At 49.0% G+C, this 141,917-nt stretch overlaps 2 protein-coding genes across 7 annotated transcripts in view; both read right to left on the bottom strand.

Annotated features, from left to right (window-relative positions):
* Positions 1–400: 400 nt before the first annotated feature.
* MYT1 (myelin transcription factor 1) lies at positions 401–63,786 on the bottom strand. 6 transcript variants are annotated; one of them, XM_049816998.1, is made up of 24 exons: positions 63,632–63,786; positions 43,523–43,623; positions 35,418–35,472; positions 33,475–33,505; positions 30,116–30,178; positions 29,072–29,319; positions 28,216–28,263; positions 27,391–28,143; positions 26,621–26,755; positions 25,097–25,187; positions 23,373–23,486; positions 21,716–21,930; positions 18,899–19,104; positions 17,916–18,185; positions 16,993–17,147; positions 14,438–14,500; positions 14,148–14,216; positions 9,952–10,014; positions 9,270–9,353; positions 4,918–5,139; positions 4,241–4,332; positions 3,207–3,310; positions 2,945–3,088; positions 401–1,479 (listed from the first exon to the last, which is right to left on the bottom strand). In XM_049816998.1, exons 3-24 carry the CDS (start codon positions 35,470–35,472, stop codon positions 1,339–1,341), a joined length of 3,366 nt encoding a protein of 1,121 aa, XP_049672955.1. In that variant the 5' UTR covers positions 43,523–43,623; positions 63,632–63,786; the 3' UTR covers positions 401–1,338. The 6 variants fall into 6 exon arrangements, with proteins under 6 accessions (XP_049672955.1, XP_049672956.1, XP_049672953.1 ...); XM_049816999.1 differs by having other exon boundaries at positions 18,899–19,023; positions 27,391–28,263; XM_049816996.1 differs by having other exon boundaries at positions 27,391–28,263.
* Positions 63,787–138,488: 74,702 nt separating this feature from the next.
* The window catches only part of LOC126045496 (uncharacterized), a 4,848-nt gene continuing 1,419 nt past the window's right edge, over positions 138,489–141,917 (bottom strand). Inside the window, exons 4-6 of the mRNA XM_049816730.1 lie at positions 141,624–141,699; positions 140,848–140,934; positions 138,489–140,109 (exon numbers count right to left, since the gene is read on the bottom strand). Of these exons, the coding sequence (XP_049672687.1) occupies positions 139,662–140,109; positions 140,848–140,934; positions 141,624–141,699 (611 nt within the window). The 3' untranslated portion in view covers positions 138,489–139,661. The remainder of the gene's footprint in view (positions 140,110–140,847; positions 140,935–141,623; positions 141,700–141,917) is intronic.

Below are 141,917 nucleotides of genomic sequence, written 5' to 3' on the forward strand. Positions count from 1 at the left end.
GAACGTGGGGAAGAGCGAACCCACGGGGGGACAGCCGGCTGGCTCCACGCACGATGGAGCGGGTGCTGGAGAGCAGCGTCGCAAAGACATTCATAGAGTTGTTCTTTAAGTGCACAGTGGGCTGCGTGTACCGAGCTGCTTACAGAATGCTTCTTTGGAAGAATACCCAATACCTGAATACTTTTTTTTTCCTTTTTTTTTTTTGTTTTTGCAGAATGGCGCTTGCACTGTGATTTTGCGCAAAATGTAGAACACCAAACCAAAAAATACCCATTGCCCTGTGGATATCTGTTAGAAATCAACTACTGATTCACGGTAGGTAAGCACTTTGCTGGCCATCAATTAACATCTCTCTTTTTGTTGGTTTTCGTTTCTTTTTTTTTTTTTTTTTTGTTCATCGCAATCTCAAACGTTCTCTGGCATTGATGTATGATCTCTGGACTGGCAGTACTGCGCCACTGTAAGGATGATCACAATAATGAAAAGAACCAGAACTGTCATCAAACAGACTTCCAAAAAATCATATACACCGGACCATGACACATTAAAGAATTCTTCTGTATGAAATATCTGGTATTGGCCTATTCATAATAGCTATTCTCATATTTAAGACAGACAAAGGAATACTGTAGTTGCAAACTCCAAAAGCTTCCCTGAGAACCTTTTTTCCATTGCGCTTTCCACTGGAGATCCAGAACTGCTCTTCAGATTTCTTTCAGAAAATAAAAATAAGCTACTTTATAATACTTCAGAGTTCCCATGCCCAGTGGATATCTGAACACTTCGGGGTTGGGAGGCCCAGCACAGGTTCAGATTTACAGGTAGCTTGCAGCTCCAGCACTTGTAGCAACATAGAACATAATTCATGTGTGAGTAGGTGATCTGGACATACGACCATAGACAACATGAGGGTTTAAGCCAGTCATACGCTAGTCTTGGATCAGACAAGACCCTGTTCTTGTAACGTTTTCACTCTTGGATCAACTCTGCAAGAGCACGGCAACTCATGAAAGGTGCCTGCTCTTCACCAGCTACCAAGCCCTGTAGCCTACTGGAGAATTTAACCTTCCATCCTGATCTACCTCGTGGTCCAGGTGGAAAAATCCCACTTTTCTCAAGAAGGTCCAAAGTTAAGTAAACGAGAACATCGAGTTCGATCAGTTCCACGTCTCAGAAATGGCCTCTTGGTTACATTTTGGTCCTTTTTTTTTTTTCCTTTTTTTTTTTCTTTTTTTTTTTTTCATTCATTAAACAAGTTTTCTAACTTGTAAACCTGAATACTTGGAGGGAAAGTTCCACCTTACAGTCTGTTCGCTTGCTTGTCTCCATCCCGCAGCGCTAAACCTGGATGCCCTTGACAGCTTGCTTGATGCTCTCCAGCAGGTCCTTGTTCTCCGGGTTCTGGTAGCACTCCTGGTTGGTGTACATGTCGGTCAGCGTGTTCACATACGCATCGAAGTTCTGCTCGCTAATTGGCTCCTGCAGCCAAAAAAGCCAAATAAAAGTGTTAGTCATAGAGCAGGAAGAGGCTGAAATGTTTCTTTGCAATTCATTGTCTGTGTATGTACCAAGAGCCCAAGGTCTCCACGTCGGAGCCTTTTTGCGTGTGGTGCTGCACGTATGGGATTCATCGTGCAACCCTCATCCTGCCAGGTCTTAACTGGGTCCTTAATTTTATGCATTGGCCTCCTGGAACTATTAACAGGGTCAGGTTAAGCACGTGCAGGCAGTTTGACAGGCTTGAGGCTGAATTAAGCCGTGGAAATGAAGGGCTGGAGGACGAGAGGACTGCTGAAACATCACGGAAGGAATCAAAGGCAAAGTTAGGACACAAGCCCGGTCACCTTGGGCTCGTGTCTGCCCACGCCAGCACGGTGCTGCGGTACAGATTTTGCTTTTGAGGGGCATTGTGGAAACCTTGCAAGTATCTAACTTGGAGTTAATGGGGATAAAAGAAAGGGAGAAGAAAGAAAAAGAACTGGAATAAAATGAGCATACAAGTCTCGTGGGCATTATTTAATTGGAGTTGCCTGAAACCTTGAAAAAATATTTGCTGAACAGTTTATTTGACCTTTATGTGTCAAATACTTTACAAAAAAGCACTCAGCGAGCCGTTTTCTGCCAGTTAGGCAGCTGGGTGAATACTATCCAAAACTGCTCTGCTGGAGGATGGCTTCTCTCCAACCAGCCTGAATTTAAATACAAACCCCAATGAAAAGGATTCCCCCCCCCCCCAAAAATGATGGCAGAAAAAATAAATCAAAAGCTCATTCCTCTGATCATTGCGATGGTCTTTATGAGTTGTAAGAGGACAGCTTCCCCAACAACGCGAGCCCCCCCCCCCCCCCCCCCCCCCGCCCCGGTTTTGACAACAGTAATTACATTCCTGGGAATAGAGAGAAGGTAATTAATAGCCTTTTGTGGTTTTACTATTTTAATGCAGTCTTTTCATTTTGCAGTAACTCTATGGTAACATGCTGTGGGCTGTTAGACCTTGTTAAATTAAGCAAAATACACTCTCTTTAAGAATGCTATTCTTTGGCTGCCAGCTATTCAAAACTGAATTGAAACTACCTACATTATAATAGGAGCTGTAAGATCTTTCTGACGTTGAAATCCAATCCCTCCTGATCTCTGCTTGTGCTGTCTTAGCCTAAAAGGTGCTGGGTGCCCTTGATAAAGTTTCCTATTTTGTGATAATGCTCCCAGATGTAATGAGACAGAACAATAGTTACAAAGGGAGATCAGCAGAAAATGACAACAAAAGGGAGATATAATGCAAGCTTCAGAGATAAGGCAAAAGTACTGATCTTATAAAGGACACGTAGGTGTATGTAGAGAAATTCTCCCACTCTTTAATTGTACGTAAGCCTTATCGTGAACGGGGTTTGCCATGGCCCCCTCAATTATGCTGGCTGGAGCGACCGCTGTCAAAGTTTCTTACCATGTGCGGAAGGCGGATATTGGCAAGACTTTGGATTAGAGCCTGGCTCAACCCTGAGAGCTCCAGGAACAGGGCTTCGTTTTGCTCCTCTATGATTTTGTTTTCCTCCTCAATGTTCTTCAGGTTCTTCTCCATGGTGGAGATCTGCAGAGCAAGGAGGACAGCAGAGTTACCAGCCCTCAAGCAACGGCACCCACCACCACCGATGCAAGGGGCTCGACCCTGCGTCCCTGGTCTCGGGCGCGCGTCCGAGGACACAAACCTGCGACTGCAGTTTCACCATGGCTGCTTCCATCTCCGAGTTGGACTCGTTCAGCTCACTGATCTCCTTGTTCAGCTGCTTGATCTCTTCATCGTTCTCCAGAACTGCAGGAGAGAAGGTCACGGCCAAGTCAGCAAACGCTTGTGGGAAAAGCAAAAATGTTGGGCTTTCTGCTGAGCCCATCCTGTTGCAGGGACATCACCACTCACAAAGTCCTCACCTTTGCTTTTACATCCTCTAAGCAGGATGCACATCTCACCTGGTTTTTCACTGCTTTCATTTTTTTGGTAGCATTTTTAGCATCATGGTTCAATGTTAATTTATAGGTCAATATGTAAATGCAAAAGCCAACGACACCATAGCAGTTGGAGTCCAGCACCTCCACGCACCCTGCAAGGTTGATTGCCCTGAAAACTCAGGTCATTCTCTCCAGTCCTGAGTTTGGGGAGATGCCATTTAAACAACTAATGCATGTCTTGATTAGAATTTACGAGGTTCATAAAATAAAGCAATATTTCTAGCAGAGTGCAGGTATTTATAGGCTCCAAACTATGTAAGTATTCAAGTAAAATGCCTGAACCTTGTCAAATACCACAGAAACCTCAGTAACAACGCTGGAAATGCAAAGTGCCATCACTAACAAAATTCCAGATCCAGAAGTATCTGCAGAATTAAAAGCCCTGAATAGGTGAAAATTGCTGAATGACTGCAAGGGATTTGTAAAAATGTCAGTGAATATTTCAAAAAATACCTCAATTTCAGCATTAGTTCTTTTTGACTGGAATTTCACTATGGAAACTCCTTCTTTATCGTTTCACCTGCTCCCTCCCAGTGTGTCATTTGGGGAGTGGTGCCGGTATCATGCCACCCCCAAAATCCAAGCAGCCGGAGAAATGGGTGTTTATAGCACATGGTAAGCTTGCAAATCTGAGACCAGATTTCACTTGTTGAAACCTCCCCAGTCTGCAAAGAAAAAGATATAGGGGCTCAATACCCTGACATGCCTGCAAGGCAAAAGGAGTGAAAATCCTTACCATCGCTGGTCTTGAACTTTGTGTTGAGAATTTCATCCCCTGAGAGTTTTCCTTTCTTCCCAGCAAACGTAGCTCTTGGACACCCTGACAAACTGAAAAGCAAGTAAAAATGGGTTTCATAAGCTCACAGTATTTATAGGTGCTTATGTTCCCAACAAGAGCATGTACCATTTGGTGGAGTTCATGCTGCGAGACAGTTCTTCTAAAAGCTTTTTATGGTACAGAGGAAATTGCTTTATGAATAATGCCGCAAAACTCCCCGTTTATAAAGCAAGAGCAATTTTCTCTGAACAAAGATTAAAAACCACATTGTTTCTTAGAAGAGAGGGCATGACAGGTGAGGAAGGTGAGACAAGCCTGGCTGGTTTAGGTGTCAAACCCCCTGTTTGGGGTGCCCGAGTCCTGTCCTGGCTTACTCATAGAAGGACGTTATATTACCAATTTTCATGATTTTGCCCAATCCACATCTCACCATTGCAATATTAAAACGAAATACACATTTTCTTCTATGCAGAAAGCTCCAACCTTGGAGCAACCTGACTGAGGTCAGCATCAAAAGCACCAGCCGTTGAGCCTTGCATGAAGAGCTGAACGATGCTCAAGCAGCATCTACAGGCAGGTAGGTGAGTCCATGGCAATGTTACCACGCTTCTGGTGATTTCAACCCTGTGATTTACCTTCTGTGAGTGAGGAAGCTCCCGTTGGCATGGCCGGAGCCGTCGCAGCCAGGGGTTGGGCAGGTCGGGCCTTCGTTCTTCAACGACTTCCAGGAAAATGAGGAGCCGTTGAGCGATCCTTCCTTCTGTCTGCGGGCTGCGAGAGGGCACCCTGATGCGCTCCGGTGAGAGGCGTATTTGCCGCTGATGTGTCCAAGCCCAACACAGCCAGGAACCGGACACCTGGGCACAGGGAATTACCAAAAATTACAGCATGGGCATGAAGAGGGTCGTAAGAAAATTAGGTATGATCAGGAATGAGGAAGCCTGGGAAGCGAGCTTTCACATTTGGGGATCTCATCTGGACCTTATGGGATAGGTGCTTAGTTGATGGAAATGGCAGATGGGAAATTAAGAGCTATGACTGCCCCTTCAAAAGAGCCCAAGAGAACCAAGGTAAATCCTGCAAGAGGGAAAGACTGTGGAGGTCACATCACACTCACTCTTGCAGCAAAAGCAAGTCCCAGTGGTGTCCCAAAGTGTGTTTGGTGCCTCATCCAGGGCAAAGACGGCAGGTTGGGCTGCCTGACTTTGGATCCCGATGTAAACCAAGGTTGACATGCTCACATCGAACTGTCACACATTTACAGCCACCTCTGCCCGGTGTTACTGCTGAGGAACCCAGGGTCATCAACTTTATCACCCTACACTAGCACGGTCAACGCAATCTAGGAGCGCTGTCTGTGCCCACGGGGACACGACCCTTCGCCGTGGACCAGTCCCTGAGCCAGGAGCCGGTCAGGCTGCAACCTGCGCACCAAGAAGCTGCAAACCTGTAAGGAGGGCGTCCGAGGGGTTTCGGAGCCCGTACCCCATCAGACAGGACAAATAAACACTCTGGCTACCGAGAGATCAACCTGCGCTCGAAAGGGATAAAAGTGGGAATTACCGCCAAGGCGACGCACGGGCCCTCCTGCTTCTGTGCTTCTGCCACCGTTTATGGCCGGTTCAGGTGGACGGGAGCTGCGAGAGGTGTCCTGGAAGCGCTGACACAACTCGTGCTAATTGCCAAGAGGATGAGTGCCTCTAAAAGGCACCTCTTTCCTCCCCGCTCGCAAACTCCCCGCCTAATGGCATAATCACTAAATTCAGCTGTTCGACAAAGCCCAGCGTATCTATTAAGGTTTCTGCTGTGGTTTGCATTTGTTTAAAGATGCTAGTCAATTATAAATACAGTTAAAAGTTTATTACTCAAGGGAGGTTACTCTAAAAAAGGGAAGGTGGAAGTAGGTAAGAAATGGCAAAAATAACCCCGTGTCCTCAGTTTGAAAGCAATTAGGGACTTCGAGTTTCCCTAGCAAAATATCCGCTGAGCTGCTCCTGAAAATCGCAAGCTGCGTTTCACCGCAGAAATGATTACCCTGATTGTTTACATTTCATACAAAAGGGAGATGACAGCAGAAGGGGGGAGCTGTACACCCAGCCTTTTCCCAAGACAATTTGAAAAATGCTGATCTCGATTTTAATCAGCTGCAAATGCAGCACAATTCACTTATAATATCCCTGCCAGCAGGATCCTCAGTAAATTCATAACATCATTGCTTTTATATGATCACGAGCAAATTACTGAATCCTCAGGAGGAAAAGGAGAGCGGGGGGGGGGGGGAACAGCTAGCAAGAGAGAGACAAACCCCAGCATTTAGTATGCAGCAGTTACGGTCCAACCGTTACATATTTTACGCCGTTAATTTAACTTTCATTACATTTTCATTGTTAAAAAATAAACCAGAGCCTTATTGTGCAGAACAGCTGGCTTGGACATTTTTTATTCTTTTTTTTTTTTTTTTTTAATTATTATTATTTAACGGAAGCACCAGTAGCGTTTGATCAATTAGGCAGCCATGGATGCTTCTGTTTTATGCCAGGGCTGGGCTGAAGGTTGAGGTGATCTGTTCAATCACGTCTGTAGCAAATTACTTGAAGGATGAACAACAAAAACAACAGGGACTAAATGACTTTCTCCTCAGTGGCAATGTGCAACACTCGGCCGGGTTCCAAGTGGCGCTCGGTGCAGACGGAGGATGGATTTAGAGCCAAATCTCCTTAAGGCAAACCCACGCCGGGCGCACCTTGCTGCGGGAGGCAGAACACGAGTTTTCCAAGGGCTGGGGGAAGGCGGCAGCGAAGGGATCGTTGTACCGTCTTGTTCTGCACATCTCGGAGGGGCTTCTGCTCCTCCTGGGCATACTGGAGGAGCAGGGGGTGCTGGCTGTGCCGTGGGACGTTGGGGAATGCCTTCACGTCCTCATGCCACGGAGACCCTCGGGGCCCACCCGGCACTGCCTGCACCCGCGGCCACGGTTCCGCTGCTGACGGAGCAGCAGAACCACAACCAGCCTCCAGGGCCAGTCTTGGGGGTGGACGGCGTCAGCTTTCTGGGAATCAGAAAATCCCAGTTCTGGTGATGCTCCAACCCCATTTCTTGCCACTTTAGCTTCCCAGCATTTGCACCTTTAGGGTGGACTAGGAGAGACCCAGTCCCTGGTGAGGATGCTGGAGGGGGGACCACTGGTTCTGCTGGGGATGCTCTGACAGCTCCTCTCCCGTTCCTACACAAGCCCCAGCTGCACCATAACAAAACGGCCATTAAAAAAAGCCCCTTTCTCCTTGCACTGGGAAACACACTCATTGCAGAAAACCAGCACTGGGGGAGCCGCTTGGCACATCCCTGACCGGTCCCAGCCCCAAATGGGGCAGGCAAGGATGAGCAAAACCACGGCTTCCCCAGCCCTGCAGGGCACGTGTCCCTGGGGAAAACGTGGAGAAGGACGACCTCCCAACCTCGGGCCTCCGACTGCAGGAAAAGAAGCAAACGTGCATCAGCCGGCAGTTGCACGACAGCATTTGCTCCTTGTCCTTTCCTTCGCTGTGTCACTGGTTAACAGCACAGCGTTACAATGCCACCAGCAATTTAGTGTGTTTGAGCCAAAAAAAAAAGGCTTTTCTCCCACAGATTCTCAAGTAGGTTGCTTAATTTTTAATAAACTCTGCTAACTCTTGCTAATTATCACATGGCTCATTTAACTGGGAGGCTTTCCTTCCTGTAGACTGAAGAGTAAGAACAGAGCAGATGGCTCAAATATCATCTTTTTCTTAAAGGTCCTTCCCCCGGCTGGCGCATCCCAGTTTCCCACAGCCCCTGCGGGGCTCTTCCGCACCCACTGGTTCTCGCTCCGGCTCAGCCTCTGCTCCAGGGCAAAACCCGAGGACACGGAGGTATTCACCTCCGCTCTTCTGCAAGGGCAAGACCTGCCCTAGGGCTAAAATGAGTAAAAAAAAAAAAAAAAGGATGCATTTGGGGACAGTCTGCTGAGCCAAAGGGGTTTGGCCAGATATGCCAACGCTCATGGGCATCCAGAAGCTCTTGGAGGGGGTTGAGAAGTTTTCTCATGTTTCTTTTTATCCCCCCTCCACATGCACTTGCTGGATAAGCGGACAGGCTCTGGAAAGCCCAGGGATGCTCTGGGTTAAGAAAAAATAGGATCCTGGAGTCAGTGCTGGCCCCAGCCCCACTGTAAAGGCTTTGATGTCCTGTAGCTGCACAAGGGGTCGAGACACAGATCCCGAACCTCACGTCAGGCCCTGGATGCTGAGCCCGTGATGCTCAGGCTTGCTAAAAGTCAGGACAAACGGATTTCGCAGCAAATGTAAAGCTCCTGAGGCAGACTAAGGGATTTAAAATCTCTGTTCCCAGTAGGAATAAACCCCCTGGGATGTTTTGAAAAATTCAGCCTGAGGCAGCAGAGAAAGGCTTTCTCAGTTCTCTTTGAATATTCAGCTGTGGCAAAGACTCTACAAAACACATTTTATTCAGGGTTACTGGATCCTGACCTGGCTCAGTGATGGATAGTTTCTATTTCTACCGTGTTCCTGGGAGTCAAGCAAGCCCACTGGCAGCCTTCACCTGCCCATTGCTGCCTGAAAACCTGCAATGTTTCACTTGACTGTGGCATTTTACCCTCATTTACAACACTGGTTGGTTTTTTTAGGAATTAAATAAAGCACAGGTAGTGCCCTACCAGCCTACCTTTCGCATCGGCAAAAACAAGTAAGAAAAAACACACCATTACCTCCCCCACTGCCCAATTTTCCAATCAAATTTCCAAATAGCAACACCATTTCGGGGATCAGGGAAAAATTCCCCCAAAACCAGCGGAAAAGCTTTGGCAGCGTCCGCTCCAGCGTGGGCAGATGACGCTCCGAGCAGCGAGAGCAAGGGGGATGCGGGATGGATGCTGCTGCCCTGCGTAAATCTGTGCAAGGCAAAGGGGATGGAGCGCAAGGCTCCACTCAGGAGTTCTCTCCAGACTTACTTCATCAGCTCTGGGTCTTCTTTATCATCCTTTGTCGGGGTGATCTTGATCCCACTTTTCTTGGCACGAGGGCAGCCTGACAGACTGTGGTTAAAAAGAGAAGAAAGGCCTGTCTCACTGGCAGAATCACTGCATTTGCTATTCCCCCGCTTCAGTCATCTTTCCCTTGAATTTGGCACAGTGTTTTTGATCTCTCTCGTTTTGCAGCTTCACATCACGAGGAGAAGTCAAGAGAAAAAAAAAATAAAAAAATTGAGGGAAATGGACAGTAATTAATGGTGTCTAGATAAGAAGATATCTGCTAACAGCCTGCAAAGTTTAATGGAATTGTTGAAATAGAAGGCTCAGATCTCTGCTATTAATGCTCTAAAGTGATAATAGAAGTCATAAATAGGTGGCATTATTAACAGGAACATTGCATCAGCTAAAATCTGACCCTTTGTCTTTTATTCTGTTGAAGGGAGCTTCTAATCAGATGCTGGAAACATAAAAAAAAAAGAAAAGAAGAGAGAAGTCAGATTAAAGAGATGAAAATAGGCTTCGGTTGTCAGTAACATTAATGTTTTATTCAGAACTTTACAACTCTGCCCACTGCAGGGGAAAAAAAAAAAAAAAAAAAAAAAAAAAAAAAGAAACCAAACAGAAAGAGGCTACAGAGAAAATAATTTAAGGGAGATCTTACCTTCTATGCGATGCATAATTTCCTGTTATGTGACCAGAGCCATCACAACCAGGAGTAGGGCACCTGCGGAGGAAAGGGAGGCTCAGATTAGCCTGGGGACGCGAGCAGGGAATCGACGGTTTGCGACAGCTCATTTCAAAGAGAAATCTAGGGACTGTCAACAGAGAAGCAGTTTTTTTCTTCCTGCCCGTTCTCCCTCCATAGGAACAAGGTCTGGTCTGTAATATCCACGGCACCAATGTCGAGGCGTTGCTGCATGCGTGTCGGCGTTGGAGAGGAACATCGGTGGGAAGAGATGAGGATGTTGGGAGCATGATGGGTGGCTGCTCTCCGGCGGAGGGACCCTCACAAAGGGGACAGCTGAGGACATGATAATGAGCCAAAAAAAGACCTCCAGGACAGTGGGTACAGCAGTACAGACAGATGGTACAGCAGGTACCATCCAGGGCCATCGGGCTGGATGTGAGCATAGACAAGAAACCAGAAAAATCGCCTACAGCTCTGGACAACGGGGCCACCTTGGCCACCACCAAGAGGAAGCCCAACAGAAGGGCTCAGCTCAGGTCTGGGTGACTTGGGAAGGGGTTAATCTCACTGCAGCAAACAGACACCCCGCCACAGGAGGGTCCTCAGGGTCCAAAACCGGCCGATGCCACTGATGGAAAGTAATGAAGGAATAGGAGGAAAAAGGTCAGGTTAACCTCGGGTCTCCTCCTTCCCTAACACCATGGGCAAGGGACACGGGGGTCTGCACGGGGACCGCTGCCTGCGGGGCCTCGGCTTGGGGATCAGCAGGTCACCGCGTACGGTGCCCCAGCAGCTTTTGGTGCTTCGGCGCAAAATCTGCCCCTCAGTCCTCAGCCGCTGCCGTTACAAAGGGGTCTTTGAAGATGCAGCCCTGATCATGCGTTTGAAGGTAAATATCCAGCGCTCTGGGACGTGATTGAAAGCGAAGCCTGGAGAACTCTTCTGTGATCACACGAACCGGCACAAAGGCTAGCGGGGGCTGCGAGCCCTGCCGAGCGGCGGCGAAGATAATGGCACGAGTTAAACACCGCATCATTAAGGGCACAGAAGCAAGAAAGGTGAGGGGATATGAAGTACCACGAGCACAAAGATCTGCTCCGAATGCTGTAGGTGACGCGGCGGACATAAAAGTTGTCATGGGGACAAGGAAGAGAGGCGAGGAGTGCTCACCGAGGATGTGCGCGCCAGCTTGCCAATTAGCCAGGGCTGTTTAAGTCAAGTGATTAGGACAGGGGGGAGGAAATCCACGGTGGGACAAGCGGGAGATGCTGAGCCACTCGCTTCTGAGCCAGAGCGAGCAAAGCTCGCGGCACGGCCGCAAGTTTGCAAAATGCCCTTTCGCTTTGGGGGAGGAATTTGCTGTGCCCCCACTTTTTCGATCCCCTTTTTTCAAGCCACCGGTGCCGGCTTTGGTACCACTGGTCGGTACCCTACAGCAGAGCAGGGACCGGTGCGTAAACGCACGGCGTCTCCAGGACATCCCAGTGAACTGATGGGCAACACTCGGTGGTGCACGGGCAGCCTCTGAGGCTGATGCTTTTGGGAAAGCTCATGCCTGACCTGGGCAATGGTATAGCTGGGGCGCTCTGGCCCTGAGAGACAGTGGAGCAGTGATTTCCACAGATGCCTTTAGTTTTGCAGCTTGGAAAATAGCCTTTTAAAAAGTCTTCGTTTTTTTGTCAGAAAATAGAAAAGTTCTCATCTTTGCACCAGCTCTGAGGGCGGGTTTGGTATTTGCCGGTCATTGAATAGGCTCCGTTGGTGAAAAAAATAGGCACCTCGCCTAGGGTGGGAGAGTAGTGACATGTCCTGATCCCAGAGGGGTGGCAGGGACACTAAGTCAGGACCAAGGCTCAGCATGCTCAGACCCAGGAAAACATAAATGCACGTAGGTCTGGTGCAGTAAGAGAAGGGACACATCCAGCAGGATCTCGATGAGGGTGCCAATTCTCTAAATCATTTAGAAATTACAGGTTTAGGAGATGACTGTGACATTTCCCTGTTTTACGCTGTTAAAGTAGAAAGGAAAACTATTTCTTTGTTGTTCTAGCTTCAGGGTGGGATGAAATTATGAAAATGCTAACACCAAATTCCTTTTGCCTTTCAGGACTTTTAAAGAGGGGAGAGAAATGATTTGATTTTTATTTTTAATTATCTGGAGACAAATCATACCGACAGAGACCTTTTATTGCATGTTCCAGCCTGGAGCTGGTTTTTTTTATATCAGGCATATTAACCCCTGAAATAGAATTTATAATAGAAACACTGACATAGCCTTATCTGAAGTTGTGAAAAGCTATGACTGAGCTATCTGTAATATCTCCAAATCCTCTTCCCTTCCTCCCTCCTCAGCTCCCATCCTCACCGGGACAGCGGAAAAAAAGCAGTACTTGGGAAATAACAATAAAAAGCTTTGTTTTGGCCAGAAGTCTCCTGGTTTATGTAGTGTTTTGATAAAAAGCCCTGACATCGGATGCCCAAGGGTTGCAGGGCACACTGCACAGCGAGGCATCGGCGTGATGCTCGGTCTCAGGGACGACCCGGTTTGCTTTTTCTCTGGGCCCTTACTGGAAATGGGCACTGTTCCTGAGAGCTTTTAATATCTTTAACGCTAATTGCCTGATCACTGGGCTATTCTTTAAGGCTGTTGGAGAAACACCAGTTCAGCAAAGCTCTCTTAAGAGGTTCTTTCAAAATGTATATCGTCTATAATGCATGATTAAGTGTACTTAGCGCTAATCATGCGAGTCCTTTCTATCCACTAGCATATTCTATTAATATCAACTAATCCAGCTACTTTTTCCACCTCTGTGATAAGGAGCAGGCAGCTAATGAACATTTTTCCTGCCACCAGCACCTGCATCGGTGGTGGGGTGCGGAGCAGTCCCGGACCCACGCTGCCCTCCGAGCCACCAAAAAGAGATTTGGGACTTTACCAATCACTTTAATGACCAAAGGGGCTCCCACCTGATTCTACTATGGGTCCAAACATCACTGATTGCATACAGGACACGGGGCTTTTTTTTTTTTTTTTCCATGATAAGCCTGTGCAATGTGAAGTTGCCCGTGAGGTTTTACTCTCAGTAGAGCCTCTTCAGTTATAGTTATGAATATCTCAGCGTCTAAATAATCCTGAAACTGGATTCAGCAAAGCAGGGAGCTCAGAGGAGAATCGGCCTCCAAAGGTAGGCTGGCTCCATGGAAGAGATGTTGAAAAACATTTCACAACTAGCTTTCCCCCGAAGATGCAGGTTGGGTGGAAGAGAGTTAGGGTCCCCCCAGTGTCTCCATCTATTTTAAATACAATTTCTATTAAAGCTTTCTTTGGAGGAGGCAACCTAAGAGAAGGGAAACCTTCTTGTGAAGAATAAGCTCCTGCTGAAAATAAGGACTTTTGGTAAGACAGCAGCAAAGCTGAACACAGGATTCAGAGGAAGATATTTGAATGAAAGTGTCAAAACCAGGTTCCCCCCTTCAGGAGCAGAAAGGGGAACACAGAAATTCGGGTGCCCATCAGCCCTTTGCCACTGGCTCAGGATCCAGCCTCACCAAGCATTTGCTTGCTCCCTCTTTTATTCCCTGACAAACCAAACTCCCATGGAAGTGAATAGGAACCTCTGTCACTACATCCTGAACAGCCCCTAAAATTTAGCATAAAATTATCATCCCAGGTTCTCCAGAAGGGTTGGCTTTGCTATGTCCTGGTGGTATTTTTCCAGCTGTGTCTCTACCCAAAAATAAAGTGTGTGCCTTTTTCTAGGCTTTGGATTATTTGAGAGACAGACAAAAATGTTGAATGAAAAGGGTTATGGCACAAACTAGGGAACAAGAGCTTGGGAAAAGATGCCAAATGAGAAAGAAAATAGCATGTGTCTACAGTGTCCAAAGGAAACCTGCCAGGGGTCCAGGTTATTTCTGATCACTGCCGTGATCCCCCCCTCCCCAAAATAAGCCTTCCTCCATGCCATTGCCTCTTCTCAACACGGCAGCTGGAGGCTGGACTCCACCAGAGCTCCTTGCAGGTGGATTTTGATCGGCTCTTTGAAAGGAGAAGGGAGGGGATGGAAAAGCAAAAGCAGAGCAAGAGGAGGGGGGGCAGGAAGGGAGAAGAGAGAAAAAAGGGCGGAAAAAAAGAAAAAAAAGGAGTTCCAAGTTGAGCGCAAACATACTTGAGGTCAGCAGAGTGGGCAGCCATGAGGTTTCTGAGGCTCTTGTCAGCAAGAGGACAACCAGAAAGGCTGAAAGAGAAGAGATGGAATATCTGGATAAGCAAAAAAAAAAAAAAAAAAAAAAAAAAAGGAAAAAAGGAAAAAGAAAAAGGGCCAGGGCGTGGGGAGGGAGAGGGGCAACAGAAGGTTGGGAAGAAACAGAACCAAACTATCCACATGGTCAAAAAATATACTCAAAGAAATAAAAAGTTGTCTTTCAAGTCCAAACCATGAAAAAAAGTTCAACCCACCTGCGGTGAGAGGCATAGTTTCCCGTTATGTGTCCGCTGCCATCACAGCCTGGGGTTGGGCAACTGGGCAACAACAACAACAACAACAACGAGTGTAAGTGCTGGAAAGGAATGGATTCACCCGAGAGCCACGGATCTGCAAAGCCAGCTGAGCCCCCCTCGGGGTCTGTCTGCAGGGGGGCTCAGCCCAGCCCTGGACCCCTTACACCGGCTCCTTCCATCGGACCTCGGCATGTGTTTGTACGTTTGCATGCAAATAAACCATCTGTTTCCCTTTGCAGCTCCCCTTCCTCCCTTTTTTGTTCCCAAAAGATCACAAGGATCCTGAAAAAAAATTTGAAAAAATTTACGCCAAATGTGAAGAAAACGTTCAAAATACATAGCCGCTTGGTTTGCTCGGCAGCAGTGCGAGACTTAAAGCAGCCTGCTGGGTGGCATGAACGAACAGGCATGAACACCACTGTCTTGGTGCTGCCAGTTTGGATGATTTCTGCAATACTGAAGCTCTGGCTGCGGGAATCAGCTTATTCTCTGCAAGCATCAGATTTCAGCTTTCTGAATTGATTCCCTCCCCCCCAGCCCTTATAGCTGCAAAGAAAAGCTTGAAAACACTATTCACTCCAGAAAGGGAATAAAAGTAACCTCTGACTCATGTGCCTGGGGGGTCCTAAATTGAGGAGTGGGAGAAGCTGCCACGTCTCGCCTGCTGCCTTCGCCGGACTGCGGTTCCCACCCATCCCTCTCCGCTGCATCCCCCGTGAATTCCACTTGTGTGGGCAGTGGGAAAAGGTGCCATCCCTTCTTGATGTCCAGGGAATAAAAGCCAGTTTGTGCATGAGCAGTGAGGTTCTGGCACAGTCCTGCCCTGCCTGCCCGAGGCCGGAGGGGATGCGAGAGAGCAGGGATGTCCTGGGACACTGCCGGGATGTCCTGGGACAGTTTGACCCAGCAAGTTGAGTCTTGGGGATGCAGCTATTCCCTGCTCACCCTCGAGTCCTTTTCACAGCCACAGCACCGTACAAACACAGTGAGCCCTAGAGCCGGCACCGGTACGACGATGTGCAGGCAGCAGTGATGTATTGCTACGTGGTACCCAGTCGTGCGCCAGCAGGAGGGCGACGAGAAGATAGAGGTGAGGAGCATCTTCACTGCGACAGCCCTCAGTGCCCGGAGATGGCCCAAAAACTACACCCAGACACGGAGCATCAGACAGACACAGCGGGCAAGTCTGCTCCAGAGTTAACTACAGCTAATTCATTACAGCCCTTGGGCCAGAAAGGAACAAGGGTGCTAAATGGGGAGAGAAGGCTCAGGGCTGCCCACAACACCATTTATTTATTCCAGGGCTGTTTCCATTTAGGAAATTTCTCTACCCTCGTAATACAATTATAGCACAACAGGACTTCAGGGCTCTACCTCAGAAATTGCTATTCACATCGCTGCTGGGTTTTTAAAAAGCCTTTAAAGCGTTGCATAGGGCAGCTGCTCTGTGCTTTGCTCATTTAGGGAAGATGCTGCTGCTGCTGCTCTGCCCCCATGGATCTGCTCCCTGCCTGTCTGCTCCCTCTGCCTCCTGCTTGCATAGCCAAATAACGAGCTGTGTTGTATAAGGTCAGCAAAACGATGCCCGCTGCCTCTTCCCTGTTTAACATATAGGAAGGTCAGATGCATAGGAAAGAAGCCAAGAACAGCAGATCCGCTGGGATGCCTGGGAGGGGAGACCTCCCCATCACAACCTCCAGCCTGATCCCGACGTGCCATTAGATCAGAGCCAGGTCCAAGCTGCAGCATTTGGGTCAGACTCGAAACATTAACCATTAGTTTGGGGGTCGGCGTGGATGCAGAGCAATACTCCCTCTAATAGAATAGATCTGGGTCTCTATTTCCACCCACCCAGTGCCATGAATACACAGATAGGAGCTGGATTAAGAGCTCTCTCAAGGTAAGATGCAGCATGACAGCAATCTTGCTGCAGCCCTAGTTCACATTTTGTGGCCCTGCAGTACCACGGTGATGCGACCCATTGCTCTATGTTAAACAACCACCAAGTCCTGCCTTCCCAACGAGGTACCCTGCAGTTCAACACACCCATTGAGAAAGTACCGAGATCCCTTGGGTGCTGTTGGCTCCTCAGCATCACCCAGTGTCCCAAAACAAGGGAGCAGGAGATCGGGCAGTCTCCATCACTGTGCCAGCAACACTCTTGCAGGAAAACAGCAGGGAAAACGGGCCCTGCAAGGAGGTTTCCACAGCCCCATCCATGAACCCTGAGAGCACCGAGCTCCCCAGAAAGTTGTCTTCATCACTGCAGAGATTCAGGGCCATATGGGAACGTATTTTGCCTCAATGATCAGCAGTTGTATGAGGATAGGCTTTCTCTTGGAGCTTTTTATTTGAACCGATTAGCTGAGGTAAGACCAATCACGGCAAGAAAGGGAACTACACTTCTAATTTTTAAAATGTATTTGCTAATAAATCTTGCCTCCTGCCAGCCTGGCTGTGCTGGGAACATATTTTATACATTTTGGAGGAAGAGACAAGAAGGCAGGACTTACGTGAGCAGCTCTTTCTTGATGTCCTTGGAGAGGAATTTAAGCTTGAAGTTGGTTAAAGTAACTTCCCCTGGGTATTTTCGTTCTTCAAAGTTTTCCTCCGACACTTCTTGCTCATCAGCTTCCGAGGAGGCAAAAGAGTGGGCAGCAGGCTCTGACTGCAAGAAAACAGCCAGGAAAAGTGGTTGTAGTGGTGATCATTGCTGCTGAGCCGTGGTGGGAAAGGATCCCAGGTTCATCCCAGCTAAGAATTAGTGCAGCATTGCCAACACTCCTGAGCCCTCCGCAAGCGCCTCACAGTACCAAACCAGAGATCCAATAGTCTGTAATTTCTCCTTTTTATAGGAGAAATGTGTAAACACATCCATACGGGGATTTACACCTGGCTCTCCCAAGGTCTTGAAGGGATGAAGATCAGTGCAATCCCCCCGTACTCATCCTCAGCGGCACCTGCCTCCACCTTGCCCCATGGGCAGAGGAGCAGCGTGCTGCTTCCAGGGCCAGGACCCTCACCTCAGCCAGGAGGTAATGGCTGGGTTCCCCCACCTGCAGCATTAATGTCAGTGGCACGCAGGGTTGTATCTGCTAATGACAGATATAAATCAACCAGGGGAACATCACCAGGAGCGCCGCTGGCGCAAATGAGCTGAAAGGATTTGCAACGACGAAAGCACCGCAGACCCAGGACAACGCAAGTGGTGGGTTCTTCCTTTGCAGGAGCACCCCAAGAGATCCCAAGAGCATCTGCCTCCTGCTCGATTGTCCACAGCTGATGTCTGGTAGCACTGACGAAGCTAATAATCTTTCTCTCCTAGGCTCAAAGGGCAAATTAGGGGTTCTGGGGGGAAATAGGACAACTGTGCAAGCAAACACGGCATTCAATCCCCCCCCAAGGTGTTATTCAAGCATCAGTAGTCACCGCTCACCTCCTCTGGCTCCTCTTCCCGCTGACGGTTTGGTTTAGTGTAGTCAATGGGCCCATCCCATTCATCCTGGCGGGAGGTCTGGCTGGACTGGGGGGAGGTCATGGTGCTGCTCGTGGCACTGGTGCTGTTTTGGCGCTGGGACACATCTGGGGACTTCATGCTGGGACTACTGCTGCAGCTGCTGCTGCTGGGAAAGGTGCTCTCCCGTTTGCGGTGCTTGTTCATACTCAAGTCCAGAGTCCCATTTTCATCCACCTCAATGTCCATGGACTGAAAGGTTGGAAACATGGCCAACGTTAGCAGCTGCCAGCAATTCCCTACAGGGATCTTGCCCCCATTTGTCTTTTGCAGTGCAGGGGGCAGGTTATTCATGTCCCATCCTCTCCACAGTCAGTTAGAAGGAACTGAATGGAAAAGGATGCTCTTTCATAAATATTTCAGAAACATGCCATGCAGATGCACCCCTGGACTACCAGCCATGGGGCATGTTGACTCGATTGCTTGAACACAGGCATCTAGTGCCTCTTAAGATGCCCCGTGGCATCTAAGACATCTGCCCAAAGCTGGGGGTGCAGCACGGGACTTCTGGAAAGCTTGTGTTCCTCTGAAAAATAGCTGGAGGTCAGCCTGGACACAACTGGGGAATCTCAAATGACATCAGATACAGACCAGTGAGCAACTGAAACCAGCTCTGAGACTCTGCTTGGAACGATGCTCGTCTCAGATGGGTAATTTGAACCGCAATGCATCTCTATAACACACTAAGAGCCAAGTTTACCTCCTCCCACCTGCACCACCCAAAGCAGGGAGCGAACGGGTGATACGTGAGGAGTCTCTGCACACCCTCCATATTGAAAAATCAAAATGAAAGGAAGGGTTAAAAAAAAAAAAAAAAAAAAAAAAAAAGATATTTCTCCCATCCCAAACTTTTAACCCATGCCATTGCGTGCTGGAGCGAGGGTCCCCAGGCACGCTCGGCTCACCTTGCCAGGGGCCTCTTGCTGCTTCGTGCTGAGATTCTCCGGCATTTCCCAGCAGCGGGTGGAGAGGTTGAGGATGGCAGTGGCAGCCATGTGCGCAGCCTCGGCGTCGTGGGAGTAGTCGAAGCCTGTGGAGGAAGATGAAGTGCTCTTCACGTAACTGCTGGAGGGGCTGTGGCTGGGGGAAGAGGCCTTTGGAAAAGGTTTGGCTGGAATAAAAAGAGAAGGAACAACACAAGGCTAATGTATAACCGGGCAGCGGTAAGAGGTTCAGTCAGTCTGACACAGCTAGTATTAGCAGTTCCAGTGGCAGCCTGTGGTTATTACCAATCCACAGGCTATTTTGTTGCCTGGGTTGTGCAATAGGAACAGTGCTGGCTGCGACTTGTGCAATGGTCTCTCGATGTGAAAACTTAATTCATTAACTGACTCTGCTATCAAATCCCCAAAACATGACTGCTTATCTTCATTAAAGCTACTCCTTGGTGGAAGCGGTTAAAGCTTAGAGAAGCTTCCTGGCTCTTTTTTTATTGTTCTCTGTACGTTCATAACTTATCTGCAGAGCTGACTTATGGGGAGATTTCTTGTAGCATGTTTGAAAACTTACAATTTAAAAAATTACATTAATAGCAAAACCGTGGCCATGAAATACGAGCGTCCAGTGATGACACCAGTGAAATATGGATTTTTCTGACAGCTGACATATCATTTAAATATGCCTGAATAACAGGATTTATTACACAGCCACACGCGGCTGCGACGCTGCACTGTTACTGCATGTCACAGCACGCAGCCGTGCAATCCTGGAGATGCAATTTCTCTTTACACTCTATGAAACAAAAGTGAGTATTTCCCAGGGTTAACGCACAATAAAACTTGCCCTAATCTTGAACCTGGTCCTGTTTAGGAGGGCTCTGACCTACACAAAGTCCCTCTGAAGTCAGTAGTTTCAGTGGGTGCAAACAGGGGATCATCCAATTTTAAACAGTCACAGGATTGTATTCTGAATCGATTAGCAAAATCTTCAAATTCTTAATTCATTTCACTATGCCCTTTTTGGGGGAAAACATCCCCCCCTTCAGTGGGAGTCTCTATCAGGAAAGACTCGTAAGCTTTGGCCCGATGATGGCGAAGCAGCGAGACAACCTCGGTTGATGCAGCTACAGAGCAAAGCGATTTCATTATTCCCATTACAAACTTGTAATATAAGACACTATAAAATGCTAATCTTCCTGAGGACTGCTTTCTTCCTTGTTGTGTGCGTATATAATGCATATTGACATTAATGGGAGTTATGCACACACATGCAGGGGAATATAAATCCCTCTGGATGAAGATCTCTTTAAAATAAGTTCTCAGTGAAAGGAACAGATTTCCCTGCTATGATTGGCAATCATATTCATCTTGTCGCTTTGATTAACTCATTGGAGGTTTGCCCAAATGGTTATTCTTGTGTATGGCTGCTTGTTTTCGAGTCCAGTTTAATCCATGTCTTTGCGGCAGGGTGCGGGTATTTGCCAGCCCAACCTGACAATATCCAGGATCGTGAGATGCCAATTTCAATTTCACACCGTAGGCTCAGCGATGCTTTTCCATTTCATAAGTATTTCTACCACTAATAGACTCGCAATCAGCAAATTAGTAAAATAAGTGATGAGAAAAAATAGAAAGGATTATCCTAGTGGGTCTGCTGGAATTATTTTTGTCAGTACAATTACCCTGAAAATTCTTTGCTAATATTGCAAATAACACAATCTATTCAGCAAGAGAATCACTTGTGCTGGGAAACAAATTACTTTTCCATCAGCCCTAACCCAGGATGACAGTGGCAGTTGTGCTCTCTGGCCTCCATCCAATTTCATTGTCTGATCCTTTACAGATTTAGTACTGTAATAAAGGGCGCTTCCATTGTAGTGCAACAACCGGGATGCTTTCAAGTACGAGCACTTTTTAGAGAGCAGCTGCATCAGGATTAAACAGGATTGTGGAAGTGGGATTAGCCAGACAGAAAGCCCTCTTGAGGCTGCTGACTTCTGCAAACTGGGCTCCTAAATATTTTTTTTTTTTTTTTTTTTTTCTCAAAAAGACATCTTCAGGTGCACATTTGGTGTCAAAGGGAAGGTGGAGGTTTAACGTCAGTTTGCGGCAGGCTGTCTCCCCATGCAGCTTCCCTCCCGCTCCTGACAGCCCAGGCCCTGAGGGGTTATTTAGCCATTTCATTTTCACCCACGCTTCCGTTGCACAGTGTTATAACCAATGCAAGGTCCTCTGTATGGAGCAGAGGTGGGTGGCTACGATAGGAAAGAGCTGGGAGATAGGAGGTGGGTGATCGATAGGTAGCAGAGCTGGAGAGCAGAGCACGGCAGAGAAGACAAATGGGTGGAGTGGGTCATATATAAGATGGAAGAGAAGAAAACTGTAATCCATTTAGCTAGATGAGGAAAGACAGATCAATAGATATGAACTGCAAAGCAACGGGGACCGACTGAGGACAACTGTGTAACTTATCCCACCTAGAGACATCGCTCAGATTAATGTTCCCACCACTCGATGCAATTATTCCCAAAGCCAAAGCGACTCTCCGCCAAGCAAAGCTTTACCGGCAGCCACGGGCTCCTCTCTCCACCATGTACATGCCACAGGACCCATCTTGAGAGCCTTGCCCGTCTCCATTTCTCCCCCTGCTTCACACCAGCAGGAGAGGTCCAGCGACTCAGCCCCGAGTCTCCCGTCACCCCAAAGCCACGATCCCAAGAGTCTCGCGACACGCCGAGAAAGGCAGAAAATGCAAAACCCAGCCCATCCCTGCTCCCAACTTACATTTAAAGGCTTTAGGTGAGGTTTCGCTAGTCTGAATCTTTGGGGCAAGCATGCGTTTGCCAAAAACCTGAGCATCAAAACTTGCATAATCGAAGGTGACCTTGGAGTACTTCTCCAGCTCCTTGGCCAGGTTGGCCCGGGGCGTTGCTGGGACCATGTTGGGCCGGTAGCTTCCGTACTGAGGGATCTCCAGTTGCTTCACAAAGCACATAGGCCTGAGGATGAAACAATGAGCAACAGTGATTTCTCTTTTCCTCGACAAGATGGTTGTTGGGAGGGGACCGGACATGACGGGGACATGTAACTGCACCTTCTCCCCAAGGGGTTACTGGGGAAGAGGAGGCAGCGACAGCCTTTTTGCTCTCCCTCAGCAAGCGTCCATCTGGTTTGGGTCTCTTAAATTCCTTTTTTATTTTTTTCCCCTTTTTTTTTTTTTTCTTTTTCTCTTTTTAGGCAAAACACCAAGTTGTCGACCTCACGCAAAACAAAATTCTTGCAGGCTGCCGTGGTGTGGCAGCATTTTCCAACAGCAGCAGAAACTTGGGCATTACTCACGGGACCCATGACACAGGATGGCACAAGAAGGCACGAGGACCCCAGTTTACCTCCGCTGCCCGCTGCAGGTTCATTGCAAAGGCACTGGGGCTTCTCCCCTGCCTGCAGAGTCCCTCTTAAAGACCCGCTTCTGCTGGGCTGCCGATCATGAATCAATTTGTCTTGCATATAAATTGTATATAAATGGCCTATTGTTATTCTCCTTCCCGTGACCTCTTTCCACCAGCAAGTCCTCGGAGCGGGAGCTCCTTGGAGCATGGACCGTCCTCGTGATGCGCTCAGAGCGCTCTACGCCCGGCACAGGCTCCGCTGCAAATAAATAAGTAATCGCCCTAAATGGCCTTTCCAAAGCACCGAGCACCGGTGCAGCGGGGTGCTCAGCAGTCCTGGGGAGGAAATAAATAAATTAATCAGACCTCGATGCCTTTGTGGGAGTGCTGCTCAGGGCTCGTACCGCGGTTTTTATCCTGCTCTCGTCGCAAAATAACTAACCATATTACAATCCATCTGTAGCCTCATGAATCACATCAACTACGGAAGCCAGCATCTATCAGGGACATCCTTAATGTGAGACAGCCCTTTCTCCCGGGAAGATAGAGACAGGCGAAATAACAAAATAAATGTGACTGGTTTGGAAATGAGTGGCGGGTTTCTCTCCTCTGAACCGTGGGGGCTAAGGAAGAAAAGCGGGCGGACTTACGCGAAACTGCCATCGAGTGATTTATATGTAGCCTAAATCTCGTCCTCCCCCTCCCCGAGCCCACCCTACTTATAATGCTAATATAATAGCCATCATTCTCTGGCAGTTTGCATTGCAGAGCGATCGGCACAAGTGCCTTCTGCTGCACCGGTAAAACCCTTTGGCCTGTAGCCTCAGCATTAATTGATGCTACAGAAGCAATTCATTGTCCTCAATGCCCTCCCTGGGATCATCAATTAGATATCTCCCCACCTTGGCGAGACCTATGGTCATAATAACAGGACTCAGCAGTATCAAGATACAGCCGGAGGGAGCCGTGACGGCCGCTCTTGCGAGCGGGGCATCGCGGGGAGGGCTGGGGCGGCGCGGTGACGCGGCGCTGGGCTTCGCGGTCCCGTTTACCTGAGTATCCGATCAGAATTGGAGCTGGTCTTCGAAGGATCACCAGACTGGGTTTGTTGCTTTTCATGCGATTTGGCTAATTTTTCAGCAGCAGCAATGGGGCACCCAGATAAACTGTGGGAGGTGGGGTTTTTTTTAAAAAGGAGGAGGAAAAAAGAGAGAAGGAAACCAAGCATGAGGGATGAGCATGAAAATCTTCATTTCAGGGACCCAGAGCTGCACTGAGCCCGTGGGAAAAGTGTCTGCATTTAAAGTTTTTTTAATCATCATTATCCTAGCTTCCTTTTAGTCTTGGCAAGCAGCAAAGCACCAAGTCTCTCCAGGATGAGCCCTTGAGCATCCCCAGGACCCGGAGGTGGATCAAGGAGGCAGCTCCATCAGGCTGAGCACAGCAGGGGCAAAAGGGAACGGGCTGGTTTCTTTGAGTGGTTTTAGCAGTTAAATGATATTTTTGAGTTGTATTTATTTGGATCTTTTGCAGGGGCTGTTTGACGGGAGCCTTCTGAGGAGCACTTGCGGGGAAACATTTGCACTTCTGATGTGCAATGGCTGCCAACACGCCGGTGCCTGGGGAAAGTCAGGGGCTGTAATGGCTTTTGCTCACACACACGCCCTACGCGTGAGCCTGGCTCTGCCTTTTTGGGACAGCTTGGCTCTTACGGCGATTGCTCAGGGGAGGTAAAAACCCCTCACAAGCAGAGCCCGCATGCTCCCAGCCAACCCCAAGCCATCGCGGTCACCTTCATTACTGGAGCAGCCAGTACCGAGGGAACCCCAGCCCAGCCCCATGTGAAATTCTGGGCTCTGACCCCACCGGGTCCCAGCCCAAACCGTTGTACCCAAAGCTGTCTCCATAACCCACTAACACCAGTGGATCACCTCATTCTCACTGTGATTGCTTGCTGCCTGCACCAAACCGAGCTTCTCAATTAACCAAGCAGATTTCCCTAATTTTCCTCTAGCAGCTACAGCTAGGACAAAGCATCCACCAGCTTCCTCCACGGCTGAATGAGTAACGACACAAACTCACCTCGTGCCTGCAAAAGCATCGACATTTGCAGAGCTGTCACTCTCTGCCAATTAAGCTCAAGTGCAACGAATGGTAAATCATAAATTCATGAGCGCATCCCTGTAGCACAAGCTAGTCGGGCTTTTCGGAAGGTTTCTAGCTTTTAAGTGCACCATTCCCTTGTTTGCAACCTTCCCGTTTGTAAAAGTGTTTGTGTTTAACCAAAACCAGAACATGGGGTATAATTACAGGTCCCAAAGCTCAACCCTGTCCCCTCCTGACCACATCTGGGCTGAGGTCCTACAGCAAGAGGACTTAATTCCCAGCTCGTCAATAACTTCAGCCTAAATATTGTGGAAATTCCTAGAAATCCTGCTAAGTCCCACACCACCAAACGCAAACGTCACACTCCAGTCAGCCTCACTAGGTCCCCTCTGCTTTCTTAGTGCCAAACACCTCTTCCACGAACCCCCACCTGCATCTACCCCTTCATAGTCCCACCTGCGAGCCTGGAAGCATTGCTCTGCTTTATTGCCCAACCAGAAATCACTGCCCCGTCTTGCTTTCCCATACTAGTCTTTGTCTTAGGGTCATCCCTGCTTTGCCCATCTTAGTTGCGCCATCTCTCAGTGCAAGGGTAAAGCCAAGGCTTTTGGGGCTGGTTGCCCTGCTGCCATCCTTGCCCTGGCCGTTATGGAGAAGTCAAAGCTGGTACCTCCTGTGCGTGTTGCGGTTGCTGTTGACGTGACCCTGTCCTGTGCAGCCTGGCGTGGGGCATTTCAATACGTTCTCGTGCATCGCCAAGACTTCGGAGCGAGAAGGGGAAGAGGAGAGGGGAAGGGAAGCAAAAACAACTTGATAAAAATCAGAGGAAAAAGAAAAAAAAAAAAAAAAAGACAAAATCATCAAGTCTTGTACACTGCTTTCCTAGAAATCAGGGAATGTGAAATGCTGTAATTAGAATTCATCTGCGTAGAGGAAAAAAGATTTACAAGGCAGCAGTGCTCAGGTCAGCACTAGATTAGCATCTCTGCACACAGCTTGGGCTTTCTCCTCGTTTGCTGATTGCAATCCCATTTCCCCCGGCCAGCCCCTCCCGCCTGCCACTGTTTTGGAGCCAGGTCTCCCAATTTCAGGTAGTTTTAAGTGATTGAAGTTGTATCTCTGCTTTTATCCTTAGGACTAGTCTTTGTTAGATTTTTTTTATTTTTTTTTTGGTTTAATCTTCAGGATTATTGCTTCCTGCAGTGCTGACCTTAAAAGTAAAGAAAATAATTTGATTTGCAAGCTTGTCTAAAGCACACAGCTTGTGTTAGCTATTTATTAATATTTTTTCTTGCATTCAAGCTTGTGTGAAGATAGCTGTACTTTCTCCTTGTTTCCTGCAGTTCTGTGTTTATGGCAGGTCTGCAACCTTTGAAATTACTGATAAGGAAGGGCTCCTTTTTTTTTTTTTTTTTTGGTCTATTATGCCATTATCATAAACATACAACATTGATTTTTATGTATATGTACAGGGAAAGCTATTTAGGATGCTGGAAGAGAGGTAGAAATAAAATCTCTCTCTATGCGTATATATATAAAAATCTGTTATGATGATGATAAATATTTTCTGTGGAATAGATGAATCTTGCTATAGCACCTTGTGAAATTTGCAGTGATGAGAGCGTAGGAGAAGACTCAGCTATCCTGCGCATCCTGAATGACTCCTCTCCTTTGCTATACGGCAACACCTTCAGCACATTTGCACAGCAAGAAAGAACAATATTCCCTTCTTCCCAACATGATACACCAACTAGGGAAAAATACGTGACATTCGGTGTAAAGATGGGAACTGCTTAACACACTTCTGGAGGTGGGCAGTCATTTTTAAAGCACCTCTTTGATTTTCAGAGAAGGGACCTCATTCTCCACAGGATGGTGCTAAAAATCTTTAAGAAGGGTAGGACTTCCTAGTAATCTCCATAGCATTTCCCATGAAGAGCGATAACACTCTGGTGGAGAGAAGCACCCTGGAACAAGTTGGAAAAGCACCATCCCATCCCAGAAACTCTGTCATATCCCAAGGATTAACATCAGGCTTGTGCTAGGGACTCAGTCATCAAATTCACATCATTTGGGACTATGTGGGCTGCCCATTGGCCTTGAGACGGCTCTACCCATTAGGTGTGAATATCCCCCTGGGAAATAAGGTTTCAGACTAATTTAAGCAAGCCTTGTTATGCCACCATGTACTCACTCTCGGGAGGGATCCTGTCTTTGTGCGGACAACCAGAGAGGCTGCGATGGTGAGGGTAGAGTCCCGTGACGTGGCCGGTCCCATCGCAGCCAGGAGTCGGACATTTGATTTCTCGCTTCTCGGGTCTTGAGGGATCTAGGGATTGTGGGAAAAGAGCGGTGGGAAGCAGGTTAGCCGATTTGGAGGGGAAGAGGTGGAAAGGAGAGAGAAATGGCCGAGGATGCTTCCCACCGCTTTTACAGTCAAACAGGGAGAAGCCTTTGTGTTTGGATATTTTTTTTCCTGAAGGTGGAATTGTAACACTGGAAGTTTCAAAAATTAAAATCAGCAAAGCTGTTCGAGTAACTAACCCAGCTAGGAGCATGGAGCCGCTCGCGGTGACCGAGCAGGCAGCCCGGCTCAGCGCCCAGGGGACTCCGCAGCCCCCGCCAAGTCCCTCGTGTTGCTGTGGCCAGACTCCTACCACTGCTTTAAAACCCACTTGGATTTTAAACCAGCCCTGCTGCTCAGACTGAGATTTTCAAGGCCAAGAGGCAATTTAGCCAGCCAATTCCCCTGCGGAGATGTAGAGCACACCATCATTTTGTGCATTTACTGTTGACCTCTAGGATGTCCCCGTCCCTCTGGGCACTGAGGATTTGTGGCTAAATTCCCTCTGTGGGCTGTGAAACCCCCCAACAGCCTAGTTTTCCTGGGATGCTGAGCAGACAAGTTCAGCTTTTTCACTGGGAATGGGAAGGAAGGAGATGCGCAAAGGCTCGTCCCCGTACCTTTGCCGTAGTAGCTCTTTCGGATGCTGTCCAGCGGTTTGCTCTGTTTCTCGTCCACCTGGAAGTGCTTTACGTGCTCTCCTGGCAGCCGGCTGGGCTCCCGCACAATTTTCACCTGCTCGGCTTTCAGCGCGATGGCTTGTTCCAGCAGCCCCAGGTTCCCCCTCGTCATCATGTCATACATCTCTGACTCATCGGTCACCGCCGATTTCTGGGAGCGGGCGTCATCGTCTTTGTCATCGTCCGACCGGACCTCCACGATGACCGAGTACTCGGGCTTTGGGCTGAACTGCCCTTCACAGTGGCTTTTCTGGGTGTCCTGAGAAGTGTGAGGAGCTTCTTCGCAAATCACTTCAGGAGCCATCTCCTCCTCCTCTTCATCCTCCTCTTCTTCTTCCTCTTCCTCCTCCTCTTCTTCCTCCTCCTCCTCCTCCTCTTCTTCATCTTCCTCCTCCTCCTCCTCCTCCTCATCCTCTTCTTCTGCTTCAGCCTTCTGCAGTTTGCAGGACTCCTCGCAGTTCACATCATCCCGGTGCTCCGGACACAACTCGCTGCTGCGTTCACTGGTGACCTCGATGACCTCCTCCGCGTCCTCCGTCTGGATGATGATCTCCTTGTCGCACTCCTCCTCCACCAGCTCCTCTCCCGCATCCTCGTGGACCAGGTGCACGACGTTGGATGGCGGCTTGGAGACCTGCAGCTCGGCTTCAGGCAGCTGCCCTTCGATGGCGAGGGTTTCCTCCGCTATTTGGCCTAGGTTTAGGAGAGAGTTGGCGATTATTTCTTGATAGCTGCTATAGTTGGCCTTGCTGGGCCCAGACGTACTTGTTGCCGTGGTTTGTCCGTAATGGGTCGATTTTGCTGGGCTTCTCTCTGAGGGGGGGAAGAAGGAAAAAAAAGAAAAGGGGGAAAAGAAATAAAAGAAGGAAAAGACAAAAAAAAAAAAAAGGAGAAAAAGAAGGAAAAGAAAAAAAGGAGGAAATGAAAAAAAGAGGAAAGGAAAAAAGGAGGAGGAGGAAGAGGAAGTAATTATATAAGCTCATAAACATCTTTTTGTCTTACTTAAGCTTAATTGAAACTAGATCCTGGCTGTTCTACCCCTGGAGCAGCCTAATTTGTTGCACTTGGGAATGGCAGGTAGAAAGGGGATTTCCACGTGGAAGCTTTTGTGGGGCTTCCCAGGCTCACGCTGTCAGCAGCCATCTGGCCCCCTCGCTCCCAGCGCTCCCCAAACCCGGGAGAGACACAGTCCCAGGACCCTGGCTGGACACCCAGCTCATTTGCCTGTCACTCCTCCTCTGGGATAGCGGCTGGATCCGGCCAGGGGGATGGCTCCTGTGCCGAAAAAGCCAGCCGAGCCCCTCGAGGCACAGATGCGGGACCCCGGGTGCCTTTCCTGGCGCCATCTGAGCCACACGGCGAGCTCCTCTGTGCTTCGCACGGGGCTTTCCCCAGGGAGCATCCCTGATGGAAAAGCTCTCATTTTTAAGACACCGGAGACAATCTGTGCGTATCCCCTCTCAGCTTAACCAGAGCTTTGCCGTTTTGCTTCCACCGAACGTAATAATTGAAGGACCCCTCCTGTACATAATTCAGAGGAGCTATAACTCCTGGTTATTAACACTCCCTGCCCTTTATTCATCTGCAGAACACAGCTCTGCAATCAATAATGATAAAGCACCTTCTGCTGGCTCGGGGCTGCGGGTCTCCTCCTGCTCCACCGCCTCCGCCTCGTCCTCCTCCAGTGTCCCCTCCGACTCGTCGGAGCAGGATTCTTCCTTGGCCTCGGCCTCCTCGCTGCCATCGCTGTCGACGTTGTAGCCTTCATCCAAGGCCAGCTTGAGCGGATGGGATTTTCTCTTCGACACCAGATGTTCGGCCTCCGCATCCTGAAGTTTCCTCTTCTTTGCTAGAGGGCAGCTTTGTAAACTGCAGATGGGATCAAGGAGCAGAGAGGAGGCATTGCCGAGTGAGAAAGGCACGGCTACGGCATCTGAACCAGTTAGGCAAAGGCAAGTGGGACAAATACACAAATACTAAAAAAAAATAAATAAAAATCATCCAGCAGCCCAGATTTTTAGCTGGTTTAACCCTTCGTGGCCAGAAGATCTGCTCTCCGACCTTGACTTTGCGCAACTATGTCAATTTTTCTCACAAGTCAGCGCACGGGTGCTGGGCTCGCTCCAGCAGTCTGGCCCACGGGCAGTTGTTGTCCAGGGAGCAGCAGGACCAGCACCTCCCAGTACCACTGCTGGTGATGGCCACCAGTGCCACCGTGAAACCAGGCAGGGGATGCAGAACCGGCCGCTGGGGCATGTCCACCAACTGCTCCGCTTTCACCATTACAGGGTGGTGAACACCACCAGTTAAGGCTGGCGAAGACCACCAGTTAAGGCTGGCGTGGCCTCCAAGGCAGCCAGTGTGCTCTCAGTTCCCCTCCTTGTCCGTAGAGGCACCGAGCAGACCAAAATCTCCGCTTGCCAACAGCTCCCATCAACCCCAGACACCTGAGCCAGGTGGTTTGGGGTCTGTGGGAAGGCTGCTGTCAGCCTGGTGAAGCAAATCCCCCAGGATCTCTCATGGACTGATGGAGACACTGAAAGAGGCTCTTTGGTGGGCCGGTGAGTTTGGTTGCTGCTCTGAACCAGCCTCTCTCCAGTGCAGGCCTGTCTTTGGGTTTCTTGCTCGTATTTTTCCATCCCCACTACCTCCAACCCAGCCTCACCTTCTGTGTCTTGCATACTTTCCACGGATGTGTCCTGAGCCGTTACAGCCTGGGGTTGGACAGCTTGAGAGGGAAACAAGCAACCATCAAGAACAGCGATAGGGCTCGGAGAATTCATTTTTAATTAGAAGCGTATAAACTATGGTCAGTTAAACGGGTCCCGTGCACAAAGAACAAAATAACCGCAAAAGGGAAAATAATTTCCCTCAAATGGTTCAGCCTGTCCCTTTGAATTCCAAGGGAGGAGGACAGGAAAGCAGCCTTGCAGTTTGCTAAAAATTAATGAAATCATTCACCCCATTTAATTAGATGAACGGTTCATTATAGTTTTATGATTATGTTTAATTAAAGATTTGCATGTGTAAGAGCAAGCTTTTAAAAAGCAGACAACTACTGCACTCTGCCTCCCCACTGCCACTCTTCAGTTTGCTTTTTCACTGGTGCAGGAGGAAAACGTGGGCTTGCTCTAAGAAATGGGAAAGAGCAGGCTGGGAGCGACTCGAGGAGGTTTTATCCAGAGCACCTTGGGTGGAGATCACTGGGACAAAAATCCTCAAAAGCACCTCGGAGCCTCACTTTTGGGGGAACAGATGGGATTTAGGTGACCGGATCTCCCAAATCCCTGCATTTGTTCCTGCTGCTCTGCAGAAGAGGATGAGTTAAAGACTTCCAGGGAGCTCTGGGCAGCGCTCGCAGCCACTGCTGCCTTTGCCATGGGCTGCAGCGATGCAGCCCGCTTGCCGCGTCCCTCGGCGCGGGGCCGCACGCCTCCCCTGCAGGGGTAATTAGTCCCAGCTCCAGGAGCTATAAGGGCTCCAGATAAGAGGCATTAAAGCAAACATTTTCTGGCAAAACCAGATTATGGCATTGATTATAGGATGCCCAAGTGACTTGCCTGACGTCTGAGGAATTCCGGAGTCGCGTAGGATTAATAACCTCATTTAGCACCGTATCACCCTCGGCCCGGGAAGTTGGAAGTGCTAATGAAATCTCCTGATGACAGTGCAAAGGGAGAAGGCATCGCCAGCCCAGAGGGGATCTGGCCAGCCTGTTATTCTTGGAGTAAAAGACACGGGACAACATTAAATAGTACCAAATGCCAAGTCAGGCTTTAGGGACTCAGAATTCCTGTTCTCAGCAGAGAGCTCAGCCCTTGCAGAAAGCTAAGGATAAGAAGGATCTGAGTGCACTAATGGATGCAGCAGCTCTGGGTGCACCGGTGGGTTATTAATGGCTCAACTCCCCAGAACACCGTGCACAAGTCAGATCGCTGCGTTCAAAGAATATAATTCAACCCAAAACCGGGACAGCAAAGGGCTGCTGAACTCTCAGGAGAGTAGGAATCCTTCCTTGAGGAGACAGGCTTGCTTTAGCTTAGCAAAGCTAATGCTGAGAGGGCAAATGATGGCAGCACGTCCCCTAAGGGGACATGGCTTTCTGGATGAGCCGTGGGCGTAAGCTGCCCCTCCTGGGCCCTCCAAGACAAAAAGTCCCCCCTTCCTGCTGTCCCTTTTGCTCGTGGCCTGGTTTCAACCCGAGATGCTGAGCATCCTCCAACGCCATCGCTTGGGGGATGGCTCCCAGCTTTTTCGGCACGCACACGCAGCCCGAGCCCCGCCGTGCCTGGGGTCTTGCCTGCCAGCGAGGCATCCCTTCGCGAGCAAACCGCTCGAGGTCATATAGAAAAAGATCTCATCCCGCTAACGCGCATAATTGGAAGAGGGAGCTCCCCCCTTCGCTGCTCCCTCTGCTGATGATCTGAAAGTCTATTTAATTTTAATTGCCTTCAGTCATGACTGAGGCTGCTCTGTACTGAGCAGCCCCAGACACACTTTAAGTGACTGCACGCCAAAAGACAGAGCAGTGTTTATGTTACCAGTGACTTGCCTGAAAAAGGCCTTATTCAGTGGGAAACAAGAGCAGCTCTGATGAAGATGGTACAGGCTTTTATAAGCTTTCCTGAATCAATTAAAGCTGATTCCCCCTCCCACCCCATTTTTTGATGTGGTGAAATGAAACCTGCAGTAAAAAGTAAGTCAGAAAGAGCCAAGTGGTTCAGCATCGAGTTTTTCTGAAGCAGGTGGCGATTTGGGATGTCTCTGGCTTTGGTGCGTTGCTTTAATCCCTTGAAAAAGCACCAGCGCAGAGGTGCTGCTCGGCATGCTCTGGGCCAGGCTTTCCCATCCCCGCTCTCCTCCGGGGAGGTTTCGCATCTTTTTGGCAGGAGTCCCAAAAGGGGAAAGGGGCTTCGAGGTCTATTAAAGCCGCTCGCCTTCCCCGCAAGAGCCACCACACCGACCTGCTCTCCCCCTCTCCGCAGCCTTCCTATGCTTGACAAAAGGGCCTCTTATTGTTATGCAGACGATGCCCTGCTTCCAATTAGTCGATTAATCGTCCAGTTATTCAGGCAATTAGGTGACAGCTGCAGAGATGGCTTTGTGGAGCACTCTGTCCTGCCCCTTATATATGTCACCTGCTCCAATTACCACCTCCACTCAAGTGTTCAGCAATAAAAGTTGGAGAAGTGGCATGCCCGCCGCTTGCTCCTCCTGTCTCTCCAGAGTAATAGGAGAGCGGAGGAGCAGAAATGCTCTGAAATTGGGTTGGTTAAGGTCCAATTACTCTTTGACACACACAGCTTTCTAACAGAGGCTGCTAGAAGAGGCAGCCCCTGCTATTAGCGCCTGTCCAGGTTAAAGACTCCTACCTCTTGCGTAAGCCCTTGTGCAAGGTTTAAAGGGAGCTTAGAGATGGGGGAGGCTGTTATTTATAATGAGAAGCTCTGGAAGGCTGCAGAGGCTTGCTCCGGCTCTTTTGGCTGCTGCTGTTCACGTGCCAGCGCCGCTAAATGAGCAACAACAGGACCTCGGCGACTCAACAGGGGACATAGGGCTGAAGGAGGAGTGTCCGGCAGGAGAAGTGATGTGACACAACATTGTTTAGGGGCAACAAGAGGATGTAAAATATATGGAAAAGAAACTCCCGTTAGTAGGATGTTGTCCCTAATGATCCTGCAACAAAAAATGTGGGCATCAGGTTTTGCTGGGGTTTAGGTCTTGGGGCGGGTCAGAGGATGGCTGGAGGGTCTTCGGTCTAATGTGACCCAGCCAGAGCTTGTGCTTTCATCCCCTTAACTCCTGCGGTTCCTCTGCTGTGTGTTGCCAAGCGGTGCCCCGAGGACTTGGTGCCCACCAATATAAGCCCCCCCCAGCAAGACACCCCCCCCCCAATTAGTCCCATGGGTTTTCTCCCCTCACCCAGGTTCCTAAGCCTGTAAGGAGCTGCGGGGCTTCATCCAAACCAGTCCCAGCACGGGGCCCCCCCTCCCTCCCAGCGCCACGGAGGAGCAGGGTCCTTACCTCACCTCCTGGCCGATGAGCTCCGTGGGCACTGGGCAAAAGGGCAGGATGCAGCAATGGAAACAAACACAAGGTCAAAAAACACAACAGGGGCGCCCGTCCCCCCACCCGAGACCTTCCCCTTCTCTGGGGGATCCTTTCCTGCCTGCAGCTGGGTTTCGATTGCCTCCTCAGGCATCTCGTTTGGGAAAGACAGGGCAAATCTATCCTGCCATCATTTACTGCGTGCCAGCCTGTAGTAAATCATAATCCTGCCTCGTAAATCCTCATGCCCGTGCTTAATTTCAAGCACGTGAGTGCGTGTTTGCAGCAGCAGGGACAACCTCTCTCTTTCTAAATACATGACGACTTTCAAGTCAATGGCACTATACTGATATACATGCATGTTACTTTTAAGTAAAGACTGAGTTTTCTAATGCCGCCTTCTCTACGTTTGCCTTTAAAATATGCTCCTCAGTTACTTTTTGCAAAGTTCACTACTGTTTTGCTGCAATGGCCACATTTACCTCTGTAACATCAACAGGCACGGTCACGTTTTTCTCCTCCCCTTGTCACATCGGACTGATGTGGGACCCCCTGCCTACACTCAGACACATGGTAGGGGATATGTTACTTGGCTTTTAGGGTAAACTATAGTTTGTAGGGGTTTTAGGGATTAATCCTCACTTGTGAATAAGAGGACTTCTCACCGCTTACAGTAACAACATACAACAACATGGCATCGCTGCTGAAACCTTACATCCAGCCAGGAATCCAAATAATCAGGAGGAAAAAAAACCCCACAACACAAGTCTAAATTTGCCCAGGCTAAAAACCATAACACGTTTGCTCAATTTGTTTGAGCTAATTGGGCTTCCTGGGATCCAGCTCCCGGTGGGATGACTCACAAGCTTCAACAAACTGGAGGCAGAGGCAAGTCCCAGGGTGTATGCAATAAATTACCTTTTCACATCAAGAAACCCAGATTCAAATGTGGGGAAGGCAGGGTGTGAGAAAAGAAATAGAATCAGGGCACTCTCATTAGCAACCTGAACGAGCACCTTTATGTACATGCAACAAAGCCACGAAACCCAAATATCCAAGCTCAATTCAGCACAGTTGGCAGCATCTGGGTTTTGTTTTTAAAAAGATGCAGATGCTGAGAAGAGCAAGGAGGAAGGTGGGTCAGGACGAGGGAAGGTGGTCCAGCACAGCTGTGTGGGTGAAGCTGCAGTCCCTACAGCCACTACACTTTTTTCAGCCAGCCCTGTTTGTTCCTAACTTCCAGCCACCTTTACAATTCATGGAAGAATCCACGGCCACAAAAAGGAGCCAAAATGGAGAGGCCGGTCTGTAAGCATCACGTGTGGCTGTAGGACCACCCGAGGTGACCCCCTGTGCTCTGTATCAGAGCACCTCGCCTTCTCCCAGAGAGAAAGCACGCAAAGAAAGCCTTGTGTGCTTTTTTCAAGTTGGAAAATAAATAGCAATCAAGGTTTGCGTTAACAAGGTGTTTGTCCTCACGTCCCTGCCGGGGGACGGCCCCGTTTGCTTCTCCAGCATGCACTACTTCTGCCAGGCACTCTCAGATGTGCAACTTCAAAGCCGCTGGCAGAGTGTGCATGATGAAAGCCCCAGGAGCTGATCTGAAGCTCCAGCGATTGTGATTCCCCCTAAAGCAAAGCATGCAAAGGGGCTTTATTTCTTCTGCGGGCTTTTTTTTTTTTTTTTCCCTTCTCCTGGGTGTAGGGAATGAGGGTTAAATGTGATGAGGACCTGTAAAGGTTTGTGGTTGGGAGTTTTGCAGGTTTGTAGACAAATTTTGGTGGGGTTAGAGACAAGGCAGTGAGCATAACTTAAAGGGTTAAGCCTGGACCTGAAAAATCAAAGCCTATTTGGAACAAGCAAAGTGCAGGGAGCTCAGGTCTGTACATCCCCGCGCTGTGGGATAACCAGCTGCTCACCTCTGATAGACTTCGATCGCGTGCGTGCTCTCTTATCGTCATTTTCTAAACTCATCTGGAATGGAAAGAAAAGATAATTGTTGAAAGATAACAAGAAAATTATTGTTAAAGGACAATCTCATGTGGTTTTTGCTCTGTGTAAATACCTGGGCAGCAGGGTTTCCCGTGTTTTTGAGACAGAGGTTTCTTGCATTGATTTTATCGTTCAAGCCATAGTGCCCAAGTTTAGCAACCTTAAATTAATTTCCACATCCTGGGACACAACAAGGACTCTCTGCTGGTTGGGTACCGCAGAGGGACAAACCCCCAGATATGATGGCCTGTGATGGAAAATGGCTGTGCCCGAGACATCACCTGTTAAGGACAGAACTGATTTCTCTGGATTTACACCACAGAAGTGCTGTCAGCGCCTAGGTAAGTAGCCCGCATATATTCAGAAATCTCTGAATATGCAGCCGAGCTGATCTCATGCCCCGGAAGGGCGACTTTTCATGTACTACCCTAAAGAGCAACCTCTCCTCTCTGCTTAAATTTGACACAGAAGGTTGGATCTCAATAACCCCTGCAACGTGGACATCAAACAGGAGGGCCCGTGGGGAATACGGGCATGAATAAGTAACACTGGGGACTTCAAAGTGCTTGATATTAATTAAACATCACAACATGCCACAAGGTAGCGGAAGGCTGAAGTGCAGCGTGGGCTCTGCACCCGCACCCGGCGTTGGGGGGAGCTTTGAAATTGGGCTGTGCCTGGAGGTGGGAGCGCAAAAGCAGGGGACCTCCACGGCGGGGCAAAAAGACATAACCAGAATAATAGAAGTGGGATTTCCTTGAAGTCGTCAGTGAAGTTGCTAAAGTGGTCAGAGAGCGGATTTTGCATCTCGCCCTTGACACAGATGCTCTCCCTGCAGGCAGGTGTATTTGGCAGCAAATACCCAGGGGGTACGCAGGATCAGGGTGTGAGCAGGGACGAGGGTCGGAGCCTGGTAGGTTGGGGACAAGATGATTTGGGTTTTATCACAGTGTTACCACCTGGGATGTTTCCTCCCGGGATAACGAGAAGGAGAGGAAAGGGGGGGGAAGGGACCATTTCCAAGTGGGACTTGATGTAATAAAAACAAATTCTCTTTAGAGCATCCTCTACAAGTCCCAGCTGGAGAGGGATGCAACCAGCTCCCGTACCATCCCAAAATAAGGAAGCTCCACAGCTAACCCTCTGGCACCCCAAAAGAAGGGGGCACACGAGCGGCTGCTCCCCCTGCTCAAGGAGCAGGAAGGGACACACGTGCAAAGCACACGACGCTCCGGTGGTGGTGGGGACGATGGACACACGTCTGCCACCGCATCCCGGTGTGCACCTTGAAACTAGGGGCCGGAGGCCCTCACCCATCCCTCTCGAAGGATGCACTGCTTGGTTTGGACCTCTCTCGTCCTTCCTGAGGTTTGGAGGTGGCAAGGAGGGAGGGAGGCTGTTGGGCAGGCAGGGAGAGGGGACAGAGGTCCGCAGCCGATGGGGCATCTCAGCTGAAAACACCTCAAAGGGGAAGGATAGAATTTCCCCCGGTGCCTCTCTCCCTCCCACTGCCACCCTCCAGAAATGCAGCGTTAACACGCAACGATTTATGTGATTTGTTAGATGGGGACATTGGAGAGGGGGAAAAAAAAAAAAAAAAAAAAAAAAAAAAGGAAAAAAAAAATCAAAACCTGGAGCAATTTATGCGTCCTGTCAGCATTCAGCTCGTGGCACCACAGTGTCGTGCTCCACGTTTATTACAATCTTCCCAATAACACAGCAGACAATTACTATAATTTCTATTTTTAAAGCCCCGGTTCCCTGCGGACCAATGGCTCACGTTTAAAGTGTGGAGAGGAGCAGGTGTCAAAGGGACTTCATTACATTTATGAGCCTTTCAACGTCGGCGTGCGCCGAGCGAGCTAGCTAATGCCACCGCCGCATGCCGACAATACGACTAATACATTTGATTGCTTGGAGCCTGCCTCCAACCAAAATGAATTTCAGAGAGGGCTTTTTCTTTCTTTCGTTCTTTTTTTTTTTTTTTTTTTTGACAGTTTTCCCAGGGAATTGGCACATGTTGGGCTGGTGCCTTGGCAATATGGGTTTCCTGCGGATAAATTATTCAAAGCTGCAGAGGAGAGCAGGCTGTGGGCAGCGTAACGGGCACCGCCTGCAACATGCCAGCACCAGCCAGCGGAGCTGATGGCTGTGGCACTCATTTCCAAAAAGAGGTAGGGCTGAGACCCCACAGGGACAACAAGAGAAAAGCAGAGCAAAACTTCAATTTTCTTAAACCTGCCTTTCAACAACAGGCAGGTGGGAAGGGCTCAAGCTGCTTGTAAATGGGAGAGATCCCATTTCATGTCACATTTGTCTTCAAAAAATTAGGTATCACATCTGAGCTAACCTCCAGGCTCCTCACTACACCATAGCACCTCATAAAGCAATTCCTTTGCCTTCGACACCTCTTTCAAGCCAGGATGAAATGCCCTGGGAAGACAGGAGCACACTCGGTCACCATGTGGGCAAAGGGGACAAGGAGCCACTTAAGGCGAGGACGGACCCAACCTTGCTAAGGACCGAACAGTGGAAAAGCCAAAAAAAGCTGCCTTGCCTGGCCTACAGTAAAAAGCAGCTTTTAAAAAAAACCTGAAACACCCAAACCCCAAAACTAAGTTCTTGGGGCTTTTTCTCCATAGGGAATACCCCATTACTCGGTTAGAGAACTTGACGCAGCCCCACCGCTGCATATTTATAATGTTTTACTTACAGTACCGGAGGGATGGAGTGGGCTCTGCACTCCCAGGCTCTGTTTTCTACCATCACGCTCCTTTTCTCAACTTAAATCAACAGCAGCAGCAGCCTCAAAAATCTTCATTTCCCACCAAAGTGCAGAAACACCAGGAAAAAGATCCATTTCTGAGCTCAGCCCCTGCTCCTCCCAGGCAACTTAAGTGAACTGACGTGGCCATTACTGTGCTCCTGGAGCCTCCGTGGTTATCGGGCTCAGATGCATGAAGGTTACATGAAACCACTGTCCTTTATTGTTCACCTCCTCAGCGAGAAGCCCTCTAGACAGATCGTTTTAACGTGAAATTTCAGGTCACATAGTGCATGTTTGCAGTCTTGGAGACTGACGGGGTATTTTCATTTGTTCTCTCTCTTGCTCGCATAAATAGCCAGGCTGAGAAGCTATCTGGATTTCACTCTTATTATTTTAACTCTGAATGGCAAACAAAGCAATCTGAAAGGAAACCTGCAAATAAATTATTGCCACCAGATGCCAGCCTCAGAGCACGTTAGTCCAGCTAAAAAAGAGTGAGGTTTATTCCACTCCTCCTCACCTTATTGCGGGATTTTCTCTCACATTAAACCAAAACAAACATCTAGCAGGTTTCCTAACCCAACACCACAGGACAATGCAGTGGAAAGGACCCTGTACTGGGTCTCACTTCAGGATTCGGCTCCATGCTCTGCCACTGACGGTCAGGGTAACCTTGAGAACGTCACTTCATCTCCAGGTGCTCTTTCTTTATATCTTCTCTCTATAGATGCTTTGGCGCAGGGGCGGTTTCTTACCATGCGTTTGCCCCACGCTAAGGAGCGTCCTGACATGACCATAATACAAGCTATACTGATGATGTCCTGGTGCTGCAAGTCTAAATCAATGAGGTTCAGACAGAGAAACTTGAAAGACAGTTTAAGCCGAGTACAATGTGAATTTTAACAGCCTGCTTCTACAGTAACGATCTTGCTCTGCTGCCAAGACTACGGCAATATAGCGCAGGAACAGCAGCATGGATCTGAAGTTTAATTTTATGGAGTACCTACAGGGTTGGTATTTTCTTCTTTCTTATCTTAATACACATTTCTTTTCCAATGGAAGACCGAGGTGCTAACATAAAACCACTGGAGCCTCCCATGCACTGATGCCCAGGTGTGCCTGGGCTTCGACAGCTCTATGCAAATATGCCATTAAGGGCCATGCTGAAATTCCCCACGGTCAGTGGTAATACTTTGTATGTATTCAAGAGCACCATGGCGCTCAGAGAAAATAAACACGCTGAAGAAGCCTTCAGCTGGACAAAGAGAGGTGAGGATTCAGCAGGAATATTTATTTTACTCGGAAAGCAGCAGAGCTTCCATCAGTGCTTATTTGTGGATATAGCAAAATGCCATTTGCAAGAAGCTGTGTCTGAGCTTTAGAGGGACAGACGGACAGACAGAACCTCTATTTTTAGTTAAAAAAAAAATCAAAACCTGAATTTGCCTAGCAGCAGGTAAAACAGGAGGAGGAAAATGCCAGAAGAAATGACATTTTTTCCTACAGAATTGTTGAAAAGTGGTTTTCTACTTGGTCCTTCCCCTCTTCCAGGTCCAAAGAGCCCCTTCTTCAGCTCCTGAAGGGAAAAGGCAGTACTGACCACCCCGAAGAGGTAGGAGCCCACCACACCTCACTCTACCCTGGCTGTGCAGAGTCAGAGGATGCTCCAGCTCCCACAACCCCGTTTCAGGGCTGGGTTCAAAGCCAGGATGAAGGAAGGGAAGGGAAGATGCTATGTGGGAAGTCTCCAGCATCACCGACCTTGTCCCAGCAAATTCCTTCAAGCTCTCACCAGGGAAGATTTATTTGCTGGTTAATTTGCACTGTTATCCACTGCTCCTTTCCTTCCCAAGGACTGCTTTATCAGCACGAACCAACGAAGAGAGCAAACCCTGAGGTCCAGCTGGATGTAGACTATGGGCCAAATCACAGCCAGGCAGAAAAACTGCTCCTCAGCACCCACCAACCGGTGAGGATGGGTTTGAATGACCCATCCCGATTTCTCCTCCCTCTGCCTTTTCTTTGGCAGGTTTTTTCCCACCCCATAAGGAATCCCCCCCCTTGGCTGCTGCAGCAGAAGACAGGGTGGAGAGGCCTGGATCTGGGTCTCCAAATCTCTCCCGCTTGCTCCCAGCAGAGTGCCGTGGCATCATCAGTCATAGCCGAAAACAGAAAGGGCTTTGTCCCACTGTGCTTTCTCTAGCTGTTAATTTTTTTTTAAAATAAATAAGGGGTGATGAAGGAAGAAATACCCTTGATCAAGAGCCTGCCCCTACTTTTTAAAAAGGCTCAATAGTAGCTCCCAGTTGCTATTTTATAACCATACTCTGAGGTTAGGGTATTTTTTTTTTTTTTCCTCTTCTTCCTTTAGGGTCTTCCTTGCTGCTTGATTTAAATCCTCCTGACATTCCACCTATTGTGAGTCCCATCCTCGGCTGAATAAACTACCGTCTGCCTTTTGCTTTTTGACTGCTTCCAGGAAAGGACACCCTGTGCAGCGTTCTCAGGCTTGGAGTTAGGGGGGGGAGGATTTTGCCTTAACATCTTTAGATGCAAAACCGCAGCTTGTACCCACCTCAAATTAAACATCGCAGCTGTGTCACAAACATCCTCCTGAAGCCGTGCTGTCAGTTTGCATTTGCAGAAAGGGTCCAACCCCCACCCCCCCAAAAAAAAGTCCAACGCTGCGAATGAGACGCTTGCCAAGTGCTAATGCTCTGTGGCGATAGCAGAGGCATCCTCTGCACAAGGGAAGCGGACCAGAAAAGATGCTCCCGAGCATCACGTTTGACACAGCCGCAGCTGTATCGTGTGCCTCTGCAGTGCTGACATTCGAGCATTAGGCTGGGGTGATTTCATATGCGGTAGTTTAAGTTGACATATACTTCCCTCTTGACTGTTTGAAAGTGCAACAACACGCAATCCAAACGCCATTTCACGCGCAGAGAGACCTAAGTGGCTCCACACGTGCAAACAGCTCTTACGCCAGAAGAGGAGGGGTGGGGAAGGGAAAAAAAAAAAAACAAAACTAAATATCACAGTTCTTCAATCCCATTGTTTTCAAGCTCAGTAATAAGCTGCCTTTTTCATAAGATAATCCTCGAGTGGCACAACGCGAGGCGATTGCTGAAGGGAGCTACGTGCGTATCTCCAAAAAGGACTGCGGCAGCCGGTGCTCGTGGCAGGGGATGGGATCCGGTGGCCCCATCAGCATCAGCCCTACCCGTCCTAACAGCAGCCAGCCTTCAGCAACAGCCTGCCTGTCCCCGGTACTCCCAGCTAGCTCACCGTGGCGCAGGGGAATACAGAAGATTTGGGAGAGAAAGATTCATTTCTCCATCAGCCACCGTGGGTCCAGGCCGAGCGCAAGCAGGAGCGTCCATGCGGACGGTCTCAGCTGGCTCCGTGCAGAACGTACCTCTCCTCAGCACTCTTCCGAGATCTCATTTCAGACCTGTCATGGGAAATTTTATCCTGCACCTGGACTTCTATAGAGGGAAAAATAAATAAATGAACCTGCCCCGCATCCCGTTGTCCTTCACCGCTGTGCATCCTGTGGATTACGAGCTGTAACTGGCATGAAAAACTACATTTAAATACAATATGTATTTATGAGCACGCATACAAGCGCAAGCGTGCGCACACGGTGCGGATCCGAAGGTTAGAGAGGGATGGAGACCTGTGAGGTTAGAGGGCTGCACACAATATCCAGGCCTAAACTACCTGAGGTTCAACTGGATTTCAGGAAAACATAGCAGAGAAATATGCTACTGCACTGATACGCAGAGAAATATTTTTTAAATTTGCCTAAATGGATTTAAAGTAACACATGGGGAAAACTGCTCATAGAGAGCCAGTGATAGCCTTATCAAAGCCAGCCTCCTCCTCCCCCCTTCCCATTCAAGTTTAATTTGGCTTTTATAACAAAGAGCCAGAATTCTCCTATTGCTCCCTCACACACCTGAGGCCAACAAGCTCCGTGTTGCAGCCAGAGATACGCAGGCTCGGACCCTCGTGTACCCTCAACATCCCACGGTGTGACTCTTTGTAGACCTGGCTTTGTAGGACCAGCACTACCACCTCCAAAAACTGCGGCTCCCCAAATCCTGCTCCAGCATCAGATGCTCCCTCCCCACCTCCTCCTCCTGCCCTCGTAAAAACACAGATAAGCAGAGCTGGGGGTTGCAAGAACCGGTTAATATTAGCAATGTGCTTGGCAGAGGCAGAGCGCTAGGTGAGCACCAGATACTAGGAATATTACCTTTTGTAATCATTGCTTTATTAACATACAACAATCTTATTAGATCTAATCTAAGTGCTTATTTGGCAGGTTCAATAGAAAAGCCTTAATTGAGCTTGTTTTAAATATAGCAACAACTGCTTACTCTGCTTTCCAAGAAGGTGTGAGCCTTCCTGGTGACACCTGCTTGCAGCTGACAGCTTGTTAGTGAAGAAGGATGGTTTTTAAGGCTGGATTTTTGCTGGTTTGGGGTTTTCTCAGGGCTCGGTTTATTTGGGGATACAGGAAAAGTCGGTAACATCAGTCACCCAAGGAGGGCTTTCTCCACCGCCCAAGTGGGTCCATCCATCCATCTGAGATGGTGCCTCACTACCGAGAGGCCAAAATGGGACGGGAAGTGCCATTTGCGTCGTGAGCAACCCAGTTCTATGCTTAATTAAAGCTTCCTAATCTGCTGGCAGTGAATCTGCCGGGAGGTTTGACAGCCTTGGCTGGACCTCTTTCATCAGCCACAGCTGCAGCAGTAAATGAGCGGCTCTGTTGAGCCCCCAGGAGCTGCCTGGGCTCCCGGTGGGGATGAATGCCTCGCTTGTCTCCTCCAAAGGCACCACGGCTTCACCTGGCGTACGAGGGGCTTCTTCCGACCAGCCGGCGCCTTGGAGAAAAGGCCTATTTTAACAGGCCTGGGACTGACCTAAATATCAAGATCTGAGCCATCCTTGAAGGATGGGACCGGAGAGGAAGGCAAGGATTTAAATAGCTGAACTCAAAGCCAAATCTTGACAGCTGGAAGCCCTCTCTGCCTGGATTCACCATGCAGAAGGTTTGGCTGTAGCGAGGAGACAGAGATTTCCAAGTCCTGCCCATCTCTTTGGGTACCAGAAAGGCTCCATCCCCCCCAGGACCACCTGGTCCATAAGGGCTGGAGCAGGACGTGGCCCTCGCCCTGTGGCCAACACGTGGGATGGGAGGTCACCGTACCGAAAAATTACACGCTTGTGGAGGACCGAGGGCTTTCTGCTCACCTTGATGTGTGTGCCGTGCAGGCCGGTGGCTCCCTCGCAGCTGCTGATCTTCTCTCCGCAGGTCCACCTCTGATTCAGCAGCTCACCCCGAAACTCATTTTCTGGGGAGAGGAAGAAGAACACGGGGTTAGGACGCGGAGTCAGCCCAGCACCCCATCAGCAGCATCAACCGGAGGTGAAAATGCAGTATTTATTCCCTACCTGCTTTCTTTAATGGCCACACAAATCCTGCCTGAGGATGGCCATGCCCCGAGCAGGACCCCAGAATGGCACGCCAAGGCCAAGAGCCCCAACCATGAAGAATTCGTGTGTGCACCCTCCGCCTACCCTGAACACCACAACGCTGCTCAGCTTGGTCCTCACTTGGAAAACACGGTATTAACAGTGAGTGTCACTGGTGGACTGGGCAAGGCAGCTGCCAGCACCGGCCCGGGAGCCTCACGGCGCCTGTGGCAGCTGGCAAACGGCTTCTCCCTTACACCCTCTTCTTTTTCCAGAGATAAAGTTAATATTTATTCTTTCACAAAAAATTTCACGTGTATAGCAGTAGATGGAACCCCTTAGCTGGGCATCACTGAGAGCCGAGTGGGGTCCCCACGCAGGTTTCTGTGACAGCTCTCGGCGACACCAGCGTTTTGGGAGTGGGTCATAGCAGCGATACGCGGTGAAGGTGCAAAACAAGGGTCTGGAAGTTAAAGCTCCCAGACACAGAGCTGCTTTGGGAGCAAGGGAGAGCAGGCAGAGAGGAACCTCCATCTGAAGAGAAAGATTACGGGAAATACAACCTTTCCAAGCAGATTCTTGGCACTCTCCCTTCATCTAGTACAACTTCAAACATCTCCAGGGAGCCAGCACCGGCCCTGCCACACACGGATGGATCTGCAGCAACCGGACCAGCGCGGAGGAGCTGCCGTGGCACAAGAACTGCGCGGCACAGCTTCCCCTCCGGTGCGGTTATTGCTCACGGTGATGAGATCGAGAGCGTTTGCCCCCAGAGTCCGGCCTTCGGGCTCCCAGCGTCACAGCTCACCTTGGCAAATTGTTGTCGCTGTGGGCACCGGTGCCGCGAGCCTTCCCCTCGCATCTTTAATTGCGGCTCCCTCTGGCATTGAGTACTGAATAATTTACTGCCTGTTCTCTGAGTCTTGCTCCATTCATCTTCTACCACTGATGCAAAGGAAAAAGGAGAGCATCCCCCAGAAGGAGGCACGTGAGGAGTTACGCACGCACCGGCACGCTCATTCATCTCTGGCTGCTAATAGCCTGGGGAAGAGCTCAGGGCAGAGGCTTCGTTTCCTCTGCCAAAAGTGCTCCCATGCTTCCTTGACTTGATGTTTCTATTATTGGGGTGATTGCAAAGACAGGGAGAGCAGAGAGAAGGCTCACACACGTAAAGGAAACCTGTGGAAGGTGGGTGTTTCCAGCAATGGATAACTTGCCGAGCGTGTAGGACAGTAACCGAGCAACTTTGGATCCGCTGTGCCACAAAGCAGCTTTTAAGAGAACGTGCAGAAAATAGCTAGGGCATTTATTCCTCCCCTGCCTGGGTCTGTTCTCTATCTACAAGATATTAAGGAACAACCAGTATGCACCACAGTGCTCTTGCAAGAATAAGTACATTGAAAGACTGGGATAATTCGATCCTGTGGTGATGTGCAATCCGAGTTAGTCCCTAAGACAGATGACCATGAAAGTCACCTTCATGTATTTGTCCTAAAACAGAGCTGTTCTGAAGCCAGGAGGGCAGCTGGAGGGACTTTTCTAGGTCTCACAGGAGAAACATCTGTGTTGGAGACTCCACTCCAAACCCTGCCTGAAACACTGTGTTCCAGCCTGGACCCCCAGGAAAGGCACAGGGCTTGGAAACAAAATCCAAGAGTTGCTGAAACATTATTCTGCTTTGGAGAAGCTCCGAGGAAAGGGAGCAGGGAAGCACAGATGGCCAGGCAGATGATGAAAACCAAGCAAAATGTGGGAAAGAAGCTAGGAAGGAACAGAAGAAAGGAGAAGAAAGGGCAAAAAACCCCCATCAAATAAGAAGAAATAAAGATGTTTCTATAGCACATTCATAGGACAGTACAGCCTGCCTGCTTATCTGAAGCATTTCCCTGAGCATCCTTCTCCCAAGCAGCGTGTTTTAAAGCAGGAGCATCCTCTCCAGGATGCAGCGGGGGCAGGACCAAAGTGTGGGTTAAACTGTAGAAACAATGGATCCTGGATGCAAGATAACCCTAAAGATAGCTTAGAAGATTTTGGAAAGGTTGAGAGGTCATGAGATTCAACCCCAAGGAGGGAAAAATAGCAAAACACACATGCACTTATCCTCTTTGGGCCTGTTTTGCTCACGTGTGCCTAAGTCATAGGCTAAGGACGAGTTCCCAAAGCTGCCACAGTAAATCTGGCCTGAGATGCCAGCTTGTCCTTGCCATGGGCCCCGACCCAACCTCCTGTGCCTTCATCCCTGCGAGCAAGAGGAGGGGAAGGGGCTGCGTGTTGGGGCAAGGAGCCTCGGCCAGGCCGAAGGTGCATTGGCCACGTCAGCTCAGCGCCTTCCTGCCAGCTCCCAGCCCTCTGCCCAGCCCGGTTCAGATGGCCAAGGCAGCTCCATCAACACACGAATCAGATTTCCTCTACTCCGTGCTGCTTAAATGCATCTGGTCTCCAGAGAGGATCAGCTTGCACTGCTGGCTCTGCCCTTTCTACCTCGCCTCCGCACCCCGGGTTCAGCAGAAATACAGCTCGCTAGTTATGTGAAGGACACTTCTTTTAACCCCTACCTGGACCACCCAAGAGGGGATGCAGGGTATTGCCTTAAATGCAAGGGTTTTGCCCATGGGAAGCAGATCCCATAGGGAGCAGCACATTCTAGGGTCCCCTCCTGGCACCAAGGTGGGACAGCCAAAGGTCACAGCATCCACTCCCCCTTGAAAAATAACCTAGATGCTCAGCTGGTCTGATAGATGACTGCCTGACATTCACATTCCAAAGGAAATCACCAGCTTTCCCCCACCAGCTCCATCCTCAGCACCCTCCACCTGGTCAGGACTGGATCATACACTGGGGTCCCTCATTAGACAGGCTGCTTTTCCCCATCAACATTTAGGACAATCCACCACCAAAACATCTGTGTGTCCTCTTCCAAATGAGGCTCTTTCCCAAACCTTTGAATCTCTTTGTCCCCCCCTCTCCTTCAGAAATACCTGCCGAGAAAGCTCAGCTGTGAACAAAAGCATTGTGGGTTGTGCAGAATCCTGGCATGAAAAAGCAAGTTCTGTGAAACCTTTGGGTCACCATCATCGACTCCGAAAAAATGATCTGGAAACCTGGGAGGGAGACTACACGCAATCCAGAGTGTTAATCAGACTTGGGTGTGTTTTACTTTCCTTTTCCAAAGAGAGAAGAAAGCACTGATTTGCCAGAAAAAAAATGAAACCTTCCGAAGAATGGCAGAAAGTTCCCCCTGAAATAAACCCAAGAAACCTCAGAGGAAGCTTTGGAGTGCAGAAGGCAAACAGAAAATGAGGCAGGACGCTGCAGGAGGGGGCTGCCTGGGTGGCAGCCAGCTCCCACACGTGTCCTTATGGTGCCGGGGGGAGCCACCCTATCTCCAAATCTATGCAGAGGTTACATCTGCTATAGCAAAGTGATGGGGCGAGAGACAGGTTCCTCACAGAAAAGATGGAGGGTGAAGGCTTCGTTTCCTCGTAAGATGCGTCACTGCATATTTAAACTGAAAGACTAGAAGAAAAACATATCAATCTTCATTTGCTTCCCCAAGTGCGAGAAAAGAGAAAAGGAAGAGTAAGATTTTTCTTCATCTTTGTTCAGGCACATTTTTCACGGGAAAGGTGAACCCTGCGTTAACAAGGCAACGACATGCTGAGAACAGGCTGGGTCCTTCAGCGTCCCACCAGACAACGCGGACTCACTTAGAGCAAATACAGCAGCAGTGTCAGGGAGTGGAGGGTGCCCTTTGGACCCCATCTTTCATATGAATTTTTTGTAAAAAAAATCTCAAATCCAAGTTTTACTTCTTCTTTAAGCTGCAAAAGCCACCTACGGGCCCCTCCATCCCCTTTGCACTGCCTACTAACACCCATGCATTTTGCAGCTCATCACCCACACCCCCTGCTCTCCGTGGCCACCCACCACTGCCTGGAGCGCACCCATAACTGAATTTGTTTTCCCACATGGCCCCAAACCCACAGTGCAATGAGGGCTTCTCTTCCAGCATGCAGCGTGAGTCTTCTCTTTGATTTAAGGCTTCGGTCTCAGATCCGAGCCGCACCACCGAACCCCGTTGCACAGCCCCCGGGACTCAGCACAGCCCAACCCAGCCTGAAGCACGACTAATTGCCCCGCACTCCTGCCCAGCCCTTGCCAAGAAAAGACTCCTCTGAGCCGATACCCTGCACGAGTGCCTGCGAGTTCAGCCTTCACGCACGCAGGAGCGCAGCAGCTCTGCATCGGGGTGCTTTTTTCAAGGGAGATGAATTAAAACCTCCGTAGGGATTAAAATACACTGAAAAAGTAGAACCCAGCTACTATAGCAATTGTTCTCCATTCTTCTCTGATGCCAGGAGTGTTGGCTTAACCCCCGCTCAGGGCACAGAACTACTGTCTATTCAGTGCAATTATCACTGTTTACTGTGGCAGAGCTATGTTCAGTGCTTCGAATTTAGCTTCCCAAACATGCATTTAATTTAAGATCTAATACCAGATGTTAATTGTATATTGCACAGTAAACGACCGATCATTAAAACATATTAATTGAGGTTTAACAGCTGTGTAATAGATACTACATCTCATACTTATCAGCAGATATGATTTAATAATCAGTTAGGATGGGATGTACGGATAGGAGACTAGCATGGCCAGCTAGGTTGTGGGTTCTTTATTATTCATTTGCTGACCTAAAGATACCTTTTCCTTAGTGTGTTTGGAAAGGAGCTTGGTGATCACCAAGCAGATGTTTAGCTTTGATGCTCTCATCTGGGGAGCTTACCTGGACAAGCCCGAGGACTTTATAATCTCTATAAAAGGAGGAACGGGAGGGCCACGAGCAATTTCCTCCTATAAAGCTGGGGATGAGCTGCAGGGACCTGGCCACATGAGTGTGTTTGTGCCAACAGCAAAGCAGGGAACCAGTGAACCCCAGTGAATGGGGAGCAAATGGTGGGAGGTGGTTGTCCTCCCCCAGGACCCGGGCGGTCCTTTCAACGGCGTGGAAGAGCCCCAGCCACCCTGTACCTTCTAGTAGTAACTCTTTTTTAGAGCAAGTTGACAAACGTCATTACCCTTGACGAGGGATGCGTATATCCCAGACCGTATGCCCTGGGCTGGTCTCTGGGGCAGTTCACCTGAGCGCTCTGTCTCCCGCTGCTCTCGTCCTCTGTTTCCATCATCTCATTGACCCAGCACATCCCACTCTCACAGCTCCTCATCCCCGTGTCGCTCCCAGCTGTGCCCCCTCTCGACAAAGCGCAGAGCCAGACGCTGCCTTGCTGCACCGTGCGGTCGCTTGGAGACCCAACAGCTAATGGTACCAGTGAGCTGAATTCTTGATCCCATGGCCCCAACAAACACGCAATGCTGGCTTAACCCACTGCGCTACCGCACGCTGCGACATCAAAGGTGATGAAATCTGTGATGCGCACTCTGATCTTTTATTTTCCCTTTGCCCAAAGGAAAGGAAGGGGTTTGATTTCAGTAGGGTCGAGCCTTTTTAGTGCTTTCACTGCCAAACAGACGCTTGCAGCGTGGCACGCGTTGCTAACCCACTAAGCAACCGGCTCAGCACCAGCAGGGCTCAGAGGTGTTCGCTGCCAACAGCCAAGTCCAACCCTGCTCAGCTCCGTGGGTCCTGGGGCCACAGAGATGAGGAGGGGAGCACCAGGGTTTCCATCTGGCTATGCAAAGGGGAAAAGGACAGGTCATTGCTACCGTAATGCCACCGTTTCTCCATCTCCAGCCACAAGAACTTGCCACCCTCCTTCCAGCAATTCCTGCGGTGCCCAGGGGCCAGCCGGGAGCCCAAGGAGCATCCCCTGCCTCGGCTCCCTCCTCCAGCCCTGCCTGAAGCCGAGGTGACTCACGTCCTCCTTCCCAGCCCCATGCCACCTCACCTCTTGGCTCATCTTGCTTTTGACGCCATCAGCTGCCACCTCTGCCCAGGTGGCCGTGTCATCTCCCGTGGCCACCTCAGCCATGCCAGCTCACATGCTTTGCCCTGTCATACCTGGCACTTTTGCATGCTTTTGAACTTTCTTTGCTAGGTCATCGATGGGAAAAGGGAATCATCCCACAGCCCCAGGACAGGGCACAGAGCAACCGGCTTAATCACAAGAAGATTCAGATTTCCCAAACGTAAGGACATGTCGCAATAGGAAGGGAAGAAACACCAAAACCAGCTCCTTCAAGAGGCAGCAAAGCCTTCAGCGGTGGGGTTCAGCAGCGGGTTAAAGATCCGCCAGGAGCAAAGTACGGACATCACCTTGCCACGAGAGCCGGCATCCCCAGGCCCCTGCAACTGCTGTGCTGCCGTCTTTCACCCAGGGGCAGCTCTCCATCCCTGCCCAGCAGCTCTGCACACTGAGCCGTGAAGTGCTCTAGGGAAGGACCAACATTTCATCCTCTTTCTCCATATCACCCAGCGCCACAGGAGCTGAAGCCCTCAGTGCACCTAGGATGCAAAGGAAGCAAATGAGGCTACAGTCTGTCCTCATTAAGAGCAATATTCATGCTCCAGTGTTCATGGCCAGTTAATAAGACTTTTTATTAGAGTCTTTTTTCTTTTTCTACAGAGCGGCAGAAGCACACTATACAGCGCTGCAGAAGATATGAGAGAAGGTTGTTTTCTCCTTCCATCCTTGTATCACTTGCGTTCTCTTCAAGAGAGGAATAAATGCTGCATGCCCCAGTACGGCTGCTATCTGTGCGTTGTTCTTAAGTGTATTGATCAAGAAGAATAAAAAGTGAACATTGGTCAACATCCCATCTTCCCCCAGCTCCTTGGGGGAGCTGTCAAAACGCAGAGCCGCTTTGAGCATGGCGAGCAGGGCCAGCAACAAGAGGGAAAACAAAGCGATGAGGTTCTCCACCAGAGAATCCCGTTGGGGTTTCCGAGGCCCAGCGCAACAGCAGGGCCTGGAAAAGCTCTCAGCCGATGCTGACCCCCTCCAAGACAAGAGCAAGACCTGAGCCATGGGCTTCTCTGCCTCCTGCCTTCACCCTGCCAGCCACTAAGTGTTGCCCAAAGTGTGAATTTTCCTACTGCAATAGCAGGAACTTCATGTGAGCCTGCTGATTAATTCCTCTCCAAATATATCTGAGCCTGAACAAAAAAATCCAACCCAAAAAAAAAAAAAAAAAAAAATCAAGCAAGCTCCAGCTTGTCCCCCATCCTGCCAGGCTTATCCCACAGCATGGACCACTCCTGCCACCGGCCTCGTCTCCAGTGTCCGTCCTTTTGTGCACGCAGAGGGAGCCCTGCTCAGCAATGCTCATCTGCTTGTGCCCAGCACGTGTGCAAACAGGCGTGTAACGTGTCAGGCACACAGGAGAGCATCTCCGAGAAACAGGATGTTGCTTCTTTCTTCTTGCATGTTTCCCTCATTATTTTGTTCTAATTTGGCTTTCCCGGTACCTTCTCTATTCAATAAAAGCCAAATGCAAACCACGTCCCTTAATCTCCGAAACAGCAGCTCACTGCTGAGAAAATAATATAGATGTAACTTCCAGCATCACACACTTTCTTTTCCATTTATATGCAAATGCCGACCTTTCACCCAAGCTGTCTCAAAGAAGTATTTCCTTAAAAATGCAAATAGCATGTTGCAGGCAGTTACTCTGGTTGAGTCTTTCTTATATTATTATTATTATTTCTTTTAACCTTACCAGCACTGTAAAACACAACTGCTAAACTGCACCCCGGTAATAATTACTTTTCAGACCAAATCGAAAGCCTCCGTGGAGCCAATGTGTCGAAACACCAGCAGGAGAATTCAGCGCAGCGGAATTTTTAGAGATGGTTTTGGATAAGCGTATCTTGGGCCAGTGGGAAGGAAGCAGCTCCAAGACAGGTTGCTGCCGAAGGGAACGACCTGGTGGCTCAGGGTGAGGATACAAGAGCATCTTCTGTGTTTTAAAAACCTTCCCACAGCGCTGCTGACACACAGAAGCCCTCAGAAAGGGGGAAACAACCTGTGTAAGCCTGGGAAGTCTGCGTGGGCTGAGCACAGCGGGTGCAAGGAGTATGTCCACAATTACTGCTCGGGTTGGACATGGGTGTCCTTCCCCGCCTGAGGTGGTCTGGGAAGACCCTTAGGGTTGTGTGTGTGTGCGTGCATGGTGTATCTGTGCTGTACGAAGGGGCTCTGGGGCAGCGTTAGGACTCCTGGGGCTGAAGATGAGTAGCGAGAAGGGTGGTTGAGGAAGGGACCGGTGGGGAAGCGGCCAAAGTGAGATGATGGATGCAGAGGAACAAACCAGATTAGGGGATTTCAGCTCCAAGATCCCCCTGGTTCACCTCTCTGCCTCCCAGCCACTGAGAGAAGGGTAAACCTCCGGGGAAAGCAGCGTAGTACTGCTTCCATCTCCACCATGGCTGCAGTCCCAGCACCAGCAGCAGCTTGCCAGCCAGCCCTTGGCTTGCATCTCCCCCCCCATGGGGATGGGGACAGGGTCATCCCCCCCAAATCGGGAGAACAAACTCACCCTGGCAGGTTAGGCGGCAAAAGGAGACATCAGCAATTGCTGCAACCAAAGCCTCCCCTTTCTCACGGCTGCTCTACACGCGTATAGGGACGTACTCCCAGTGTGGATGGATGTCCAACAGACCGAGTTGGATGCATTGATCCAGCTCGGGTACTTGACACCCTGTGTCTGAGCCACTCCGTCATCTTTGGAAATCAAGGGAGAAGAGGAAGAGCGAGCCTGAGCGTTGTGCTTGTAGAGGGGATTACAAGGCTGCACGCTGGGGGGAAGCCAAATGTAAAAAGCAAAGGTTATAAATGAGGTTCTTCGCATCCAGAAATAGCAAGTGAGAAAAGCCAACCAGACGGCCTTCCTCAGACAGGGTAACATTTCGTTCAGCTCGGTACCCGTTTCTCAGCAGCAAATATAGATTTCCCCAGTGTGTAGGGAAAGAGTAGAAGAAACAGGTGAGAGATGAACTGATCTTTCCTCTATTGTTTTAGTCATCTATAGATTTAGCTGTCAATGACTTTAGCTTCTTCTGCGCTCCAGACCTCTGGAGATGCCCCAGTGTTGACTGTCACAGCCCAAGTGAATGTGAATCTGCTCTGGGACCTTACCCTCAGCCCCACAGGTTCTGGGAAAAAACACAGAGCTGTAAAAAAAAACCACAAAAGCTGCAAAACCCCCACATTGCTTCTGCCAAATTTGGCCCAAGCTGGGCACACAGAGGTGTTTGAGGGACACAAACCCTTTTGCCCTCAGCACAGGAATGGAGTCCACCAACAGCATTCGCTCAAGCGGATGGTTTTCTGGATGGGCTTTTCTACCACGTGCGACACCAGGTCAGGCAGAGGAGGGAGAAGCTGTCTGGAAGAGCTGGGGAAGAGGCTGGCAGTGCCTCTGACGCAAAGTTAGATGACTAAGTGGGCTACTTCCCAGCTGCCAGCTTGTCTTTATGATATTAAGCCTTTCCTCTCTGCTGCCATATAAGAAGTGAAAAGTTGACACGTAAGCGTGTGTCATACGGAGTCAGAGAGACAGAAGCAATAAGGCATAAAAGGAGGTGAGATCATCGTGCAGCAACAACTCCCCTGGGGTAAGAGGCAACGCTGCACAGTGCCCGCTGGCTCTCAGCCCCCCACCAGCATCTTTTCTCGTGGCACGGGCTTGCCACGCTCAAACCAAAGCCCATTTCCACGCCAAGCCTCCCGGACCAGGACCACGCATAGGATGCCACGCTGCCTGCCATGAAACGAGGCGATTAAGCTCACCCTTCAAATGGATTTATTAAAAAGGAGCCTCCGCCGCAGCGCACGGCTCTGCCAGCCATAATGTCACGGCCCCCCAGGATTATCACCACTGAATGGGGCGGCCACTGCGCACCACTTGCTTGAAAAGAAGGAGAATCATCAAATATGTTAAGTTTATAGCCCTGCCGGCACTGCTCTTAGCGCTCCTGCGGACCCCGTGTAATTGAAATTAAATCGAGGCGAGTGATACCTTTCTGTCCTTCCTACGGCAGCCTGCGCTCGCTTGTGAATACAAAGTGGGGACGACAAGGAGGAGGGATGGGGCAGCAGCTGGGTGCCCATGGGCAGTGCTCTCGGAGCAGCTTTCAGCCCCATTTCCAGGCACTCGCACGGGCTGAGCCCGCTGCGCCGCATCGGTTTTGTGCCGATACCGAACCGGGAGCGGGGAAAACCCAAGGTCTCCAGCGGTGAGCTTGTTCCCCAGACCCTGCAGCCAAGGATTAGCTCATATTCTGCAAGCAGGAAGTTCATCTCTCCTCCAAATCCTTCTTTTTCCCAATCCTCCCCTTTCCGATGGGGTGTCCTTGCTCTCTTCAGCAACGCTCCTTGCTTGGCAGGCAAGCGCGGCAGGGAAGCAGCCAACCTGCCAGAGCCGCTTTGCTGGCTCGGCAGCGACCGGCCTCCCCAGCAGCCAGGAAAGCCGCTCCATGACAGGAGGGAGCCGAAAGTTTCTAAGGGATGCGGGAGAGGAGCTGACAACTCCGTGTTCCTCTGAGACACTGCAGGCAAAGTTAACTGTTTAGACTGTCATTTTTTTTTAAAGCAACAATGTTGCTCCCAGGCACTTTTCCCCCCCCCCCCCCCCACTTTTTTAAATAAAAAAAAAACCAGAGCAGCTCTCTCCAGTAGGCTATTAATCCTCTCCTGTCAGTTGTGTTCTTGGAGAGCGCGTTTCTCTGGGCAAAAGCAGCGAGTTGCTCGCTGACTAATTACATCAAAATATTGAGGGCAACAAACAAACCTTTAACTCCACTTGCCAGAAGCTTACTAGATGCAAAGCTTCAAAATTCTGGAGGAGAAACGTGTGCAACAGCAGGAAAAGCTGGGACTCCAGATGTGCTCGTGGTCCCATCGGCTTTCATAGGCATGAACTTTCTCTCCTCTCTGCAGAGCTGCTCGAGTTGGGCTAACTTTGCCCAAGATAACTTTACCCAGCGTATCTCCCAGCCAAGGCTTTTGATGTCTTACAAGTACAGAATTTTGGCTTTTACCAGGGAAGGGAATTAATTTATTTCTTCTCATTCCTGTGCAGGCGCTTGGGTTTTAGGTACAGAGTAAGGACTGGACTCATGCACCAGAAGGAAGGCTCTTGCTTAGGCTTCAAGCCCCATTACAAGCAGGTTTTCAAAAGCTCTTGACTGAAATCAGGCAACTTCTCTCAAAGCCCATCTGGCACCTTCACTTACCCCAGCAGCAGCCTCCCCTTGGAACATGGCTTCGCAGACCAGACCCATCCCTGCCCCAAAACTTTCACCAGACATACAGTCAACAGGGTTTGGGGGTTGACTTCATTTCCATCCCATCACCCCACATTGCCCGTACAGCCAGAATGGGGAAAGCCAGTGCCAAACGAGGAAAGCCCAATTCTGCATTTAGGTGCTAAACCAAGCACTTTCCTCTTCTTCCAAGAGGGTTTGGATGTCCAAGAGCTGAAACAAGGGACTCAAAAGCAAGCTTTGGCCCCAACCCCATGGCTGCCAGACAGACACCACCTTCCACCCCTCCAGAGCTGCCTCTCCCAGGCTGGAGAGCACCAGGGGCAGGGAAAGACTCCGGCTCTGAAACACACGTTAACCGAAGTCAGCTGCTGGGGAGGTTTCTCTGCGCTTCGCGGGTGTTTCTACACACAGGTAATTGGGTACTCATCACAAAACTTAACAAGCCGTGCTCGGGGAGCCCGGCGACAAGCACAAGGCAGAGTTATTCAAAATCAAATTGTTGGTTTCGAGGGTTTGTTTAAAAAAAGAAATTCAAAAGTGCTCAGAGTGTCACCTACAGATTTTGCCAGCAATACCTTGGTTTTTAAATACTGTGTGCATGAAAGCTCCCCTAGAGACATCTCTTGTACCTTATAATAATATTCACTGGGGAGCCTCCTAATGCAGGGTTTGAATCCATTGCCATTGAATACACCTGACTCCTTGGCTCATGGGGAGCATTCAGGTAAACACACCCGCGAGCTGCTGCTCAGAGAGACGATTACAGTCCTCGGCATCGATCAGAAAGGTCTGATCGTGCCCATGAGGAGCAAGAGGCTTCCCCAAAACGGGCACAGACCTGGCTTGCAGCTGGCGTCCTAGGGAGAACCATGCGCTTACCAAATGGTTTCAAGTGAAGGAACGAAGAAACCCGAGTCTCTACTGCAGTTTATATTTAATTAGAGGAAAGGCAGCTTACGCAGCAGTTTCGGAAACATATTGTCTTGCAGCATATTGGATATTTGTATCTTAACAGCTCGACATCGATTTCTTTTATGTAAAGGAAGAGGGGGGGAAGAGCACTGCGTGCCCTAAGTTGTGTTAGCTCCAAAGAGACGCCTGTACCGCTTGGACTAATGTTTAGAGTAATCAAAGGCGTGAACTCATGTATTATGTATGGGAACGAGAGTTTTCAGTCTTCTGCAAAAAGGAATCTCCAGCGTTTGGTATTTTGTTAGCAGGCTGGCACCATATGGCTCTCCCCTGCTGATATTCTTTCACACCAGAACTTTATGTTCAGATGCTTTAGTTAATATTTTACCCAGCAAGCATAAACAAGATGCAAAGATTGCAGTCGACAGCAACCTTCTCTTAAACCATATACCCATGTTAATAGTGAAGGCTTCTTTCAGCAAGTATTTTACCGAACACATGCCTGGCTCTTTTTTTTTTTTTTTCTTCCCCCTGAAGGGTCCAACCTGGGCCATTTACTTTAACCGCCTCAGCATCAAACAAAACACAAGCAGCAAACCTGAGAAGGACGTTTTCACTCCCTTCTGCTCCATTTTCTGCCTGGTCCAAGGCAGCACTGCATGCGAGCAGGTGCCGCACACGTACGAGGCGTATTTGTGTACAATTTAAGGCTGCACCTCTGCTTGGTTTTTGTTTCAGACTAGATTCTATCTCGGGAAGGTGGAGTTGCCTCCTCTCCACTACTGGAACAGGGATGGAGCACCAGGCAAAACTCACAGCCCGAGGGCAAGCCTCACCCAAACTCTAACAGCCTAAACTGGCCAAGACCAACAATATGGAGCATCCAACTTGACAGGCTTTACTGCGACTTGTGTTTCCCTCCACTCTGCCCCAAGTTAGATACAGAATCACTTTGGAAAACCACAGCTTGGAGATTTGGCTCCAAATATTACATTTAGATTTCCTCCCCCCTCACCCCCCCTCCAATATTCTTATTATTCTTTAATATTCTTAAAACAAATAGGACCTAACAGATGTCTTTCAGCCTGCACTCCTATTAATGAGAATATTGTAAGAATGGAAATCAGGTCACAAATGTTTAATACTTTGTTTAAAAAGTCTTCAGCTTCTTTAAAGAGTTCCACTAATCCCAACATGACAGATGTACAAGGCAGTTTTGCTTGGGGCAGATTAAAATTCTCGCTCTGATTTGCTCTTTCATTTGGTCTGATTAAAATAACATTGCAATTTTTTTTAATGTGCTGACTTCAAAATAAAAAAGGAAAGAATAAAAAGTGACCAGTAAAGGCCAGCATGATCACAATAAAAGCAAATTTATTGTTGTTAAGATAAAAAAACAAGACAAAAGGAACTGAGGGACAGCCAGCCTATATCCAGGTTAGCATTAAAGCTCTGTGTTAAAGATAAAAGGGGGACCTTTCCAAACTATGTTTTTCCATTTGAAAGTGTTTATTAATCTATTCTCTCTGAAGCAAAAAGTTCAATGAAAGACAAAGATCAAAAGTATTTTAATTCAGGTGAAAATTATATTTTTCATCTTTTTTTTTTTTTTTTAATAAAAAAAAACCAAACCAAAATGAAAAGCAGAGTATTGCAGAGTGTATCACTTCATTATTCCGCTATAAGACTGACACTTGCTGGGAACAGCCCGGCTGGTAGGACAAGGTGATCTCAGCCAGCCTTTCCTCAACCTAACTGTGCCTGGAAATTCCCCGTTTCCCTTTCCTGACATCCTTTCACACCAGACCACCCTCCCCTGGACAAGCTTTCACAACTAACTTCATTTCCTCGCTGCTAAAAACCACACCGGGCATCCGAGTCACGTATGAACGCGTGCGTGGCAATCGATACACCAGGATGCTCTGATCGGCTGAGCAGAGGAGCGGGGAGGTGGGATGGAGCTCACAGCCCGTATCCTTTCCCCACGCTCATCCGTAAACAAGCCGGAGCCACGTGTGCCTTTACCCTCTTGGATCTGCCCAAAACCGGCCACAGTTCCCAGTGCCGGCCCCCTCCAGGGCACTGCTGGACCAGTTTCACACAGGCATTGCCGCATCAAAGGCTCCTGTAGCACGGATGGAGGCATTGCTTTAAAAAGCAGCCAGCGATGATCAAAATACAATCTCCCAAAGGGCAAACTCCTCCTTAAAGGGACCAAGATTTCACACTAAGATCGCAGGCTGTTAGTCTGAGCCCAGCAACCTTCTCTGCCTCCCCATCCCCACCTGCAAAACCACAGCAAGGCCTCACAGAAGCGTTATGGGGATGAATAACCTCAACGATAGGAAAACACTAGTTTTGTGTTGTACATTAAGCCGTTTCTCCTTAAAATTCCAGCTTACGCCTTCTGTAAGAGAGTCCACAGAAAATCCACAAAATGTTTCAACTTTTTGAGGAGTTGCTCCATTCGGGTGACTTCTAACGTTTACATTCTTTAAACATAAGCGTTCAACGCAGGTTCGTGCCTCTGAGATGTCCTCACCCCAGTGCCCACCTCCTCACCCCAGTGCCCGCCTCCAGCTATTCCCAGGGCAGAAACAACCTGCCCCCCACCACGCAAGATGCCGCAGCTCCGAGAAGCTGAGGGATGCCCTCCTGCGCTGCTGCTCGCACGCGGGGGAAGCCCAGCGAACCTGCACAGGGAAGGAGACACTTGGAAACTGCTTTTCACCTTCTGTGTCTCAGCCCTGTCCCAAAGGGCCAAGGCACCACGCAGCTGCTCCCAGCGAAGCAGCTCCCAAGTTCTGCAAGGGCAAACGCTGCGCTTTCACAAATTCCCTTCGGCGCCAGAAGGGGAAACTTGCTTCCTCCAAATATATACACACGAAGCCCTTTTCTCCTCGGTGAAAATATTTGCAGGGAGTGGGGGGGATGACAGATTTCCCTCCCATCTCTGAAGGGAGCAGAAGGGATGTCCCAGCCCTTCTCTCTGCCATTACTCATGACCCAGCTCCCAGATCCCAGAGCAGAAGTCTCATATAAATTCATTTCACTCCAGGAGCAAGGTATTTCGGGACATTTCTCCCATTCCAGAAACTTTTCACAGCATGTGCTTATCACCCCACTTCTCTATTCACGCCATGATCTCCTGTCTATGGACTAGGCGGTGGATCAAGTTTCTACTTTTCAAAGGTAACCAGCCTCAGAAGCCACACGGAATATTTTAAGATGGGAGGTTTCACACAAGCCAGCCTTAAGGATGTCAGAGACACCAGGGTACTCTCCTGATGCACCCCAGGAGACCAGCGCCAGTACCTAGAGCTGTTCTTTCTAGAAACCAGCAAAACCCAGGAGAAAGATAGAAAAAGTTGGGGGGGGGGGGGGGGGGGGGGGGGGGGAGATGGAAAGCGTGAGGTTTCCTGACAGCAACTTCTGCCCTGTCAAAACTCTAGAAATACCTGGGAACGGAGAGGATGGGTGGGAGTTAACCCCAGGCTGATAATCCCTTGCACACAGCCGCTGTAGGGCTATGTCCCAAACCCACAAATAAACCTGGAGTCTGGGGCCACCTTAGCCTCCCTCCTGGGTGTCAGCATCCTTGTCTGCACAGCCAGGGAGCAAACAGCATTTGCACAACAAATAACTCAAAGAAGGGATTTGTTGGAGGAAGAAGAGTAACACACAGTGGTGTATTCCCAGCTCTGGAAGTTTACAGCTTGAATCCTCCACCCTCAGCTGCCGCGTGCGAGAAAGAGGAACAGCTATAAAGTGACGACAGGAGATGTCCTTCGTCATTAAGGAAAGAGCTCTAGCAACTAAGCCGCACAGTTTACAGCTGTAAAAATAAGTCCTGCTGTTTACAGACTGATGGACGCACGCACAAAGCGAAGGGGAGACCGGGTCTTGCCCCCCACTTTGCCATTAAACTCTCACATCTGACTTCCCAGCGATAACGCGATGCTTCCCCCATCTCCCTCCCCTTCCCACGGCTGATATCATGTCTTCTGGGAAGCCCAGCCCAGCCGTGGCGATTTCCCCCGCACGCTCCGGCCTTTACTGTAAACCTGCCGCTTTCCCCCCCTCCTCACTCTGCTCTCAGGGGGCAGAGGGTCCCCCCAAACTTCTGAGTGGGATGCACGCCAGCACCCTTTGCGAAATAAGCACCCCCAGGTTGCAAAAGGAGGGCTCTATCCCTCACCGGATAGGGAGCTAGGGACCATTTTGCATTGCACTGACTTAATTTTTGGAGGGCGGGGGGGGCTCAGGAGTATAAATTCAGCTGCCCTCCTCAAACCCTGATGCAGAACCACGGTGGGAATTGAGGAAGGGAGAAGAGTTTATATTCCTGAGCTCCAAAAGCTGGATAATTCAGCCTGTTTAGGGTATATTGCTGATTTAAGGTGCACTGCTTCCCCCCCCTCCAAAGCCCCAGAAGAACAGCATGTCCCACCAAGAAGCCAAGTTTGGAGGCAGCACCCCAAAGCCGAGGCTGCTGCTGCGGGGGGGGGGGGGGGAGTTTAGCACTATCTGCTAAAATGGCAGCTGCTCTGACGCCGAGTTACGTCTTGCAAAGTCAGCCCTGCCCTCATCATCATCATCATCATCATCTGACTGCCAGGAACCGGGACCGCTCCGCTACCGGCTCTCCCGGGGGCTCCGCGGGATGGGAACGGGGCTGGGGGGGGGGTTGCAGAGCCTGAGCTTCCCCTGCCCACCCCAGACCCCCCAGTTTGAGGCTTTGGGTTGTTGGAAAAAGTCCTGGCCCAGCTGGGGTAGTTGCCGGCCTAATGATTTCCCCCAGCCCCCGGCTGGAAGCACCTGGGCTTGCTGTGTGCCCCCCCCCCCCCCCTTTCCCTCCCACCCCAACCCGGGGGCATTAACAGACACAGCCCAGCTCTACAAAACAAAAGCCGAGGGGGGGGGGGGGCTCGGTGTGTCCCCCCACTGCTTTGGGGACAAGGCTGAGCCCGGGGGGGGGGGGGGGGGGGGGGGGGGGCAAAGGGGGCACCGAGTAGCAGCACGGACCGGGGAGGGGGGGGGAGAAGGGGGGGGGGGGTAGGGGGTTATCGCCCACTTCCAGCCCAGGGGTTGCCCAAAAGGGGGGGGCAGGGGGACGACACCCCCATCCCAAAGCCACCAATGCCAACCTTAGAGGTGACCTTAAGCACCGTCCCGCAGTGGGACGCCCCCCCCCCCAGCCGGGCCAAACCCCCGGGGATTCCCCCCCCCACCTTGTAGGGGCTCCCGGGGGGGGGGGGGGGGGCTGCATTTTGGCTTTTCTACAGTGCGAAGTGCCCCAGCTACCCCCTCTCTCCCCCCCCCCCCCAGGGCTACTGCGGGCTGACAGCAACCCTGGGGGGGGGGGGGGGGAATTCACGGACCCTGCTCGGGGCAAAGCAGGGGAGAAGAGGGTCTGCCCGCCCTGACCCCCCCCTCGACGGGACCCCCAGGACAGTTGTCCCCCCCCTTCCCCTGGAACGGCACCCCGGGACAGACCCGGCCCCCCCACTCCGGGTTACGCAGACCCCAACTCCGCCGGGACAACAAGGAGCAGCTCCCGTCTGCTTTCTGGGAAGGAATAAACCCAACTTTTTGGAGTTTTCCTACTCTTCTCGCCTTTGGGATCCCCCAGATCCCTATACCAGTTGCAAATAAAAAAAAAAAATAAAATAAAAAAGGCAAAAAATAAGTTCTTCTTGGTCTTCCCAAGGTAGGAGAAAGAGGGAAAGGAAGGGAAGAGGGCAGGCAGGTTTGAGAGGGAAAGAGCCGAAGGGGACAAGTTGTGCCCGGGTGTCTCGGGCCGCAGCAGCAGGCGATGGTTTGTGCTTTGCAACATGCGCCTGCTCCAATCTGCGCCGCTCGGGAACAATAAACAGGATCATACAAAGAAGTGGAAAGGCGGCATCTTTGCTTCTGGTTTCTATGACAGCATCAGAGACAAACCAACTATAAACTCTAATTCCTGGATTCCTCCTCCCCCCCCCCCCCAAACCCCCTTTTGTCTGCCATTAATTAAAGTGGCCATATGGAAAAAGCTGATAATAAGAGCAGATGAGCCAACGAAAGAGAGGGAAAGGGAAAGAAAGAAAAATAATAATAATAATAATAACTAAAAGTAACGGCAAGGCGATGGCGAGGATTTAGCCTGGGCTTTTTTGCACTTGTTTTCAGCGACTGCTCGGAGCGAGGGGGCTCAACAATAGCGGAGCGGTGGGCACCGTGTGCGCTGCCCCCCCAGGTTGGGGGGAGCGGAGGGCAACCTGCCCCCCCATCAGCAGCCCAGCTCCGGGGAGGGGAGTGGGGGGGGGTGTTGCAGACCCCTGCTCCAAGGGGGGGTCGTCCCCACGACCTACCCCTTTGTGTGGGAAAGCCTCGGAGGGTGCTGAGTGTGTGTGTCCCACTTTTTGGGGGGCCGCCTTTCCGGGGAGGGTCGGTCCTACCCACCGGCAAACTGCGCCCCAAACTCAGCCTAACTCGGCAGGGTCGATCGCGGCACAAGCAATATCCTCAGGCACCAGCTCCCTTTCCTTCGCTCTTCCCCCCCCCTTCCCCAAATGACCCCCCAAGCAACAACAACGACGACGACAAAACTTTGCTAAAATTGATAAAGAGATTAGCCGAGCAAAGCCTCTTCCGAGCTAGCTAAAAATAAGAACCCGCAGATTTCTGTCGTGGTCAATGTATAGAGAGAAATCCACAAACATGGCACACACTTCCCTTGTTCCTCGCTGCTATAAATAGAGAACTCTAAAGTAGTCAATATTGGGGAAGGGGGGGGGGCGGAATAAAAAAAAAAATTAAAAAAAGGAAAAAAAAAGAGGAAAAAAAAAAAAAAAAAAAAAAAAAAGAAAAGTCTCCCAGTGGTAAGAGCGAACACCCTGCAGGCGACCCGAGCGGGCAAGCACCAGCCCTCCGCACACGCGTAACCATCGGCAAGCAAACCCACCCCCCCCCCCCCTTCCGCGCCTGGGCGCGGAGCTCCTTAAAGCCGGAGGAGTAGGAAACTGCAGACTTGGGTCGGAGTTTTTGTAGTAAGGGGGCTGGGGAGGGGGGTGGGTTTGGGGAAGGAGGGAGGGGGGGGGGGGGGTTAGAGCCCGGAGAGGGACGCGCGGAGCCCCGGGTCCCCGCACCGCGGGCGCGCACCGCCATCAGCACCTCCGAGAGCTCCGCGGGCGCGGAGGCCGCCGCCGGCGCAAACTCCTCCCGGCTCCCGGGAGCGTCTTCTGCTAACACCGCGCACGCTTCCCTCCGGATAAACATCCACCGATCTCGCGGTCCACCAACCCGGCAAGCATCCTCTTCCAGAAATAGTCAGAAAGTTTCCCCGGCTGAAGGCGATGTTGTGCTTTTTTTTTTTTTTTTTTTTTTTTTTTTAAATAAATCTCCCTTCTCGTCTTATTCAACCTCTTTTCAGTCAGAAGCATAACATGTCCACTAGAGTCTCGCAGCCAGCCAGAGAGCGAGCGAGCAAAGATGGACCTAGGAGCATGATGATCATCATAAAAATCCCCTCGGTTCTCCAGTGCAATTTTCAAAACAACAACCCAGCCTTCGTGCTCTAAAGGCGAAACGCCTGCGTCTGTTTACATCAACTGTGTGCTCCGAAAGCCTTTCCCCTCTGTCTCAATCCAAGGGAGGGGAGGAAGAAAAAAAAAAAAAAAAAAAAAAAAAAAAGAGAAGAGAAAAAAAAATAAAAGAAAAAAGCCAGCATTATCTGCCTTTGTCAGCGAAAGAACATAATATTGACTTACCTTTCCCCACAGCTATTGTCTGCCCCTTTGCAAAATGACATCACGGAAACCAATCATGAAATTTGCATGGGGGAGGTTGTGGGGGGAGAGTTCTTGGAGGGCAGCCCACTTCCCTACACCAGTAACACGCGTGTAAGACGGGTTGTTGGTTTCAATTAAATATCTGATACTCCTTAGTGTGTGAACTCTTAAGCCTGCTAAAGGCAATGTCTCATTTACTTAATGACCGCTCTCATTAATGGAAATGGCACAGAGGGGGCTTGCTGCGCCTTCCCTTTGTAAATACACTACCCATGAACCCTTGGGGTTGCAATATATCTGTTTACTCTCTGAGGTGAAATAAATTTACAGTATAGCATCAAAAAGAGAGAGAGAGAGAGAGATGGAGCTGCTGACTTGAGTGCACGGAGAGTTGGGGCTCTCCCAGCCCCGCCAGCCCCTCTCGCCTCGCACTCCCCCCCCTCCCCAAGACCCAGCAGAAGGTGAGTGATTTTACCCGAGCCGATTCATAATTAATATGCACGAAGCTCGGGGGCTCCTTTGATAGCAGCAACACAAAAGGACGGCGAGCGTGACAAGCGCCGTGCCGTGTCCCCCCCCGCGCATCCCATCGCGTGGTACGGCCCAATAATTCCTAATAGCAGCAAGCAGCGAGTGACAGATGCCCTGGGTTAGCACAGCTCCAGCGAAAGTACTTTACAATATTTATTGGTGGTTAGGAAGATGACCTATCACCATAAAGAACAGACTGGGAAATTTATCGCCTCTATGAACCTGGAAGTATTGCATATTAGCTGATATACATATTCAAAAGCGAGTGGTTAAAAGGTGTATAAATATTTCCCCCCCCCCCCCCCCTCCTCTTAAAAGAAAAATAAATGACACAACGTATTCCCAACAGACATCGGCTCACCCTGGGAAAGACAGATCGTGGCTCAGGCACTTAGGGTTTGGGCTTCGTGATGGGAAGGAGAATAACATAAAGATAAGTCCTAAAAGAAAACAGTGACTAAAATAGTTTGGGGATTGTTTCTAAGTGAGAAAAGTGCGTTTTCTTCCATTATGTGTCTTTTCCTCCAAGAAAGAGCCACACTTTCCAGGACCTAGCATCATCTGTCCTTGAAAATGCTTCTGCTTGGTGGAGATTTGGCCACCCCAGGAGGAGAAAGGCCTCACCGAGTCGGAGGGTGGGATGCTCCGGGGAGAGACCCCAGCACCGTGCGGCAGGCAGGACATTAGCACATCCTCCCCGCTCCAGACAGGAGCATTAGCACTTGGATTGCAACTTTTCAGAAATAGCAGGGGGAAAACACAGGCATGCTGCAGCCCCACAGGATGGGGGGGGGGGGTCACCTTTCTACACAGTGCTTTTTCCTGCACCCTCACACCATCACCAGCATTGCTGAGATGATTAAGACTTTACTGTCATCTTAATGAAGATTTCTGAAAAGATGCGGGAGCTCACAAATGGACAGAAACCCCAGGAGCCTTTAGAGAGCAGAGGCAGAGCCTGGCAGGGAAAGTTGAATCCTGCTGGGAATGCGCTCTCCTGTGGGAAACTCCAGCTCCAGAGACGCGGGAGTCCAAACCACCCCTCTCCAGCTCCCCACCACCCTGGTCAAGTTAGGTGCAGGCAGGAGGGGGAAAAGCCTCTCAAGCTGCCTGAGGTTTAGCTCTGCCAAACACATTCCTGGCAGCGCTGGATGCAACCCCGTCTCACCCCCGGACTGTTACAGGGTGCATGGCATGGGAGAGTGATTTGATTTCCCCTTTCGGGCATTTTATTAAGGAGAGGGTGACAGAAATACTAATTTTAAAACTGTTGAGGCCGCTTTGGGGATTCTTACGATGCCCATTTCCACGGCTTGCAAACCTGGTGTGCTCCTAAACCGTTAACATAAAGGAGGTATTCAGCAGAGAGTACTCCTGAAAAGCCGTTTTCTATCTCCTTTGGACACACCATGAAGACAGGGATATTTTACATCCTAAACCTTTGGCATTCAGAAATTCTATTAAACTCTTATCTGCAGGCAGCAGGCCTGGTGCTACACTGCATCTCCATTGTTCTGCACCCGCGATAGAATCAAAGGGAGGGCTGGGTGGACTCAGCTCCTCTCTGCTCACAATGCTGCCTAGTCCTCTCCACCGCTATTTCATTTAGAGACGTAATGCTAAAACTTGAGAAACAAAAGCACAATAGATAGGCTAGAAGGCAGGAGGGAAGTGTGTTTACTTGCGTGTGTTTCCACTCAAATTTGTGTACATGCACACTGCATGTATACAAACGCACACATGTGCAAACATACCTGCGCCCCTCTGTTAGGGCAGATGAATTTTATTATTGCCGGTTTTGCATTTATTAACGCACGACGCACCTAGGAGCCCCAAGGCAGCTGACAGCTTTGATACCATTCTACTAAGCTCCTGGTTGCGAGAGGGTGTTTGGCTTTTCTTTGTTCCCAAACTCGCCAGAATTCCCCTTCCCCTCCTCTTCAAGCGCTGCAAACGAGCAGCGCCTTACCAGGAGTTTCTAATGACCACCAACTTCAGCAGCCGGCAGGAATTCCCATCTCGCACCCCCAAAATCCTTCACTACCCCCTGAAGATCTCCGGGTCAGGCTGACCAGCAGGTTCCCCCCCCCCCCCCCCCCCCCCCCCCCCCAAAGCTGGAGGAGCCCGCGGGGAAAAGCGAGGCCACGAGTGGGCTCGGGCCCGCCGGCGGATCAGCACCACGGCGGTGGACAGCTCCCGCCGCCCCGCCCCGCTTTTAACCCATTTTCGACCCTTTTAAGCATTTTTCGCCCCCCTTTTTTTGTTGTTGTTGTTTGTTTCCCCCCCTCCAAGCTCTCCAGGGTCACTTTACAGCTGTTTTCAGGAAGGAGATATTATTGTGCGTTCCCAGGTCTGAAGGAGCTGCCGCTTCCCTAAAGGAGAAGTATAAAATAAACGGTCATGTATTTTTCTGCCTTTAGAGCGGTGTTTGAGACGGGGCTCCGAGGGTCCCTGCCTGCGTGTCGCCTGCAGAAGTGAAAGCCAAAAGGATTTTTAAAAGTAAATTCTTTTCACATTCCCCCATGCATTTTTTTATTTTTATTTTTTTTAAAAAAAAATCTTACTACACTCATGTTTTCAGATTAAGCGTTTCAAGTTTGAGATCATTTAAAATAAAACTTGCATTTTCTTGTGTAAATACAGACATTAAAATGCCACGCTGTGTTTCATTGGCTTCTTCGAGTCCGTTTCAAAGAAAATTAGATCTCAAACTTTATGCATTTGTAATTGGCACCAACTTCTCTGGTTACCAGCTGGGGGTGAAAGATTTTTTTTTTCCTTGTTTCTTTCTGAAAGCTTCTATGCAGATGGGCTGGCTGCCTTAATGCCTTAGACTACAATTAGTGCTGTTGTATGCCGAATAGAAATGGCCAGCATTAATATTGTATATGGAACAGCTGAAGGGTTGCAAAGAAACCTGCCCACTACAGGCCCCTGGCAGATGGAACAACATGCACAGGCACAAAAAAAAACCCAAACCAACCACACACCAACTTTTAATAACCCTTTGCTCACTCTCCAGCACACCCCTTCTCCCCGATTTGGGCGGTTCCTTCCCGAAGAGGCAGTGTCTTTGTCTAACCCAAATCTAGAGCTCTTTTCTCCCTGAAGAACAAAAATTGGAGCAATCACCACCTTATGCAAAAGGCACCGCGCATTATCCCCAAACTTCCTCCTTTGTGCCTCGGTTAATACAGGCACTGAAACACACCCAGCTGAACTGAACAGGCACGAACTAACTTTTTATTTAACAACATCCCCCTCGCCTCTTTATTAGCCAGCAATATGGAAGGAGGGGACCGCAAAAGCAAACCAAACACCACCCCCCTCCCCCAAGCAGAATTGTGACCAGAAGCGGCAGAAAACAGGATTTTCCCCTCACCCCCTCCCCTTCCCTCCTCGTCCTTTGTAATTAGGTGAAACCCGCGGCAGCGGGGACAAAGCCCCGCCGGTGCCTCGGAGCAGCAGCACCGGGGGCCGCAGTCCCCCCCCCGTCCCCCCCGCACCTGTAGCCCTTCACAGCTGAGCCCGGAGCAAAGTTGGGGCGGAGAATGAGACCGGGACCTCGCTTCCTAAATGCAAACTTGGGAAACCTGCGCTCTGAAACACGCTCGGGGAACGGCTTTCCACCATACCGTTGGGGGAAAAAAAAAAAAAAAAAAAAACAAAAAAAAAAACCCACATCATAAAACAAGGGGGCAGTTTGTGCGTCCGCGTTTTTCTCCCCCCCCCCCCCCCCCCCACTGGCTGACCGACCCCCTTTGCCAAGGCGTGGCTTAGGCAGAATTAAGCTCTTCGAGTGCTTCAGAGGAGAAAGGAACACACATACTCAGGACCCCCCCAACCCCCCTCTATACACAAACACACCCCCACGCCCCCCCATCCGCCGGCGAACGGCTACGAACCGAGGAAAGTCCCGCAGAGCTTCATCCTTGCCGGGTAGCGGTGGCTGCCTTCGCCCGGGGAGGGGGGGGAAAGGGAAGGGGAGGGGGGGGAAGGCCGGGCGGCGGGAGGGAGGGAGGGAACGGAGCCGCCGCGGGGTTACTCCATCATCCCTGGGAAAAGTTGCCGTCCGGAGCAAAAACTTATGGGCGGAGGCGGCCAATGGGACCTCGCCGCAAAATCACTGCAGCGCACTCGGCGGCCAATCCGCGGGGGCCCCGCACAATAGCTCTGGTCCGTCCGTCTGTCCGTCCCCCACCCTCCCGCCCCGGGGATGTGCCCCCCCCCCCATCACCCACCCACCACCACCCCTTCGCCCCTCCTGGCTGGGGAGGGGAGGGGGAGAAGTTGGGGTCGGGGTCTCCGGGCCTCCCTTCTGCCTTTAATTAGGAAAGAGATGAAGTGACGACATGTGCATCCCAGTGGAGGAGTTGGGAGGGGGGTAGACACACACACACACACCCCCTCCCCAGGCGAAGCATCCCTGGGGAGCCCGATCCACCTCCACTACATCAGGGAGACCCCAAAGGACACTGTCTCTGCTTGTGGAGTGACAGTCCCCCCCAGCTCACCCCGGGGCTGGGCAGGGGGGACGTACCCACAGCCCTGCGGGCAGTCCACGGGCTGGCAGGGCTCTGGGCAGCCAGCGGTCGGGTCACCGGACCTCTTACGTACCCGAACCTCTTTAGAAAAGCACGAGTCTAATGATGGCCACGCACAGCTCGTTGGATGCTTAAGTCGAGTCCAGGGTTCATGGGGGAAGGGAAAGCAGGAATTGCTTTGGGAGATATCCGAAATGGAAAAGGATGTCCCTCTGCCTCAAAGGACAGATGGCAACATTGGACTGAACTGATCCCAGCTGGAGAAAACTGGCTACAGGCCAGTGAGGAACACTCTCGCTGGCCTCCCAGATGGAAGAGCAGGGAAATAGTTACCAGGAAATAGTAATAATAATAATAATAATAATAATAGAAAACTAACCAGGATTGTGATTATTATGTATGATAGCACTGAACTTTGTTACCCCATTGGCTTGGAGGGCAAAATGCCTTCTCTAGGTTGTGTGACCCACCGTCCTCCACCCATTACCCTTGATAAAAACAAGGCCAGCACTTTCTGCGGGTCAGCCCTGGCCTGCAGAGAGGGGAAAGTACCATTTCTGAAAGTGGGAGAGAGGAGGGATTGCCTGGCAAAAAGCCTGATGGTCAGTGCAAAAACCCAGCACCTTTTTGCAAAGAGAGGGCAAGCCCACCCAAGCTTCGGCTCGGGTAATTTGGGAAAGGGAAAAGGGAAAAGGTTGTCCTTGGAGGGATAGATGGCACCAGTAATAAGGAGCCCGGGACAAAGCTGATATTAACTGAAGGAGAGTTGAACGCAATTTATCTCAGCAGGGCATGCCTGTATATTTGGGTAATTTTTTATTTTATAAACATAAGGGGGGAAGCAGTTGGAATAAAGGTCAGCAAAGAATGTAGAACAAGAGGTTAATTCACTCTTTGGTGCAAGATCCTGGGCCTAACTCTTTGTCGAATACATCCAACTCCTTAATCCAGATTTCTCTGAAGGCAGGGAGCTGGAAGAGGGAGCAGAGAGGAACAGTTTTGCTGGGTTGGGGCAGGGGGTGTGGGAATATCAAAGTACAGCTTTTCTTCTGCACATCCATCACGGTCTTCTGCTGGTCTCAGGGAGGGCTGAGAAAATGATAATAGTAATAATCATTATCATCATCATTGGACTGAACTGAAAGTCAGGAGTTTGAGTCAAATTAAAAGTGTAACTGTTGAATAGGTGGGCTTTTTTTGAAATCCTTACTCTTAGAAGGACCTGGATAAGCCATGCTTAGCTCAGCCGGATCACTCATCCGAGCTGGATATGGCCGGGAAAGGAGCTGGAACTGAGCTCGCTGTACAGCTACATCTGACTGCACAGATCTCCCGGCAGAAGGGGGTGTGAGACAGCCTGTTTGGGGACTGGCACCTCTTCCGTCTTTGAATTAGCAGCTCTGTCTTTGCAGAATATTCTGCGCTTTATTGTTCCTTCAATCCCCACCTTGGAAGATGAGAGGTGACATTGCGGAGAGCTCTGCGCTTGGAAAATGACTTTCAGAATTATGTTCTGGCAATTTGAAACTTTCACTCTCTCATCTTCAGCCTCTCGGGGCTTTAATGGGAGACAGCAAAGTGCCTCTTCCTCCTCCCCTCTTTTCTTTTCCTCCCCTGTTCTCCTGCAGCTGCAGCGGCCGGGATTCAGCAAGGTCACTCAACTCCATTGCTTCCTGCATGCAGGAGATCTCAAATTAAGGGGTGTTGGGAGCAGCCTGTTGAGATGAAACAGCCTTCACTCAGCTCCAACAAGCAAGGAAATGAAACCCATTCGCAGTGGCTCCAGACTGGCCCACCTTCCCTGTGCTTTAGCTGGGGAAAAATTAAAGACATGGAGGAGCAAAAAGCAGAGTAAAATTAGTCCAACCTTGAGGTGGAAGCTGCTGTCTTTTGTTAGCAAAGGGAGCCCAAAAATGTTGTTAGCAGACCTTGCGGCTGCAGCTGCCTTGTCCACTCCTCCTGGGTGTTTTCATCAGTATCTCACCGCGGTTCTTGTTTTCCCCCAAATTCCTGCTGCTGCCTCCCCTTTCTCCCCCTTCACCAGCGAGGCAGAGCTGGCCCCTCCGTCCTCTGGTCTTGGACCACAGTGCAAAGACATGGGAGCTTATCCCTTTGGGCTCTGGGCTTGCCAGCGGTGTGATCCTCTTCCCAGGGAGGTGTCCTGTGCAGGCGGTAAGAGGAGCAGAAGAGAGTACAAATGGGAATGGAGAAAAATCACAGAAACTCCACTGATATCTGGATGGTTCCCCGCCGTGGGTCCTGGGAAGCCACGTGGCTCGCATAGAAAAAGACCAAAGGAAATACCGTCCTTTTGTAGTCTGTGATTTCTGCTGATGCACTGCCAGACCGGGGCGGGGGGCGGGGGGGAGTTTATTGTTCCATGTGTGCACTTTTGCATCTGGAAAAAAAAAAAATCGCCAAGATGTTTCTCTGTGTACCCCACCACCGTCTTACCAACAGCCTGTGTTATACTTTCCTCCTCTTAAACAGCTCCTCCGGACCCCAGCAGCTTTTTCACAAAGAAGGGGATAGTTCCAATTATTTGTTGACTGTTTGCTTCTGTCTTAAATCTTTTCCTCCAGCACCTCTCATTGCTGCGCGAGGGGAAGCCGGAGAAGCAGTATGCAGATATTGTCAAGCTCAACTTGATAGGTACTGTCAAAACTGCCAGAGTGTGGTGACAATAAACATTTTAGCTGGCTAACAATTTGCTGCAAAAAGGGTTGACCCTGAAATCAAGTTCTGCTGTAATGAACACTTTGTCTCCAAATATTTGCATTTTTGCTGACAAGGTTCACTCTCCAGGAGATTTCCTCCACCCATGAGCAATCTGCCTGCAGACGAGATGGAGGATGGATGCGGTTTCCCAAGCCAGTTCGTTATCTGGTGTGCAGGATGGAAGTGCACGTGCCCAAAATCGGCAAAGCCACAATGGATGGGGGATGCCCGACCAGGGGAGTCGCTCAGCTCTGGGATGTTGCTCCCCCTCATTGAGAAAGCCCTTTTCTGTTAGGTTCTGCATGGCAGTGCAACGCTGACAACGCAAAACTGAAAGTGACGATTAGCCTCATTTAATGGATGGGGAAATTGAGGCACGTGGTGATTCGGGTCAGTATTTGGACTGTCTTTGCTGAGCCGGAGAGGGAGCAGCCAAGAAAGTGACAGTCAGCGCAGACTGCCTGTTATCCAGGGCTGCCCCAAACCAGCAGCGGGAGGAGGCTGAAGCTGTGCTGGCACTCTCAGCAGCTCGGGTTGGTGCTGCAGCTGCTCCGCTCCTCCGAGCACACAGCGCGCTGGGGCTGCCTACGCTCAGGAGCTGCCGTGCTGAATCTTCTGCCACCCAATTCAAAGCGAGAAGTGATTTGACCAAGGTTACACAGAGAGTCAGTGGCAGAGCTAAGAGCAAAGTATCATCTTGCTTAGCCCAGGGTCCAAAAGCCCAGCTGGCTCCACTGTATCAGAGAAGATGCTCAAAGTTCCCTTGCTTGTTTTTTTTTTTTTTTTTTTTCCCAGTGGCTCCTAGAGTTTATAATGGAGAAGAAAAATAGGAGTAACCTTAGGACATCTGCAAAGGCAGAGATGCAATGCTTCTATGTCTGAGGATTAAGTTTCTCAGGACAACTGTATTTGCAGGGATGATCACCACCATGGTGGGCAGGTTTTTGTCTGCTCCCGCTAATGATGGGCAAATGAGGTCTGCCTAATTCCCCAGGGACAAGGTTTCCAGCCTGGACTGGGAGTATTTATGTGCACAATGTGTCCCTGTGAAATCGGTGTCCTCCGAGGCTCACCCGCGCTGACCTACTGAAGTCGAGCACCTCCTGCGCTCTGCACCGGCACTGGGAAAAGCTGCAGGCTTTGATCCCACAAATTCCAAGACGCTGGATGTCCATCGGTTAGTGCACACCCGCATGGCCTCAGGTCTCACACATGCAATTTATCCCGATGTTGGGCACGGGGCAGAGCAGCAGGCAGGGCAGGATGCTGCTTTCTAGCTTAGGACGTCAGCATCCCAGCTCCATTGCTACAATTAATCCTTAATACTGGGAAAGGTATCCCCAAGTGGGCAGGTTTTCACAAGGGCCTAGGAGGTAGATTTGGATTTCAATTCTATTCCTGCCACTGATTTTTTGAGGGTGGCCTCTGGAAAGTCTCTTCATCCATTTTCCCTCTGACACTTGGCTTCTTTATTTCAAGTAAAAGGTTCTCAGAGCACACCCTGCCTCTTGCTACGTCTATTAGCAGTGCTTGCCAGACTGGGGCTGTGATTTGCTTGAGATCCCTAAATTCCTAGACAAATACATAATAAATTGTAATAAAACTTCTCACTGCTGCAGGAAACTGGCGGGAAAAAAGGCAGAAAGAATCCTTACAGGTTTGCAAAAAGGACATAAAGGGAAGAAAAGCACAGCTTATTTCATTTTTATCTCCTTTTCCCCTCCCTGCTGTAATGAAAGGCAATTTTCACTAGCAGAGTGTTGTCATTTTGCTGAAGAAAAATTCACAGTTTTGGTCAGAGAGTGGTTTTTTCATGTTTTTCCTTTTTTTTTTTTTTTTCCCTGTTCATGACAGGGAGCTGTTGTATTTCTGGCAGTGGCAGTAACACTGCACCTTGGAAGGCATCCGGACCCCCACCTCGATGCTCACTGGCTCTGCCATCCCATGTGGTGCCTCTGCTGGGCTCGCCACGGCCATCGCCTCCCAAGGCAGGTCCCATCAGCCGGTGACAAGCATCTCAGAAAATCAACCTTGACCGGCCGGTCACCATGCGATTTTGGCATAGAAGTACAGCGAGGTCCTACAGAAGTACTCTGCTGGTGTGAGGGGACAGAGTTAAATACAGAGTTTTTAATTTAAAACACTTGGTGAAATGCAATGCACTAAATGAGTATGAATTATTTTGGACAGAGCTTGTATATTGGGCACTAACGTGGTAGTTAATATCAGTGAGATAACTAACTGGGTGCTGCTGTGCCCGGTTGTACCTGGCCAGCCAACGCAAGCCCCGCGAGGAAATGTGAGGGATACCTCTACAAAAGCAAAGCCTGCTACAGTTACCCCCCACAAATACCCACAGAGGAACATCCAGGTGTACCCACATCCTTAAAATCTTCTCCCTGTGACCCCTCTGTAGATCTTTATCGGGATTTTTTCTCATGCTTCTTGTTATAAGGGAGTTTCTCGGCACTGGCAAACACCTTTCTTGTCCTCTCAGCCCTCCTGGGCTTCTCCATCTCCTGGTGGATGTCCTAAGGTTACTCCTATTTTTCTTCTCCATTATAAACACTAGGAGCCACTGGGAAAAAAACCCATCCTGGTTAAAGGCTGAGTTCTCCGGTTCACCATTGACCCCAAAGAGACTATTTTCTCCTTTTCCTTCTTCTTCCCCTCGTTCCCTCCTCTCTGGCACAGGACAATTACCACAGCTCCGAGACACACACCACGAGCCCCTTGCCAGCTGAGCCGTTTCACCCTGTCCTCATTGCAAGCCGTGCTGGGAAGCCCATAAAGCACAAGGGAGGGATAATTACTAGTCCCAGCACTGCGATGATAATTAATACTCTGCTAAAAGGAGCGCTTGTCAGGTCAGGGAGCAGAAGGAGGGATGGGAAAACAAATAGGTAAAAATAAAACTTGAGCAAAGGTTTGCTGTGAGGAAGGGGCTGGGGACGAGGGGGCAGGAGGAGCTGTGAGGTGCAGACGTCCAAGGTGATGGGCTCTGTGCTCATCCACAGGCTGTTGGAGAGGAAAGTGGGTATTTCACCCCCACCGGTGGGCTGTCGGGGAGCTTTACTGTATCACAGGACCCCCACCCATCCTCCCTTCATCGCTAAAGGACTGAGAGCCAGGAAAACCCCGCAGCCAGCAACACGCTAAGTCAAGCTGGACCAGAAGCATATTTGCTCCCCTGGGGAGGTGAGAGGGGTTGGGTGAAGATACCCCCAGATTTTGCCAGCTCGGTTGAGCAATGCCTCCGGCCTCGGGGCTCCCCTGCAGCCCCCGGTGCAGGGCTGCAGCTTGGGGTGTCCCCTGCTCCCCGTCCTCTTGACCAGCAAGGGAAAAAAATTTTGTTTGATGGGACCCTGGGTCGGCCGGTGTCTGCCAGCCAGGCCTCTGCGGGACGTTCAAATAAGTAAGAGCATCTGCTCATCCCCCTCGTGCACAGAGAGCTCCTCGTCCCCTGAGTTACGTCTCTCCCCTCTTCAAGAGCTTTCTGATTTTAAAACTGACTTCACTGTTTGAGAGACGTCAGAGTCCACCTTCTAGTTGAGGCTGTAGAAGGAAATGTAGGAGAAATATAAATAATTCTGTGGTAGCAGTGGGGATCTTGAAACCTAAACTTCATAAATCTAAACTCAATAAATCTGAGCTAGGTGAAGCATAAGAGAAAGGAGGATGCCAGCCAGGGAAACGTGGGCTTGGGGCTTTCCAAGAAGAGGCTTCTGAACAGCTTTGGGCAAACGTGTTTGTTCTTCTCTCCCTTCATCTCATCACCTGGATGATCAGCAAAATGCCTCCATATACGCTGCGTATCAGCCTGCTTGCAACAAGTGAGTTAAACCAAAAAAGACAAGCCAGAACCCATGGTAAAGGGTGAGAGAAACAGAGAAACGCTGGCAAGGGAGAACAATATGTTTTCAGACAAGATTTAAAAAGAAATGTTATGTTAATACTAGTTTGGCGTCATACTGTCATAACACCATCAAAATGACATGCTGTCACCACTAATACGACTGTTTAGGGAATATGCAACATGAACAAAAAAGCAATTCGCTTAGAAACAAACTGGGATGAGTCTATATTGTAAGAAAACAGAAATATGCTGCAATCCAAGGGAGGACCAGACAAATGCTCCGTGGTTTCTGATGACAGTGGTGCAGACGGGGACCAGAAGCTCTAAACTGAACTTGTTCCTTGTTTTCCATGGCCTCTTAGCCTTCGCTGGGATAATCTGCTCATAAGAGAGAAACAGTTTAAGGACAGCTGTTCTGGCATTAATTAAAAAGCCCTACAGTCCTTTCCTAATAAAACCACTTTTCTTCTAAGATCTTCTTCCTCGATTTGTTTTAATACCTGTCCCTAATTAAGTCCGGTGAGAGGAATTCGCTACTTCAAATGAGTTAAAAACGGATGTTCTCAAGGCACCTGCATCTCAAGAAACTTATTTTTGAAGTCCATGAATTAAATTAAGAGAGGACATTTTCAAGCTGATCGCTCCCTTTTGATTAGCACAAATGAGCTGCTCTACCGGCGCTGCATTAAAAATCGTCACGCTTGCTTTTCCGGCTAATTTGGAGAGAGTTCAGCTGTTAGGGTGCTAAATAGTCACATTAAAGACTACAGACCTGTGAGTGCATTTAGGCTGAGTCCCTTAAAAAGGAGATTCAGCATCGCATCACCTGAAGATGCCCCTCTCCGCAGATAGCTATGGAAACACGCTGCCCAACAGTGCTGACAGCGGCTTGTTGACCAACAAAATTCTGGCACAAGCCCCGTGTATCAGCCATGGCAACGGGGCTGACAGCAGGGCAATGGCAGCTGCTACGGATGGAAAAGTCCTCTTAAAAATATCACGGCTGAAACCCATTAAAGAAAATATAAATAGAAAATATGCAAGAAAATGAGGCTGCATGTGAAATAGATACCGGGAAGGATGTTAGGTATGTTTATCACTATGGCCTGCCCCAAATCTTCCTGGAATTTTGACCTGATGTTTCTTCGCTACAAGCGATCCAAATGTTGGTTTTTTGGTCAGAAAATGTCAAGTTTTCCTGCTTTTTTTTTTTTTTTTTTTGTAACTCTTGCTAATGTGATCAAAATTGAGGGCAGGGTTGTATTGGACTAAAGCCAAATCACCGGTATCTGCTGATGTCCTGGGCTTGCCCAGACCTTGTTCCCAGCACAGGTTTTCCTCCGTGCCATCCCTTTAGCCCCAGCCGGCTCCATCAGCTGCAGAATTAGACTGGGAATATGCTAGTTGCCTCGCTCCTCCCAGTACAGTGTAAATCTGATCAGAAAATGGCTTGGAGCCTTTCTGAGGGGCATCTTTAATGGTAATTTCATACCTCTTGTCAGAGTCTGCAGAAAAGCTGATCAATCAATGAGGGGTGATGTGCTGGGACAGAGCGTAAGCTCCTTGAAAGCCATCCCATCTCCAGCTGAGCCTCGGGTGAGCTAAATTCATTCCTGGTGTCAGTCCAGTGAAGCACACAATTATGCAGGAAAGATTTCGGGCTGTGCTGTCTAGTTACGTTAGCCCACTGCTCCAGGAGCTGGAGAGATTGCGACCAAGAATTTGCTTATGGAAGAATGAAAAACTGCCCTGTTCAATCTCTTCCTTCCCACCTGCTGGGCTTTAGCTCTTAAAATCTGAAAAATAAGGCAGAAAGATTTGCTCCGAGAGCTTTGACCCATGAGTTGGTTTTCTCCCGTTGCTAACAGCTGAGCATTTCCAAAAACCAAGCCCAGCCTTTGCCATCCAGGATGAATTATCCATGTTCCAGTGGATCTGCACGGTGGTAGGCTGGTTTCTGCTGGAGCTGGGCATTTGCCATGCTTTCCTAGAAAAGCTGTCCGCCACTCTCCTTGCAACATTAATTCTGAACAACAGAGATAGAATGAAATGTACGCTTGAAAGCAAGCCACAAGGCAGAGAGCAATATTTAGCTTTCCTCTCCCAGAGGTCTCACCTGTGTTGGCACTGGTTTAAAGACATTAGAATGGGATTAAGGAGCTAAATCAGATATTTTATTAGTTACAGGGAGCCCATTTTCCTTACTAAATAATTGAATGTATGTGCTTAAGGCAAGATTCTAGGCTGGCTGGTGAAAGGAGGTCCAAGAAACTCCAGGTTGAGATTTCACAGAGGATCAGATGGAGTTTGCAGCATCAGTCTGTCTGCAAAGACATCTGGGTTTCCTTTCATCTGGAGTGGAAGCTGCATGTTACTGTGAATATCAGTTCCTGGGACATTTCTGACAAGGATTTACATGGGGAGATAAAAGGGTCTGAAATATATTTAAAGGAAATAATTTTTCTTCTAAATAGGAAAAGATGACCTGAACTTGCGTCTTCATAAGGGGGTTTTGTTGGTTTGTTGGCCAAATCTCTGTCTAGGATGAGAACTCAAAGGCCTGGTTAGGTTCAGGTCTTCGTGTGGCATTAGACAGTCCAGGAAAATAAAAAGCTGAGGAAACTGCAGTGAAACCGTTCTTATGAATTTTTCAACTATTCTGCAGATTTAATAAATTAAAATACTTCTGCAAATACTTTGAAGTTATTCATCTCTGATAACATTTGGTACCTTATGATTTCTAACTGAGCTACAGAGAAAAACACATTATTATGGATTTTGTGGTAGATCTTCCAATTTATCAACCTAAAAAGATTTCAAAGGAATAGAGGCTTTCTATATAAGTTATTATGTCATACACTATTTATCACCTGGGATTTGCTGAGTCTGCATTCCTAATCAATGACTTGACAACTTGAGTTAGTGAACACTTAAAGATTATATCCATGCAAAGTAAGGGATGTGACCAAAGCAGTTTCAGCCTCCAGGAGGGGACACTGGGCACCTCGGACACCCGAGATGTCTTGCACATTCATGGTTGCATTGGCCAGGGATGGGCACCAAGGGTAACCACCATTTCCTCACCTGAGCAAGCACTACTCTTGCAAAAATCCGCAGAAGCAGATGCTGGAATACCCCAGGAGTCAGTCAATGGTAGAAAACCTCCAGTTTCCAAGATGTATAATTCCATTCTGCCTCCTTCAACTCCCCCTGGGGCCAGGTGCAGAGATGTCCATCCTCGCTGGCATTCATCACGTCCCCGCCTCGGCGATGCTGCGCTGGCTTTCGGCCATCTCCCACGCTCTCTCCCAGAGGTGGCTGCCTCCACTGGAGGTGAATGATGACAGCGTATACGGGGTGTTATTGGCGCTGGGAGGCTTAACATCACTAAATAAATGTAATGAATATATATGATTTCATTTCCCACCCACCCCAGTCGCTTTTCTACGCTTTCATTTGATCTTGTTGACGTACTGCAGCCTCACTCCGTATAAGCCACACAAACTCCACGTGCCTCTGAGTGGAGCCAGGACACTTGGCAGGTAGGAGCTTCAGGTGACAGAGACCCTGGCACCGCGTATGCATGAACGGGCAGTCGGCAAAGCCACACATCCCACTGCACGCCTGCCCGGAAAGCTATCGGGGCTGCAGCATCCCATCCGCAGCCTCGACACCTCTGTGCGTGTACGCGAGCGTTCATGCTGGGGCGTGTATGGGTGCTGCACGGATGCAGACCCAGAAACATAAGAACAGGCAGGGAAAGTGTTTCCAGCCACGTTTATTGAGGTGGGAGGGTCAGGGATGCTCAGCAGACGGGTGCTGCCTCCACCTCGGCAGGGGAAACCCATCTTTTAGCCCATGACGGATTTACTCCTGCGACCCAGCGCGCAGAGGTCAGAAGACCCTGACAGAAAACAAATGAGAAATGACAACTTTCAGAAATTCCTGCAGTAACTTCCTTCCCCTCCGGCCACGACGCCTCTCCCACTGTGCAGAGCCGTGGCTGAGGGGCTGGGCAGAGAAACACCCTTCCCAGACTGGGTGCCAACCGGGATGTCTCCCTGGGGCTTACTCTCGGCCATCTCCTCCTAGCTACAGCCCGAAGTGCTCCTCAAACTTTACACGCTGTTGGGGCAATGACTTGTAAAACCACCCGCCGGCATCCCCCATAGCCCCTGCTTTGGCTCACGCCGCTCCTTACGGCTCCTGCAGCCGCCGTGCCTGTGAGCCGCGAGTTACGTCCGAAATAAAACAGATGCATTAAAAATGACTTTGTCCAGAAGCAGAAGCGTGGTGCAACTTTGCACGCTCTTGTTTATGTCCCGCTGTCAAAGCCCATGTGCCCCCCCCGCCGTCCCCTTCAGGGATGCACTTAAGGCCACTCATCTCAGCAAGCTTTTATGGGTCCCTGTCCCAAATCCTGACTTGGGAGCCCCTAAACACGAGGCAGCATGTCCATGGGTGCACATCATCTGAGCCCCACAAGGACTGAACCCCCTTCCCCCTAACCCCTCCCATTTGCTTTCCAAAATGTCCCCAGTTAGGAGGGGTGAACATGTTTAGGGACACGGTAATTTATCGTATCCTTTTAGGACAAGGACAGTGCCCCGTCAGTCAGAAAGTAGGGAAAGGAATGAATTAGCTGGGTTAGTTTTCTTCACCACTTAATTGTTCCAGAGAGGCTGAGTTCTGGGGAGGATGATGAATCATTGTTTATGAAATATTTCTTCCAAGAAGATCATTTGAAAAATACATTTATAATTTATTGCAACCTCTTGCTTTCTTGGGGAATGGCAGCCAAAGGAGGAAAGTTCCTCCCTCCCCTGTTCGCCTTCCCTCAGTTCATTATCGCTATAATCTTATCTCCCGTACCCTCTCCTCACCCTTTGAATATTACATCTCCTCCCGCTTGTGTGTGGAGGTGTAGCCACGCGCGGGGAGAAGGAGGGGGGGAGCCGGTGGGGAGGGGGAGACTGGGAAAAATCGTCACATATTTCAGGCTGGCTCTATTTAAATGAGTTTGGGATTGTGCTTCTCTGGAGCAGATGGCCCTGGAGATAATGATGCCTGAGCAGCGGAGGCTGGAGCCCCTCTCTCCTGTTGCCATGGCAGGCCACGGGGCTGAAATGGATTCTGCTTATTAAATTTGCGAGCTCTTGTGTACTCAGGATGAATGGCGTTCAGTCATAAAGAGGCCCAACCTCCTAATGTCGCTGGATAGTTTTATCTTAGAAAGCCAGGCACTCTAACTCCGCCAGACGAGGGTCTTATTAACCTATTAACAGCAGCCATGGAGGAGTTCAACCCACAGGGGCTTTGAACAGCGAGAGCGGGGTGTTTCCAGGAACGTGCTGCAAGCCGGCGGTCCTCGTGGCGTAAAACCCCGGGTGAGGGCGGTCAATCAGCTCTCGGCTCAAAAAGGGGAGAGCTTCGCTTGGCACGCGGGGACCCGCGTCTTTCCCACGCGTGTTTGTATGGGACGTAACGCGACGGAGCCCTCGGAGCCTCCAACGCCACCATTAGCTCCGATATGAATATTAACAGGAGTTTGGGATTCACCAGGCCGGTGAGGCTTGCGCAGGGTAACAGCCCGGTGTCTGATTTGCAGTATAACCTCTGCTTTTTAATGAGATTACGCAGAAATATGTACGTAGCGGCCTTGGAGCCACAGCACAAACTTGATAGGACAGAGATCACGGTTCATGATAGAAATTGCAGGAGGAGAAAATGGAAAGGTTTGAGATCTAGAGGACAAGTTTCTTAAAAAAAAAAAGAGAAAGAAGCAAAAAATCAAAGAAAAGATTGGTGGTCCTTTCTTCTCTGACTCTCCTAGGACCAGTCTTGGCTAATGCTCATAGTGACAACACCCCTCTGAGAGACTCAAAACATTGCAGATTAAATAGAGCAAGCCGAAAGGCCTTACCTGAAAACATTCTTTTTTTCTACAGACAATTGTGGGTTTGATTCAAGTAAATATTTATGTGTCTGTTCCAGACATGACAGACAAATCTGGCTTTTTCCAGAGCACTGGGAAAGGGTGTTTTCTGCTGCTAGCCCTTCCACCCAACCCTTCCACCCAAGTTTGCTTCAACTGATGTGGTGAGACTTAAAATAAAGAATTAAAACTTCTTTTTCAGTACAAAAGCAAGTTTACTGATGATTTGAAGTGTAGTATAGTTGGGATTTTGTTTTACGCTGTACTTCTTCGTAGAGCCGCCTTTCAGAAACACACCAATGGTTTGGAAGAATGGAAATTTGATATGCAGTGAGACAACACATGTTACATTATAATGCAGTTGACTTTGATTAACCAGAGGTTGGTAAAATAGCACTGCACTATATTTAGTTTCACATCACATTTTTTTACATGTTATTATGCAAATTTTTGCACGAGCCTTATTTCAAATGCAGCCCAACTCTATTTTCTTCCCTGCTTGGGGGGAATCTGCATTCCTGCATGGCCAACAAAAACCCACTTGCAAGAGCTGTGCTGCGTGGTTTCCCTCCTCTGGCAGCATCTACCTGCCCAGCCTTGTGATATGAAATAATTAAACCAAAGATTGTCAGCACTGGACCATTTTCCCCAGGACTAACATGGAGGTGAGGACTGCTTGCTTTGGTGCAAGTCTTCCACTCCAAGAGGAGAGGTCAGAGACCAAACACCTGCAAATACCTCCACAACCTAGTGATGGACTCGGTGTGGTCTGTAGCTGTAAAGTTGGTGGGAGATTTTCTAAGAAGGGAAACATTTTCCCCCCACCACTGGAAAATGCTGATTTGTTGGAAGGGGAAGCATTCATGGACCAGAAATTGGGGTTGCAGGTCTTCCTTCTTCCATGAGAGGTGAGCAGGGAGCTTGGCCTCTTTGAGTCCTGGGGGGGTCTTGGCAAGTAACTGCCGAGTCATGCAGAAGGGGCTGGAAACAGTCTAAAAACTCCTCCTTGTCTTCTAAACCCCTCGTCATGACTGCGTAAAAGACAGTCGTTGCACAGGCTTGGTGCAAGTAATCACCCGTACTGTGGAAAGAACATCCTGGACTCCATAAATGAAGCACAAAAGTCAAATCCAGCCAAATTTCTTGGCATTCAATTCTTCCACCTTCTTCATCTTGGGTTAATATTCTTAATGAAATAGTGGCAAAAGGGATGTTCACAAGAATTTTGTTCGCTTGGCAAAGCCAACTGAATATCTGGATTTAACACTCCTGTTCATTTTGGTGAGTGCTGCGTATCTACACCCCGCGGTTGACTTTGAAAAACGTGGTCTCATCCAGCAAGTCTGGACATCTCCTCTGTCAGCTGCTGTCCTCAGAGCAACTTGTGCAGTATGTGCATCTTTAAGGCGAGATGATACGAAATCTAACCCTCGCTCAATATCAGCTATTTAGAAGGCTCTGCAGACCAGAGGAGCGGAAACACATGCCCAGATTTTCACAGAGCTCTCAAAATACAGCCCCAGCAATACCAAGTAGATGCGATTCAAGTTTTAAAAGGCTGGTTGGAAGCACTGCTAAGGTGTTTATGCATTTACTTGTTTCCAGCCATGTCCCACAGCAGCTCTTCTGACCCGGGCTGGCCACCGGAGCCGGAGCTGGGCTGGAGGCCAGCTTCATGGATGGGTTGGGTGTTAGCATGCGTAAGCCTGCTCTGGCGCCCGTGTAGATGTAGTCTGCGGGACTTATCCAGGGTCACCTTGGGAGGCTGCATGAGAGCAGAGGGCTGGAGCAGGGCAGGTCTCCTGCATACCAGGTTGGTGCTCCCAGCCCTGACCCGCCACCTTCTTTGTTCTGAAATCCCCGTCAATAGGGAGAGTGGAGGAGAGGACAGGCAAAATGCTTCTGGGGCAGCTGCCTACGAGTGCGGACCATAGAAAAGGGATTAGCTCCGTCTTCAAAATGCAAATCCCCTTGACACACGCCAAGCTCACAGGCACTCCCGGAGCCGTTTGCCCAGTCCTGACTTACAGCTTTTACATAGGCGCGAGCTTGCCAACTTAATGTCGGAGGTACGAACACCGGTGAATTAAAACGGAGCCTACAAATGAAAAGCCGATTAGCAGATATTAGAAGGACATTGAGATGAAGAGGCCACAGCGATGGAGAAAGGCTCCTCGCCCCCACCTTGGTTTCTAGCACAACCTCCTCCCCGATCTCTGCAGCTCCTTTCCCGTGTCCTAACCCCTTTGCACAGGGACAAGCTGACACCAGAGGGAAGAAGGGCTTCTGCAGACTTCTCCGTGTCAAAATCCAGCCCCCAAATTACACAGAACCACAAGAAGAAAAAGGGGACCACAGCAGGATCCTTGCTCTCCAGAGCAGCCCTACACAAGGTGACTGTGTATAACAGGAAAGTTCTCCATTGCCGTTAGGGAAAATTTTCAAGGATTTATGGAGAAATGTGACTGAGAGGCTTTTATGTGTGCTGGACGTGCAGGAGGTGTCAAACAGTATCTGGAAACCTTGCCCAAGCAGTCGGTAAAGCTATGCTTTAACATCATTCTTACAGCCCAAGCCTTCACATTCCTACCCTGCAGTCAGCATTTACACACATTTCCCTGAACTGGACACTCATTAAACTGGAAGACTTGGATTGCCAAATCATCATTGCCTTTCAAGACCCGACCACCCACCAGATAGACTAAGCTGCTGCAAAGAGGTGGTCTTGGCCCAAGCTAGCAGGAGCTGGGATGGTCAATAAGAAGCTCCACCAAAGCCGCTGCAGTCCCAGCAGTTCGCACAAAGTGGAGCGAGAGTAGAAAACCTCTTTCCCTGACGCCCAGAACAAGCTCAACTTCAAATGAGCCAAAAGGGAAATCATGGCTTGTGGGAAAGGAAAGGCTTGGTGACTTCTCATCAACGTTATTTACTCCGCTTCTCTCTCCATCGTCCCTTGCCGAAGCATTGCTCAGGAGAGGCTGCCCCAGGGTGAGTGCAGGAGTCCTCATGGTCATGGGCTGGGGTCGGCGCGGGGAACCGGAGGAGCAAGCAGGAGATGCTGAGACTGGTGATCAAAGATCACTGTGTATTTCCTGAGACACTCAGGTTTACGTCTTGGGACTTATGAAGCAAACAGTGAAAAGCTACTTTAGAAACACTGGCAAAGTCAAGTGTAAAACACAGATTAAGATTGGGCTTTTCCCTCCTTTTGTTACTAAACAACCAATTTGGAACCTGAGATTTTGTCGCTTGTGAATGCCTCTTGTGTCTTCCCAAAGCGGGACATACCCACAAGCAATTTTATAAATTGAAGACAAACACTTCAGTCACGAAGCCAGCTTAACTTCACAGGGAAAACAAGAACAGCATTAACCCGGCGTTCTTGAAGTAACATTTTCGTTTTTCTGTTAAAAAATAAATTACTGACTACGGAAGGAAGAAAGGAATCATTTTGCTGTGATAATTGCAAAGCACACAAAAAGGTAATTTTTTGCCTGACTTACATTTAGAGCATGTCTCAGCTTTTACCAAACAGCCTTGGTTACTAACAGAAAGAAAGCACTGAAATATGCAAATATTTAAAAACTAGCAAGCAGATCCCTGGAGAAGAAGGAGCAAAAAAGAAGTGGGGGAAGGGGTGCCAGCAGATACGGAGACATTGCAGGCTGGGAGCTGCTTTTCTGAAGCCTCTTGGAAGTTTTTGCCAGGGGCAGCCCAGGAAAGCAATGGCATGAGGACATTCTCCGAGGTCCAGCTCTCGAGCCATCCTCTGCCCACTTGAACCACAAAAGCAAATCGCCGCGTCGCAGGCTGTGATGTTTGCAGCAGCCTCAGCCTGCCCTCGCCCGCACTCAAAGCAGGATATTTCAATGCTCTTTAAGCTTTGGTAGCAACACTAGAAAGAAAGGACAGCTCGCACCTCTCAGCCCTTTCCCAGCCTGGATGAAGACTGGGCGGATTTTCCAGCTCTTATTTACACCTGGCTGACACTGAAGGTTATGTTGCAAATCATGAGACCTGGAGAATTTCATCTTCTTAATCAGATCAAGACCTATATTCCGATGCTTTCATCCTAGTAACTTTGCTCGCCCTTGGTGACAGGCTCTATGTCAAGTGACTGGTGACTTTCAGCCCAAGGAAGGACCATCTGCAAGGTGTCCTTGCTCAGGGAAAGCAATTGGGGTTTTTTTTCCTCTACTTTCCCTGCTCTTTGCTTGCATATTGCTAGTAGTCGCAATAAACATGTGCTACCAGTTACATCAAGAGTGTTTGCATTTCTAAAATGCTTAATAGGCACTTACGGTTTTATTCTGTTGGGGAGAGACTCCCCCTGTAAATGGGCGTAAAATGGGACATTTTGGGGCTTACAGTGCAACAAACCCGGGCAGGCTGCAAATCCAAAAGAGACAGAAATAAATATTCCTTTGTGAATTATTTGCAGAGCTGGGAAGGAAGCTCTTTGCACGAGAGAAAAAATGGTGCAAATTCAGAAGAAGACGAGAGAAATTCGTGGAAGAAACTACCCTCAAAACCAACTTTGTGGCTAATGCAGAGATTTCTGGAGCCCCAAATCACTACGGTTAGGTAAGTAAGTTTGGAGGAAGCATCCCGCTCTTCTTCCCACTGCTGTTCTGACCGGTCCCTATAGGGAATGCTTCCTGTGGATCTGCAAATCCCAGGTACATCGCTTCCTCCCCATCCCAAAGCCCGTTCCCCGGGTGTCCCCTTCGTGTCGGTGACACCGGGGTGCCCCGGCCAAGGTAGGTGGGTGGCAGAGGCGGGCGCGCGTGTGCGTGGATGCGTGTGAACCCGAGGAGCTGGGCGCATTTTCTTCCCTGTCCGCTGACACGGCTTCGCTTTTGTTTCCTGAGTAAATAGAAAAGCCACGGTGGCAGGAAGGAGAAAAGCAAGGCAGGGCTCGGCAAGCAGCGCCTGTTTACAATGACAAAGGGTTCTGCCACACTTCGGGGAGGAAATTTTCCTTCCAGACTTCAGGCCTCATTAAGTGAGTGGGCACAGCTAATAGGCTTTGTGTGCGAACGGCCCCAGCCTTGCAAGGTCCAGCTGTCACTGGGGCGAATGTCAAAAATAACAGCGGGCTCAGCCATTCTCCACCCCGCTCGGGCTTTAAAATTTATCTTTAAAAGGGGGAGGAGCGGGCAGTGAAAAGTAGCAAGCAATTAATGCGAGACAAAAGCAAATGGACCCGCCGGGGCTGATTGCAGGAGGGGGGGAAAGTCCCCGGGAGCTGGGCTGGAGGGTTGGTGGGGAAGAAATAGAAAAGCTGAAGAGCCCCCCTGTCAAGCAGAAACTCGTTGCGGTGATAAATGCACAGGCAGGGCTGGGAGGATGCTCAGGAATTGAGGGTCCCGCCGGTCCCTTCTCCCGGCTGGGCTGATGCAGCCGTCTCCCTGCCACGCGTCTTCATTCCCCGAAATCTCCCTCACAGATGGTGACTCCGAAACAGCGAGCACATGGCTTCCCTCGGATAATCCAGAGGTCAGGCTCCTCCAAAGTTTAGTCTCTCGCTGCCAGCAGAAAGCTGACAAAATTATGCAGAAATAAATATGCTTCTTTGTTTAACTTTTCTCTTTCACCCCATCCAATCTCGGCCTGCCCTGAAATAATATTTGTATGCGTTTAGTTTATCCCCCTGTCAGCTCCGTCTGGAGGGAGACGCACAAATGGCTCGTTTGAGGGTATTTGTGATTCATGTGATACATCAGCGGAAGAAAGGATTTAAAATCTCCAGAACTTTTAATAGCTTATTGGGTTTTGGCATCCACAGTCCTGCAGAACGTGCTTGCTGTATTTTTAGCTAACCTCGAGCTGACTTTGATTTCGGGCAGCAGCATCACACACTCCAAAGCTTGCCACCGTTTCTTTGTTTTGAGGGAAGTGCCCTTGCTCCATACCCAATGTTACCCATGTTTTTAAAATACGTGGGGACATCCCTCCACTTTTACTGCTGAAGACTATTTTCCCATGAATCTTTCAGCCACTGGGTCTCTGCATCAAGGCAAGATTATGCCTGATCAGCCTGAACTCATGACATTTACACAGCGCTTTGCTACTTCTGGGTAGAAGACATGAGCTACAAGGAGTAGGTTGCGTATATCGGACAATTTAGGGGCCAAACTACGGTTTTCAAACGGAGAAGTGCTATTTTTGTGAAAATCCTCTGGATCCTGTGTCTGGAAAATTGGGTTCCTGAAACAAAGGCACTTGCAGGAGTCTGCTTTAGCACAAGGGTTGAACATCATTTCTCTTTTTGCCAATTAGAAGTTCAAGCTGCAGGGGCAGTTTGGCCTCCCAGCATCCCAGAAGTACAGGTTGGGGCTTTCCTATCAAGTCCAGGCAGAGCTCCAGGCTGCCAGGAATGACTGGGATACGCAGCGCTGCGAGGTCAAGGCAAAGGCTATCTGTGATGGACACAGGCCCAGAGGACTTCAGGGCACCTCCTCCAGAGCCAAGCAGCCTCAGAGGGGACACGCTGACCCGTCTGATTCAATTCAGGCTTCAAACAGCGGTTGCACGCCTTTCCTGTGCCCCACTGCATCCCCTGTTTTCTTATGCACAGAGATGCTGTGATAAAACATAAATCTCTTAGGAGGAAGTTTTGGGTTAGTTTGAGGCTCAAAATAAGGCCACAGAAGACATAAATCACTCCTGGAAGCCCTCGAGGATCCCTGAAAACAGCACAGAAATTTTGCCTGAATGAGTCACGCTGGTGAGAGCTCGAGCTCTCAAAAGACGCAACAATACACCTTGATGGGAAGGAAGCGAAGAGAGAGAACCTACTCCAAACACATCTGCTCAGATCCAGGGTTCAGCTTGTTGCACTTGTACAGGGAAATCTGTGCAAACAAACAGTTGTTGAATGGGTCAACTGAGCAGAGCGACTGAAGGAGCCAAACAATGGGGCGGTTTATTCACTTAATGTATGCCAAGGCCATTCACCAGGCAAGCACCTCTTAAGGAGCCACGTGATAAACAGACTCAAGTTGCTGTTTGCCGAGGTCATGCATTTGGGATGCCATGGACAATATTTGATAATGAGAGCTACAAGGACGGCGAGGAAGCTGCCTCATTTCCAGCACCTCCGCAGTGTTGGGTTTTTGTTCTCTTTAATTGCACGTTGGTAGGAGAGGGGGTTGCTGAGCTCCTCATTGAGATGCAATGCTTGTGGCTCCGGTGTTTTACCTTTCCGAGCCCTCTGTAAAACTTGGAAAGTCAACGTGTGCTGCCCCACGTCGCCATGCGTCCCTCCATTGCCAGTCCCTCCATCTCCAGCCTCCTGTCAAGTGGGGTTTGAAGTCCAGCGGCGAAGGCAACACAGAGCCATCGGCATCTGGGGAAGGGCACGCAAAAAGTGGGTGATGAATTCACTCCTTCATTCATATGCAGCCTCAGCTTTCTCGACGCTGCAAAACGCTCAGAGATCCAGCTGTACAAACAGCGGGTTTGACAAATTCATCTTCCCCTTCTGCCCAAGGACCCTCTATGGTCGCTCACGGCTTCCCTGCATTTATTTGCTATTCAAACAGATTTGGTGGATAACTTTTCTTTAAAATAAAGCAAACAGACTGTATGGACCGCAGCAGCCTCCAGTTGGAGTTCCTCTGCTCAGTGGGGGTGAGGGGATCACAGGCTGTAGTTTTTCCCTGCTTGTTGGTGGAGAGTTTGTTCAACCCTCCTTTACCTGCAAGATCCACTGCTTCTGGTGAATTCCCACCTTCGGTATGGGATGGGGACTTGAGGTGTGAGGGTGGTGGGGATGGGGTTTTACACCATTTGCACCGTCAGGTGGGGTTATGCGCTGGGTGAGATAGTGCAGAGCACCCAGAGCTGTTGGACAGCCAGTGAGCAGGATCTAAACACCGTTTTAAAGTATTACCTTAGGTCTTCAACAAAAGACAACAGGAGGGGAAAAGCATGAGAACAGGCTGATGAAGAGAAGAGGAGGAACAAGAGAAGTGGCAGGAAAGGGAGAAAAGATGGACAGACAGACGGGGCGGGGTGATACTACGTCATGGGGGATGATCCTGCATCCCTCCTGGTCCAGCACCCATCGGGGTGGCTGTGCGGACAGCCTCACTGCTGGCCCCCCAACCAGCCTGGCACGACACAGCGGAGATTTCGGGAGCTGCACGTTGACCAGCCTCACCTCTTTGCCCACACTGGTGGCCCCCTTCCCCCTCGACACCAGGACCCGCCAGGATTTCCTACGCATCTGTATGCAAATCGCAGGCTGCCAGCACCGGGAGAGGCACTTTGTTCAGAGCATCCCCGGTACAGCTGCTCTGCTTCCCCGGGGCCGGGCAGGCTGGCAGAAACCCCTCCGGCCAGCCTCACCACGGGGCTTGGGACACAGGAACGGCAAGTAAAGCATTGCATGATTTTAGGGAAAGACCCCAAGTGCTGCCCGTCCCACAGCCACAGTCTGCCATGAGTATATGCAGCGTGGAAGGGTATTGTGTAGGGGCAGGGAAAAATAAAATCCACTTTTATAAAGCATTGGGGTAGGTCTCGGAGGTGGCGAAGGACAGAGCCAAGTTTGGGAGGCTAAGCTAGAGCATTTTCTGTATTGACATGGCTCCTTGTGTCCAGCTCAGTACCTGGCTGGGAAACAATCTGCTCCCAGGCTGGAAGACAAATTCTTGCAGCTGAGGCTTGGTGGCAGGGCTTTGGTTCCCTCCAGCCCAAGAGACACAAAGCACAAGTCCCCCTGGCTCCCAGATACGATAGTTTTGGTTTTCTTCAGCATCTCAGCCAAAACCCTCCTCCTGCTGCCCTCTCCTTGGAATTTTTTTCTGTTAGAAACCCATCACATTCTGAAAAAAAAAAAAAAAGCCCATTGTCTCAAAAACCTGTTTACTTTCAGCAAGAAGTGTTTACAGGGCCCCAGTGAGTTCCCAACCGTCTCTGCAAACAGAGAAACCTGAAACACCCCGGGAGGTGATTTTTCAATCTACCAAGACAGGACTGCTAGAAATCGCTGTTGATGCTAAAATGAGCCATTACTCCCCGAAAGAGAGAATAACATTAGAGGCGCTGGCCCCGAGGACCCACATAGGATGGTCGTCTGATGGGGGATGGACAAACCCCAGCACCCCCCCAGCCCCACCGAGCCCTCCCGCATTCGGGGAGCGCCCACCTCCCCTCCTCACCATTGGAAATCGTGGCAGGTAGTGGGGGAGCAATGGGAACCCCCCCCGTTGAGGTGCGTGGTGCTCACGGGACACGCAAAAACCAGCACAAGGCAGCTTTTTTCCAGCGTCGAGCTGATGGTATGGCCAACCTGTGTGCAAACTCCTCTTGCCTCTCTGGTACCTCTTCCAACTGAGTTGTCATTTGCAACTCAAACAGCCGGTGCCTCGGGGGATCTGTTTATTTTCTTCTTTCTGCTGGACGAGATTCTCTGGCTCAACACTTTATAAAAGCAGATTTTATTTTTCCCTTCATCCCATGTGACACAGATGCAAATGGGGAACAGTAGGATGCCAGCTTATCTTTTATTTGTGCTTTTAGTTTATAATTGCAGTCTGAATCACTGACTTTTAAGTTCTGCTACGTTCTGCCTCAGCAGAGAAAGGGAGAGGAGCGGAAACAGGGAACGATCCCTTGAAGTTCAGTAACACCAAGCAGCTTTGCCTTCAGACAAAAAGGCACTTGCAAGTGTTCCTCCCGTTCGTTAAAGGCACAAACAATTTCCATGATGAAATAATAAAGAGAGTTAATTGAGACGGAGGGGAAAAAAAAAAAAAAAAAAAAAAAAATCGAACAAGAAAGGCTGCTTTGGTTCCTGTGTGACCATTGTGCTCATGACTGTGGTATCCGTTTTCTAGCACTGATTTGGGGAGTTCAGAGTGTTTCACCTCATCCCCAAAAATCATCGTTTTGGTGGATTGTAAAACAAAGCTCTCCAACCACATTGCCCCCCCACACCCCACGCAGCCCTGCCTGACACTGGCGAGCTGTCTGTCCGCTGTCAGCGCATCCGTCCCCGCTCCTGCCAGCTTAAACCACGACACCGGGGCCCGACGAATCCGGCCACGCCGTGACCTGCATTAACACATCCCACAGGAGCCAGGGCTGCCGGCCCCACGCAGCCGCAGACACGGGAGGCAATAAAACAATCTCAGCCCCATCGGCTGCTCCGGCAGCGTGCGAGACAGCCCGGCCACTCGCTCCCTCCTCCCTGTCCCTCCGCAAGGATGGAGAGTGTGATGTTGCTGTAAATCCCCCAACAACAGGGTCTTCTTAGCCACGGAAAGGGCATTTTCACTCAATGCTGAGCCCTAACTTGCTTTTGAAGGATGGACATGTTTGATTAGCCAACCTCAGCGCCCCCATAGCATCAAGTCAGGGTAATTAGGGACCTTGTGGTAATGAGTAAACAAAGGCTCAGGAGCCTAATTGACACTTCCAAGCCCATGCACATTGCTAATTGCCAGAGCTGGACCTAACAGCCCCTGAGTTAACCCATATTAAACCCTTCCTATGAATAAGAGTTATCCCCTCTATTCCAAACACCAGGAAATCTGCAGCACCAGGACAGGGGGAGAAGCTGGGATGGGTGCTGCAAACTGCAAAATGTTGGGATGGGTGCTGCGAAATGCAAGATGTTGGGATGGGTGCTGCGAAATGCAAGGTGGTGGGACAGGTGCTGCGAAATGCAAGGGATGGGGATGGGTGCTGTGAAACGGAAAGTGTCGGGATGGGTGCTATGTGCCTTTCTCCCCCATTAAAAGCCCCTCCCGAGGCTCCTAAACAGACAATACCATCGCGCACTGTCCGTGTGCCCCCGGCAATGACCCCGGAGGACCACCCTCCTCGGAGGTGAAGGGTAAGGGGGCTGCCCTTCTCCATCAGCCCCTCTCAATCTTCCCCAGACAAAGCCTGTCTCAGGGGAGCGGGTGCTCGGGAGGGGACCGGGGCAGGGCTGTCTGGTGGGAAGGGGCGAGGATGGGCCGCATGAGAGAGAGTTTTTGGAGGAGAAATGGGAGAGCAGAGGTGAAAGGGCAGCCCTCCCTTCCCACCACCCTCCCTCCCCACTGCCCTGGCTCGCTCCTCCTGGCCTTTGCTTCTCCATCATGCTGCTCCCCCCCCAGCCTGGCCTCGGAAAGAGGGGAAACCCCAGCGCAATTGATGGAGTATTTCACTCCCAGATAATTTACGGACGCAGCATCTGCCGGATGTGGGGGACACTGTACTTAATCTCAGCTTTCATGTCCTCTAGCCTCTTTCACAATGAGTTTGGGTATTATTCAAGCAGTTGGACTAGATGAGCATTGTAGGCCCCTTCTAACTGAAATATCCTATTCTATTCTACTCCATTCTTTTTTTGCCTAAAAGAACCTCAGAAAGCACTAAAAGTGCCTCTTTGTCTGATCCCAAGCGTAGGTCTAGCACAGTTCATCCAGGCAAACTGCACTGAGAAACTCAGCCCGAGGATCATGCCTTGTCCCGTGGGAGCTCAGCCTTGGGCAAGGTGTGACAGAAACACCAAAGCAACCTTCATTTCTTTCTGCTGCACACAGCAGGGGCCGAAACCTGTCTCATCAAGTAAAGCCTTCCTTAAATTAGGTTGATATTATGGACTTAAGAAGCTCCTGGAGACAGGATTGACACAGACAGGCTAAAACAAACACCTGAGCTGAAAACAGAGGTGGAGGCGAAAGACAGCAAGCAATAAGAGCTTTGAAATGCCCCGTAGTGCAGCTTGGATATCCTGACGAGAGACATCCCTGCAGCTCTGCCTTTATACAAAGCAACATCAGAAGATGGAAGTGGGAAATAGATGTTTCCTTCATGTCAAAAAAGACACAAGCCCCCCTCCTAGCAAAATCACCCCCCGTTAAATTTGCCAACCAAAAGCTGCTCCACCCCAGCTGATTTCCTATCCGTGCAGAGCCCGCATCTAATTGTGAAAATTAATTGTGAAGCGTGCTGATTATTTACATAGCCTGATGCCTGGGTTCGTGCAGCATCGCTTTGGGCTGCACACCCGCGTTGTAGCCCTCGTGTCCCCAAGCGGTGTTCGGGTGCTGGGGAGCATCCAGGCCAGGCTGGGCGCAGACCAGATGCATATTTTCACTAATGGCCTTTCAGGTACGACATTATTATTTTCCTCTAATGGCGTGCTTTTCTTTCTTTCTTCCTCGCTGGCTCATAAAAGGCACATCATAACTACAGAGGGAGGGGAAAGAAAAAAAAAAAAAAAAAGGCTAAAGCTTTGCAAATTACAGCAATCAGAGAGCCTGAACCATTAGGAGCATCTGGGACTGCATTTTACATAACAGTGGACACTTTCTTTGAAACAATTACAGCTAATAATGAATTAGGATTGACTGGGCTGTAAACGTTTCAAATTGCAATTCAGAGACTGTCACTCCTCACCATCCCCTTCCCGCTGGAAAAAGCCCTCTTAATGCTCGGCGCAAGTAGTTCGGTGGGGATCTTGCGAGGAGATGAGCTTCTCCAGGGCTGCCAGTGCCGGGTCCCACGCCACAGGCTCAGCCTGAGCTCTGTTGGATTTGGGATCTTGCCTCCAAACGTGGCCCATGGCAGATGCTTCAGGGAAGAGTTTACAGTATAAATTGATGCCTCGGGGCGCTTTCTCCCTGCCTGTTTTGACTAATGCCGGTTCAAGGATCAGCAGGCTGCTGTTTTCTTCTAAGGAACTGCTTTCCAACGGGAAGAGGGGATGGGCCTGAGCCACGCTGAGGAGTTGCTGTATTTTGGCCCATGGGGTGTCCTGTCTCCAGCCCCTGTGAGCCCGGTGCTACCCTGACGTCTCCAGCTCGCTCTAGTCCCAACTTTTTGTCCCATTCCATGGGATCCGGGTTGCCCTGGGGCTCGAGTCTCACACGTACCCAGAGCTGAGACCATACCCCAGCAGTGGCTCAATGTGCATCACAGGCTGTGGCTTTTTCTGTCTAGTTCGGGGCAATGAGAGCCTCCAGCCATAGGGAATTTAAGAAATGCATGAGTTTAATAAAAGCTAGAAACATTATTGCTCTTCTTCTCACCTTGTCTCTGGCGGTGGCACTGGCTCTGCAATGCCATTGCCCAGGAACCCATCATACCCACATGCACAGGAGTCGTCCCCAAGCTGAGAAGTCCCCGTGTGTCCCCCAGGCAGCGCAAGGACAGAGCTGGGGGGTCACTGTGGCTCAATCCCCCACCATGACCGGCACAACCCCCCCCCCCCCAACTGGGCTGCGGGTCCCTGTGCTTGAGCTCCCACCGCAGCTGCCTGAACGACACAGGTACCCGAACATAAAGTTAGGAAAAAAGCATCAATCCCTTCACTTTTGCCAGAACAAAAACCTTTCTTTTAAAGGCAGCAAATATAGAGGGGGAGATTGAGAGGAGGGAACACTTGTGGCCCCTCCGCAGGGAGTGCAGATGTGGTATAAATGGGGTGATCTCTACCCTCTCAAAGCCCCCTTCTCTCCCGAGTTGGCAGATCCTAAAAGGCCGCTTGTTTTGCAAGTTGGCTGCCGTCTCACCCATCGTCTCCTGGGGAGGCACAGTGTCACCTCAGGTTTCTAAGATCATTCGCACTGACTGATGCTCATCCCTGTTCCTATCTTGCTTTTGTCTCCCTTTCCCCAGAGGCTCACCAGCCACAGACCGAAGCGGAGGGGACATGAAGAGGCAGCAAAGACCCCAAATCCTCGCAACCCCAGTCCTTCTCAAGGGAAAAGCAGCATATTCAGAGACGAAAGGAGGCAAACTTAACCTTAAGCAAAAGAAAGCCCATGCTCCTGTGTCAGATACAGCCTGAGGAACTTTTTTTGTATCTATTCCTTGGTGACATTTGAGTTTCGAAATGCTCAGCGAGATGCTCCACTGCCAACAATCCACAGAGCACAGCTGCCACCTCTTGCACCCTGGACCCACCTTTCCTTCCACCTAAACCTGCCAGATTCCAAATAACAGCCTCCCTTTCTCATCTTTGGGAAACCTGAAGCCTTGCAATAAGCATGCATGGCAAATGGCTGCCTATTTTATGGAGATGGCTCACACCAGCCTTAAAACTCTAATTATAGAAGAATAACAAGGCTCTAAAGCTCAGAAGCACTTAGATATTATTTCAAGCCAACCAACAAGGAAGTTACAGCTGCTGTAATTAAACATGACACAGAGAAGTCAAGCATTAAATGCAGGTTCATTAAGAAAGCGCAGGCACTCGGTGATCCATAAAGGCAGGACCTTGTAGTCATGGGCCAGCCGGGAAGAAATGCAGAAAGGGGAAGTCTCACCCGTCTACCTCAAAAAGGCAGCAGCAAAGCTACTAATTGTGTTTGCGCTGACAATAACGAGCCACTGGCAGGACTTTTTGGAGCACGGCTCAGTCACCGGCTGCGGTGGGTTTCCCAGGGCATCACCCTGTGCCGTCACGCCGGCCGGGTCCTTCCCGGCTCCCTCCCAGCTTTGATCCCCCCACCCCGGGTGCCACGCTCCGGGTATCCCAGCCCAGAGCCCTCCAGCCTTCTCGGGAGTTTGCTAACGAATGTGCGCTAATTAAGCAGGTCTCTGGGCAGGGTGCTCATGTCCTGTAGGAGCTGGAGAACAGCAGTCCGGCCAGGGGCCATCTCGGGGAGCTTTGGGGGAGCAGGGAGGGCAACTGCTGGATGCCACATTTTGTGGTGCTCCAGCAGCTTTATGTCTTTAGTCCAAGAAAAAACCACAAACCCCAAGAAAACCCTTTTGCCGTTTAGGTGCTGCTCCGCCAGTCGGTACCTCACGCTCCCCAAGCTGCTATCTCTGTGTGTAGGGCAGGATCGGGCCCTTTGGTGCTGAGCCTGGCCACTCTGTAGGATGCTGGCACAGGGCAGGGCTGTTCCCTCTGGGTTTAGGCTAGATCAAGGTTTTTTCCCCATGGGAATCACAGTGCCAAGGGAAGACAGCCGGGCACACAGTGGGACCCCCCCCCCCCCCCCCAGCTCCCCACGCAGCATCCCGGGGGCAGAAGCCACAACCACAGCCGTGGGGCCATAACCCATTACCCCCTCCACTCAGACCCCCCCCCCCCCCCCCAGGGGAGAAAAACCCACTCGGGAGGGTCTCCAGGCATAAACCCCTACATGTGACAAAAATAGATACTACCCCCCATCCACCTCAAACACCCCCAGACCTGGGAAAAAAAAAAAAAAACCAACCAAAAAAACCCACCAAACCCAGCACGATGCAGAAGAGGGGATGAAGAATAGAAGAAAAGAGGGATGAACAGTGTGACCCCCCCTGACCCGGAGCGCGCAGCCCCGGCTTTGTGCGAGCCCCTTCCCCCCCCATGCCTGCCCGTACAATCAGGGCAGCTGCCTGGAACGGGGCCGGCTGCTGCGGAGAAGAGGGCAAGGGGGCAGAGAGTAATTTATTTACTCCTTACAATGTGCTGTTTGAACAGACTCCTAAAGAAAACGGAGGAGGAAGCAACACTCTGCCAGGCGGGAGGAGGAGGGGGATGCGAGGCTGGGGGAGATGGTCCTAAATGGATTAGAAATTTACCCTGCAACTGTGGGGCTTTAATTGATACACGGGGAGGGAGGCAGGGGGAGCGGTAAAATTTCCCTCTAATTGTATTAAAGATACACTAATTAGGTTGATTAAAAACAGAGAGGCTGTTTCTTTCTTTCCCCAGAAGGCCTAAGGGATGGCGATGGGGAGGGGGGGGAGAAGTGCAAACAGATTGGAGTTTTTAAAAAAAAAAAAAAAAAGAGAGAAAAAAGAAAAGTGCTCAGCCCTTGCGAGAGGTGCAGCCGCCCGGGGCACCAGGGAGAGCAGGAGCAGCGTCCTGGGCATATTAGGATGGCCAAAGCTTTACCTTTCTCCCAGAAATGAGGTGCCAAGTTGTCAGAGTCTCCCTCAGTTCTCCAATACCCCCAAATCCTAGGCTTTGCTTAGCTGCGATGCCCTAAAATTGGGGTTTGCAGTTGTTTTGCCCCCGTTTTGTGAATTTTTGATTAGCCTTATCTACACAAGTGTCTCTAAATTCTTGTGGGTATATAGATATGCACACGTATTAGAAAACTTTAAAATAGAGACTGTACTTTTGCCCCAGAGAGAATAAACCTAAAGCAGTTGTTTTAACTGCTTAGTCCCCTCCCAGGTGATCCCAACTATTAGGGGATGAGCACAATGAAAGGGAGAGGATGGGCAAGTTCCTCTTGATCACCAAAACCTCCCATTGCAAGAGGTGCTTTCCTCCTCTGTTCGTGGCTTCTGATCAGGAGAGAGTTCAGTATGTCCCCAGCCCAACAACCTGCCGGCTTTTCCCAGAAAAACTTATTTCTTGCTCGCCGATGCCAACTCAGCACAGCACCCGCCAAGCGGGGTCTGACAGCCCGTCTGAAAGCCTCTTCACAGCCTGTGTCACCTTCTTACCTGGAGATTCCTGGTTTGAGGAACCACCTGGCCTTTCCTCTTTCTGTAAGAAGGACAGAAAAGTACTTTTCAGCCTGGGGAAAAGTTTCCCTGTGAAAGGTTTTATTGCTCACATAGGAGACAGCCGCTAATTGATCTTTCAAATGGCCAAGCAGTAAAATGGGAGTGGCAAATAAAAAGCTGTGACTTTAAGGGAGATAAACAATATTGTGTTTTTTTCCCCCTTCCTCTTCCAAATGACCATTTTCTCCTCAGCCTGAAACCACGGGATGAAGGGCAAACTCAAATTGAGGAAGGAAGCTCGATGATTTCTGATGCTTCCATTACTGCATAATCAGGGACTGAAACTGCAATCAACAGAACCGCCTTTGCAACCCAGCAGCTTTCAAAAAAACTCAAGTGAAAGGAAGATAATTTTCTCTGTGGGACTTTATGTTCCTGAACCACCACCTCCCTTCCGCCCTTTTTTCTTCAAGTTTGTTTAGAAAAAGAGGAGAAGTGGAGGGCCCTGAGGAGACGTGTGGGCTCTGGATGAGCACAGCTAAAGAATGGGTTGGGTTGGAAGGGACCTTTAAAAGTCAGCTATCCAGAGGTTCAGGGCAGAGTGACATGGGACAAAGGCGCTGCAGCCCTGAGAAGGCAACTAGTCACCAAAGAGGCTGGAAGAGTGACTGTATTTGTTCAAAAAATTGCAGTCACCTGAAGGATGAGGAGACCAGAGGCAGTTTTTCCTATTTTCCCCTTGAATGAACTCATCTTTTGGGTTGTCCCAACCTGGATCTGTCCCTACACCTGAGCTTGCCCCTCTAAAAGCCACCAGTGTCTCATCTCCACAAGGGTTTCAACTGGACACCACTACTGCAAGCTGGTTATCTTGGTGCAAAACCAAGTTTGTGCTTGCTGGGAAAATTCAGCCTTGAGCACGACTGCATCCCCTTGCAGCATCGGTGCAGGGTGTTTGCAGGGAGCTCTCTGCTGTAAGATCCAGATCTACTCCCACCACATGGGAATTAAACATCCAGCTATAGAAGAAGAAGAAGAAGAAAAAAAAGGGGGGTTTCCAAAACAAAAAAGAAGTTTGCCTCTTTGCCTAGATGTAGTCAGCATTGGAAGGAGGTCCTTGGTCAGTGCGCTGCTTGTCCAGCCAGCCTGGGGGATGCTGAAATCAGAGCTGAGAGCTGGGACCACAATCTTCAAACAAGCCAGACCACCGGCAGTTTTCCCAGCAAGCACAAGCATGGCTTCTTTGCATGAAGATAACTGGCTGATCTAGATTAAAAAAACTCTGATCTTTCTTTAGCAGATTAGGATTATTGTCAATATTTCACACTGCTGAGGCAGCTTCTGGGTCTTCCTGAAGTTCTGGGAAAGTCTCCAGATAGACATTTGTAAGGCTAGAGGATATTTTTTCCAGGAAACAAATGCTCACAAATTGAACCTGCTCAGCCTTGCGTGGTTCATCCAAATCCTTGAAATGGCACCAAACTAAGCAGGGACTGGCAAAGACAGAGCTCAAGACTCAGGCAGCCCCAGCACGTTCCTGCCTGCTGCAGCACGCAGAGGCTGGCAGGATCCAGCCTGCCTTTGTGTTTCAGCAGCAAAACTGCCTTTTTCCATCCCTCCCACCTAGAATCGGTGCTTCGTGGTTTAAGCCTCTCCTCTGGCTGGACCTCTTGGTGGCATTGCTGCTTCTTCTGCCTGCAGATAACTGGGAGGTGCTGTGACAAGAGGGTAAATGGTGTGTAAACTCCATTTCTCTCTTATCCAGTGACACCAGCTGACTGAGCAGTGCTATTCTGAACCTGTATTAGCTATGGTCATCAAGACCTGAACTCCTGGAGTCAGGCGATTTGAAAGCAAAATATAACTCCTCCGTACTTTCTTGCATTTTCTATTTTAATTTAGCCAATGTTAAGGCTTTGGCAGGGGAAGGATGTGCAATTGCTGCATGCTGGGACTGCGGCAACAAGCACGCGATACAGCAGAGCCTCACATCCTTTCATCTCCCAGTGATGGGGTGCAGACCGGAGCACACACTCACTCGCTCTCCTCTTGAAAGCATCTCTTGGCTTCAGAGGCTTCCCCGTCCCCTTTGACAAACACCTCCAGCCTTTGTAGACGACTATCACGCTCTGCCACAAGCAACGCGCCCTGCTAGCTCTTCCCTCCGCTGCACAAAAAGCATCACTTTCAAGGCAGCTTTTGATTGCATTCGAGTTGGCCAATATTTGAATAGCCTCTGAGCATCAGCAGTTTGCTCTGGCTGGAGGGGGGGGTCCAATGCATGGGCACGCCGGGAGGGTTTGAAGAGCGGTGGTGGCTGTTGGTAGGTAAGAAACACAGGGCACCGTGCGAGCAGCCCACCCTGTTGCATTGCAGGGCTGCTCATCCCCCTCAAGACCTCCCTGTGCTGTCCTGTCTGAAGCACCAAGAAATTCCCTGCAACCGTTTGGATGCTCCAATGCAGACAGCATTTGACCCAGGGGTGCAGCAAGGGAGTAGGAGGAAGGCAAGGGAACATCAGCATCATCACCCAACTCCCAACCTGCTCTGGCTTTGGTCCCTGCCACTGGGTCAATTTTTGCATTTGGGGAACTCTTGCCACTATGATTCTAAGTGAATAAAAAGTGAATAAAGCTCTTGCTACAAAATTACATGATTACACATTCCTTTTGCGCCATCAAAATGACAGCTGAGGTTGTAAGACAGTGGCAACCTCGGCTGCCCAGGTTTCCCATTACTCATAGCTTTCAAAATACACAAGGCAGCAATTTATTTTTTTTTTTTTAAAGTACTACTGTTTGCTGGAAAATTAAGTTTTAGAAGGACTAAAAATATTAACAAATTTAGGTTGAGGAAATGGGAGGAGGAGGAGAGCCGTTTTAAAAAATGTCAAAACACTCAGATGCAGCATTTTTAATGAAATGTTTCACTTCAGAAATGCCAAAACATTTTGTTTTGACATTTTCAAAATGAAACTTAATGATATTTTTCTTAGAAACAGCAAAGATTGCTTTGTAATAACCTGAGTTAAAGAAAAAGGAAAGAGAAAAAAATGCAAGGGCTTGACGGCCACCAAAGCAAAACAAACTTTTCACCATCCTCCCAGCGATGCGTTGACATGGAAAGAGCATTTCCTTCCCTCCTCCTGCCATTTTGCCAACAAATTTAAGCATTTTCTGTTTCACTTCACATTGCACTAATGAATTCCCCTGCTTTTCTGCACTGAAAACAGACTCTTGCCTTCTCCTGCCTTCCAAGATCCTCCCTTCTGGAGCGACTCTTCCCAAGCTTGGCCTTGCTGCAGGAGCAAGGCTGCCTGTGAAGCTGGGGAAAACCCGTGCCCATGGGTGTGCTCAGCCCACCGAAGCTCTTCCACCCCAACGAGGTTTTAATAAAAGCAATAATTGGTCCCTTCTCCTTGGGAGATGAGCCTCTTCCCCTATTGCTTGTGTGCTGAGCATCCTGCAGAATGAAACCTCTCTCTGCGGTATCAGCCACACCAGAAATCGCCTTTTCCTTGGTCTCCTGCCACGCTTTGGAGGCAGTGCTGTCCTCCCAGCCCAGAGGACCTGGAGCACAAACCAAATGAGCGCGTGGTTCAGGATCGCACTCAAACCCCTGGCAGGGCAGAGGGACAAGCGCTGGTCCACAGCCAGCCAGCAGCATCCTGAGCCCTCCTCCTCTGGATACACAGTGATAAAATGGACCATGAAAGTTTATCAGCCATGAACCAAATGGCTGTTTACATGTGTTTATTATGCAGTTATTTGTGATCTGCAACCCTTCTTGTAATGCCTCGTTCATAATAGTTACTATCCTGCGCTGAGCCCCTAACATCAAACGATGCGGGTTTGGGGAGTTGGGGATGCATTTCCCGAAGGAGCCCTCACGAAAAGGAAAGAAAGAAGCAGCTGAATAACCCTTGATCCCAGGTCAGGACCACGGGGCACCAGGCACCCTCAACATGTTTTCAGATGTGGGATGGGACTCCGCAGCCTGCCATGGGGGCAAGGGGAGCAATAGCATGGCATAATTCCAGCACAGGTGCCAAGGGCCTTTCTGTGTAAAAATAACCCTTGCAAAGGGAAAAACCCAAACAGAAGGAGTTGCAAGCTGTGAAAAGAGCAACTGAAAGCGCAAATCCCCCAAATGGAGCGAGTCAGATAACTTTTGCAGCCTCCCAGCCCAGGGATGAGTGGCTGCAGCTGGGGGGGGTCCGGAGCTGGGGCAGCTCTGGCTCCTAGGAAAGGAGGATGGGTGGTTTCCTTCTCCCAAGAAAAGAGCTGACTCCTTGCAGGGGATGGCAAGAGCCAATGTAGTCGTGAGCAAATACGTAAAACCAAAATACACCAAAGAGAAGCAAACCTGCATAAGGAAACATATGCAGACTTCGTCACCTTTGTCACCTCTTGTTGGAAAAAACGCACCCAAAGAGACAGTTTCCATGGGAAGCCAAACCCAGCAAATCCCGGCAAATTTTCGCTGGGGGAAGAAGGTATCAGAGACCCACGTAACACTGGCCCATCCCTGAACTGTGTTACATTAGGCTGATGCAGAGCCCAAACTTGGAAGAAGGCAATCAAAGCCCTGAGCAGCCTTTTATTTTCGAGGCTCAGACACACATGTTTCGCTGTGGAATATTTCCCTTTGCTCAGTGCAGAAGAGATCAAAAATAATTAATTGCTTGCACACCCCCTGCACATGCAGACCTGTATTTACATATGGAAATTAAATCCTTGGGTATGCAAAGCCAAGCACATCCAATGGATTTACATCAGGCTTCTTACCGAGGCTTGCTTGGAAGTGTCTCTGTCGCACCAGGACTCAGGGGCCGATCCACGGCATGTCCCCAGGTGGCTGATGGCAGAGGGACAGGGAAATGCTCGAGGATGCCCTTGACCACGGTGGCCTTGGCACTGCGGTTATCCCTGCAGCAAGGGCACGTTGTGCCTGCCCAGCTCCGTGCACCTCAGACGGGGAGATTGGACCCACCAGCCCTCCATTTGCTAACGAGAGTTCTGCATCCTATTTAAAGGACAGTGCTGCCTATTAAGCAATTTACTCTTTCCTAATTGAAATTATCCAGTATACCAGGTTTCGTGCTTGCAGCTGAGTGCTCCCAACCAGCCACAGTCGCAGTGAGAGGAGAAGAGGTTCAAACACCCATCCTCTGCAAGCAGAGGCATTTTCTGGTGGTACGAAACTAAAGGGAGAAAGCAGCAACCCCCAAAATGTAAACTGTCCCTTTAATTTCTGTCAAGGCTAAAGCCCACAGACTACAAAAACAACATTTTAATTTAAATTCCGATTCCACATTCATTCATGGGAGCCGGCTCTGAGCGGGGATTTCATTAAAGGCTTTAATAGATTTTATAGGACTTGTCAGATCCGGAAAGGTTATGGAGCAAATGCATTTTCTCTGCTTCCAGAATTTCAACAACGGCTCGGTAAACAAATTTACCATGAAAATGCAAAGACTCCAACCTTGTACAGACAAGGAGAAATGAACTTCATCTGAGTGACTTAAAGGCATCAAGATGCACCGTCTGTCCCCTTCCCAACCCGCTTCTCTCCACTCCTTTCCCTTAGCGTGCTGTGTAGCTTAGATGTTGTTTCCTTTTTGGTGGAAAACCAGAAAAGGAGAAACATCTTTTTCCACGGGTCAGACTTGGGTTCCGAGGTATTGATAAACGTTGGCAGCTTTGGCGGCAATGTGCGGAGGGCTGCCTTAGGAGGGGCTGCTACCAGACCTCGCGTCGGAGAACAGCTCAGCGCTCGCGCGAATGATTGACTCGAGGGGTGGGTTTTGCAGCTAGAAATGATCTTGTTAGAGAACCCTGGGTGTTTGAGGAGAGGCGTGCATCAGCTGGTGAAGGTGGCGGTGGTGGTGGTGTGGGAGAACGAACAGAGAGGAGAGATAACAACAGCCTCAGCTTTGCTCCTGACCCATCAGGAGCTTCATGGCTCCCTGCTTCAGGGTTCTTGACCAGCCCTTTCCATTCAGCAGGGAGAATGAAGGAGATTGCGGTTGAACAGCGATATATGCACAAGCTCTAACAAAACATCATCTTGCCCGTCTTTTCCACCTGCTTTTTTGCCCTTGTCAAATCCAATTTGGAGGCAGGTCCCAATGTCAGGCCCAGGAAGGAGCCCACCAAGGCTGGGCAGTGGAGGCAGATGTCCCACCACGGGGACGCGGTGCTGCTCGGCTGCAGGATCGGTGCTGGGATGGCTGAGCTCGCCGCTCGCGGTGATCGGGAGGTGTCGGGCATCACTGGGTAGAGCCAAACGGCAGGAATCAAAGGCTGATGCCTTGGCAACCGAGCTGTGGTGATGCTGAATAAAGTGAAGAAAAGGCCTCTTGTTTTTGGATGAGCTCTGTAAACAGAGATGAATGTCAGAGGAGATTTTGCCTGAGCATCGTTTATAGGCCGTATAGTGGCATCACAGGGAGAAATCAGCTTGGAGAAAATTATAACTAATGCAAACCTCCAACCAAAACCTTTTTTCTGTTGGAGGCTAAGACAAGTTGATGACTTTATTATTATTATTACGATGATTATTTTCCCTCCTTATGACTTTGCAATTTGAGATTGACAGGTCCTAACACAGCTGCTCTGGATCCTTTCCCAGCTCCACAAAGAGAGCCATAGTGTGAAAAGCAGCCGGGCGGTTCAAGAGCCACTGGCGGGGTGGGAACGGGGATCGGCAGCTCCGCGACAGAGACCCCATAGATGCGGGACCCGGCGCCGAGAGGTGTCGAACATCTGGGAGTCCCTTTCACCGAGAACGGGTGCTGCAGGTGGCTGGGGATGTGGCTGATAGCTACGCTGTAATTATAGGAAGCCAGGGAGAGAAGCAGATTTAAATCAAGTGACTACTGAGTTAAAGCATGAGAAATCCCTATGTAATTTATGGTGCATTAAATAGCCTAAATATTCTGTTCCCACAAGTTACTCTAGTAGCTAACAGCTCTCATTTTGAGGCAGCTTTTCCTGTGATTCACGTTAATCTTGATTTTTCTTCCTTGCTGGCATGTACCACGTTAAAATTTCCTCCTCCACTGAGCAGTATATCCTTCAAATGACCCATGCTCCTTAGGACATCAGCTTGCTAAACTCCCGTTACGTCAACCAAGAGCGAAGCTTTAAACCAATTCACCAAATAGAGCCTCAAAAACCACTTTAGGAAGCCTCAGCGTGGCCGTACCTGGCAGACACGAGGGGACGTGGCCTCAGGGTCCTGCTGAAACATCTAGGACACACTGGCAGTTATTTGCAAGGTGTCAAACAGCCTGGATGGGGCTTCTGAAGGCTCATCTATCCCGGCTCAAGAAGGGGTAACAGATCCTGTGCAATCGGTTACAATGCAGACAAATACATGTTACATTAACCCCGATGAGTGTGATTAGCATACACAGACCAGAGAGTCGGAGATCAGGCTGCCAAGCACAGAAAACCTCTGGATATCCCTAATCCAAGCTCCTACTCTGACCAGGGCTAAGTTCAAAGTTAACTCGGGATGTCAGAGCCTTGTCCAGTCGCGTCTTGAAAATCTCCAAGGACGGAGATGCCGCAACCTCTCTGCCAGCACAACTATTGATTAAACCCCGTCTCCATTGACAGGAGACAGCAGCCACTTTTCCCTCCTGGCCGTGATGCACCAGTTTGTACCAAAACTTTTGGCCTGGTCTGATGCGCCGTCTGGGGGGGGAGCATCCCCCTCCGCTCCCCCGCAGGCCCTTCCAGGTGTCTCCCATCACACACAGCTGGAGCACACACAGAAAACTCCCTCGACCCCATTCAGCAAAACCTGCAAACTGGCCCAAAGTCAAGACAGGGCTGTGACCTGGCCAGAACCACCAGAGCGGAGAGGCCCCTTCAGTCAGCAGCCATTAGCAGGAAAATACTATCCAGAGCAGAAGTCACAAAGAAAGAGGAAAATCTTTTTTCCTGCTGCCATCTACAGTTTGGGTTGCGGCAGGAGGCTGGGCTGAGAACCAGGGGGAAAGGCAGGCAAGAGAAAGGATGAACTCTAGATAACTACTGCAGCTCTTTTGAGCAAAGGCTCCTCCATCAGCACCCGGGAAGTTGCTGCCATCTATTGATGTAAGGGACACGGTGGCCGGTGCAGGGATGCTCTCAGCAGCAGCCCGACAGAAAGGATGGAAATAATTTCATTGCATATGAGGTCTGATGAGACCCAAGAGCCTGGGACATGCCGTTTGGTCCCTGCTCTGAAAAGCTTCACTCTTAAAAGAGGCCCAAAGCTGGCCTCAAGCTTGACGTGCTGCAAAGTAGGTCCTGCTGGGTGGTTTCTCCTCCAGCTGAAGTTAGAGGCGAGCAGCTGAAACGTTTTCGGGCAGCCTCCTCTGAGCTGGATTTTCCAGCATTAACCTGTCCCTGCAGAAAGTCCTTCCCCCCTCAGTGAGGAAGACCACGAACCCCAGTGACTGTGGTCCCCATCACCACACCATGCCCCTCCAATGCGCTCCTCTGTGTCCCCCCCAGAATTTTTCCCCAAAGCCCTGGTGGAAGAGAGTTGTGCCGTGCCAACGTGCCAGAGGCAAGCCCAACACGCACATCCAGGGCTAGATGACTGGGAAGATACCTGCCTTTCCCTTTTCCTCCCTAAAACACCCCTGGAGCTGTGAGCTCATTCTCACACAGTGTTTTTGACCTGGTCAGATGTGATGACGTGAGGGGGAACTGTGCTCTCGGTGCCACCACCTGAATTCTGAATGCTGCTCTACAAACTCCAGATGGGATTTTAACCCTGTTCCTCCTCCAGGAACACTGACGGTTTTAGCCTCAGGCAAATCCTCTTCCAGGACTAGCTGATGGCAAATGGATGAATCCCTACATCTGCGCCTCCTTGGGCACCACGCAGAGCTTTCGCAGCAGGAAAGGAGAGAGGAGGAGGATGGCTGAGTAACTTCATGGCTTAGAGTCAAAAAATTCTGCTCTGTGCATCTTTGGCTTCCTCTGCGTGGTTAAGTTGCATGTTCTCCCTAGAGGGCTTTTTGGTTTGCATCTGCTTTTCCTCCTTCCTTGTGCCCCTTGGGTGGTGGGCTGGCTGGAGAGGGTCCCCTGGCCAGACCCAGTTCAAAAGACAGGAGAGAAGAATCCAAACCACACTGAAAGGCCAGGGCAGAGCTGTTCCAGCCAAGTAGCGACGACAAGGAGTCACACAGACCTCGGGTGACCAGGGATGCAGCAGGAGCCAGAGCAAGCGGTGGCTCAGCAGGGTCCCCGTCTCCCCGGGGGAGCTGCCACCCAGGTAAGAACTTCCACAAAACCAGCCGCAGGCAGCAGGGTTAGCGCTGCAGGGCTGAAGGCATGGTGCTCACAAGGGTCCTACTTCTAATCCAAGGGAGATTTGGAAAAAAACAGTACTAAATGACTCCAAAGTTAATTTTGAGCTGGTTTATTTTGGGGACGCATGAGAAAAGAGAGCAGTACAGCCCCTGCCTGGGAAAGGTCTGTGGGGAACTTGTTCAAACAAACGTGAGAGCGATAACGCTTTCGGATTAATAAAGCGGAGAGAATACACACTGGTGTGTGCTACGGGGGAAATGAGGTCAGGCTCCGTGAATGGATCCCTTAGCGAGCAAAGACAACTCCAAAGCACCTCGGACTTGCTTGGGAAGGTTTCCAAGGACAAAAAGCACCCTCTCGGCTCAGCCCCCTCCCTCAATGCGGGCTTTGTGGCGCTCCCACTTCCAGGAGAGGCAATATTCCTTCCTGCTCCGTCTTCCTCCAGCCGCGGGGCCTCAACAGAGCCAGGTTTGTTGGATGGCACAAAGGGACCACACAGCATCTCCCCCAGATGCACAACCCAGCGCAGCCCCCCTCCAGCTGCCCCCGCTCGCAGCCCTGTTCCGCTTCGCCTCGCTTCGGTTAGACACAGCGTAAAATACCGATTTCCAAGTTTCAGCCCAAATATCAGCTGAGTTTAGCCCGACAGCCAGCATCACCCACAGCTATGCTGTGCCCCAACTTCTCCGAGCCCAACCCTGGAGCATCCTTCTTGCTTCACAGAGACCGTTTCCCCAATGTCACGCTGCTGTCCCCGCTGCAGGGACACAACGTTTTCCTCCCCACCATGGTTAAATGCAGGAGCAAAGGGGTACGAGTACTATTCCCAGCAGTGCCAGGAGGATTTTGCAGAGTGGAATCCATTCCCACCAAGAAACAGCTAAGAAGGGAACAGAACAGTAGGGGCTAAACCAAAAATGCTTTTTTTGAGAGGGAACTCAGCGGTGCACAGGTAGGCAGAGCTCAGCATGCTGCAAGGCTTTCCCAGCATCACACTAAATTATCATGTCTGACATTTCCCCCCACCCCCAAAGGCCAAAATAATTCCTTTGCTCTGGATACAGATCAGTTGGCAAACAAGCTTTCAGACACAATTATTTTGCCCTGAGAGGATTCTGCAGCTGCTCCTCTTTTTCTTGAGATCAATACCTAAAGGATAATCCTGCAGATTATCCTACAGTTTGGTGGTGTTAGCTCAAGCTCTCGTTTGCTTTATTTCCTTTATGAATTACAACTCCTTCTGGTTGGGGAGGGGGGAGAAGGGGAGACTGTTTTTATATTCCGTATTGTCACTAATGAGACTTGATAACACAAATTTTCTCTAGTCGGTTGGAAATGAATTTTGTTGACTTTTTAGTCAAATTGGAACATTTTATGAGAACATACCGATTTCAGGTGGTGACTCATCCCTTTCAAAAAGAGCAGAGCAAACAATAGCAACCACCTAAACAAAATCAGAGCAGATTTCTTTCTTCCAAATCTAGCAGCCATATTCTTTTAAAGCAAATCAAGCCTGTAGGAGTTTATTCTCCTGCGAGTCCCGTAGGCGGAAGGCAGCAGAGATCAGAAACCTGTTCTTTGATATGAAGGGTTATTTTTATTTGTTTTTAATCTGTCACACGGTTCTGAAACCAACCATATGCATCCAGAATAGCAGCTCATGACTATTTATTGCTGAAAAGTTCCCCAGGTGGCAAACTTGAAGAAATGAGAGAGTATCTCCAACACTTCCAGGGCAGATAGGCTGCTTGCTAAAATAAGATTTTATCTCAGAATAATTGCCCCAGAGTACGTTTGCTGCCCAATAGATCAGATTCATAAAACTCCCTAACAGATCATCAGTAGCATCCTACATGTGGGATGAAGGAATCTTCAAAGCCTGAGGGACTTCTGAGGAATTGCTTGAATTTGAGGACTTCTAAAAATCCACCTGTGACTGAGGCGGACACAGGGAGCTCCAGCTTGTCCCTCTCAATCAGCCTGCAAAGGCAGAAAAAGTTGGCATATTCTGCACACTCACGGAAAACATTAGCCTCTCCGGCCCCGATTCAGGACTTGCACGTGTAATTTTAAGCACTTGCCTAAATTCTGCTGGAGAAGGCTAGAGACGGTTCCAAGGAAGAGTTCGCATGCTTTCGCATGATTTGGTGGCATGTATGAGGCAAAACTCTTTGGGGCTCTTAGGGAGATTTTAGCAAATGTTGAGTGCAAAACAACCTTGGCAAAAAGAATCAGTACATAAAAACATAAGAAAAACCAAACTGGAGCTACCAGCAAGCCCGACGTCCTGCTTCTGTACCTCCCGTCCCCTGCCCAGGGTCCTCCCATCTTCCAGCAGCAAGAGATTTCAGAGTTTCAAATGGGAGCTCAGCCCCACTGATTAAGCATCAGGTCAAAATCCACGATAGCGACTTGAACCTTGAAATGAAACTTCATTGCGCCGGCATCGCTTGCCACACGCAGTTAGCACAGCTCTGACAGGTTCACACCTCGGGGACCCGGGTGAGTGGCAGCCTGTCCCTCACAGGGCTGCAGCAGTGATGGTTGGTGCTAGCGGTGACCGATAACCTGCCACGTCTGCGGAGCTTAGCGCCAGCAGCACGCTCTTGTAGCTAAACACTGCAAATCAACCAACAAAGGCAGAGCCAGCCACGGCCACCTAAGTATCTCCTGCCACTTGACAATTCAATTATATTGGTGTTCAAAGCGCTGTCGGTCTGTAAGTGAGCAGACAGGCAAGGGAAGGAAGTGCCAATTAGGGAAGCTCGGCAGCCCTGCTAGTTCTTTCCCCTTCATTTGTCTTCTCAAGGCTCAAAAAGACAATCTGAATATTAATGCTAATTGTCGCGAGCAGGGGGGTGCCGAGGGCAGGGAAGGGGGGTGAGGCTGGGGGCTGCCCGGCTCCTCCGCAGCCACCCTGGGGCCGGCCTGCCGAAACCCGGCCGGCCGACGGCAGCCCCCGCAGTGCTGCGGGATGGGGGTTAAACCTGGCTTCCAGCCCCCTCCAGCAGCCCGAGCCACCACAGCCGCCTGCCTGCAGAGCCCACGGCTCACACGAGGGTCATTCCCGGCCCCTTCGTTCCCCGCACCGTAAGCCCCAAGGTCGGGATTCCCTGTCCCCTTTCTCTTTGAATCCCCACATCCAGCGCAGGACCCCATCCATCTCCCCCGTCTTCACCCGACCTTCAGTTCAGCATCTCCAGGGCAGGATGATGCTGGGCAGCACTCGCTGCTGGCTGCATCCCTGAGAAGGGCATCATTTCACAGCAGGAGCTATCTCCACTTCTTCTTCTGCCATTGGAGAAGAAGAAAAGGGAAATACGGGCCAGCAACTGCCAAACCTGTCCACGGGCTCCAGGTCAGCACACAGGTACCCCCCCGATGCTACAGCACTGCATCAGCGTGGGGTTTGACTGGCCAGCAGCCACCTCCCAAAACCAGCAAGCACCCCGAGATACCACGTACCCTCTAGTCCTGATCTACAGACCTTGCCTCGTCCCTCTCGCATCCCCCAAGTTCCTGCACAGGAACACCGAGAGCACTAAAAAGCGATCGGGGAAGAGCCAGAGTCAATACAAACATCACGTTTCTTCCAAGAGGTTGCACTGAAATTGTACCGTTTCAGCATCAGGCATATTCCCCGTGATCTTTGAGCCACAATCAAAGGATTTCTAGCAACATTTTCCAGTTTGGGAAATTTCATTTTCAAAAAAATGCATTGCTTCTTTTTGTTCGATTGGTTTGTTGGGTTTTTTTGTGTTGGTTTTTTTTTAATTTTCTATAAGATATAAAGTAAAGAAAGGGACCCTTTGGGTATGAAACCCTCCGGGTGCCAGGAGGGTGAAGTCCCACAAGGTGGCAGGGCTCCATCGCTCATCGGCAGCTGCTGAAACTCCGGGCGAGAGGCTGCACCAAGATCTCCTGGAAAACTCAGGGGTCCTGGGTGCTCTGCACCCCGGGGGGGAACCCCTGCGAAAGGCTGCTGATGGTAAGGGGCTCCTTGCTTTACTGCTTCGACTTTTTCCAGTTGGAAACTGGGTGTAAATTAGGTGTGCGGCTGCTCGGGAAGCAGAAAAAACAGTTCTTGGGGCTTTTGGCACAGATGGGGGGGACAGAACAGACAAAAACTCCAATTTTTTTTTGTCTGCGCTGGGGTTTCTAAGAAAATAAATTAGGAACTTCCTAATCCGCTCAAGGGAATTGCAAACTGGGAAAGAAAATGCAAACTCTCAAGCAGTCAAGAGTCTCTGTAATGAATTATAACAGGGCTCCAGAGCTGAGCTGGGGGTGTTGCTGGGATTTCAGCCCTGAGGGTAAGCAGAATTCCTGACTTTCAGCTTTGCTGTCCAGTATATAAAAATGCCCTTCTCCTCTTGCTGGTCTCATACCTTCACTACCTTTTCCTCTGAACAATTCTCCTGGATAAAGAGGGAGAAGTGGGCAGGTGGCTGGGAAGTACCATGGCTGTGAGGGATTGCAGTGAAGAATGCTCCTCATGGAATAAGTAAAGGAGAGACCAAGGAGTTAAATCCTGTCTTTTCAGCATCTAACATTAGGTTTTCAGATTCCTTCTCAAGCTGTTCAGAAAGAGGCAATTTCTTCGTGTCCTCTCTGGAACTGCCCCACTACAGTTCACTTAAGTGGCAATAAACTGGCCATGAATACATGTCAGCAGGGGACTAACACTAAGTTTCTAAGCTTCAGAGCAATTAAACTCCCCAAAAAGTCTGAAAGGAGGGAGCACCAGCAAGGAAAAAAAAAAAAAAAAAAGAAAAAAAAAGATAAGCAGCACTATGTTGTTATAGTTCACGATCAGTTTAGGAAGAGCTGCAAAGTAATTGCAACTACCAGTCCTTTGAACTCCTACACTGCCAGTGAGGATAACCATCGCTCCACACTGGGCAGAGACAAGTTTGGTTTATTTTGGGTAAAGCAGGGTATGGTTTTTCACTGATGTCCTTGGACTTCAGAGCAGACTCCCATGCAATCCCCTTATTTTCAATAGGTCTTAAGTCTCTTATCACCAAGGACTCGTTTCAGAGCTGACTGTGGTTTTAAATAACCATCGGGGCACAAGCTTGGAGATGGGTCATCAAAAGTGAGAAATGAATTGCAGTCAGTCCAGTAAATGGACAAATGAAAGGTTTCATGCTCCGAGTGGAAAATCAGGGAGATGCGATCTTTAATGAGGATGTTCTCCAAAGTGATGGGAAGCTACAGCAGGAATTTTCCACTGGAGCAAGTCACACTCAAAGCAATGGGCTAATTTGCTGAAGCAAAATTAAACCTTCCCTCACTCAAACACCCGGATTGATGGCCTGACAAAACAGTTACCGTAGCATCTGGAGAGGAAGAAAGTCACAGAAAACTCAGACTTTATCCCCCCTGCCCCAGCCCATCCCGACAAATTGAGAAAATCAACTTCTAATTGCATTGAGCATCACCACGGGTGTCAATGGCAAGGCAGCTGCAGCGGCTCAGCCAACACGGGCTGTGGCCGGGGTTTACGCTGCGATGCTGTGGAACCGGGGCAAAGCTCGTAATTTGTTATTGCAAACCCTTCTTCTTCATCAGCCCGAGAAACGCTGTGAAACCCTGACTGATTTGTGAAGAGCTTTGTTTGCCTGCTTTCTAGAAGGAGAAAGCCCTTGAGGAAGCTGCAGTGCAAGTGCCAGGAAAAGGGAAAAGAGGTTCAAAAAAAATCAAATAGATGGATTTGGCCTGTGGCACCAAAGAGCTCCAAGTGTGTTTGCCCCCAGCACTGCCTCCCCCCAGACCTTTGGCAGTGTGTTTCTGAAAAGTTTTCCAAAAATGGTATTTAACAGCTGTATTGACCAGTTCTTGAGCTGTGCAGTACCTTGCAGTCAGGTATACAGCAGCCAAAAGCAACTGCACTCCAGAAGCCATGAATCTCAGCTTCCCTGGGCTACCACTGCCCCAGCATCCTCAGGAGCTCTCAGCCCTGTCCACAGGTGATAGAAAAATCCCACTTTCACAGCTGTGACACACGCTGGCTTCTGCTATTTAATCGACTCCTGCCTCTTCTCCAACTGCTTCCTCGATTCTTTCAAATAATTGCATTTATGCTGGAGAAGTACCATCAGTCTGGGGGTGTTTCGTGGCGGAGGATGCTGTTGCTGTCAGGACAAGCACAAAGGACTTTGTGGACCAAGAGCACTGCAGGTCCCACCATCACCTCAGGAGCTTTGCTCCTGCGTCTCTGTGCAGCATTTTCATCCTCCACCCTGAGCATCATCCCTCACCTTGGAGCTCCAAATCCCAGCAAGACAGGCTGTGGTAAAGGCATGTTTGCTGCTGGTCAGTAAAGACCTAAAAACCCACTTAAGAACCACCTCTGCAAACATCCCACCTCTCCAAAGAGGCCTCAGACAAACCCGACCGTGCCCTGCCTTTTAATAAAAGCAGCCTTCGCCCACTCCAAGAGGTAATTGCTGGCTCCAGAGATGCCTCCGTACAATTTGTGGATATTTTTATCTTGCTAAAAGAAACCCCAGCTTGCTCCAAGGAGCCAGAACTTGCCTGGGAGCCCCTTCCCATGCTGGCTGCTCCGCACAGCTCATCCGCGCCTCACCACGCCGCCAACAGCCTCGCTTGCCTTGCTCCACACTCCTTTTGTGCCTTTTCCTTAACAAAGTGGTTTTTAATTCTGACGCGGTACTTCCAGTTCTCAGAAACAGCACGGAAAGGACATTACAGTCCCCTAAGGTTTATATAAACATGTCCTGTTTATTATCCTTCGCGGTGACTGTCTGAGCTGAAATGCTAACGTTCGGTAAAAAACAGTAGAAATTGGATCCATCTTTTACCGTACTCGAGGCTGGGACCATGGCTTGAGCAGCTGTTTTAAGAAGGTCAATAAGGTCCTTATTAAGGGAAGAAATTTTTTAATGGCTGAAAATATACTCTTTGGTGACTTGTTTTCTTCTTCCCAGTCTCTCCGTTTGCTCTAGTGATCCTCCTGCACAGCTGAGCACGTAGCCTGGCAAAGCCCCATCAGCACCCATAAACACCCAGCCCCAGCCCACACCCATCCACAGGGTGCTGGTCCCAGCACCACCCCAGACACAGAGATTCCCAAACCAGCCAACCCAGAAAACAGTGCTTCGCTTCTCCCTTGTTTACATCCCTTCACCGAGTCATCAAGTAAACACATTATTATTTTTTTTTTTGCAAAACTATCATTTCCAGCCTGTGATTCCAGCTAATTTATAACACGGCACTGCCAAGCAACAATGAATTATGGAGAAAGATTATAGGAAGGTTTGACACCATTAATGTTTGCAGGAATAAATGGGAGTAGACTGTTAAATATGATTATTCTCGTTTGTGTCTGTCTTTCCTTAGGGTGCCTATCACTAGAGCACAAGTGCCACGTGCATTAATTAATTGAAACAACACATTTACATGATTAGGGTTTAACTCCTGTGCTTCTCCTTTGGCTAATTAGTGTATCTATAGATCTATTTAGAAAGAAAATACCTTGGGGAAGGCAGAAGCCTTCAGAGCTTATTTCATATAAACTGACTGTCAAATTCAGGGATTAGAAAAATGCTCACTTCTCCCTTCCCTCCCATGGTACCTAATATTTGCCTGTTTTATTTCTTGACTTCTGCGCAGCATCTGCACTAAATGTTATCAAGAGAGCACCACTGGGTTTTTCTTCCCTCATTTTACTCCCCAGTTTCTTGCCGGCCATCATCCTCAGGCTGCTCACAGCCCCTGCAGGCTCCGACTGTCAATACACTCAGGTGGAAAAGAATATTTTACAGTGGGGATTTCGATTTGGTGGATTAATTAATTTTCCCTCCACAGGATGCTCCGTCAGGTCTCTGTCTCAGCTCACAGGGAGCCAAGATCTGCAATTTCAACATGACGAGCCTTGTAAGCCCGGCTCCAGGAGCCCTTCGCCAGCCGCCTGCCGCCTAGGAGCACGTTTCGGATGCCGCCTGCATCCTCCAAATCCAGCTGCTGGTTTCCATAGCAAATAGATGGGATCACTGGAATCCTTACGGGCTCCATGGCAACATGGGTACCCGGGCTCCTGCCAACCTCTAGGCCACTCGGTCGCCTCCTGCCTTGTTTACGTCTCCCCTCGCCCCAAATCTCGGTTTGCATCAATGTTTTTCAGCCCGCAGTCCCAAGCAGCCGGAGGCGTCCTGGCGGTGCGTGGCCAAAGGGATGCTGCATTCCTTCTCTGAGTTAATTGCATTTCAGTGATGGGTAAAATTGTCCTTGTAATCTCCATCACCTGCTTTACAGCTTGTAAGGGGCTCTGACCTATTCACTGAGCTGTTTGGAAAGGCTGGTGAAGTAGGGGCTGTTAGAAAACACACAAAGCACAGAAGAATTATTTAGAGAAATAAAGGAATTTAAGAGAATTAAGCTTTTTTGCTGCTGGAACAATGCATGCATCCATCAAATTAGATTTTAAGAAGCAAAAATTTTAGCACTGAAGAAAACAGCAAATACTTTTCTATGGAATTTGGGGTGAAAAGCTTTTCCAGCTTGCTCTTCGGAGGATTCCTCCCATACACCCCCCCCCCCCAAGAGTTGTGCCTTGGCACAAAAGTCAGAGAGGCAGCATTGCATTTTGCCAGGAGCAGGAACTCTCACCTCAAGACCATTTTGTATTTGATAAGAAGTCAAGCTCCTCTCAGATGAAGACCTATTTTTTTCAGGGATCTCTGCATCTGAACAGTCCCCTGGAAAGACATCAAACGCTGACCAGCATCAACAGAACCAAAGCCAAGAGCACCTTTTTAAAACCGGGTGTTAGCAACAAGTATTATGCAAATGGACTGCATAGACCCAAATTCCTACTCCTTCCCAGAGCACTTGGATTAGCCAATCACATGATTAACTCCAGAGAAACCCTAAGGAAAAACAGGGACTCTTTTTCTTTTCACGACCAGGAAAACTAGTCCCTATTTAATTTTCTTTTTCCTTTTGTAGGAGACAGGACAAGAGAAGAAGAGGTAAACCTTCCCAACACCAGATGCAACACAGGGCTTTGTTTGTAGCAGTCTGTAGCTACAGCCCATAAAAATGCTTCTTCCCCAGCAGAAAACTGCACAGAATACTGACTTTTAACACCAAGTAACCCTTTAAACATTACCCGATTACACAATAACTCCCTACGACTGCTCAGAGAAGAGGCTTTGACATTCCCTATTCTCCCGCAGAGGCTTTTAGAGACCTTTCCGACAGCTTAAAGGCAGCACTTCAAGGTAGAAAAAAAAAAACAATAATAAAAACCCTCTGTCCCTTCAGAGCCTGACTTGTATTCACTTAAATGAGCCCTGGCCAAAATCTCTACCAAATAACCAGCTTCACCCTCACCTCAACCCCGAAGCAGCTCTGCCCCCTCCCAGGCTTCTGCCACTTAGAGCCTGGGGAGGAGGAGGAGGGAGAGGAGAGTTAATTCATTAATTACCTGTATCTGATCCAGGCTTATTTCTTTTTCCAGCTCCCACCGTGCAGGTCACTATGCTCATGGCAGGCTGAGGAAGAGGAGGCCGAGTCCCAGCCTCCTGCTCAGCTTTCCTGTGGCAGAGCACAGCAAACTTTAGCAACGACTCTCCTCTCCTCTACCCCTTTATAAGGCTTTTGTTTTAAAGCAAAGGGAAATGCTTGCTGGGGTTTCTCTGTAGTATAAATACATGACACGTTACTATTACCCCCTGCAGATTTACATTCTGCATATCCTTGTTAGCTTACTTGCATAAACACCGGTGCGAATACTGGCGTTTGCATAAATACACTGCTAATATCGGTGTAACTCCTGTGCATCTTAACATCTGAACGTATGCAGATGTTATTCTACCTTGGCTGAGAGCTCCTTTGCTGCACAGAGGCGGAGAGGACCATGCCTGGTTTTCTGTACCTGCTCCCAGCATCCCACCCAAGGGGATTTGGGGAGCGGAGCCGCCGGGCAGTGCCAAAGCGTGTCCTTGGTTGCACAGACAGTAGGAAATTTAAACAGAAATATGAGCATTAGCGCTGCTTGCTTTTGGCTAAGATGAGACGGGAACAACTCTTGTTGTTGGAAAACCTCCTCGAGGGACTTTCAGGAGAAACCTTGTGATGCTGCTGAACTGACATTGCAGCCAATTCCCGCTCCCGGGCCAGGGAAATGTCCCCGCACCAGCGCCAACCGACCTGTTGGTTGTGAATCAGATTTAAGAGGCTCTTTTGGAGGACCGCATTCCCACCTCTCCAAGCAGCAGGCAGGGAAAGCAATAAGGCTGAGCCTTATTATCTCTCTGTTTGCCACCAGCCATCAGGGGAACATCGTCGTTTCAAAGTTTCTGTGCTTCTCGCCGCCTGTGAACGGGCTTCACAACAGAGACTCATCAGCAAATATTATATTTTAGTGATTCACATGGTTTCCCTTATTGAAGGCTCATGAACTCATTTTGGAAACCCAGAAAAAGTGCTCACTGCTGTGAGAAATGCTTTATTCTAACTGTAAAGAAATCCAGCAACTACTGCAAAATGAAAACGCGAATGAGCTTTTTCATTCACTCCTGTGCAATGACCCTTGCTTATCATCTTTAGATGCCTAAACATAGAGAAGGTACATACCAGATCAAGTTTGCAAGCTAATGCAGAGACCAAACTAAAGTTCCCATGCTGCAAACTGCCTTCAAAAGAAGCAGTATCTATTTCCACAGGCCTGGAGCTGCTATAAAGCAGGATATTTCTCTTTTTCATCATTTCTGTAATGTCTTGGGCTCCTTAAGTATCTTAAATAAAGGATTCCTGCAAAACAAAATATCACAGCTACATAAGTATGTGTTGTTTTCTAGGCTCAAATTCCAGTTTTCTGCTCTCTACCACCACTCATACCCGAATGTATTTTTCTATTTCATTTGCACCAACTCCAACAAAGACAGCTGCAATTAAAACAAGCTAAATGGTTCTTTATCTTTTCTTAAACTCATTTTGAATTTTAATCTCTGCTAAATAAGCTTTGATGGTTGAAATAATAATTTAAAACAATGCTTTGGTTTAAAGGGAAAGAAATCATGCAGTTGAACATCAAAACTATTATTCTTTCCTCTTGATTTTGACAGGTTTTTAAGCAAGTAACACATTAGCTTACAATGAGGAGGTTCAAGAAGCCCACTCATTTTTTTTCTGTACACAGACAGGAAAAGGAGAAGAAATAAAATCCCTACAGAGGTGTTTCACTTGGCACTCCGTTAGCAGTCGGTCCTTCACTATGCTTTAATTAGTGGAGCTGTTGGCTGTGGTCACGCATGCTGCTAAAAAAGTCTTTCCCTGCAGGTCCAAAGCTGTTCATACATTTACACTGACACCACTAACAAAGCTGGAGCAGAAGCAGATGTGTTGGTCCTTGGGATGTGTGGAGTGGGTTTCTACACCGGCTAATAGGCGATAAATATTTCCCTGTCAAAAATCTGTGGTGTGACTCATAGGACTAAAATTAGACAGGTGCTGCGTCTGGCCGGAGGGCAGAGGCAGTTAAAAAAAAAAGCAATGTTAGCAGGTGTCACTCACGGCAAGAAACTGGCCACTTGGAATATATTTTGGTGAAGGTGGGTATGGTTGGGAGGTGGGCGAGTCACAGCCAAAGTTGGAACTAGGTGATCTTTAAGGTCCCTTCCAGCCCAAACCATTCTATAATTCTGGGATAAGTAAGGGAGAAGCTCTGCTGAAGATGCATCAGTCGAGCGGGTCCCGGCTCCTCTCTAAGGTCTGCGCTGCTCCCGCGAGGCTGATGAGCACAGTGATGCTCTTCAGCAAGCACAGAGAAGAGGAAATTTGGTGTCACGGGTGAACACCAGAACCTATTTACCCCCTGTGATGACCTGCTAGGATTTCTTTAATTTAGCAGAGAAAGCCATTAAAACAACAGCAGCTGGAACCTGCCACCAGAAAATTCACATTGTAAATTCAACGCCCGCTCCTAGAAGGGAGGGAGACAAACCACCCCAGCAAACCACCAGTTAAAGGAGAAATCCTCCATCGGCTGTTTGCCAAGGCTGGAGGTCCCCCAGGAGATCAGCTGAAAGGCTGCACAAAAAAGAGACCTCAAACACAGCAAGCCCAAAATGTCCAGTAATTCATTTGAGGCCATAGAGGACCGCAGGCAGCATCCCCTCATCTTCCTCCTTCCCAGGGACATACCTCATCCATCAGAGTCCCAATTAGTCTCAGCTTATCTCAGGTGTTATTTGCCTGGTGGAAATCTCAGATTTTCTTTTCTTCCAACAGGCTGGTGGAGTATGGAAGGAAAAAAAAAAAGGTTTAAAACCCTTTTTTCTGTTTGTTTGTTTCCCCTTTACATGAAGGATTTAGCAGTAGTATTTACAGACCAGCAGTTTTGGATTGGTAAAGAGACGCTCGAGGATTGTTCAAGTCCACCAGTCTGCTATTAATAATAAAGCACTGCATTTGTTAAATTGTGTCTGGATGCCCAAGTGATGTCAATGTGCTCCTGACATCTTCTGAGCAAAGGAGGAATTGAGCTGGAAAGCTGAAGCAAGTTTTTCTTGCTTCCAAGACCTGGAAGCAAGCACGCTGCCCTTCCTGCTACAGACAGGGCTCGATTCCCTGTCCTGACCCAATTCCTGGCTCTTCAGCATCACCCAGCCCTGTCTCACTGTGGAAATGTCCAGATTTACATTGGAGATATTTTAAGAAAACCCTAAATATTCATACGATACCCCAGGTCTGCTACCTGACAATAGCTGGTGATAAGACAGTGGGGAGAGTTGGTATGTCTATGGCAGGAAGGTGGATCATGCTAAGGAAAATAAGCCTGACATTTCCAATAAAACCCCCAAATCCTCCAAAGAAAGCTGTCTCAACAAGATTTTGTACAATAAAAAAAATAGTTTCCTTGGGGTAAAAAAAAGTACAGGTGGAAAATGTTGATCCCCTGTTTACTACTGTAAGATTTATTGCGTGCTGCTACCCTGCCAGCTGCAGAGCTGGCGCGCTGCCTTCCCTCATTGCAATGCGATGTGCACTGTGGCATGTCGGACAAAATCCAATTTTCCAAGTAGCAAGAAGAAAGGTGTTACTAGAGTGCCATCGCTTCTCCTCTATGGAAAGCGGTATAGGAGGCAGAGGCTCTGCTAACTCTTGGTTTCCCCTATCCAAAACTGTTGGGGCTTTAAAAGAATTTTTCGTGCTTTGAAGGAGGGGGAAGTATTTGGGGGTTGGTTGGGGGCTTTTTTTCTGCCCTCTATTCACAAAATGGAGAAAATTCTGGTTAAAAAATTCTGATTATAATTAAAGCGACATTTTCAAAGAGAACAAAGATTTGAAGTTGGGTTGTAACTTCGTAACAATTTCTGAGATTTTTCCTTTTCATTGTCTTTGTGCTGTGAATAGACTGGGTTTTTTGGAAGTCACAAAAGACTTTGTATGGAAAAAGCATTATTTCCTGCCCACCTTCTTTGCATGCATCAGTGAAAAAATCGCCTTCTTTTGAAGGCACATTTTAGTTCCACCAGGAGCAATGAGCTAGTGCAGCTGGAATACAGGACAGTCACCTACTTGCTAAATCACAGATTTTAAAAGAAATCATTAGAGGAGAATTTAAAAAAAAACCCAACTGTTTGGCATGAGCTGTTGTTGCATTACTTCTGCCTTTAATGAATGCTTTCAAGTACTGAAAACAAGCTGCAAAATGAACTTAGACAAGCTCATTTCTTTTTTTGGCAGGTAAGTATCTCAGGAAGTGATCCTGAAAGCAACAGTAGGTTGTAAATAACTTCTTGGGTTTTTTCCTCTTCTTCAGGACCAGAAATATTTTGCACCTCAGGGATATTTAAACCACTTGGCTCACCCCGCTGAGGATTAATTCCCTGTGACAGAGAATTCATCCTGGTTCAGCAACCTCCTCTGAAATTGTCCTGGAACTGTGAACGTGAAACCAGGGTGTTGATTGTTCTGCAAGATTCAAACTCTCCCATTCAAATTTAATTTTTTAAGAATAATTCATGCTCTGAAGCTGCCAAATTTGCAGACACCCTCCGGTCCTTTCTACCCATGACTGACTGGCTCCATCTCCTGCAATCCCACACGAGCGCAGCGTTCCTGCAGGATCATCCCTCTCTGGCCTGGGAAAACACGAAGCTGAAAAGCTGAAGGTGAATAAGCAAGAGCAGCAACATGGGAGCTGATGGGGAGGAGGAGAGCAGCGGGCAGGCTGCGGTCTCCCTGCAGCCATCTTCTCCCACTGGTTCCTTCCCCGTGCAAGGAATGGTGCAGGATCCACGTGGGGCAAGCCGGGAACCCCTCGTTAGACCTATTTACCCATTTGTGTTAGTAAAAGGCTCTGTATAATTCACTAACTGCAGCCATTTGGGAGTTGCCTTCAAACTAAGCGTACGGAGAAACACTTGCTTTTGTCAGGTTTCTTAGAGGTGGGGTTTTTTAATTCAAAACTAAAAGAAAAGTGCAGCTATTTAAAGATTAAAAGAGAATTCACAATCCACAAGAAGCGCTGGAGAGCCTTACAAAATTAGCCCACGTATTCCTTAACCTAATCTAGAGGCATAGCTCCCATTTGACAGACTTTAAAATATTTCATAACATTTGCAATATTCTCAGCTTCAGCTTTGAAGCTCTCCCCAAAGACTGGTTTTTCCCGTCTCTGCATGGATTTATAATCACCTGCCAACATCTGCGCGGAGCCTGAACTATTCGGGGAGTTTCATGCTTTGAAGTGACAACGCATCAAAGCCGAAGCGCAATCGATGCCACCCCCACATCACCTCCAGTCAAATATTGACATGCGAGAAGGTACCATTTCCAGCTTGCTCTAATAACGTCTATTCACTGCATACAGAGAAAGTTTTATCTGCTTCTATTCCTTCCTAGGGCTTGGCAGGACTAAGAATAACGCAAGAGGGGAAAAAAAAAAAATTATATCTGCCCTTCTTGCTGGGTGTGATACCTCCAAGGGGTCTGCTGCTTCAATTTGTCTGATACAGACAATAAATGCTCCCTCACATAAAACAAAGCTGGCATCACCAACAAATAAATTTCCTGAATGAGGACAACGACCCTGACATATCTCACCCCCTACTTCACATAAACTAGCTTTTTAGTAGCGCTTTTTCTCCCAAAGGGGAAACTGAGGCAGGCAGCCATCACACAACCCACCCAAATGGGCCTTGAAAAGAGACCCCAGTCTCCCAAACACCACTCCAGCTGCCTCCCATCTCAAAGTCCCATTAAAAAAAAAGTACCAGATGGTGGGTTTGGTAGCTCCAACGCAAGCCTCAAGTATTTATTTCCCTTTCAGGCCCCACCACTACCCCGACTGATCTTAGCGTGCAATTATCCTCATTGTCTTGGGGACTGTCCGGGGCTTCAGAGGAAAAGAGGGGGCATAGTCTGAGTTCTAGCACCAGGGTTCTTTACATTTCCATTTAAATAGAAGTAATAGATGCTGTAGTAATTAGTAGCGCTGATTGAATGCAGCTACAAAATCCTCCTGCAGAAGTTGTTCGTACATGGTCCTTACAAGGTTCTTATGCAAGGGGAAAGAAACACAGAGATCCAAAAAAGCTTCTCTGGTCTCTGCCCAGAGAGACAAGCTCTTAAACAAAAACAAACAAAACAACCCCCCCCCCCCAAAAAAAATCCCACACCACCCACCAACCCCCAAAACAAACATCTTTGCCTTACTTTAGCTGAACAAAACCTCAGTGTGTCAGATTATAACTACTTTTGCTTCTTGGTCGTTATTGATCCTTTAGCAGCATGACTTTAAATAGTGAAAACTACGCCTTTAAAACGTTGTTCTTCCCTTGGAGAAATCTACAATCCTAACGCTCTGCGCCAGCATTTGGGGAAGAAGTGGTGGTCAGAGGTAGAAGGAGAAAAGGGAGAAATTGAGATGGCGTATCCAGCCCTCGGGGTCAGTGTCGGCAGGATGGGGAACCATCCAGCCCTTCAGAGAAGGAGGCAGGAGCCCAAGGACCAGCCCTGCTTTGGGAAAAGCCCAGCCAGCCGCAGCCAGGCAGGAGAAGAGCAGGATCCAAGGCTCAGTTTTACCTCACCGCTGCTAGCACGGATGCCCTGAGGCCTTGGGACCATTTCTTTTTGGTCGGTGAGGGTGGTGTGGGGAGATGCCAGTTTTGTCTGCACTGAAGTTGTGGTGCCTGGCAGCAAAGGGTCAGGACCCTGGCTCTGGCCTGGATTTGCAACTGTGGTTAAAGCAAAGCCCATCGTCTCCCTGCAAGACTGAAGAAGCTACTTAAGTTTTTGAGCGCAAGCAAGTTTTTCTCAAGATACCACTCCCTTGGGAACCTCCTTCTCCCTTTCTCCATCTGCCTCATCTGCTTTGCCAGACCCCAGCAAGGTTTCGGATACGGCTGCACCTCCAGACACTGGAAAAGAAACCCTGGTCTGTGGCTTGCTCATGCTTTTCTCCCCATAGGAAAAGCCCAGCCTGGGTTTTGCCTCTTTTACCCCAAGCAACCCCAGCTCTCACCTTAAGCCGCTACATCCACAGGGTCGCTGAGCCCCGCTTCCTTGGCACAGCCCCAAAGACCCGACACACGGAACATCTCACATAGCACTGACCAAACGCCCAAACCCATCAGGATTAAGGAAGGGAATAATGAAAAGGAAAGCACTTGCATTTTTGCAGCGCAGGTTTCACAGCTGTTTACATCTGGCACACGGATGCAGTCATGCACGCACGGCAGCCAAGCAGTTGGAGCGAAGCATGTCGTGGCCATGCTTGCACATGGAAACAGTTATTTTCCCAAGTGAAGCAGCTCTGATGAGCCAGCAAATAATGAACAGCAAAGTTGCAGGCTGGAGCTAAAAAGCCTGGCCTTCGTTACCAGTAATAGGAAGCAGATGGCTCTGAGCAGTGAGTGACAGGGCTTCAATTTGGTGGATTTCAAAAAAGAAAGATTTTAAATTAAAAAAAAAAAAAAAAAAGTCCTTCACTTCTTTGGTCAGTTCATGGTATCCTTGAGCTTCTCAGTAAGAACTTTGTGTCTGTGGGGAGAGCATTGTATTTTATAGGAGCTTAATATAATTTAGTAGGCACACAGGTGGATTAGAGTTTCCTTTTGCAGCCATAATATACGATGACTTACAAAGAAGTCTGAGAGAAGAATAATGTTTCTGTGCTTCACGATGAAGGACTTATTGTTGTTTTCACTCTTATTTGTTCAAAAAAACAGTTTAAAGTGGTGCTGGATTTGAACAGTAGAAAATAAAAGCCGGTGTGAAGATCCAGGCACACAGCCACACACTCACTCTTCGCTCTCCCTGGGCAATTAAATGGGCTCCTATTAATTCTCGAAGAAAGCGCCATCATTATACTATTTTGTCTACCTAGTAAGTACCATCTGTACAAACGTACATTACACTTTCTGCTGGATTTTTATCTCCCAGTCCCTGCATTAACTGAATTGTCAGGACCATTCTCCTCCACCATGTTTTAACTAGACTTTTTGGCTTCACTTGTGCTGCAAGGTGAGTTGTGGGCATGACGCCGAACCCTTTCCAGCCTCAGCAGCTGAGCTGCAGGCACAAATCTGTTTGGTAGAGGTGGGAGCAATCAGGATTCTGGGATGAGTTTTGGGCCAGCATGGGATGAGCTGAGTCCACATTAAAGCCTCAGAGCATCCGTTCCTGTTGCACATGTCCATGGGAAAATTATCCTGCAGCTTCTTGGCCTGGGAATGAGTTTGGGGTGCACTCCTCAGAAGTGAAGGTGAGGGTGATGTCCCACTCCATCACCACGCCCGACAGGTTTCATGCGGGAGAGATGTTCGGTAAAACTGATCCCAGTTATCCCTGCTCTGATCCCAGTTCTTGCCACGCAAAACCAGTCAGCGTTAGCGCATCATCAGTGCCTGTTGCACGGGATGCCAGCTCATTTACTGTGTGCTCGTTAGCAATGCAAAGCCGGTGCCAGCGTTTATCTCATTTCCCAGAATACGGAAGGCTCAGTCAAGCAGAGCTCAGCCTCTCAGTAACTCAGCCCATGACTATTGCGAAGCTCGCCAAATCTCTTAGAAAAATCGCAACTTGCTTCGGGACCAGCAGCGGGCAGGATGCCCGAGGAGGAGGCTGCGGTCCCGCAGCGCCGGACACAGCACGGATTTGGGGGAACACAGCTCACCCTCGCAGCAGGAGCGACGGGTCACGGCAGGGTTTGCTAGTGACACCACCTGGAGATGAATGGGGGAAAGCTCCTGTGTTGGACCCCCGAGATGGAAACCTCAGCCTCCCAGCTCGAGCACAGAAACCCAGGGAAGTCGCCAGCATCAGAGACTCTCAGATGTTCCTAATTCTCTACCACCTCAGGAGTCTCCACCTCTAACCAAGTATGTTTGAAATGAAATAATGGCCTCATCCAGCTGATGGTTTTGCCACCTCCCAGGAAAGTCCCATCCTTGCCTTTGAGGCTGGAGGGCTCAGTCCCCGTGGGGACGGTCCTTGCCGAGGAGAGTGATGGCAGCTTTCATCTGCGTCGCCTGCAACCAGTGCGATGGCACTGCTAGTCTGCAGAGAGGTCCACGCTGAGCACAGCCCGAGAGCAGCTGCCTGCCCCGGCAGGAGAAAGGGAGAGAAAAAAATTAATGAGTTTCTCTTCAATTCAGACAATTGTTCTGGCCTCTTTTTACAAAGTATGCCTATAAATAACCAGTTTCCTTCTGAAAAGTCCATTTGAAATGACATTCCACTCCCTAATATCACAATCAGATGTTGTGGTAATAAAGAAATCTTTTCCTTTTTTTCGCAAATAATTATTTTGTTTAAAATAATCCTGCCTTGCAAAATAGTTGCATGTTGATAGAAAAGGCATTTTCATTAACAAGCCCAGCTGTTCCACCCCCCAAGACTGACGAGCTCTAATCAAATGGCATTCACAAGCATCCCCTGGTAGGAATTATTTGTAGCATCGTTTGCCAGTGAATCCCCTCCCTGGACTTTCAAAATCCTCGCAGCTGGATTTTTATCCTGGTTTCCAAAGGAGATGAGGTTTCTGCAACTGTGCTGGTTGATCCAGTTGCTTCTCATGTCCAATTCACTACCAATGTTTAAAATCATTCAGTTATGGGTGGAATGATGGCTAGAAGAAAGGAAGGAAGGGTCTCAAATATAAATTTTGTGAAAAATATGGCCTAAGTAAAGGAAATGACACAAACTAGAAAACTTCATCCCTTGCATGTTCTGTCGGCAACGTGCTGCTGACGCACAGCATCCGTGCAGCCGGAGAGCAGCCCTTCCGCTGCCCTGCCTCGTCTGGACAGGATCAAGGTTACTGAAATAAAAGGGGACTGATATGGGAATAAAGGATACAGACCCATGGGACATAAAAACTCATTAGTCCTCCTGTGGTATGAGATGCTGCAGAACAAACCCCAGGAAAGCAGAGCTGGCGGTAATGGGAGCAGGATGCTATAAAACATGAATCACAGTCTCCAAATGAGAGAGTGGAAGTCAGGACCACACTCTTCTAATATTCTTTCCTGAGAGCAGTAGGAACACTTAGGGGAAAGATTCAAGGAGCTCTTGTACTTGGAGCTCTGAAAAACACTACAGAGATCTTCAGGGGCAATGTTAAACAAAATTGCAGTCATAAAAAACCCCACAATATAAGTACAGCAATCCCCATTGGAACCGGGTCTGAACGCAGCAGCACATGTGTTTGGGAACAAGGAGGATGGGAGAGGGGGTCCAGAGGTGCGTTTCACAAGGGAGCTTCTCCTGGCTGGAGCTGGTCTCCTCCACGAGCAGCTCTGTTTAAGCAGTGCTGCGTCACAGGTGAAAACAGGTGTATTTAGAAATTTTGGGCCGATGCATAGAAAGCCATCAGGTAGCCCAAAGGTATGTCACGTAAAACATAAAATATTCCACTCGACCACTTCTGAAATGACAGGCAAGGTTATCTGTACCCTGAACTCATCTCTGGAGCTCGCCTAACCCATCCTAGGTAGGAGTTAGGTATTGGAGAAACCTCCCTGGTAGTGAGGACACTGCAGCCAAATGTGTGGGGAACACTGAAGTCTCCAAGTTTATGAGATTTGTGAAAACAGGGTAGGAGATGGTAGATCAAATATAGGTAGATGGAGGAGCGGATTTTTGTGACATCCTGATGCCCTCTCCCAGACCCATTTTCTATGACTGTGACTGTATTGATAGATACCTGAGAGCAATAGGGGAATTTCAGGCTGAAATCCTAGCCCTGTCGAGTTCAGAGAGTTTTGCAATTAATGCAAATGGCTTCATTTTGATGAAGCTCTACATTTTGATTAGCTCGACTCAGATTTGTCAAGTAGAGCTTCCACTTGCAGGAGAGCCTCTGTTATCCAACAGTGTCCCCAAGGAGCACTGGGCTATGCTAGGTAGCAAAGGGCAGTTGGCTCTCATCCCACGTGTTGGTGTCCTTAGCCAGGCAGTGCTCAGAGAGCCTGGAAACTGGGTAATCTTTCTTTTGTTGGCTGCTTAGGTCTGATGTTGTAGTCCTACAGAGTCCCATTTGTCTCAAATTACCTTCACTGCATTAAATGAAGGGTAGGCTTGCTGCTGTTGCTGTTTGGGGTCTTTTCCTCCACTATAGTCACAGTGTTAGGAACGGATAAAAGACAAAGGCAGAAGACATTATGGGAGCATTATCGGTTAGCTTTGAAAATAAATCAAAGGAAAGGACTGTGGAAATGATGTTTGATGACATGGAATTTTGGGAAGAGAATTTTTTCAAGATCAGTTGTTTGAATCCTCCGTGAAATCCACTAATGCACTGTCGTGCCTCAGAAATTGGCCGTAATTTAATTCCACTTACTCTTTCCCTCTCCTGAACTGCTGTTCCTCATGTCCTATTCTTCCCTTTCAGTCCACTGCTCTGTTTTCATAGTTCATTAAGACATAACTAAGGCTCTAAGGCTGAACAAACAAAGCCAGAAATAGGACAGCGGTGATCAAAAAAAACCCAACCAAACAAAAACCCAACATCCAAAGGCTACATCAAGGCCCTGTTGGCTTCCACACATTGCAAACAGTTAGTGACAGCAACGAGACCAAGGAGCTAACGTTTCAAGTAGAAAAGCCTTGGTTTCATTAAGATCTTGCTCAGCTCTAAGTCTTGCCAAGATCTTGTGGCAGTAAGTTCCCCAAGTTATTCGTGTCCAAGAACGGTGCCTAGAGCTTCGCCTCCAACAGCCTGTTCTTACCAAAGACAAAAGGGAGCAAGTGGGGTTCAAATTGAGAATTAAGAGCTGAAGTTGGCAGATCTATTCATGTAGAGACACGGATGAGTCACTGATGTCCATGACACAGGCTTCCTTGACTGCTAAATGAAAGGCACTTACCCTAACTGAGATTTACCGTCTTCACCAGGCCAGCACTGAGATTCAAGGTGAATTTTCCCGTCTTCAGCTCTGAAGAGTTCTTTTAGGCTTAAACTCAAGCAGCCCTGCGCTGACAGCCAGCCGGAGTCCATTGGCTCTGAAAGACATGAAGTGTTGCTCAGTCTGAGACATCAGCTTCTGGACCTGTCTCTTCAGATGCATCCCTGTTCCTTGGTGAGAGCAGACCTCTAAGCCATGTTGTGGGTTGTATTATGAAAGGAATCTCTGCAAGAAGCTGGGAGGCCCGGCTGCACATCAGCTGTATTTCAGTAGCATTTGTTCAGGGATGCTTTCGAGTGACGATTCTCTGGAGATGCTCCTCCAAGGAGCACAGCACCTGCTACCATTTTGCATTTTCTTCAGCAGGCACGCACAACAACGATATTTATCCTTTGCTTGCTTACCCACTAGAGAAAATTTCATTTCCTGAATTCACCCTCCCCATTTTGTTCATTAAATTGTCTTTTCTTATTTACAGTGATGAGGCTGTTAGGATGACACTTATGGATGTGTGCAGATATTTGAAATGTACCCACTTCAAACACTGTTCATGCGAAGAGTGGGTAGTTACGCTCATTCACAGTATGAAAAATAATAAGCCAGGCCCAAATGTCAAATATAATCATGGGTGATATTAACCTCCCCAGTGAAAGGAATACATCCCTTTGTGAAATAACCTGGCTTTAATGTTCAAGATTGCTACAACAGATTAAACAGCAGCCCCTGATAAGTTGCCTACACTAAAAGCATCATGGAAATTGAAAACATAATGTACCTCACTTAAGTGATTCACACTATTAATATGTAGAGTTTTCTAAGCTATAGTTTTATCAAAGTTGAACAGTGGGAATAAATAAGGGTTTGTTTCCTCATTTTTTTTCTGAATAACGGAAGAAAACAGATGCATTTATGTCCAGGGAAGAAAGAAGTCGTCAAATGTTTTCTGAGAAAAAAGGTTGGCACCTTCAGCAAAATCTGTTCTATGCTGGGTGGATGAAAAAGGAGAGTGCTCGCTGTTGCCCTGCCCTTTTCCTGAAGAATGGGTTTGCAGTGACATTTCCAATCGTATTTGCACGTGCAACACATATCTCCATTCTTTATAAAATTATTGTGGTGTATCTCTCCATTGATCTCCTGTCCAGCTGGCAGCCCGCAGCTCTATCAGCCACTGGGCTCTGATTCCAGCTCTTTCTCTTCGGTTCATAGCTGTGCTTTCTCATCTACAAATCCATCCCCCTTCGACACACGCCACTGCAGCGTGCAGGGCTACGTGGCATCCAAAACCACTGTGGGCAAGAAGTGCTGGAATCCACTCTGTTAAACACAGTCTGCACAGCAGGGATGGGACACGCCACAGAAACCCCCAAACCTTGGTGAGAGTATTTCAATATTCAGAGGCTGAACTGAACCTTAGATAGTGCTGACCGAGGCCAGACTTCAAATCTGGTAGAAGATGATGCAGGAGAGACGCTTCCAAGTCAGGATGTAAAAGCTGGTCACCTGTAGCATGTAAGAACTCACTGCATGAGATAAAAAAATAGTGATCAAAAAACCCAAACCAGACACACATTCAGCCTTCTCCACACAGAAAAAAAGGGCAAAGTAAAGCAAAGTAGATGTAATAAATAATTAATGAGCTTATTCTAGATTTTGATGCAAGCCAGTGCTGATTACTATGGTAATACCGAACAGGATGATCTGTGGATGCTTACAAGAAAGGTTAAGTGGTTCATCGTAGGATGGACACTCACACACCAACATATGCACAGCATCACCCAGTCTGTTCACCCGCAGCTTCCAAACCTTGTGAGATTTAGAAATATCAGATTTCCTTTCAATTACGGTCTCTCATAACCTATTTCAGTGGAAAGCCTCAGGCTGGATATCTCAGCTCTAAGAGCTAAACTGTACTGTTTAATCTGCTCGTTGACTTTTCAGATTTAGTGCTGCCAGAGCTGCACCTTTGGTCTACAAAAACATCTTGCAGCTGCTCCTGTTCCCTTAAAGGCTATTTAATATCCAGAGATATTATTATATTTTCTTCAGAAACGGTACACTGAGAGTCTAGAAATCCCTTGCCAGTACCTCCGCAAGTTTGGGATAAAGCTGCTTTAAAACGTCCTTCCAAATGGACATCGACAGTGAAGATATTACACTTCGCCCACGTATTAGATAGTTTTTGCAGTGCTGTGTGAAACACCTGCGTCCAGCCCCCTCGGGAAGCACTGAAGGACAGAAGAGGCCAAAAGCATTTTCTCAGTGCCAAAGTGGGAAGGCAAAAAAGTCAGCGCTCAGTGATGCCACCTCTGTTTCTCACCGCTTCGATAGCACTTACGGGACAGCGGTTGTCCCGGTGGGTTTGACTCTGGCCATGGAGTGTCACTTGTGCAGGGACTCCTATCTCCAGTCCCCCATGGGGATACAAAAGCTGGGAACTTGAAGCAAGTGAAAGAAGCCAAAGGTTCTGGGGAAGAAATCCCAGTGTCCGTATGTATGTATGCACGTGGCGACGCTGCGGCAGCAAGAAGGGGATGCGTGGAGGACTTAATGGTTTTGTATTGAAAGACAAGAGGATTTCAGAACTTATCTTCCCTCGTCCCCCCGCACAGGCTCTGGCCATCGGCTCCCTGCCACAGTGACGCACGTGCTGGGGATAACTCTGCCGCATACAAAACGTCTTCTTTACTAGAGCCTTGAGGAGAGGCTGGGATTTGCTCTGCGCAGACTCACATTAGATAAATTATTTGGTACATCAGAGAGTCCTTCCCATTTCTCCTGGCTGCGTTAATGCCTCAGCTATCACCACTTCAAAAGAAATATTACTTACCCAAATCCCGGAGAGCCCTCCCCGACACGCTCGCAGCGGCAGTGAGGAGGTTGCAGGGATGGAGCCATAGAGCTGCCCCAGCCTCTTTTCACAACTAATTTCACCCCAGCTAATGTACTCTTGAGCCTTTTATTTTATAGATTGAAGCTTAGTTAATCACGAAAAGCAAAAGCTTTGCCCAGTTCCCAACAACTCCTCAATTTGGATGGAAAGTGTTGATTTTCAGATGTGTGAGTTACGGTGCACTGGGCAAGAGAGGGAGGGAGCGAGCTGGGCTGCTCATCCCTAACGTGCCCGGCAAGGGAGGAGAGGACCCACGCTTTAAAAGCCGATTCTGAGACAAGATAAAGGCCAGACCATTATAGGATTTCTACCCACAACATATCCTTGGTCTTTATTCCTCTGCTTTGGAGAAAGCTCTTGATATACCCAGTGAAGAAGAGTCCCAATCCACCAAAGCAATTTTCAGCAGCACTAGCCTGTGAAAAAAATCATGAAGCGTTATCACTCATTAACATTACAAGACAGAAAAGGCTGGGGTAGGGGAAAGCGCTAAAACCTCTCTGATTCTTTTTTCCGTGGTGAAGTGGATCGCTAAACAAGAAGTACACAAGCTGAATCCACAAACGAGCCAGAAAAAATCTTGCCCTTGTATTTAAGTGGATAAACATGAAGGTCTGTGCGGAGGTTATTCCAAGCTGACGAAGGTTTACTCATCTTACCTCTTTGCCTGCAAATGCATCCAGCACATTTCAAGCAGAATCTCACCAATTCACTTTCTGCAGGAAAGGCTTTAAAATGATCAAACAACACGAGAGCTCTCAGCACCCTCTCATTTCTGTCTGCGGGAAGAATCATATTTGCATTTTTCCTACGGATTGTTGTTGTCAAATTGAAATCCAGGCACTGAAAATTGAATCCTGCTGAGTTCTGATAACTTTTTTTTCTTGGATCTGAACTTCTGACGGTTGAAGGTATTGAGCAAAACTCACAGTGACTTCAGCAATGAAAATCGGACCTTGCGCTGACATCTTGTGAAACAGATGGGAAGAGCTGACAGCTCAGCAGCTTACCAAATACATCATCTCAGTTTTCAGCCTAGAAAATGAAAAAACAGTTCCTGTGCTCAGGTATGTTTCTGTCTGTCATTTGGGGACCCATCCACTTGTCCATGTTTTTATTTATAAAGACAGAACACGGTGAAGCTTAACCTGTACCATATGGGTTTCATGTGTGATTTTTTTGGCTGCGCGATATTCTTAATAACCAGGGATTACAAATTCAAAACGAGCCTGTATGGAAGCCTCCCCTCCTATGTTTTTATTCTCTTTAAAAGTTTCTGACGTGTTGGCCCTAGGGACCACAAAACACAGTAAAACACATTCTGTAGCTAATTCACTGTCATTGTTAGGCATTTAACTTTAACAGGCAATGTCAAGATAATGTCCGTGCAGCTGGAAGTGCCTCCATTTGCTGCCTTTCCTAATTAAGAATTAACCTGTCTTTCTTCTCACAAGAGAACATGAGCTTTCTCTTTTCCCACTTTCCAGGCCATTTGTCATCAAAGATTACTCCAGATTTATGATACGGTTTTGCAGGGGCAGGCAGGGTTAGTGGGTTATTTTTCCAAGACGACAGTGCTGTTCAGTCCCTACCCCGTTTCAGTGCTTCGGAAATGCCCACCTTACTCTGGTTTGTATTGCTGGCTCTCGAGTGACCTTGTAAATGCAACCCTCTAAGTTGTGCAAGCGCAAGAGAGCGAGTCATGGCCTGCAGAAATTACAGGAAAAAATACAGGGCAGACACTCTCAGCTTTCAAATCGTTCACCAGAAAGCAGGTCTGCCCCTGGGGCTGCTGGGTCTCACAGGAATGGCTTTCCCTCCTGAAAATAAATGTTCCTAGCCCATTCCTCAGAGTATAAACTAAACCAGCTGTGTGTATTATATAAATAGGAATTAGTTGAATTAACAGCAAGACTACAATAAGCTGTAAAATTCTTCTACCAATAAAACCCATTAAACTGACTGATTTCATTTTTCACCCTAATGGTCTCATTGGAAGGGTCATGAATACATTGATAATCGTTTCTTCCACTCTGAGCCAAGAAATACAGAAACGCCTCCAAACAGAAAGGCAGTACTTCTGCAGAAAGCAACCCCGACTTGTTCTTGGTTCAGCTCAAGAGAGAATTAGGAAATATGCTGCACAAAGACCCAAAAAGCAGAGACCTCTTTGCAGCCCCCATTTGGCCTGGGCAAATTAAGGCAGACATTTTTTTGTGGGTGTTTTATAGCTAGTTTTGCTTTTTATCTTCCAGAGGAGGAATGAGTCCTCTTGCTCGGGGCATTTCTGTAACATAGTGAGTTACAAAGGAACATGCTCGAGTAATTTTGGGAGTGTGAAGAAGAGCAGGGTTCCCACATCGTGACAGTATTTTACTCTTGGTCCAAACCACTTTAAAGGAACAATATTAAACCTCTGACTGTTGGCCCACCCGTGCTATGGCTGGAGGGGGCTTTCTATAGCTTTCTTTCACTTTTGGCCATTTCTTCTGACTTCAGGGTATGAAAAATCTCGGAGGGACAACAAATGGGATGAGATGTCCAACCCACACAGGAACAGGTTAGCACGAAGGGGAAATCCTGCCCACAAGCAAAGGCGTGAACACTGGACGGTGTTAAACGCTTTCCTCCTGCCTCCTGGCAATGGGGCAAACTGAATTTAAGATATACAGCAGAAGGATTCGACCCTTCTCCAGCTCCATTCCAGTGGGCTTGTTGAACATATAATAGCAATGATGTTGCTCCTCTGAAGTCAGTGATTTTATCAGTCTTCTCACTTAAGAAATGATCGATTTTCTCATATTACCAGAATAAAATCTAGCCTGTAATATGTAGGTCACAAACTCATCTATCTCCACCTTCCATGTCTCTGGGCACGGTAGAACTAGAATTAATAGTAATAATAATAAACTCCTTTGGAGTTTAACGATTATTCATTACCAGGAGTACATCGGTTCTGTAGTCTCCTCTTCCCTCAGATGCCTGACGCTCTGGGCTACACTGCTCATATGTAAGAGAAGCAATCAATAAGCACCACGCAGTCCTAGGCTTTGTGGGGTGCTAATTTCTCCATTATTGAGTTAAGCACACCGTCCCCTTCGCTCCAGCTACTTCCCTGTGCCAAACAAAAAACCTCACCCAGTAAAACATATGATTAAAAGAAAGGATGTCTCCAAACTGCATCTCACAAGGAGCGAGATGTCCTGGGACAGCAGGTATGTGCTGTTGACAAGGGGACACGGGGGCTTTACAAGGAAGATGAATCAAAGCATGTTCTTCACCGTCCCTCATCTTCTGGCATCGAGACGAAGAAGCTGAGAAACTATGTCCGTAGCCCAGATCCTTCCTGGGCCCCTGGGAGGATTGGAGCGGGGCAAGCACGGGGTTGAGAAGCCCGTGCTCCTCTGCAGGGACCTTCCTCCACCATCAAGGGACTTGGGCAAGAACCCAAGCGATGGTTGAGCCCTCAGGAGGTAGCAGGCAGAGCTCCAGCAACCTCAGTGAGATTAATATTTCATTGGGAGAGGCTTCAACCACCTGCGGACCTGTGACTCAAGTGCTTCGGCAAGTGCTGAAGCTCACCTTCTGAGCAGAACCTCACGCCTGGTTCTGAAGCTTTCACGGCATGTTTCGATGTGCTGCACATCAAGGCACCAAGAACAGCCATCCTGCAGTCAGCAGGCTCGAAGCTCTCTCTTTTTGGCCTCGGGCTGTAATTCATTTAAGCTCTTATGAGGCAATTCATATCCAGATTTTATTAGAAGTGGAAGACCCTTTTATTTCCTCAGTGTATTCAGCACACAGAGAACTGGTTCTATGGTTAATTTTATTTCTATGCTTGCTGTGTTTTAATAACGATCTCCCCAGTTCCATTTGACTCTGAATAGATGGGGGAGATAGAGAGATATGAGTCAGAATAATGTGATCATGTACTGCAGACAGAGAAAAACTGGTAAAGATTATGCGTAATGAATATGTGACTGAAGCAGAGACATGAAAGATTGCTTAAAGTTATAAAATCTGATATAGTCTCACACCTATCACGTATGTGTACGCACTCTCAAAAAAATATGCAGGGATGCTTTCAAGAAAAATGTAAAATGATAAAAAAATATTACTTTTGTCAAAAAATATTCCAGAAGTGCAAATATAGTACACATATATAGCTCTGGGGCCACATCTCTAGATGCATTTTCTCTCCTTCACTGTCTTTTTGAAGCCAAATAAGAGAAAGACTTACCAGAACAACAACAAAAAAAATAATCTTCTCATGACACCGAGTATTTGCATGTTGAATGCCAGCAGGAGATGGCACACAGCTTCAAGCTCACACAGACCAAGGCTTGTCCTTTTAATATTTCCCTGACCCCCCAGCTGAGCTCCCTATAGGTCGCATCCCTGTTCCTCCAGCTGTGTGATGGAGCATCTCAAAACCAGATGAAGCCACAAGCACGAGACCCTTCCACCACCCGCTACACCACTTAATTCTGCATCAGAAGGTTTTTCCAAGCGTGTCCAGAAAGCTCGGAGCATCACACAGCCTCATCAGCGGCTGCCTGGGACTCATGTAAAGGCAGCCAGGCTTTGTGAGCCTTGATTAAAACCCAAGAAGGGATTTAGTTACGTTTTAAGATTATTCCTTTAGCTGGTACTCACAGTTTGCGTGTTTTCGTTAAACTAACGCCTTACAGTTTCTCGGGGATGCGCACCCTGCAGCCATTGAGAGACTTAGCCGTCTGTGTTTCTTAAAAGCCAAGAAACGGGCAAATTAAAATCTGGGTGCTGGAATCCCCCTGGCAGAGTCAAGGAAATAAATGGGGTTAAACACCAGAGAATTTTCCTCTTGTTTTGGCTGGTTCTTTTCCCCACATGAAGTCAGCAGTCCCGGCAGCAGCACCTCTGCAACTGAAAATTATAGAAGCCTCATGCTTTGGTCCAGCTGAAGTGTAAAGGCTGGGAAGGCTCCCATTTTTCCCTGAAAAACTTGTGTATTGCTGGCAGCATTGCTGCCACCGTGCAACACACAGCTTTCAGCTGGTTCCTAAGGAAACTAAAGAGGTGTAACCACACGGGGGGTGGGAGGTGGCAGTGCCCCAGTGCAGTGTTTTGGAGGTGCTGGGCACCAAGGACCCTCAGAGAGCCCCAGAGCCCTGTAAGGTCCCCGCTCAGTTGCTGCACACCCTGGTTGAATGGTGCAAACTCCTGAGGACAGCATTGCTGCTCTGGTTCCTGCTGAAAGGAGAGAGTACTGGACGTTTCATGCCCATCCTACATTCGCAAAGGTTGCCAAGTCCCACTTCTGCTTGCTTTTGAACCAAGCGCAAAACCTCCTTGAAGACCACCCTGAGTTTTGACTGGAGTTTTTGCTGCCCACATTTCTCCTGCATCCAGGCGGCCCAGAAGCTGAACAGGAGCGTTGTTCTTAACAAGATGCTGTGGGTTCAACTGAGTGATTCAGCTCCACGGAAAGACCTGTCCAGCTTCTCCCAGCAATTCTTTTAAAGTGGGAGGTTAATGCAATTCAGCGGAGCTGCCCTTCGTCACTTAAAGAGAGACACGGGCTTTGAACAGCCCCAAGTGAAGTGGTTCTGGCATAAACGCTCCTCCTCCTCCTCTATCTTCCCCGACTCCTTCATCCCCGAAGGGATGCCACATCTCAGCGCTGTATGATCTTCTCTCTCGAGGCTGATTAGCCAGAGCTGGAGTTCACGGAGGCGAGAGCATCGGCATCCTCATGGTGACGTTTGATCGTCGGTGTCTGTGAGTGCTCCCAATTAGCCTAGAAATGCTGCCTCCAGTTCACAAATACCTTAAAAAATGAAGTTTAACGAAAAGCCGCCCGCGTTGCCTTTCTTCAGCCCTCTCCACCATATCAAAGCCTTCGAGAGCAGCTAAGGACAACTTTTATGGCCGAGAAGGGCCCATCTGAGCGTCGGCTCGTTAATGCCGTGGCTATGCTGTGCACGGAGCCGGGAAGCATCCATCAGCCCACGCCGCTGGCTCCACATCTGGAAGGCGCTTGCTGAGTCTCAGAAAGCGTGTTAGGCTGTGAAGTTTACCTCCGACGGAGCCACCAAAGGGCTTTCAAGCAGAAAGGTCACTCTGCTCATCTGCTTCCCGAGGAGCTGATTAGAGACGGCTCGTTTTGGGAGCCACGGCTCCCTGCAGCAAGTCCGTCCTCTCGGTCTTTTTTTCTTCCTCCTTTTGCAGTAATGATCTGCAGCTCCTCGGAGGGGGCTCAGTGAGGCAGGGCAGCGGCAGCAGCACGTATTTTAATAAATAACATTTGTGAGCTGGCTTTCATGAGGCTGCAGCTTGGCAAGGGATCCGATGAAGCACTGGGAGGGAAGATTAAGGCAAAAACGTGCACCCAGGGAAACGGTTTGGACGCAGTTTTGGCCACGCAGGTGGTGACGGTGGTCCCTCACCGGGGTGGGTGTGAGGCACCCGTCCTCTCCATCCCTCCCCGCTGCCGTGCCGCTGGCTGCAACGTCGCTGGGGAAAGGAGAAGCAGAATCTTCAGGGAAGGTGCGCGAAAGCCCCAAGGGCTGAGGCCAAAGCAAGCGCCCGCAGAATAAGGCTGTTTGTGCCTCCTCAATCCTCTCTTCGATAAGTCAACATCAAAAACATCTCCTGGGGTGTTTCCTTGAGCAGTGATACCAACCCAAGGTCTTGCCTGCAGCGGGAAGGTAACGTGTTTCTGGCAAGGCAGCTGTATTTTAGGGAGTGTTTCTGCACTGAGGAGGGTTTGGGGCAGTTCTGCTCAGTTTGAGTGTATTTTCAAGGACCGGCTGCACTCTTGGCTCTAAGTGATCGCAGCAGACCCCCTCCAGCTGCTGCTCAAGTCAAGGCCCATAGAGGTGAGAAATTGTCAATGGCATGTTCGCACAATAGAGAGTTAGGAAAACCATTTGCACTGGGAAAACAGAAGGAATATCTTTAGTTATTGGCTACAGCAATTTAGCATTACTGTTAAACACATCTGATGAGAATAGTGCCAAAACGTTGGCAAGCGTATCTCCCACCAAAATCAGAATGCTTCATAGCGTTAACCCTACTTTAATGATTTTGTTTTTCAAGTAGAAAAAAGGCAAAAGGGGGAAGAAAATTCTGAAAATAACACATTTCCTTTTTTTTTTTTTTTTTTTTTTTTCAAAACAGCTCCTTGTTTTTCAATACATTTATTTTGGATTATTATTTCTTATGTAGCTGTGAGGAAATTAAATATATTTGAAAACCAACAAAACATATAAATTAAACCAAATGTTTTCATTAGTGCAAAACAACTGGCATTTCCTTTCCTGAATAATTTAAAAATTAAACTTCGAAAACCAATTTCTTGTCTGAGAAGCCTCTTTAAAAGGGAATGCTTGATATTTTACAGCACTTCCATTAGGTGGACTGGTGTCAGCATCTTATTCTTTTAATGTTAAAACCACTTTTAACCCACCCAAAATCCTGCTCTGAACTATTTGGAAAAAGACCTGTCTTCCTAGCCCTTCTCTATAGCTTCTCACCCAGCAAAATCCCTGGTTGTACCTGCAATTTCTTAACTAGGTTAAAGACACTGTATTTAAATTATAGTGACTGTGTTTATAATATGTCTGAAGGAAAAGTGTACCTACAGCGGGCCGTATTTTGCGCTCCATCCCCCAACCTTATGTCATAAAAATGTACAGGATTTCTTCGTGAAAACAATTTTCCTTTCAAAACCAGATTAATGTTAAGTAATTTCCATGGGTGACCACTTCTTCTCTTGTTCAGCAGATTTTTGTTAGTGAAGACACTTCTTCCATACAGCTACAATAAAACAGAGGGGAAAATGAAATTATCTTTCTCTGAATGTTTTATGGTGTTGTTTTAACGAGTCTGCTTTTCTGTTACTGCAGAAAATTGTAAAACACATTCATTGGGAGCAAAGAGTGCAATTATTGTCCCACAGGCAGAAGGAGGCAACCACAGACATGCAGAGAGAAGCCGTGGTGGGTGACACAAAGTCCAGCGGCAGCGGGACTCCCTGCCCCAGGGCCAATCTTTCTCCCCAACCCACCGCAAGGTGGACCAAAGCTGACTGACCGACCCATACTTGCACCCAACAGGAACCCTCAAGCTTTTGAGCACGTCCATCAAAAAGGCCCAGAGATCATTACATGCACCCCGCAGGGAGGTTTGCACACAGACCGGAGGGAAAGGAACTTGTAAAATGCTAGCAGATGTGCAAAAACCCAGCCAAGCTGGGCAAAATTCCCGCTCGATTAATGCAGGCAGAGGTTTGGCAGTGAAAGGTTTGTGTGGTGTTTAGCGCACGGTTCGCTTGGGTTGGCTCCTTGTGGGGAATCAGCTGAAGAGCAGCAGATCAGCTTTGTCTTTTCTGGGAGAGCTGCTCGGGTACACCGCCGAGCGTGGTAGGAAGAGCCACCAAGGTCCCCATGCATCAGAGACATTCCGTCTTAAACTTCTGCCTCAGGGCTTTCTGCACGTTTTGTATCTTCTCCGTGATCACTGTGTCACTGAGGTGATCGCCAAACTTCTGTTTCAAGAGCACCCGGATGATTTTGATGCAGCGTTCATCCATCATGGGCTTCGCCTCTCGGAAAGTATTGCCCCTCCGCCCCGTGATGGAGTGGCTCTGGATGTAGTCAGATGTGAAGAGCTTGTAGAGCAGCGTCTTGCAGGCAGTGCTGATTTTCTGGTCAAACCGGATGGTCTCTTTGAGCTGTTCCTTGGTGTAGCCGTTGAAGAGCTCCACCACCTCACACGGTTGCCGGTGGGGCTCCTCCTGGAAGGACAGGGATTCCAGTCTCTGCACCTTCTTCTTCAGAGAGAGAACGTCCTGTTGGAGGTCCAATACCATTCTCTCCAGCTGCTCTATCCTCTCCGCCCTGAAAAATTAAAATTACTTGTGTAAAGGCAAGACAACACCATGGTCTCACCTCCACTTGAGCAGTGATTACATGTCTCCTGCAAGCAGGGACAGGACAAGTTCTCTGCCAGAGTGTCAGCCCTTCCAGCTACATCTGGGGGATGAGCAAGGCAGGAGAGAAGAACGACATGGTCTGGACTTTTCAGTAGCTCAGAAATTTTCAGAGTTTAACCCTCAACCCCTTCTTGTCATTCATGTGTGGAGACTTTAATGCTCAATTTTCTTTTCATTTTTAAGGAAAGATACAAGCCCTGTCCTGCAAGTCCCAGGAGGCACATACTTGTGGTATGAAACAACAGACACGCGGGAAATGACAATGCGAGTACTATAACGTGATTTTTTGGCACCCGTTTTCTTTGCAGGAAAACCGTCCTTAGCAGCCACTTCTTCACTGAATACTTGTCATCAAAGTTACGGACAATAAGGCAAGCAACACGCAACCATGTTCAAACACAATAGATGTAATTTTGATTGTTATAGGCAAGAACTTCGTGGTTTCTGCACTGTTTTGCAGCCTTCTTGCATCTCTAACTCCAAGCCCTACAATCAGAAAGAAACACTTGGCTCTGATTATATAGAGATTCAGCAGCTCTTGGTTCTAAAATTGCACCATTTTGTCACCCAGCTGTGGTCTCACTGCTCTTTCTTGTAGTGAGAAAGGAAATAAACTTAAGAAGTGCCTTCTTTCGCTAATTACCTTTCCATTTCACCAGGACCAAAATTTTTCTGAACTCTCTCGAAGTCATCTGTCTCTTGCAAAGCATCAAGCTTCCGATCTTCACAGCTGGAAGAAACAAGCAAGCTAAAAAGCACTGCCACAAGAAGCTTCACGTTCACATTCACTTTAATTCCTGATGAGAAATATCTGTAATTCAAAGGTTGGAATTCAAAGCAAATTCAATTCTGTTTTCATTTACAGCAAGAATAAAATGGACTGAGAAGAAATAGCAATGGTTAGAATCATAGAATAGTTTGGGTTGGAAGGGACCTTTAAAGGGCACCTAGTCCAACCCCCCTGCAAGGAACAGGGACATCTTCGACAAGATCAGGTTGCTCAGAGCCCCGTCCCACCTGCCCTTGAATGTGTCCAGGGATGGGGCATCTACAACCCCTCTGGACAACACGTTCCAGTGTTTCACCACCCCGAACCACATGGTTCTTCACGTGGACAACCACCTGTGCACCCCCTTTCCACGCAGAGGACACCCCAGCACAGAGATATTGGGGGGGCTCCCATTTGACCCACCGAGGGATCAGGACTCCAGAGCACAAGGGACTCAATTGCTCTGCAGTATAGAGGTACCCACACAAACTCCCATCACCTTCTGCACTTTGTTTTTATGCCTGCGTTAACACCAGTTCCAAGTGGGCACCACCAGGGCATGGAAACAGACTGGACAGACCCCACGCTATGAAATAAATATATATCTGCTGTGAAACACTCAAGGTCCTCACTGCGCTTTCAAGGGTTACCTGTTCAGAAAGATGTGTTGCTGGCATTGGGACAAGATGCCATCTGACTTCCTCTTCATTGGCAGGGCAACGTAATCTACAGGCAGGGATGGGAGACAAGCTGAACAGGCCAGCTGTTGAAAAGGTCCTGAATCCTTTTGTCTCCAGAACAGATTATCTAAGCGCTCCTGCTAGATTGCACGGCAACACGTTATTCGCTTTGCATAAACAGAGTGATCCAGACTCGCTTACTTGCTTTCCAGGATTGAACAACAGGGATTTTGTTATTAGAAAAAGGTGGTATCTCAAGGGCGG

This window comes from Accipiter gentilis, chromosome 14 (genome assembly GCF_929443795.1).
Source record: "Accipiter gentilis chromosome 14, bAccGen1.1, whole genome shotgun sequence".
Lineage (NCBI taxonomy): Eukaryota > Metazoa > Chordata > Aves > Accipitriformes > Accipitridae > Astur > Astur gentilis.

What these genes read in the sequence shown, in the direction of transcription:
- MYT1 (XM_049816996.1), bottom strand. Translation starts at nt 35,472, where the DNA reads ATGAGTTTAGAAAATGACGATAAGAGAGCACGCACGCGATCGAAGTCT. An exon ending in CTCACCTAAAGCCTTTAAAT is followed by an intron (nt 19,105 to 21,715) that starts GTAAGTTGGGAG and finishes TTTTTATTCCAG; the next exon opens with CCAAACCTTTTCCAAAGGCC. An exon ending in AACTATGCCTCTCACCGCAG is followed by an intron (nt 14,217 to 14,437) that starts GTGGGTTGAACT and finishes CTTCTCTTTCAG; the next exon opens with CCTTTCTGGTTGTCCTCTTG.